Source organism: Platalea leucorodia (genome assembly GCF_965183815.1).
Source record: "Platalea leucorodia genome assembly, chromosome: 3".
In the NCBI taxonomy this organism is placed as follows: domain Eukaryota; kingdom Metazoa; phylum Chordata; class Aves; order Pelecaniformes; family Threskiornithidae; genus Platalea; species Platalea leucorodia.
This window is the reverse complement of record NC_138825.1, coordinates 26,074,059-26,193,007: the sequence shown is the minus strand read 5'-3', so window position 1 is coordinate 26,193,007 and position 118,949 is coordinate 26,074,059. Positions and strand designations below refer to the sequence as shown.

The window sequence follows — 118,949 nt, the reverse complement described above, 5'->3', positions numbered from 1 at the left end:
AGAAAACCAAAACCCACTCACCTGAGACAGTATTTTAACATTCTCAGGTTAAAATGCGCCTGACGACGCCCTGCAAAGTGACCGTTGCCCCTGTGCAGGCTGAGGAGACCTGGCCCGAGGGACGGCTGGGCCTGCGGGCCCCGCGGGCGGACCCACCACTCCTTACCAGCTGCATAAACAATCCTCCCCCTGTCCATGTTGCATGAATCTGCAGTTAAGACGCTTTCCTGAGGTCTTCTGAGGACAAGAGTAAATGCTGGCTCTGTTTACTGTAGGGAAACGTAGTACAAAGCATATGAAATACAATAGTGCTGAATAGTGCAGATGCTGTGCAGGAACTGTAATCAAGTGAAATACTGTTTCTCTGCATTCCTTTTACTTGTGTCATAAAAGCGACTTTAAATAACAGTAATTTTAAAGTTTTCCCAGGAGCGGTAGGGAAGACTGGAACTGGAATCATGTAGTTATGTTAAGAGTGTGCTAGTTCGGCAATGTGTCAAATCCACGTTGGGTTTTCCACTTCTTGGACACAAGTTACTTACTGGCAAAAGGTAAAAACACCCATCCATTTTCCGTTAGTTTCTTCACAATGTAATAAGAGAGAAAAGCTCCTAGCTCCATAATACGCAGGTAGTAAAAGATCTTCCAACTATAATTTCCAGACCTATGTTATTTTGGTAATTTGTTCTTCTCTATATTTTTGAAGTATTCTTATGTATTAGATATATTTCTAAGATAGAAGACAGTAAGCCATAGCTATAGCAACAACAACAGCTGCTGTTATTTTTAGGAGTAGAGGGAACCTTCCCATGGAATGCAGTTATTTTCTGTATTTTGACCTGTGTAAGACACCCAAGTTACTCTGTCACTTCAAAGGTTTTTACATAATAGTAATCTCAGTAGTGATGCTGGGAAAAAGGAAGGGGTGAAGCTTTCGGGTTTTTTTAAGATAAGCCTTAGTGAAAATGAAGATATGCTGATAAGCATAAAAGTTAATTGTGTAACAGACAGAATAGAAGATAAGAAAAACATTAACCTGTTAATATGATGCAAATTGTTTCTCATTTCAGTGTTGCTATTATTTCTTGCCTTAACCTAGGAAAGTCTTAATAAGCCAGTAACACTTAACTGTGGATTGTTTACTCTCCTCTAATTATTATTTTGTGTATCTAAGTTGGCTATAAAATGTTAAAGAGGTATTCTTCAAAATAGGTATCTCCAAATTCTGATTTGTAACTAGAAGCCAAATTATTTTATGAGTCATTTGAGCTTTCAAAACTCCCTGGTGAATGGAGGCTACTGACTCACTGAGGGATGTTTTGATTGATTATACTGCACATAAGAACAGCCACGGTGGTTCAGATCAATGGTCCACTGAGCTCAGTTTCCTGCTTTCTGAAAGCGGGTAGCAGCAGATGCCTAGAGATGTGCAGGGGCTGGGCAAACTTCAAATGAACGCTCTCCCTGCCTCTAGCTGTTTTCAGCTCAGTAAATTTCCTAAGCCTGATGTGTTTGTCTCTTTAGTTACTCTCAGTGACTCTCTCCCCCAAGTACTTGAATTTGCAAACTTTCTGCCTCAGCAACATCCTTTGACAAGAGTCCTGCAGGTCCAGTGCTCATTATGTGAAGAACTATTTTATTATTATTAATTTTATGACCTCATTCATACCAGCTTCACTGGCCTCTGGTTCTTGTGTTAAGAGAGACTGATCAGTCCATCCCCATCCATCTTCTCCATGCCACTCATGATTTCATGGACTGCTATCATGCCCCCTCACGTTATTCCTTCTTCCACGCTGAAAAACCTCAGACTACTCCATTGTTCTGCATGAAGAAGCTATTCCATATATCTGATCTTTTTTATTGTCCTTCTTGGTTCAGCCATGGAGTTATACAGTTGCAATATACTCTTCTCTGTCTTGTTCTCCACTCCTACTGCTTCTTCTCCCTTCCTCCTCCCAGCAAATTGCTAACTTTTGAGTGAGATGGCATTTCAAGGTGGAATTTTTTTCTCAGAAGATGCATCAGTTGGCTATTGAAATTTAAATATGATCTATTATATAATTCATCAGGGATTAGTCAATGATGGCTTCAGTCCCATTCATTTCTGTTTATATCATTAAAACCTCAAAACTACTACATCTTATAAGACATTACAAGCAAGTGCTGCTTCATAAGCAAATTTATACCAGAACTGGTTGTCTAATCATGTTATTACACTAGAGGGTTATATAAGCTGCATGATGTATCAAATAATTAGTATACCATGCTCAAAAATGTTCCTTGTTTACTTGAGCAAGTGTATTTTCAACCGGCTCTTTGTTTTTTGGATGTGATGCCACGACATCTGATTACCTGCAAGCTTCCTATAGCTAAAATTAGAGAAAATGAGACTAAAAAAGTATCCTTGAGATCATTCTGTCCAACCCCTTCATTTCAGATCTAAACAAACCTCAGATTAGGTTCCCTCATTTGTACATTAAAATTACTCCAAAAAGAAGATCTCTTCTTGGAAAGTCTCTTTCAATGAAACTTCAACTGCATCATCATTGGTATAACAAAACAGTCACTATCTAATGGAGTTTTATGCATATCTTTTAGCTTTGGGGCTTAGAAACTTGCTTTGGAAGAATGATGATCAAGACCAAATTGTCTCTGAGGTGCTCCTTTTGATAGTTACTTCCATGAAGTTAGAAGTACCAACACCTTGTCAAAAGATGTAAAAGTCATACTCTTCCTCTCCCAGAAGATAGGTGAGAGTGGCAAGTGAGTGTCTAACAATCAACGTCCTCTTTCTTCCCCCTTCCTTATGAAAATGTAAAATAGACTAGACCTATCAAGCAATTCTTAGGATAAAGAATCTTTCTAGTAACTTGATAGCTGGGAATGTCAAAGTAATTAAAAAAAATTGAGAGGCAGGATGCTATAAAACTCACATTTGGACTGTTTCTGACATGTTAGGGAGAGTCATTGTGTTCCCCCACAGAAAACGACCTTTCTCTGGGATAGCACTATTCAAAGCAGCTGTATCTGGATGCTAGGACACTTCTGTGTGGAGCTCCTCGGACCTGACTTTGCTAGGCTCTCCAGGATTGTCAAATCAACCGTTTTCTGTTAGACCAGTCCTGGGGGGGGAACAGCTGGTCCACTCATGCCTGTTTCCCTGACTCTGCATGTTTGCAGGACCTCATTGCCTCTGGCGTGCAGGTTGGAATTCCCATTACAACGAGATACGAATTGAGTGGGGGCAGTGTCGAAATTAAAAGTAACAGTGATTTAGTAATCACTAGGAACAAGGACGAGGTGAAACCGTGGCAGTACTTCCAAAGAGCGTCACACTGAAACTGCTTAGAAAGACCCCACGGCGAGCTTGTGCTTCCAGATCTGTGGAAGTGAATCTGAACTGGAACTCAGAAAATGAATGTGGTTATAGAAGACGACCTTTCATTTACATAGCAATAATTGGGAATGCTGTAAAGATTCACGATGCAGTTCAGTCATCCTCAAAGGAGAGATGCTTTTACAAAGAAATGCAATTAAGTATTTTTCTTTATGTCAAAGACCTGCATGAGATCAGAGATATTAATAACCTGGTGATGAAAAGCTGATTTTTTAACATCTGCTATTGAATGAATGAAAACACAGTGATAAAAAAAAAGAAAATAATTTTAAGTTTGTATAATCTGAAGTGTGATCTCTGTATAGATCTACGTTGGTATAGATCCCGCTACAGCCAGGTAGTTGAAGGGACCTGTAATCTTACGAAAGGAGAACGTCTTGCAGCGCAAAGTTGCGCTCCTTTGAACTGAGGCAATACACCTCAAACCCTGAAGAGTTTCCTCCCACCAAAGTGTTTCGCAGACCTGCGCACACAAGAGCCCATCTGCGGGGAGAAGTCCAGGTACAGCTTAAAGAATCTGGAGGAGACACGAAACACAAGACACGGCGATTCAGTAACCATCAAACTTGCCTTTCTGTTAACGTTCCTCTTTGAAGTCCGTGAGTCATTTCTGCGTTACAGGCCTTTAGATTTAGGGCAGCGTATCTTCAAATAGCCCATGGCAAACGCTGGAAGCGGTGCACCAGCTCTGTCAGTGGAAGGTCTTGTTACGGATTTGTAGATGCCACGGGGCACCTGTGTTTGAGAGGGGCTCGGTGGTCCCTGCCGAGCGTGCGTCCCGCACAGCCGTGCCCTACCAGAGCCCCGGGAACAGGACGGGACTGCCGCCGGGCTGGATGATGCCACCGCGGCACCCTGGCCTCACCCACGCCGTGAAGACCTTCGGGCTCTGGCAAAGGCGGCCACATCCAAGCCGCCTGTTGGGAACCGGGGACACTCAAAACCGGCAGCTGGAAGCGATGTGGGAGGGAGAGAGCCCGGCCAGACCGGGGCCTGCCCAGCACCGTGGCGGCTGCGGTGCCCGGGCACCGCTCGGAACCGCCGCGGCGCCCGCCTCTGGGTCGGCCCCGGCCCCGGCCCAGCCGCCAAACACCCGCAGCAGCGCCCGGGCGGCGGCCGTGAGCCGCCCGCCCTGCTGGGGCGGAGGCGGCGGCCGGGCGGGGCTCCCCGCGGCGGGGCGGGACCGGCCGGGCCCCCGGCGCCGCCCGGGCGGGGCGGGGCGTTGCTGGGCGCCGCTTCCGCCTGGGTCGGGGCCCGGCGCGGCGGAGGCGGCCGTGTGGCGGGGGGCAGCATGCTGAGCCCGCGGGAGCGCGGCGGGGACCTGGCCCGCTTCTACACGGTGACGGAGCCGCGGCGGCACCCCCGCGGGCACACCGTCTACAAGGTCACGGCGCGGGTGAGTCAGCGCCCGGCCGGGCCTCGGCCCCGGCCCCGGCCTCGGCCTCCTCCGTGCCGGCTGCCCGGGCCGCCGCCCTGCCCCTCGCCTCCTCAGGTCCCCGCGGCCGGCCCGCCCGTTTTCGGGTCTTGGAAGTCGCCGCTGTGTGCGGGAATGGAGCTTGCGGCCGGGCTGCCGACGGGGATCCCGGCTGCCCTGCGCGGATCGGGCCGGTGGCGACGTGGAAACCCGCCCTGAGGGACACGGGTGGGAGGGCGGGAAGGGTCGGACACGGCGGCCTCTCCTGAGCTGAGCCTCGGTCCCCTCCTGCAAAGCTGTCGCTTCACGTAACGGTGTAATTGCCTCAAAGGCGCTTTGCAGTTAACTGTCAATTTCTTTCCTGTTTGTTGCAGGGCGTAGGAGAATAGCTTAACACCAAACAACTCTGTCTTTTTCTCCCCCCCCCCCCCCCCCCCTTCACCCCAAAACCTCTTTGGGTGGGGTACAGCGGAATTGCTCTGTCTTCCCGCCCGCCCCACGGTGCAGTCAGCTCCGGATGAAAAACGAGGGAGCAGCGTGTGTAGGTGCAGCACGCCCACGCTGGAAGCACAGCGCTGTTCGAACTGAAAATTTAGGCAGCCCCTTTCTGAAGGGCTGCGCGTGCCTCGTGTTCAGCCCCACTTGGGCAGAAGGGGGTCTGGGTGGGTAAGAGGCCTAGTAGGAGGAGAAGGAAAGCTGAAGCAGATCAATGGGTATTGGGAGAGCTGGCTTGGTGCTAGTTTTGCTGAAAGCTCCTTCTGTTCCCCTAGGGAAATTTCTTGCTTCCTTTTCTCCTCCACTTTCCTGTTTAAGTGAAAGAGGGAGGGATAGTAAGTAGATACGTGGAGACAGGTGTAAGAGGGGTGGGAGTTCAGGTCACAGGTATGCTGGGGTATAGTGAGAGCATCAGGAAGGGTCACAGAGGGACAGAGTTTATTTCAGTGACCTGTGATCTTCTTGTTACTGCAGCTGTAGACGTTCTGCCTGTGAGAGCAATGTACATTCATATGCACCCTTCCCTTAATTGAAAGAATACAGTGTTCTGTATCTGTGTGTATATATATATTATAGCTATCAGGTTGTTCGAATATGATCACTTTGCATGACTTGGGAAATCAAATTTTTTTTTTTTTTTGTCAAATATATGTATACAAGCCCACCAAACATAAATATGGGGCATGTTTTAAAACATTCTTTTTAGTCCAATATAATGTATTTTTTAAGAAGAAAAAAAAGTTGTCTTTCCCTATGAGATTTTAATCTAAAAAGCCTTTGCTGAGATAAGTGCAAGGAAAACAGTGCCTTCAGGTCTTTCTGCCGTAGCTCATGATGGGCTAAGTGTGTGTATGTGTCTTAAAAAGTTGTGTCAGTGTGATGGGGAGCAATAGGAATGAGTCAAGACTTCAGCTTATTTTATTCCAGTGACTTTGTTCTTACTGGTGGAAGTGAGTTAAAATGCTCTGTGGTATTTTGGTTTATGCAGGATTGTTGAAGAGCAAGTTGTGGCTAACTAGTGAGGAATGTCACTCTTTCTCCATGTCCCATAACTTGTAGATGCTCTGGTGCTTTCCCAAGCGAGGCAGTGCAGAATCAGGCGGTGTGCTCACTACGCATGGTTTAGTACAGAGCAAGGAGCTGATCAGTCTGTGAGCTCTCCAAATTAGACTGAGCAAACCAGAGATCACTAGTTCTTCAGTGTGTTTTGATATTTAAAATCCTCAAAGTGAAAAAATATTTCTCTTTTATGCAGCAAAGGATGCTTTGGATTTACAAATGTAGAAGTCTAAATAACTTTTGTTTCAGTAGGGCTCTCTCTGGTAATCTGTTACATAGTACTTGAAGTGAGGATTTGGGGAACTAGATGCTGAACAAAATGATTTAAAAATAGTTAAATGTACATATCTCTTACCCTCCCTTTTTCTCTCCTCCTGTTCCTCCCTCCTGTTCCTGCAGTGATCTGGCTCCACAGTTGATATCACAGCACTACAGCTGTATTTGCTGATCTGATGCTCAGCAACTTTGCGGGCCCGCCAGGAAAAAAGTGAGGTGGATCATCCCATTGTATTGAATATCCTTCTGGCTGAGATCTAGGGTGCTCAGTACCTGCTAGTGGAGATTTCTGGTTGCTTTCAGTGGTGTATGAGTGAATACTTTGTGAAATGAAGTTAAAGGAACTTTCTGTTCCAATATAATGAGAGATTAATAATCGTGGATGAGAAAGCACTTGTTTAGTGTGGTCTAAACATCTGACCAAAAGGCACAGCTACTCATGCAGTCTCTTAGGAGCGCTAAGGGGGGCCTATCCGTATTGCAGATTTTTCTTAAAAAATATATTTGTATAGTAAAGAATATATATTTTATTTACTTGTAAACTGTGAAATAATTTAAGTGCCAACAAGATTAAATAAATATTGGGGTTTTTTTGTATCTGTTTCCAAAGGCTAAAGAACAGAAAGAGATATTGGCAAGTTGTAATACTAGGAGTGTTCTTCAGTGATATCTGAAAATATAGGCCACTAATAAAAGGTCAGCTAATTTAGAAGATTGCAATTATTAATGATAATTAAAATTCTAATGAGTTCTGTTGGGTATTTGCAGGTCAGACAAGGAACAGAATAATCTGAAATACTTTTTTTGATGGTGAGGATCCATGTAGGATCTCTGTTTTCAGAGCCTAACACAGTAATTATGCATTGCTTAGCTCATTCGTGGGTATCCTAATGATATTTTAAAAAATAGATTAAAGTTGCTTGCATTATAGATCTACAGAAGGAGCTGACTGCATTGATCCTTGTGGGAGGATTAAAAAAGTGCACTGAAAATTTGGGGGATTGGATCATCTTTGCCAAGTCTCTAGGTTGATTATAGGTTGGATTGAAGGGGCAGACCTCTTCTGAGGTTGACCTTCAGAAAAGGATATGAAGAACAAAGTAGGACAACACATAAATTACTGCGTACTGACTTAAAGTTGGCATGGCTGGTACATATAGAAGGCAATGTAACATTAGAACAAGTGTGAAACAGGGCCTCTGGGTTTTATTCCAGATTCTTACTAACTGGCTGGGTAATTACTCATCTCTCTGGGTCTCCTTCTGCCCATCTGGTAACTTACCTAGCTGCCAAAACTGTTGCAAGGCTTTAACTAAAGGTGAACTGCAAAGCAAAACAGTTGGTGTGTGCCCTTTGGTGTTCTTCTGTGATGTGTAGCCATGCCTATGATATCTTCTTCCCCCAGCTCTGCAGGCTCCTTACATCAAGTACGCCAGCTATTAGAAAAGAAGGTTAGAAATATTTTACAAATTGTACATCTGAACTGTCTGGTAGTGAATGAAGGAGCAACGGCCTCCAAGGTTAAAATTTGGTAAAGTTGCCAAACGTTAGATTACTCAAGAGTGAGGAAAAGTTGAGGAAGGTTTTATCAATGTAGACTACGCTGGAAGAAGAGGACTTTGATGTGTAAGGTGAGAGAAAGAACTTAGACTTGTGAAGGAAAATGTTGTAGGTCTTTTTTGGGGATTGCTAGAGAAGGTAACACTTCTCTTTTCTGTCCTGTCTCCTCCAAAATGTGTGAAGGATTACAGTGGCTGGTCTGTGTAGTAAACTGATGTTACGAAATCTGGGAGGCTTTGGCAAGGATTCTTGAAAAATGAAAGGGAGGAAGAGAGCTAGTTTGTGGGGAGCATGAGGGGTATGTTGTTGTCCCTTAGCAAGAGGAGAGTGTAGATTCAGTGACTTCCATCTTAGAGCAACAGCTGCGTGGTGCTTGCCGTACAGCGGGATGGCATTCTAGTCTCTGGGGTGCAAGTGGCATGGACTCCTCGCGCTTGCCTATATGCATCACCTATTCACAGCATTAATTATTCTGGGGTGTGTCAGTGTGTGAGTAGTCTCAGTCCGGATTGAGAATGCCCTATTTTCCTTTAGCTAACAATAGGCTAATTATTTTGTTAAACAGCTTTGGCTGAGTTATAATGAAGGATATACTGACTTGCACAAGATAATTGCAGTTATGAATTAAAGATGTCTTGATTTGATTTGTCTGTTTGCGTGGATATGCTCTTACTGCTATTTATAAGCCCAATACAGAACTTGGATTACAAAGGCTTTTGCGATCAATATTTATTAAAAGAAAAAAAAAAAATCTTGACAAAATACAGGCTTCTTTATGGTGTGTAGCCAAGCCTCGTTTTCACTGCAATTTTCCTCTGGACAAAGTCATTTATAATTAATTAGGCAAAGAGTGTTTAAGGAGAAACAAATACACAAGGATAGAGTCAGACATGTGTGCGCATTGATGGCTGTAAGTAAAGTAGGAATACTGTCTTAGTAAGTGCAAAGCTTCACATTTACAGTGAGGTTGCGTGCAGCTTAGATTAAGCCAAGTATCCTTAATTAGCTCCGCTTATTGGGAGTAATATGAATTAATAGGAAGAGACTGGAAAGATGATGGGGGATGTGCTCTACGTAGCTTTGTTTTGTGAGATGCCTTCTGTGCCATTCTGCCTAGAATGTACGTCTTTATTTCTAATCACAGCGTCTGACTCTGCTGCTAAAATACCTCACCGTGTTGTATTTGGATATTAGACTTCTCTAAAACTAAATGAAAGCATCTCTGAGCACAGAGGAATGTGGAACCATTTGCCTTTTTCCAGATTTTTCTCTTCGGCAGCAAATCATTGTGTGTTACTCTAACTTCCAAACTGAAAATCCAAGTGCTTATATGGTTTTTTGTTTTGCTTTTCAGATTGTTTCAAGAAAAAATCCAGAGGATGTCCAGGAGGTAACAGTTTAAACTTGTGCAAATGTCTTTGTGTATCACAGTATGCCTTTTGAAGCATCTTTGATGTACTTTAGCAATTTCTGTGTGTTTTGTCATTGTAATTGAGCAAACAGGTTTTTGTATGTTTCCATTTGTCTTTGGCTTTCATAGTTGAAAACAGTAGCTAGTGTAACATGTTGCAATTCATCCCTCAGTGATGAATCGTGACTTGAAACACAGTCTTAGGGAGTAAAGTGTCTTTTGATGACAAAACTGCTTTGATAACTTTGCAAGCTCTTTTCTCAGGGCTGGAATTGGCAAATTGATGGTTACTTAACTCCTACTGGTAAAATTAGAGATCAGTCTACAATCCAAGTCTTAGGTCTCAGCTGTAGGTACTCTTTTCCTCTTTAACCAATACTTCACTGAAAAGCCTACATCGTTACTGTCTATTAGTGAAGAGGGAAAATGGAGGAGCATAGGAGTAGTTGAGAGAGATTAGACTGCAAGTCATGTATTACGGCTATCTCTCTGAGGCTCCTTAAGTATTTTCCAGTGATATACTTTGATAAAATTTTAAAGTTGCTTACTCTTTGCCTCTTCCGACAAGGCTCTGAATAAGGGTCTGCTGTATTCTTGTGCCTCTTTAATACCTCAAAAGACTGTCAGGAACCATTTTATTGAGACAAAGAAATATGTTATGCCTGTGTGGGTTGTAGGTTTAGTGGTTTTTTTTTGTTTTTTGTTTTTTTTTTTTAGATTAAAGAATTTTTTTTTCCTCTTGATTTCTTCTGGACAATTGACATTGATACTATTATACTATGTACATGCAAAATCTTCCTTCAAAAGCACAATCTTATGGCTTTTCAGACATTGTGTAACATATGCATATGTTCAATTTCTGGTGCAGTCTCTTACTACAGTTGAGGAGAACCTGGATAGTTGATGAAAGAAGAGCCCATAAATGAATTCATTGCATCTCTGTGTGGTCAAACATGAGTTACTGATTAGTGGCTTGGCAGAGGTGAGAATTGGCTAATACACCTAACACCCCTTTGTTGCATCCTTCTTTGAAATCTTGAGAATCAGACAAACATGAGCATTCATGCTTTTTGCATTCTTTTAATCTCTAGAAGATTAAAATAGCCTATCAGAGATGATCACGGATCTAGTTTTAGAACTGCATTACTGTAGTTTGTAGCTTGATGTTCACCTTTTCCAGGGAGACTCCTGAATTGAACCTATCCATGAGCACATTCTGCCATTACCTTAATCTTCATTTGTGGGAAAAACACTTTATAGCAGCTGTTGATGAACCATTCATCAGAAAAATATATTGTAAGTGTCCTTCAGCTAGAGTATTGAATGAATATATGTTACGTAGTTTTGAAACAATAGCAAAAGCATATCTTTTAGTCATTGCTTTGGTCATTGCTTTGATCTGTGGTGGCAGGTTAGCCGTGCAGGATTCCACAAACTCTAGTCCGTAAGAAGACTTAAATGTTCTATGAACTTGTTGATAATTGCCCTTTTCCACCCTTCACTATATCAAATTAATTATTTTGCATGTGATAGGATGTTAGGTGTAGTGTTATTCTATTATAAGCAAGCATCTGAAAGTTCCTAGTTATTAAAAGGAACATCCTAGATGGTAGTTGCCGTGAGGGTGAATTGTAGTCATAAACCCATCCAAGTTGGGAGCTTTTCTGTTATACTGGTTTCCTATGATAGAAAAAGAATTGTGGGCAGCCTTTGAAAGCAAAAGAACATGCTCCTAATCTGTTCCCACTGAAAATAAGTTTACCTCAGTTTTCCAAAATGCTCAATTAGAAATTCAATAGACAAAATTTTGTGCACACAACCACCCTGTTGCTTTACAATCTGTCTCATGCAACCCCCTTCCTGTACCCATATAGGACCATTAGCTGTGCCTGCCTACTCCTTCAGAAGTCTCTTTTAATGCCACGGCTGTGATGTTAATACATACATTACATATGTACAACTGTGTACTGTGACCTCAGCTCTGCTTGCCAGTTTTCTGTCACCTCTTTTAACTGCCCTTTGGGATACAAGCCTTTAATACAGCATCTCTCCCACTGCAGCCAGTTCAAGGTATCCTTGGCTGTTGTTGCTGGGACAGGAAGGAAGATAACCTTGTAAGGGTTTTCTTCTCAAAAGGATGAAAAAAGTTACTGTGAAGTTGTGCGTGGAGGAGTTAATAGATACAGAAAGGCTAGCGGACTTAACTTTAATTTCCTTGTTTCTGGGGCTTGGTGGTGGCAACATGGCATGTGAGGCGATTGTAGCTAGGGTAATCTTGGGAGTTTTTTTTCTCTTACTCATTCACGGAGGAGAAAGGGTTGTTCATTGTGGAACAGATGAGTCGCATGAGTTAATAGACATCTACTGGCTCTAGCCATGACAAGCACCTTATTGTATTACAAGTCTAACATATGTTTTATGATCCACTTGCTGTGCTTCGTTGGGCCTCAAAGTACAATGTGTCCTTCCGCCAAATCTGATTTCTAATGAGTATGTTAGAGTGGGAACTTTGCTAACTTTGCTGAGCCGCATGCATGCAAAGGCATGATTTCCGTGAGCTTGTGAAAGGTTTTAGGATGACCTTGACTGCTTTTGCTATGCAAGCTGCTTATGGATATTTATTTTTTTCCTCTTGGCTATTGAGAGATCACTTGCAGCAGTAAAAAATGATATGTTTTTAGTGGAACAGAATCTCATGCTCTTATTTTCTGGCAGCTCTTCACATTGTCTCCAAGTACTGACAATACAGTAACTTGATGTTTCAAGACTTCACCATCTTAAGCAATTTTATGTTCTATATGCACACCGCTCAAGAAATGCTAATCATCCACTTTCTGGATATTGAATTAGACGGAAGTACAGCATTGAAAAATTACTGTTTGTGATAGCAAAATCACTACTTGGCCTTCTTGAGAGATTCTGATTTTTCTTCCTTTGTCTGTTGAACTCCACCAAGTACTAGTTGTAATTGAGTCCTGGCAATGTGTGCACAATAGGTGCGTCTGAATCAGGACTGCTAGTTTCAGTATAGCTAAGTTTTATAAGGTGGATAGAGTGTTGCCATATTAAAGCTTTGCATAAGCACTGTTAACAGTCCTGTTACCTCATACCTGCATTGTTCTGTAGGTAGGACTTGCATCTGCTGAAACTTAGAAGGCCTCTGATCTTAGTGTTAAAAAAAACAAACCAAAAAACCCTCCAAAACCCCAACAAAACAACAACAACAAAACACCCCTCTAAAATTAAACCTTTTACTTAGCTCTAAATTGGGTTTGCCTGAGAAAAGTAGGTTTTTTTTAGTTGTGATGGGTCATGAGAAGGCAACCTGTGAAATCAGTCAGAAATACTTGGAATCTTTTAAATTGTCGTTAGTTGTATTAAGCTATTTGAGCCATTTGACTGATGGAACCCCGGAATCAACTGCTGAACGCATTTCAGTCTCTCTTTTTTTTTTTTTTTTTTCCCCTGTTCTACTTTAATCACTTTATATTAGTGTTGAGGTTTATTCTGTGGCTTACTGAGTCTGACCAAAAATGAGACCAAGATATAAAATGTCTTTGTTCTTTTTTTTCATCCTGATAGCAAACCTGTTAGCAGTCAAGTGTAAATTGTATTGCTCAGTTCTTTCCCTGGCCTGATTTTCCTATTGGGTTCTCCTCCTTCCTTGAATGGAAAGAATTCAAAGAATGGGATGGAAGAAGGGTAAGGTAGATACCTGGCTGGGAGGAACCTGGCTGGTTCCTTTCCTGGATGACTGCTGCTTTCTGGAAAGAATGGATCAGGAAAAGCTGGTGTAATGAACCAATGCTCTTTTTGCATTCCCGAAGTTGGAGATTTTGTCTAGATTACAAAAGGAACGTATTAAATTTTTGATCAGGGTTGTTAGTAATAAACCATTTAAAATGTGGGCTTGCATTTACACCTGATCAGCATTTTACATAAACAAATTACGAGCTGGTTTGTAGTCCTGGGTGCTTAATGTGCTGTCCTTAAGAATCCCTTACTTGTATTGATTTCTCTTCCCTCGTTTTCTCTTTTGCTGTTGTGTCTCTTCCCCATACCTGCAGCTGCACCAAGCACAGCATGCTGTTGCGTGTTGGATAGTGCAACACTACTTATTCAGCGTTTTTTCCTCTCTTACTGTTTCCCTGTGTAGCTCTGGATCTCGGTGTGACTGAAACAGTGCTGCCTTTGCCCTGTTTCCTTCTTTCAGCTTTTACTTAGTTTTTTTTTTTCCTGTGCATTGTAGTCTTGTTAGTCAAAATGGGGGTTGAGGACAGATAATGACCACTTTTTTAAATGGTTGTTACAGTTGGCAGTTCAGATTTTATATTTTTGTTAAACACATTTGCTGAAGGTAGTGGTCTGATTTGCTTAAAAAAAATGTATTTATGATGTGATGCAATGCGAACAATGAACCTCACTACTCCTTCTCTCCCCTTTCTTTGCTTCAGATAGTCGTTTGGAAGAGATACAGTGATTTTAAGAAACTGCACAAAGATCTCTGGCAAATTCATAAAAACCTATGCAGACATACAGAACTCTTTCCACCTTTTGCCAAAGCAATAGTATTTGGTAAGCATAATTTCTTCCTGACTTGCTGAAATTCTTTGCTAACTCGGTATCTATAAATACATTTTGTTTTGTAGCCGCATAGAACTCTTTTCCATGTGCTTTTACTACTCAGCTTTTTGGTTTGTTGGTTCTTACTTGCAGGTGTGCTGGTATAGCTTGATACTTTCATTTATTTTTTTAACAGTGGTAGTTATATTCTTGCTCCCATGTTAGAGATATTACCTCAGATATTTATTGATTTATATGTTCTGTATCTTTAAAATGTACATTCCCTGTTTTCAGGAGCATAAAGTCTATATTAGCTTTGTGAACAGCACTTGAACAATGAACAGAGGTTTTTATATATGAGCTGTCTGTGATTTTTAGTGATGAGTTATAGTAAAGTATCAAGCGGTTGTTGCAGAAAATAATTTTTTATTTTAGGAATTTGATTGTAATTATCAATTTTATCTAGCTAGGCTTTTGAGTTCAGTTTTACATATAACAGTTCACTATTTCACCAGAACAACCTGTAAGAGGATTGTGACTCTACATGAGAAATACATGGCAAAAAGTAATTAGCTCTTAAAAGCCAAAGGTCTTAACTTAATCCTGATGTATATGTCATCATGAATGAGCTATAGGTGGACTTTCAGTGAAGTGGTATGACTCCATATAGGACTCCATCTACCACACTTCTTTTTAGCAGTGTGTTGTACCTATTTTAGTGGTGGGGGTTGTTTGTTGTTTAGCACGTGTTCTTTGTGTTTAGCACAAACTGTTGCTGTTTTTTTTGGTGTGTATATATCATACAATATCCAATGGAGTTTTAAGCGTTTTACAGCATTTTTTAATGTGTCCAGCATGTTTGGCGCCTTTTTTGCATGCATCTACCACGTGCTTTGTGAGTGTTCCTGAGGTGTTTCTAAGGTGTTGCTAACTGTCCAGAATGGGTTTGATGCTTTTTGGTGTACATCTACCATGTGCTTTTGAGCCTTTTTTCCAAGTATTTTAATTTTTCAGATGTCCAACAAGTGTTCGGCATTTCTTTGCATGCATCTACCATGCACTCTTGGTTTGGTTTGGTTTTGGGTGAGCTTTTTGGTTTCTAAAGTGCTTTTGGGTTACTAAGGCATTTCCATGGCATTTATGAGTTGTTCTAGTGTATTTTTTTTTTTTTTAAAACATCCAGCCTCTATTTTATGCTTTTTTTTCTGCTATGCACCTAGCATGGTGTTTGGTGTGTTTTGGTTTTTTGGCATGCATCTCCCATGTGCTTTTTTTTTTTTTTTTTTTTTTTTGACAAGGTTTCTGATGTGGATTTCGGGTATATTTTTGTTGTGTTTTTTGGTTCCTAAGGCATGGCTGCGGTGTTTTTTGTGTCCAGGATTTCTTTGGTGGTTTTTTGGCATGCATATACCACACAGTTTTCTGTGGGTGTTCAAGTGTTCAGCTTGTTTGGCCCTTTTTTTGTGTGTGTCTGCCACTTGTTTTTTGAGAGTTTCTAAGGCATTGCTAACAGTCCAGGATGTGTTTGGTGCTTTTTCGTGTGCATCTACCATGTGCTCTTTTTTGGTCGGTTTTTCAGTTTCTAAGGCATTTTTTGGGTTACTAAGCCATTTCTATGGGTTTACAAGTTGTTTTAGTGTTGTTTGTTTGTTGGTTTTTTGGTTTTGTTTTTTTTTTTTAAGCATCCAGCCTGTGTGTTTGGTTTGTTTGGTTTTTTTTTGGGGTGGGGTAGGGTTTTTTTGTATGTACCTTGTGTGGTTTTGAGCATCCAGCATGTTTGGCGTTTTTGTCAAACATCTACCATGTGCTCTCTTTTTTGGCAAGGTTTTTGGTGTGAATTCTCTGCTTTTTTTGGCATGGTTTTTGGTTCCTAAGGTGTTGTTGCAGTGTGGGTTTTTTTTTTTTTTTTTTTTTTTAGTGTCTAGCATTTCTTAGGTGTAGCTTTTTTTCCTGAATATACCACATGATTTTTGGTGGTATTTTAAGCATTTTTCAGCATTTTTTAACATGTCCAGCATGTTTTGGCATTTTTTTGGCATGCATCTACTGCGTGCTTTTTGAGTGTTTCTGAGGCGTTTCTAAGGTGTTGCTAACTGTGCAGAACAGATTTGGTGCTGCTTTTTAGTGTTTGTTTTTAAGTGTCCAACATGTTTGACATTTCTTTGTATGCATCTACCACATGCAATTATTTGGGCATTTTAATGGGTTTTTAAAAAAGCATCTGACATGTTTGGCCTTTTTTGGCATGAATCTACCACATGCTCTTTTGTGATATTGTTTTTGGCAGGCTTTTTCGTTTCTAAGATGTTTTGGGGGGGGCTTTTCAGTTTGTGAGGGTTTTTTTTGGGGTTCCTAAGGCATTTCCATGGAGTTTACAAGTTGTTTTCATGGTTTTTTTTATTTAAGTATCCAGCCTGTGTTTATGGGTTTTTGTATGCACCTTGCATGGTGGTTAGCGTCTAGCATGTTTGGTGTTATTTGGCATGCGTCTACTGAGTGGTCCTTTTTTTGGCAAGGTTTCTGGTGTGGATTTGGGGCATTTTTAGGTGTGGTTTTGTTTCCTGGAGTGTTGCTAGAGCGTTCTTTCTGTCCAGGATTTCTTTGGTAGTGGTTTTTTTTTGTGTGTGTGCATACACTGCATGATTTTCAGTGAGTTTTTAAGAGTTATTCAGTGGGTTTTTTTGTGTGTTCAGTATATTTGGTGGTTTTTTGGCATGCGTCTACCGCCTGCAATTATTGGGCATTTTAATGGGGTTTTAAGCTTCCAACATGTGTTTGGCATTTTTTTGGCATGAGTCTACTATGTGCTTTTTTTTGATGTAGTTTTTGGCAGGCTTTTCAGTTTCTAAGGTGTTTTTGGGTGGGCTTTTCAGTGTCTAAGGCATTTTGGGGTTATTAAGGCCTTTCCCTGGTGTGTACCAGTTGTTTCAGTGTGGTATTTGGGTTTGTTTCTTTTGTTTTTAAGCATCCAGTCTGTGTTTAAGGTTTTTGTATGCACCTTGTGTGGTGTTTAGTGTCCAGCCTGTTTGGCATTTTTTTGAATGCATCTACCATGTGCTCTTCTTCTTGGCAAGGTTTCTGGTGTGGATTTTGCATGGTTTTCTTGGTGTGGGTTTTGGTTCCTAAAGCGTTGCCATGGCACATTTGACATTGCTGCGATGATGTTTTGAGCGTCCAGCATGTTTGGCGTGTTTTGGCATGCATCTCCCATGCACTTTTTTTTTGCCGAGGTTTTTACACCTTTTTAAATTTTTTTTTTTGTTAGTTTCTGAGGCGTTGCTGCAGTGTTGTTTTCCATTGCCACGGTGTTTCTAAGAAGTTTTGATGGGTTTTTTAACACAGCACACTTAAGGCATTTTTTTTGGTGTGCATCTATGATGTGCTTTTAAGTGTTTCTAGCATCCAGCATCGGTTTGGCTTTTTTTTTTTTTCATCCTGCTACCATGTGCTTTTTTGTATTTTTTCCATATTTCTTGCTGAACACTAAAAATGCTAAAACGCGTTTGGTGTTTTTTGGCATGCACGTAGTGCATGCTTTTGTGTGTATTTGCACATTTTCCATGCATTATGCCTGTTTTCCATGTTTATTGCCATGCATGTTTTTGCATGTTTTTTCCATGTGTTGTGCACATTTTAGCATCCAGCCAATCTTTGTGTTTTGGCATGCATCTAGTGCCTGTTTTTACACGTTTTTGTATGTAGCATTTTTAAAAGTTTTACTGGTGTTGGGCATGCATCTACTGCATATTTTTCCACGTTTTTCCCGTGTTGCATATTAGCATGTTTTAGCATCCAGTGTTTGTTTTGCATGTTTTGGCATACATGTGTTGCATGCTTGTGCATGTTTTTTGCCCTGCGTCACAGTTTTAGCATGTCTTAGTGTCCAGTATGCTTTTAGTGTGTTTTGGCATGCGTTGACTACATGCCACACGTGGAAAAATGTGCAAAAAATATTTTTAGCATTTTTGCATGCATTTAGCATAAGCTTTTTTTGCACTTGTGGGCCCTAGCATTTTTTTGTGTGTGTTTTCTATATTTTTAGGGTTTTTTTTTGTATTATTCTTTTTTGTCGTAGTATGCTTTTTGGCGTGAGTTTTTTTTGACATTTACTATTACTTCGGGGTAGTCAAGCCTGTCAGTTTGGAAAGCACCAAAATTGAGGTTGTTTAGTCAGCCTTTTTTCCACCACTTTATGTCACAGCACTATAATACTGCCCGGGGTTATGGTACTGTAGCAGTATTTGCTGGCTGCCCTCCTTTGCCTTGAGTGCTGGTGAAACCCTATAAAACTCCCCCGGAGGCAAAACCTCAGCCTGGAAAGCACAAATTTTCCTTTTGGTGTTTCAGGACCAAATACTGCCACAGACTTGTAATTTTTGCTACTTAGTGGTACTGTGTTTATTCTTGATGACTGCTGCATGTAGGCATGGCGCTGAGATGCTTTAAAGAATATGCTAACATAAACAGCTTTGAACAAGTTGAAGTTAGCTTATAACCCAAGTCCAAACTGCCCCTACAGCTTTGGGGGAGCCTTTGACTTAACCCCTTGTTGTGTGGACTGGCTAAGTGTAATACAAGGAAGCTGAACTCTGACGCAAATTTCAAGGTTCTCTGCACAGAGCTGGGTGAAATTCCTCGTTTAAATAGTCTTTCACATCAGCTAAATTGTTTCCAGCTTTTATGGCTTTTTATTTTTGCTTATTTATGAAGTTGGAAGCGGGGTAAGTTTCGGTGCTATGTCAGAACTTGCGCACTAATGGTTAAATAGAGAATGTAGTATTAGTTTCATCCTGAGATGATTTTATATCTGATTTACAGAGTAGAGTGCTCACCGGCCAAGTTATTTAAAAAGCTAATATTTGCAAAGCATGATTTAATTTCGGGTAGAAGATATGATAGCTATTCATAGGGGAGGAAAGAGAGGGGTAAAAAGAAAAGAAAATCAGAGTAGAAGAGAGTATGGGCTTCTAATATCTTAAATAATTTCAAATTGCCAGAAATGTAAATTAGCTGTTTTTACACTAGCTCTGTAAGCAAGGGAAGAATTGAGTGAAATCCCTTCTGAAAGGCATCCTTCTTCTATTGTATTTGCTGAACAAAAGTGGCTGCAATGTACATTGTAAAAGAAGGAAATCTACGGGAAATATTCAGTGTAGTTATTTACAAAAAGCACTTTGAAATTAAAAATAAACCAAACCAAAACCCGCTACATTTGAATGCAGCTGAGCCACAGAAGAATACAGGAAAGAGGAGGTAATGTAAAAACAAATTTTAAACATAGCTGAAAGGAACAGAAATGTCTGACTCTTCAATTTAGGAATTATTTTTCTATTTAAAGCATAAAATTTTACTGTGTATTCTTCCATCTCGCTTCTACACATAATAGCTGCTGTTCTATTTTAATTTAAAGCATTTATTGTCAGATCAGTCCTAGTATTTTTCTGTACTAGAGGGAAGATGTAATTTTAGTAGATTTTGAGTTTTTGGCAAACTTGTTTTCAGTCTCATTCAGTTAATGGTGAGCTGCAAGGTCCATCTCTATTAAGATCTTTTGTTTTCAAGCTGCTTTAATGGAGCATTTCTGCAGTGTTTCTTCCCTATGGTGATGTTCCACTTGTTGCAGCTTTTAAACTAGTTACTAATTAGCGTTTCCAGTAGTTGCTGGCAACTTGTTGATTTTTTTTTTTTTTGGATGTGAGTGCTTTAAATAACATATACATATTGTTTTGCGGAGAGTACGCTTTGCAAAATGAGCATTGGTGATCCTGACAGTCAAACTTACTTGTAGTAGGAGTGTTAAACCTGAGCAGAATCTCAAGTTCAGCATTCAGAGTTCCAGGAGATGGTGTGGAGAACTGAGATGTATTTAAAAACAAATGGATCATGCTATGCTTCCATATTTCATGCAACCAAAGACTTGCCACATCTGCAGAACTGAACTGCATTGCGTGTTTTACACCGTAGCTTTTGATAATTATAATGTGCAAGTGCATGTATTTTTATGCTGTTACAATAAAGCTGCTCACATCAAAGCATGAAACTTGTTATGGGTAGGAAAAAGAAATTGTTTCACTTTTTCTGCACTTCACTTGAACCTTTTCCACCCATCTTATGGAGAAAACATAATGGCCTCAAGCATGGGAATCTAAAATGTGCTAACAGATCTAGCTGTTAAAGCTTCTCTGAATTGTTATGCAGCAATTATGATACCTATTTCTGGGAAGTGATTACTCTCCTTCCATAGTATGCATCAACATAATTTCTTCAGTATTTTCAAACTATTTTTTTGTTGGACACTCTAAGTATTCCTATATGTTGGCTATACAGGGCATTTTACCAAAATACTGGTAAATCTCTACTCAGCATTTCTTTATCTAACAACTGTAGAAATGTACTCTAGTGTAAAAAATACTTTCCCTCCCGATGAAAAGAAACCAAAAAAACCCAGATATTGATAACTTGCTAGCAGTGAGTCAGAAAGCTGATTGACATTATAAAGCTCAGATAAGGATATTTTTTGGATTTGAAAACACCAAATGAAGTAGCATATTTAAGAATTAGGTGTCAGGTACAGTTGGAAGTGTTGTGAGAAACTAACTGAAACATGAACACAAACCTTGCTAGGTGTTTTGTTGTTCAGATCTGCTCCAGGAAATGGATTGTGGATTCTCTCTACAGGAATTTACATTTGGCTTCCTTGTATGTAAGAAATTCTGAATGAATCATTGCTGGAGGAATAGTAGAACTGTGCTAATGCATTTGTTATATGCTAAGATTGTAGCTGATGCTTCCTGCAACCCTGCAAAGACATGATCCCTATAACGAAGTTTCCGTGTGTCTGAGAGATGTAAAGAATAGTGGAAATAACATTGATTTAGGTGCAGGAAGACTTCCTGATAGACATTTTTGAAGAGTCAGCTGGGTATCTAAGCTCCTTTGAACATGTGATTGAGAAAGGTGATAATGAAAGTGTTGAGCAATATAAGATTGCTTGAAAGTATGAAAAAAGGGAGAGGGGGAAGGAGTTAGGCAGGGTTTGCTGGGAATGAAACCACCAGCAAGATGCCAGATAGTCTCTGAACAAACCAGTACTGAATTATGTTCTTCCTTCCCCCAAAGCCCTCTAGTTCTGTAAGTGATTGTCCTGATAGTGTATCGTGATGCTGATGAGCTGGAAAATGTGATGGTGACTAATGTTTCAATGGCTCTGTTCAAACATGTATTTTAACTTTTTTTTTTTTTTTTTAGCCCAGCTTCCTAAGAAAGTAAGGCTTATGTAATTGTGCTGTCAGAAAGTCAAGCCTCTTACTCATGTGGCTAATATCAGCTAAATTTGAGAGGGAAGGTGGTTGCAAACGTAATTACATTTCTGCAGAGTCTGTGAAACGGCAGCTGAGTAAGAAGAGAGCGTGTGCTGTGGTGCTACCAAGGGCCAGGCAGGCTCAGCTCATACCTGTGAGGTTTGCAGCTGCCTGGACAACTGGTGAATGCATGCTGGTCAGCCTGGCAGCGCTGGTCCTGACGTGTCCTGTCTGGTGCCCAGGGGAAGTACTGAGAAGACGTGGAAGAGGAAAGTTAGTTTTTATTGGATTTGATGAGAGAGTAGATCGGGGAGAGGGAGATCCCTGGGAAACCAGGAAAAATATCTTATAGAATTACTTGTTTGCAGAAGTTACCTGTTTCTGGCCTTGTTTGGTGTTTACTTCTTTGCAACTGATTTTCTGGTTCATTATAATAGTGTTCATGTTATTTTCTAGATTGATTTAATTGGCCCATGCTGCTGTGCTTTACTGAGGGAAGTTGTTTTTTATGATGTCCTATTTCGTGTGGAATGAAACAAAAACCCTAATGCACCCACAGTGTTGCTCTGAAGACGTAGGAAGTTTGATGAAGAGTTTAATAGAGCCTGATTTCAGTGTTGCCACTCAACGTGGTAGCATTGCCTTTGTCGCCTTTCTGCTTGCTTGTTGCTCGCTCTTTTGTGTGGCTGCTAATGTTTGTACAGCCGAAAGGGCAGGGTGAACAAGTCACGGAACCGATCCAGCTGAAAATTAGCCCAACGATGTCTTTCCTTTCCTTTCATGGAAGAATAACCCCCAAAAGCTTTGTTTGTGATCTTGTGAGTATGTGTGTGTCTTTCTAGTTTTATTTTCTTTTTTCTGGTACCACATGGGCAGGAGCTATTTACCCGAAGAATTTCTGGAAAGAATCCTGCTTTGATACTTTCTTCTGGGATTATGTTTTTGCTTGCTCTGAGTATAAATGAATTTTACTTCTGTAGTCAATGTTTCTTTTGTCCTCTTCAAAGGTTAATGCCACAGAGCTGTCACAGGTGGTTCTTATTTTTCTGGTCATGCTGTTACAGCAACACTGTTTCTTGAACTTGTCTTCCCAGTCCTTTTTTTCCCTCTGTATAGCTGTTCCAGTATCTGTTCCATTCTCCTCCAATTATTACTGTTAACCTCTGCTCTTTTCCTTTTGTAAACTTGTAACTATTTCAACAACAAAGTGATGTTGATATGAAAAGCTAAAAGAAGTTGTGTGCAATTGTGAAGAATGTGAATTTAAGGTAGCAATCCAAGGATTCTTTCTCCTGAGAAGCAAATCTCTCAGGTGAGCTGTGGGATTATTTTTTAAATAAGTTTTTTTCTAATTGGAATGTCTTGGGTGCTGGGTAGGGAAAAGGGAAGGATCATATGTTTTGGTAAATGAGCTGCTTCCCAGCTCTGCTTACCTCTTGAATCCAGGAGGAGATGAGACCCTGTCTGCATGGAGCTACTTCAGAGGAAAGCTTCAGTGCCTGGTAGCAGGGCTTCACCATCTCCCCTACACTCTGTCTCCTCCATAAATGGCACCTTGGAATTGCTGATCTGTTTGGGGTCTTTTAGCAATACTTCGTTTACTATCCGCTCATATTGTGCGTTGTTCTTGAGACTATGCGAAGGATGCTCAGCTCCGTACAGGATTTGGGCCGTAATCAAGGCTGACACTGACTGGCATATTGTCAAATTGTGCATGTATCATTTATTGTTAGATAACACTGGACATCCGTTAGTGTCTCTTGGCTAATCAAGGGTGTTGCCTCACATATTCTTACGATGAGAGGGCGAAGGATTCTTGTCGTAGCTGCCAGCTTTCATCATCTGAGTGGACTGCAGAAGACGGGACTCTAGGGACAATTGAGAATAGGAAGTTTGAAGATTTGCTATGTTCTCCTGAAGCATTGGAATGACTTTCATAGACTCAGGGCATTGTCTCCAGAAGGTTGCTTTTGTCTTGTGGGGTTTTTTTTTTTTTTTATTATTGCAGAATAAATGTGTAGTTATTTCTAAAACTGTCAATTTGTGTGTTTGTTCCAGGGCGATTTGATGAAACTGTGATTGAAGAAAGAAGGCAATGTGCTGAAGATCTGTTGCAGTTTTCTGCTAATATCCCTGCTCTCTATAACAGCAAACAGCTTGAAGAGTTTTTTAAGGTTTGTTAGTATTTGCAGAAGTATTTGCTTCTTATTGATATGAATAAAGTATAGTGCTGATTCTGCTTTACGTTATAAACTGCGGAGTGACAGTGAGCTGATCTGACATGCTTTGTGAAGTGACTGGGAGTTTTCATTCACTCTAGAAATGTGGCTTTAGAAAAAACCCATGCCACACCTCTACAAAGTGGAAAGTTTTACAGGAACTTCAGGTGAAGGGATTTGGAATTTTTTTTATTGAATGATGAGCAAAACCCATGATACTAAATCCAGGTGTTCAGTGGGGAAGTAATAAAAATATTGTCACTGTTTCTATATTATATGTAGGTGTTTATAGTTTCAGACCAAAGGAAGGAAGAATGTCTAGACTGTTTTCTTATGGCCTGTTATGGTTTCACGTCTGTGACAACAAATTTGGCATATAACTAGTCAAATGTGCTGCGTGTACAGTGTTGTGAAAACTAGTCTCCAAAACGTAGTGGACTTCCTCTTTATTACCTCTGAAGCAGTTTGTTTTCAATAGTTCCTTCAAACTGCTTTATTTTCAGTAGTTTAGGTCAACATTCTGCAAACACATAAGCATAAATTTACATGGAAACATGACAGTAACTCCCTGGAATTAAGGAAATGCTCATCTGGCTGAGATGGGACTTAAGTGTATTGATGTGTTAAGTATATTTAAATGATACGTATGCAAAAGCAAAATTACAGCGAAGCTTAAAAATCTTCATTTGTTTTCATGATGCAGTTATTGCAGAGCCCTTTAAAATACTTAAAATAATTTTCTTTAAGCTTTGGTGGCAACAATGAATGGGAGACTGAGTTAGAATATTTTACTTTTCAGTTTATTTGCATTTGGTTTTTTTTCAATTCTTTGGAAATACTTCTGTGTTTTGGGGTAGTTGTTCAGAGCTCTTTTCCCCTCCTTTGCTTAACAAAATTATTAGTTTTAGCCTTCCAGTGGACCTTTTCTGGCTTTGTAAGGCAATTAATAAAACTAGAAAGGCATTAATTTTTATAGGAGCAAGTATGTCTACAAGGGCAGTTATGCGAGTGTAATAATTTAGGCTCGTTTGTTAGCAGATGTGGTTTTGTTCCTTTTCAGATTTTTGTACAAATAGCCATGGAGAGATAGACTTGGACAATGAGGTCTTAGAAACAGCTGAAGGGAGTACTGTGTGTATCTATGTGCTATAGACTCCAGAAGAATGGGCTGGCTAGTGTGAAAATTCACTGGGCTAGTTCAGGATGGATTAGCAATGCCCATTTGTAACACTGCCTTGGAGATGATGCAGTTTCTATTAAAGTTGCATGGAAAGCGTGCACCTGAGACGCGAAGCAGAAATTAAAAAAAACAAAACAAAACAAACAAAAAAACCAAACCAAAACATTTAGATGGTTTCTAGTGCAATTAATTTTTCCTGTTGTTACTTCATTTACCTTTGATTTCTTCCAGGCTTGGGAGGGAATAATGTCCTCTTTATATTCTGGTCTGGCCTTATCTTCCCTGTTTGTCCAGTCTTGACTACGACTGAAGTCAAGATGGTGGGTCATGGGTGGGACATTAGTCTGATGGACAAACACTCCTGCATGAGGGACCTGCTGAGCTGGGGAGTACCCCTGCAGGGCACAGACTGTGTGTACCACAAGAGAGCGGGTGAATCGCTGTTCTCTCCCTGTTAAACTCTGGGGTTTGTAGGCAGACCTGCTGCAGCCTGTATGGTTCAGGACTCTGAAGCTGCAGTAGGCTAACTGTTTAGGTACCTAGACAGCCTGTGGCAACCGAACGTGGCCTAACCAAAAGCCCTTGTTTAATTTTGCAGGCTTGTATAGTTTAATTAAATGCATTAACTCTAAAGTAATGGAGCATTCACTGGTTAGGAAATTTAATTTTGACTATCACTTCTATATAATGAGACTTTTCATAGAGCACAGCAGCTAAATAATTCCTTTCCCTCTTTCTTTTCAGGGTGGAGAGGTGCATGATGGGTCTGAACTGATTGGTCCTGTTGAGCCTCTGTCTGACCCTCTGACGGACAACCTGTCTGACTGCAGCTCTGAAGGTTTGCTCTCTTTTCTCACGTGACCTTATAGCGTGATCTGTTTTAAAGCAGCATATAAATGATGAGTGCCATATTTGTAGGAGCGTTAGCATCCAGTTTCTGTTTGCTTGGTATGACAGAAATGGCAGAGCTGGGATTAACAGAAGAGAAGTTAGGCTCAGCAACCTCTCAGCTCTCTCTGCACTGCTGGAAGTTTGCTTCTAACAGGAAATTTTCTGGGAGTTTGTCTAGTGCGTTCAAGAAGTCCTAGTGCTCTGTCGCTCAAAAAGAACTGCTTTTGGTGCTCACTGAACTGTCCCCTCTGGTTTACATGTGCGTAACCCTGCCTGCTTCCAAAAGATTGGGCAGTGTGGTAGTGTTCACAACTTATCATGACCCAAGTCTCTAGCTGTAAAAATTTGCCAAGAACTTTAAAACCATTTTGTGATTGATCAATAAATACAAAGATGACTGCTTGAATTTGCCTAGAGCATGAAAAATATGTCTAAGATTTGAACTTATGTCTAAGATTTGATTTTAAGATTTATTTCAGAGGGTTCTCATTCAGCTGTTCGTGCCTTGCGTGTCATCATTCTTTTAGTGCTTAGCAAAATCCAGAAGAGAGTCGATACCGTATTTTAGAAGTTTAAGTATGTCTTCTGGATTGAGCATATGGGAGTGGGGAATGTTAAAGCCTACTGCAGGGCTCGGGGAGATAAGTGGCTTGTTTAAGTCTCTTACACAAACTGTCAGCATTTTTTTTCTTTTCCTGAAAAGAACTCCCTATTCTTGAAAGTCTGAGATGTTGTGTGTTAGAGCCAGTGTGGGCTATGCTCAGTTGAAAACTGGAAATCCCTCCCTTAGCTTGCTAATGTTGTGCTTGCCAGTGGAGGGTGCGTCCCTTTTCCTAAGACTGCATTTCCTTAGCACGCTGTAGAGATGTGTGTGCTGGCTTGGATACCAGATACAGGGTAATTTGTGGCACTTCACTTGCACTAAATAGTATAGCTGTAAGGTAGGGTCAGTCAGCCCAGATAAATACTGTGCTACGGCTTCTTGCCTGCTTCTGGAGGCTGGGCTAGTTTAAGCATCTCTGCTTATAAGCATCTGCCAAGTACCATGCAATCTTTTAGATAATTATGTATTTCTGAGTTATGTTTGGGTCCTCGTGACTTCTAAGAAATTATTTTCCAACCCTTACGATTTTCCTTTGGAACTGTTTTACACTGATGTATAAATATGCAGTATTATACAAGCACTTATACAGCTTATTTGGGAGGGTTTTTTTTTCCTTAACAACTTAATTTCCTCTGTTCTCTCTCTGGCGTAGAAGTTGCTTTGTTAAAACTCTGCTTGAATAACAAGAACTGCTTGTGTTTTCTAATAGGGGTTCGTTTATTTTTTGCTTGTGGTTGTGTGACTTGCCACTGGGATCTCTCAATGACAATAACTAAGCACTTAGTTGTATTATACATTCTACATGTGCAGTGAGTTTTGCCATTTATTTTGTAGTACCTTCTGTGATGTTAACGAACTAATGTACCCATGATACTTTGTTCTGTGAAGGGAAGGTATAGAGCTGTTCAATTACAGAGGGTAGTTATCATAAGTATGGGTGACTGGTTTTAAAGGGGCACTGTTTCTGTGAAATTTAACATTCCAGATTTTGACAAGGCACCCAATTTACAATGTGCCTTATAAAAGAAAAAGTGCTTCTAAAAATGCATAACGTGAACATTTCTATTCTTTATTCACAAGGGCCTCATTTTTAGAAGAAGAAAAACACTTCCTTTATGTGAGATAAAATACTGAAAAGAAAAAAAAAAAGTGCTGTAAAGTAGAAAAATTCTTTGATACCCTTCCTCTGAATTGGCTGGAGTGCTTTTAGCGGATACTTTCAGCAACTATGAGCACAGGATTTCCAGATGCTAAATGTGACTTTTGTGGAGTTATCTTTTTCTAAAAACCTATGTGTCTTCCAGCTCATATTTTCTTATGTTCAAAACCAAATTTCGGGCGGGGGAAAGTGTAGGGACGGAAGGAAACATCTGTCTTTAAGGCCTCTAGATGGCAGTGGCAATACTCGGCTCTGAGTCCTCTCCCCTGCCTCTCCTGAGGGCATCCTGCCTGCATCTAATTTTTCCCAGTCTGATTATCGTAGTTAACTGTGACTTGTTCACTATGTTAGTTTTTGTGAACATTCAAGAGCTTCCGCGTGGGCACTGCTCCTTCAAGCTGTTGTACTGAGAGTATCAAACCCATTCCTTAACAGGTGCTGGTGTTTGCTTATAAGGGCGGGTTGTGTTTTCTCACTTTTATCTGTTCTTCTCAGACGAAGTTCACTCTGCAGAAGGTGTGCACGTTAATGGTAGAAGATGCAAATTGATGGTAGTAGAAATGTTTTTGTACCAAAATAAGTGATAAGTATCTTGCTTGTAAAAGCAGTTTGGCAGTTCATGCTTTCACAGGAATCTGCTTTTCAAGAGGCCAGATTACCCAGATTTTCAACCAATTTTTGGAAACTGCGTTTCATCCTCATATACCTGGTGAAATTGCACAAGGCAGAGACAAGTACAGGAATTTATGTTCAATTTCAGCATCATTATATTCATCTAATATTCCTTACTCTGTCTTCCTCTCTGGGTACATGGGATACTGTTCATATATCCAACTTCCTCTCCAAAAGTCTTTCTATACCAATTGCTAAATTCTTCAGAGAAATTCACTGGGAAGCTAATCTTTTTTTTTTTTTTTTTTCATTCTTTTTTTCCCCCTTCTGTTTTACCATGTTCACATTATCTTCCCAGAAATAAGCATAAGCAGTTCAGACACTTCCTACCCCTCAGGCTGGTTGCAAGTCCCATGACTGTGGTTGTGTGATGCCAGACCTGGGCAAACCTGCCCTTAAGCAAAGTTTATTAGCTCAGGGTCTGCGCCGTGCTAGCTGTGTGCATACGGCTTTTGGTCGAGTTGGCTGCAAGAGAAGAGCAAACGTGGTTTTGTTTGGATTGTAGGGAGGGGAACTTAGGCCTGTCTGAAATCTGCTGTGTGGATGTGCTCTAATTCATCTAGCGTGGGTGGCCAGCACAGTCTTCCCACAAACCCCCAGCTTTTCCATTCGTTGTCTGCACCCTTGGTCCATCAGTCAGCTCTGCTTCCACCTATACATTCCCTAGGTAGCAATTTCTCTGCGCTGAACAAAATAACTCGACTCCTCTAAGTGTTGTTTCATAAATTCTGTCCTCTGCACCCAAATTTGACATTGCTGACCCTGTATTGGGCAGGTGAACGGCCCATTATTAATAGACTAATTAATGAATCCTCTGTCTTCCTCCAGTTGTTCTGTTGTGAGGTTGCCTTCTTTCTTGCAGGACTTGGGGCTACACAGGCAGTTTTCTTCTCTTCATGGACATTTTGCTCTATGCCCCTCCCCTGAAAAGATCAGGAACCGCTAGCTTTTAGAAAAGCAGTATTTCTACAGTGCCTTCTTACTCCTCTTCTATAAATTGTAAACTTCCTCTAACTGCAGAGTTGCAAAATCGAAAAGAAAGTTTGAGTTAGTTGCCTTTTGAGTCAGCTCCTTGCTACTGCCACATACTTTTTGCAGGTAGATCGGAACACTTTACCTGATAATGTGGATAAGCTCTTCACTCTGTTGATAATACAAAAGAAAACAGACACCAGGTTTTAGCTCAGAATTTACTTTCTCTGTGTGTTCAGACAGCTAAATGTCTTGACCCTGTTGCCTGTTTTTTTGCCTCAGTGGGTACATGTGCCAAAGTGATGAAACAAACTGCTACTTGATATCCAGGTGGCACTGCCAAATTTGTGGCTCACTCCATATGTCTCATGCAGGGTACTATTCTGGCATGACATTTTTGAGACTGAAAGCTGGCTTTTTTTTTTTTTTTTTTGCCTTGGTGTGTAGGTCCCAGCTTTGAAGGCTCTCCTGTTTTAAGTCTCCTTAGCTGTAAATCACCAAAGCAGTGAGAGATAGGGATTAAAATGCTGCTGCTATTGAAATTAGGTGAGTTGGAGTGCTGAGGTTTGAATTAGCTCCCCCTAAGCAGGCAGCTGTGTTTTGTTTTTTAACCTCAGAGGCAATGAGAAATGGCAAATCTAATACCACTGTCACAATTTTAATGGTGTATTACCAAATGGATATCTCTGATAGCCAGTCAAAGAGCACTTTCGTATTACGTACTTTTACCTGTAGTAGAGTTATGCCCTTTCATTTTGATGGCAAGTGAACATCTGTTGCACAAAAGGATGTCAGATACATTTTTGTCATTCTTGTCCTTTTCAGTTCGAAAGGATTTAAGTGGGCTTGATGATGTGACACTTACGAGCCAATCGGAATGCGGAGGTGAGATCTAGAAGTTGTTTCCATTACATTTGTGGAATCTAAATTATTAGAAAGTCATAATTATGAGTGAACACTTTTCATGGATGATAATCCTCACAGAATGAAATGGTGTACGTGTAAAATACCTTTGTTGCCATTTATTTCCAAATAACCCTGCTAAGTTGCTGTGGTTTAGTTGCTGAAGATCAGCTTGCAGTAAGTATATGTGCTTTTAGCTTATGGCAAATGTAAAATGAAATGTGTTAGCTCAAATTTCAGTGAGAGAGTTGTAAGCTAATTCATTTTACCATGTGTTAGCAATGAAAGAAGAGCATACATGGTAGATGTGAGTTAGAGTGCTGCTTGATGTGTAAGTTCACAGTAACTGTGTTAATTCAAACTCCTAATTTACTGGTTTTGGGATGCTTCATCTTACTGATTTAAAACAGTACATTGGGATTTCTTGCAACAGGAATCTGACTCCTGCTGATTGACTTTTCTTATAGCACTCACACAGAGTAATTTTCCTGGAGCCCAACAGTGTGCAGGCTTTGAAAGTTTAAGTTGGGGGTTAGATGTTGGTGTCTTCATTCCCAGTATTAAAATAAAGACCAGTTGCTCTGTGGAGTTTGTAGCAAACTTTAAAAACCATGTTTCTATAGGTAGTAATTTTTAAGACAGCTTGACGTGCAGGGAATTTCTGTGCACAAAGTCTCAGGAAGCTGCGTAAGTGAGAAGATGGCTAAAATCTTTGGATGGGATAAAGAATTTTGGAGGTTCCTAAGGTCTGTGAGAAATCTAGAGTAATGGATGTCTTTCTGACTGTGCTTTCAGGCTTCTCCAGTGACAGCGACCTGATCTCTCTGACAGTTGATGTAGACTCTCTTGCTGAGTTAGATGATGGAATGGCATCCAACCAAAGTTCTCCCAGTAGAGCTGTTGGCCTTTGCCTTGTTTCTGAACCACCAGTACAAAGCACGCTGGCACCTGAGCAGGAGTGGAGCAAACTTGAAGGAGAGAGGGAAAGTCATGGTCTGTTTACTGGAAGCTTAAAACCCAAGCCTGGCAAACAAGATTACTTGGAGAAAGCAGGCGAGTTGATAAAACTGGCCTTGAAGAAGGAGGAGGAGGAAGATTATGAAACTGCCTTCAGCTTTTATAGAAAGGGTGTTGATCTGCTTCTGGAAGGTGTTCAAGGTATGGATCTTCCCGCCATGTTTGCCTTACCTTTGGTTATGGGTATTTGTTTTATGGCGTTTCCTTAGTTAACATCAGCTTACAGTGTTGCAAACAGGTGATATGAAATGCAGAATGATGTGTGCCTGGCTTTCATGTGCTGGATAGCTGCTGTGCATATGAGAGAGAGAGAGGAATCTTTCTCTCTAAGACTGAATGGTAATTTAGGGTCTCATCTTCCAAGTGTCAAATATCTCCTCTTTTAAAATTGCGGCACAACCTCTGACTTGCAGGTAAGTAGCGAAGTGCTCCACTTTTGTCTCTTTCCTTTTTATTACTTAGCCATTAATTAATGTGTGGCACTTGCAGCACTGTTGAAACTTTATTTAATTTACATGGTTAAGTGAGGATTAATTATCCCCATTTTACGCCTGGGGAGAGGCTAACTTCAGGTTAACTTCCCAGTCACAACGGAATTAGAACTATTCTTGGCTCACAGCCTCTTGCTTCTTCCACTAAACAGTTTTCCTTTTCTAGCTAAAGGATGCATACAAACTTACATGCCTGCACTGCTGGAGGAGAACAGGATTATTTTTTTTTTCAAAAGGCTTTGATGTGTCAATATATGTCTGCAAAAGCTGTTGTTAACTGGCCAGATGCAACTACGTGCGAATTTCTGTAGAGTCTCCTTGCACCTTGTCAGTCAGGGATCAATTTTTTCCCCTTCCATCTCTAGTTCTTGAGAATCTAGAGTGATAACCTCATATATTTGCATTTTGTCCAACAACGGCTTAAAACTATAAAGCACAGAAAAAGATTTGTTCTTTCCTGGAGTGCATTCAGGGTCTGTGTATTGTGCTTCTGTCCCACACAGGTCAAATGAGTATGATTAGAATTGTGGCTTTGACGGTGTACAGCACAGAGGCATTATGCTGCTCCTTAACGTTAAGTTATGCTCCTTAAGTTCAGTTATGCTGAACTTAAATGCTAATGTACGAAAGCGCATACAAGCAGAAGCCTTTGCTGCATCTCAGTAGGATGCACAGCAGTGGTCCAGACCCTCTGAACAGTTCTAGGAATGAAATTTACCTGCTGAGCTGCTTTAACGGGGCCTGGCAGAAAATAATGGATAGGTTACTGATAAAAACCAGGGATGTGTGCCAAGATGTGTATATAGCCTTTGCTTAAAATGTCTTTTTACTTTCTGGCAAAAGTAAATCTACCTCTTTCAAGTCCCAGTGATGTCAGTAGGGTTACTGCTTTGCTGCTTGTTGTGGCTTTTGAATAGCATCCTATCTTGCCTTGCCCATGTTATCAAGATGCTTTTCATTCTTGATATTGAATGTGATGGCAATCCTTCTGTTGGAGAGCCCAGCTATCCTTTCTTTACTAATACAGTTCTTCATAGACTTGCATGCCATTCAGTTACAGTCTTCTGAAGAATATTCTGCTTCGTCATAGCCACTTCTGTCGTCTTGCCATGATGCAAGGCTGCCATGATGCAGTTTCAAACTGACAGTTTGAGGTTCGGCTTCAAAAAGCTTTCTTTATTCAACAGTTGCAAACTGTTAGGGCATGAACACAAGTCAGGCTATCGCACATCAGTTGAGCTGTGGTAACTAAGCATACGTACTTGACTTGTGGCAGTGATTAAACATGTTGGCTTTGAATCTGTGGTAAAACTTATGGTAATACATTTACCTTGAAGTTTTGAAAGGCCATTCTTGCACGTGTTGTAAGTGACTTGCTCAACTGATGTGTAATAACTTGTTAAACTAGAGTAGGTTGAGCTTTTTACTTACATTTGCTAACATTTCCTCTAAGGACTTTTCCTTCTTTGCTATTGACTAGCTACTCCATCCAGCTACCTCAGATGACTGCTAATCCTTTTCTCTCGCCCACTGGTATCCACGCTTTTCAGGCTAGGAAGAAATTCAGGGAGTCTTAGAAAAGTCTTAGAAAATTCTGCCCTGTTTTCCTGATGCCACTCAGATAGTACAGTGGGGGTTATTAATAAATTTATAGTGGTGGTACCTCTGCGTGTGTGTGGGTAGAGGTGTTCCTGATGGATGAAGAGGTGTATAGCCAGCACCTGCAACTTTTTCTATGCAGTCCCTGACATTGCATATGTACAGCACGAGGAAGGGAATAACAGGAGCGAGTTGCTTTTTAACTGGCATCTTATCCCTTGGGAGCATGAGCGTACACAGGCTGGTTCTTAGCAGTCAGCTCTTCTTTCTCCTTTCTCTGTGTTGCCCTGCATGGCTGTGGAGGTGGAAAGGAAATGAATGTTCGTCCTCTGTGGGGCACTTACACTAGATTTGGCTAGATCCAGCTCATCTTGTCCTTTCTCTTTGGAGCTTCTGCAAGCTGGCAAGGAGGCACTGATGTCCTTCTCTGTAATGACAGGCCTGATTCAAACGCCTTCCTAAAAATATATGCCTCCTCAGGATCTATAAGACATTAAAAAAAAAAACAAACCCAAACAACCCAAACCCAACAAAAACCCGCAAATAACTATCTGTATCATGCTTTTTAATCTGGCTACTTTGAGAGTGATATGTTCAGTGTTGATATGTGAATATTTATTCTGTTGCCATAAAAAAACCCCAACCTTAACTTAATCACTTCAGCTATTTAGAACACCTCTGATTATGTATTTCACATGGACAATAACCTGCTCCTTTCAAAGATAAGGATGGTGCAATTATTACAAAATGCCTATGATCTTCTGCCATTGATTATTTTTAGACTATTTTGTGTAAGTTATCCTTTGTAATATCTGAAGGTGAAACACAGCGTTCATATGTGCTTGCACACCCATACAAAGTGACATTGCCTTTCAGCGTACAGCCATTGCAGAATGTGTGGCATCTCTTCAGAATGGACCGGAAGTGGCTTTTGCATGTTAAATGGTAATATATATTTTTGCCACGTGGTGGCACCAAGGAAATAGAAATTGACACCGAAGAATTGCAATCAGGAAATGAAACCAGTGTACCTGGGGGCGGGAGGGAAAAGAAACATCATCCGTCCTCTGTGTTTGAAACTTCTCTCAGAATTACCTCGGAAATGCAGTACCTCTATAAGTTGGTTAGATGTATCTGAAAGACAAGGGTGTGTCTGTTGCCAGCCTCTCCTTTAGGCTTGGTACAAGAAGATCTACTTACTTTTTAAGGCTGCCTTGTCGAAGTCGTGTATGAGTAAGTTTATTACTGCAAGTTTGTAGACTTGTGTTGTTTAGTTTGAAGTACCTGGCTTCTATAAAGGCAGTCGGAGCACACTTGAGTCTGTTACTTTCCTGACAGCTTTCTAGCTTTCTGAGCTGATGGCAGTAATGCTAGACGAGGCAGGTGTTGCATATACTTACACCAAAGAAATGTACCTCTTGACTTCATTTTCAGCTGTGTGTGCATGCTCTCACAAGCATAGTGGTGTTAATTATACTGTGCAAGGTGCATGTGTATTTTCCTCTGCTAGTCTCTTGCAGAGTTTTAGTACTAAATCTTTTAATGTCCTATTCACAGTCCTGCCAAAAGGCCTGATCTGCATGTCGCTTGGGGAATGAACGCCGTCTGTGCTCCGAGAGACTGGTGTATACCTTGGACTCTGGGCATCTGTTCTTTATACATCTTGGGCCTAGTTCTGCTCTGTACGTGCATTTAATATTAAACATGTTTGTCAGCGGGAAGGAGGAGAAAGCACTTTCTTGGACTGGCAGCAGAGCCCTTGGACTATCCGTTAGGCTGCCTGTACCTCTTGTACCTCCCTGCTTCATTTATACCAGAGCTTCCTCGCGTGCAGTGAGAGGGAATGGCTGCGATCATTTCCTTTTTCCTCTGAATATGTATTGATTCTGCTGCCCCTCTTGCGTTTTCTGGGTATTGTTGCGTACAGGATTTTGGAGCTTTTGGAAAGCAGGTCTGTAAGGGTTGTATAGGATGGTTAAACAATTCTGCAGAAGCTGAAACCTTTTGGAGTTCAAATCTTCTGCCTTTTTAAGCATACCAGAAGATAAGTATATTAATTGATAGAAACTTTGGCTCACAATTATAGCTGTTCCTTTGTTTTGTTAGCGTGTCAGAGCACTTTGAGGTCAATGCATTGCTTCAGGCCTAGTGATGGAAAAAATGCACTAATCGATAGCAAGCCACCAACTTCTAGGCTGGAAGTTAACTGTGTTTTATGCAAAGCAGTGCTTTCCCTGACTTTGGTGTAGGACATAGTTTATGTTAGGAAAAAATAGATCAGGAGGCTAAAATTATGGAAAGAGTTTTTTGTAATAAAGGAGGGAGTCCTGTCTGCATAAACTGCTCCTCTTTTTACAACTCCCACTGTTCTCACGTTATATCCATTATGGATCTGGGCAGTCTGAGATCTGTGATAAACAGAGTTAACACTACTCTTATTGCTGGGTTTCAGTAACTTCAGGCACATGATGAAGCAAGAACGCTTCACAATATGGTCAGTCGAATTTGTGTAGAAAAGTACAGGATCTGTTCCATGTGGTTTAGAAGGCCGATGTGTTATACAAGGCTCCATGTTACACATTAACATCTGAAGGGAGATGATCCATTTACTCTGTCAGAGATTTGGGGTGTTTGTTTTCACATGTGTAGCAGCTGTGGCTGGGCACAATGAGTATTTGTTTGGTTTAGGGGGCCGGTTCAGCTAGGCAGCATGGACCTTGTTGCTTGAAGTGTGTGGTGCCTTGTAAGCCAGCTTAGCAGCCACAAGCTGTTTTCTAGGTATCTGTATTTTGCATTAGGTATCTACAACTTCTCGATAAGCTGCTGGTGTCTTTGAAAGTGGGCTGCGAATGTCAGTTTTGCACTGCTCTGTGCTATTTTAATGTTTATCCAGTAAACAGAGCTGGAACAAAAATTACACAAATTACTGGAACCTTGCTAAAATGACTTTGACTTTTAACCCAGAAATGCATATACAATGAAATGCTGGGAATACTTTGGACAACTAGATGATATTTTTGGATATACTGAAAACAAACCAACTTGTGTCTAATTACTGGGATTATGATGGGCTATGATTTGAACTTGTGATGGCGCCAGGGATGCAAACAGGAGCACGCTTGACAGAATGCCAAGAAGACAGTGCTTTATGAAAAGGGAAAGAGGAGCCATGGCTGTTCCATGAGAGCGTTTCTGGCTTCCAGAGTGAAAAGCACCTTGGCTTGTTTGTTGAATGGCACTTATGAAGACAACTTCTGTTACAACACAGTAGCTATTTTAAATTCCTTTCCCTTGTTAAGTCCTCTGAGTAGTGTTTCTCATTGAGAGTAACAATCTCTTAGGCAGTTTCTGAGCTACCCAGCAGCTGTGCCTGATTGGAGCAACGTCTTTGAGGAAACCACAGACCTGTTTTCTGAGAACATGCATCGGGGTGTGAGCTGATGTCTGCAGGGAAACCTTAGAGTTGTGCTTGGCCCCACAGGGAAGGATTAATGACAGGGTGACTGACGGAACTGTAATTTTCCCCCACCTGATCTCAGACCTCTGTGCTCCTATGGTGTATCATCACTCACCTTATTCGCTGTTGTAGCTTTACACTTCCACTGAGGCTGGAACCAGTCAAGACAAAAATCTTCCTGCCCCAGTTCCTTCCAAAGGAGCTGAAAACTGTCTGTTTCCTGCTGTTGGACCCTGAGGATGCTGTAGAACTGTTTGGGTTGGGCTTTCTAAGCAACCATACAAAGTGCTCCCTCTCTCCTAGTGCTTCATACAACCTTGAAATCACAGCTGCTATTTCAGAAAGTTAGATGTTTGTGAGAGGACTTGTCTATTGACAAGCAGCTAGATTAAGAAGGGATGTTGGAAATACTGTAGTTTGCTTAAAAAAAAGTAATCTAATTCCACTGTGCTGCCAGTGATGCTGAAACCCATGGTAATACGGGCTACGAACTGTTTGTAATGGAAATGTGTTGGCTTCCAAGCCCACTGCAGACCATACAGAGCTTTGATGCAGATCAGTGCTGTAGGATTCATCACTGTGCAGTAGATGCTCGATGGATCACCCTGAGGGATGTCATTCCATATGCAAAAGTACTGGGTTTAGACACTTCATTGTGGCAAAGCAGTAAAATACGGCACCTGCCAGTAAAGTATGGTGAAGTTGGTTAATATATAAATACAGCCAGGTTCAGCTGCGTAAAGGAATACTCAAGGCAAAGTTCCACTTAAACTGCAAGACTTCTCTGCCCGAAGAGGATGATAAAGGTCTGGGGTTTAGCACCTGCTGCATAGCTTAGAGCATTACAATACACGTAAAGGTAAATTGTGGCAATACCTGTAAGCTAACGTGTAGGGCGTGATGCAGAGATGACTCTGAATGTGGTTGCCTAGCATGTGGCTGTTAAAGAACAATAAAATATGTGACAAGGTGGGTCTTAAAAATCTGTTCTTTCTTCCCTCTTCTGGGGGACACAGCCAGCTGTGTTGGCTTGGTGTTGATCTGACCTTTCCAAGATTTCTGAGTCTGTTCTCATAGCAGCTCCTTGCCAGGTTGCTGCTTGTGCCCAGCCTCTTTGACAGACCTCTGTTGCTGCCTGCACAGCCTTTTATCCCAGCTGTTGTTAGCCAGCACTTAGCTGCAGCTAAGTGCATTAATCTTTTTTTGACTGTTGCTATGTGGGGTTTCTACCTCCCATCAGAAGACCTGGTAGGGTTGCCACACTTCTTCTGGTGTACAGTGTAGACAGAACAGACCGATCTAAGTTACAGTGCCGCTTCTGTCCTTAGGTGAGAAAATTGAAGTCTCTAGCTGCAGAATTAAATGCCTCAGGCAGTGTAGGTGAATTGAGGCAAATTACTAGCTGGAATAGAAAAACCGCATATATATGTTTAAGGGCATGATTCTACATGATCATCAGTGCTCTGATTTCTGCCCCCTCCTGGTTCTTGCATATATACCTTCCCTCTTTTCACATCCTCCTTTTCTCTTTTCCTGTCTCTCTTTTCCCTTCCAGTATCTTAAAATAGCCTCTCTAGCTTCAGAGCTGTATAGAAGGACTAGTATAGGTTTGATCTCTACAGGGCCTGCTGCTGGGTCTTCTGTTTTAGAGATTTTAGCGATTGCTTATGGAAAGATCCCATTTCCCATAGTACTATATAAAAGTACATATGAATTGTATTTAATACATAGATAGGAGTACTATTAGACCATCAGGATTGATGAATCTTATTATTGTTTTTTAATCTTTTTTTCTTTTTTCTTTCTGCAATACTTTGTGCTTCAAAATGCAGTAACTTGTTCTTACTTGAAGGGGTAGGTATCTGTGTGCCGGGCTTCCCTCTGCTCTGAAACAAGGAATGTTTGTGGTTTATAATTGTAATTTGGACTTGTCCTTTCAGTTAAGAAGGAAGAGTGCAGAGAAGGTGGAAAATCTTTCTCTTCTGTGGTGGTGGCCCATGTAACTTCTTCCCTTGCTCTGACTGTCAGTGCTCTCCTCCTGTTCCTGTGGTGCTTCTGTTGGAAGACCTGCTGCTGCTGTCACCATTTTGTTTCCTCATTTGTGCTAGGATGTCACTGCTTGTCCTTCAGTCTTGCAATGCTCACCGGGCTCTTTTTTTCTTTTTGTTATTCTTATGTAGTTTCCTGAACACAGGAAAGTGTTCAAGAATATTTCTCATGTTGTGAAGTCTTGCTTTGGTGAAATACCTTGCAGTTGAAGACTACCAGTTTTAGCAGATGGATGGGAAGTTAAGCTTTTCCTCCTTGAAATGGTCTGTGCTGTGTGACCATTCATTTTAGTTTTTTCCAGATAGTCACACACGGACGTGAAAACCTACCACCACCTTGTGGATTTAACGTGAGAGTTTCTCTATAAACAGCGGTTTATTGATCACTGTTTCTGGAAAGTAACGTTTTTTATTGTCTTGAGTGTTACTGACTCCTGCTTTACCCGTCACTCAAATACATTTCACCCACACCATTCATCTATGTAATCTTAACTTTGGCATGTATGCTAACATTTTTTTTCCAGAGGGGTGTTTATCTAGACATTTACACCACTGGTGTGTAACCTTAGGTTTTCTACAGGATGCAGAATTGGTAACTTCACAGGAAGTGTAGATCTGTAAGCGTCCCAAGCAACCTGGAAGGAAGGTGAGGTGTAAAACATAGACATAATAGTTATGAGCACACTGGAAAGTTGGAAAAAAAATTCTTAGGTGTTCACTCACTGTCACACATTTGTGCTTCAGCATGAGAGGTTTGACTTTTAAGTGGGTTTTCTTCTTGGTTGCTAGAGTACAGTACTGTCCTGAATCTTCAAAAAGCAAGAAAGAATGGTTCTGATAAATGTGGTGCATCTTAATAAATTGACTCTCTCAAAATGTTGGGGGCGGGGGAGGGGAAGAGCACTTCAAACTGTTTTACGGTAATGGGCTTAACCTTGCTCTTATTTTTTAATATTTACAGTTTTTTTCAGCTGCAGAATTTGGCCACCACCTCAAAGCAGTTCATCATTAATATAATATATAGCATACTAGAGACTATGAGCTAGTGGGCTTATTTCACAATTCCAAACTGCCACCTGCTGCTAAAATCTATAGTGTCTTTCCTTGATGCTGAAGTGTCCATCTACCCCAGCACCTGCCAGATTTCACTGAAGTAATTGTTTGAAAATTAAAGGTTACCCACTCTCCTGTGAAAGTTGGTGGAGACTCGTTCCAAAATCAGCAGCTCTTCCCCTTCCTGAAATCAATTTTGGGGTTATAAAACTGTGTCCAAAGTGGTCAGAGACCTGTGCTGGATTATGAGTTGCATTGTCACTTACGGTGTGCCTGAGCTTTTGTTTGGCTAATATGGACAAAGGAGTCTGCTTCACATGATGTAAGAAGTGTTTGCCCTAAGAAGAACAGAGGTCCTCTTGAACCAATTAGGCAAAAATAACAGCTGGGCTACCCACTAATAAGGAAGGTGCTGCTAAACCTCTTTTCATTGTGAGAAGAAATAAATCTTTTAAGGCTTACTCCCTTGCATTTTTATAGAGAGCAATTCTTTGAAAAATTCAGCAATCCAGCTGGGTGATATGTGCAGGAAGACTGTGAAGAAGATAAAGAAACTTTTAAAAATAAAAAATGGTATTATAGCTGTTAGATTTGGCAATTATAAATGTTTCATTGAAGATTTCAGTATTTAGAGAAAGTTTTACTGTTTAAATTGTTAAGAACGTGGAGTTTGGGGTTAGCACAACAGGCAGTCTCCCACAAGTTCCTTGTAGCGTGTTCTGCAAGAGGACATTCCTTCCTGGAGCAAATCTCTTCTGATATCTTCTTAAATAAAGGCAGCCTACATATATTTTTAGTAACTCTGAGAGAAAAGCAGGAAGATTTGGAATATGGAGGTTACAGAGGATTGGGACAGGTAACGCTAACTTTTTAGCCTTACCTTTGCTGTGGAAATACCCACATCCTGGTCAAGCAGCTGGTTAGGTAGGGAGTGCACTGATGGTGTCCTGACAGATTGACTCTTCCTGAGGAAAATCTGTAATGCCCAGTGGGGGATGATTTGGAGGTGGTCAGACACAAAGGAAGGAAGGAATATCTAGAATTCCTGGGTGGGTGCTATATACTGTGATTTACTGAATGTGGGATACTGTATATGTTAGTAGCAAATGGTGACTAGAGCTATCTTTGTTTGTTACCATCCAGTGAGATGCACATCTTCCTCATGACTTCATCCTAGATCTGTGGAGGAGAATAGTTAAGGACCAGAGCAGGTTTGAGAGCACTTCTATGCATCTGAGACGTGCTCTGTTAGTATCCCAGATTATTTTAAGGAAAAGGACAGATTTTTTTCACGGCCCTTACTGCCCAGATTTTTTTGTGTGTGTTTGAGTTTATTGGGTATGGTCCCCTTTCAGTAGCTTTTTGCTATTAATACCTGAACACAAGTAATTTTCTTATACAATAGAATTACAGCAGATTTGATGCCTGAATAAACAGTTAACTGAGCTGAACATTTAACACTTCAACATTGAGTTAACTAATCTTTCAAAGGTATGTACTGTTCTGAGGCGCTATGAGGTGTGAGTAGAAGACAAAGAAAAATATTGCTATTTTCTCAGGTGCTACTATTATGTGCCTATTCTGTGGAAATGCTGCTTCTTTGTATTTTTCATTCAAATCAGTGGACTACTGGAAAACAAGCAAGCAAGTCACAGATGAACTCAGTGGCACAATTATTCTGATATTTGTGGTTTTCCTCTATCAAACCCTCAAGATCATTTGAATGTTGTTAGGAACGTCTGGTTTTGTAAATACATTGTAGCTGAGCCGTCCTTAGAAATAAAAATTAAAGAACAAATTTTAAATCATTGGCTGCTGTCCTAATGTCCTGGCTACTGTTACTTTGGTCAGCGGGTGGCCTGGTCAGCTTTTCCAAAGCCAATTTTCATTGTAAGATATTTTTATTTCTTTGAAATAGGCAAAGCCTTTCGAAAATGAGGGAGCAGCCTGCTTGTGCTTGTGTAGATGAAGGCTTATATGTGCAACAAAGTAGCTGTAGAGTTTTTATATTCTGTTTGCAGTAATAGTAAACAGAGCATCTAAAATAACCACTTGCACATTGCAACAAACACATCATCATTTGCTTAAAAAGAGTTATAATTACAGTTGACGAAGCATGGACACCATAAAAAATGCATTAGTTTGGCTTGACACATTAATTACCTGTTTTTGCAGATGTTTTTATATATTGTTGTGTGAACAGTTTACAAAATAATTACAGGAAAGTAATATGGAAAATAAACTAAGTGGGTGGTTTCTCGCCTTAATATTTTCATTCATGTGAATCTGTGTGAGGCACAGCTGCTCCGCAGCAAATGCAGAGGGAGAGAGAGGGAGAGAGACGGGGAATCTTGAGGGGTTTTTATTCTAAGGTCTCTATGATCAGCCTTGCTACACTTTTATATCTTGCTTTAGCAGTGTAGTTTTTAAACATGTAAAATGACATTGCTGATTTAATCCCAGTCATCAGGAGGGGGGAGAAGCTTTGATCCTGATCAGATGAAACGTAAATCTTCTAGTATCTAGGAAAATAAATGAAAAATCAATATTATTTTAAGCAGGATGATCTTTTATGAGCAGTTGTAAAGATTCATCAAAGGCTTTGACACAGTTTAAACATTTCCTGTTTGCTGCCATTTAAAGAAAAATGCCTTTCAAGTTATAAATTGTAATTAAAGAGAGATACCTCTTTAGATTATTGTGGGCTAACCACAGAATGGAAATAGGAGCTCAATATGTTCGCACAGTGTTTAAATCAAAAGGTCTTAACTAGGAATAAATTAGTGGATTCTTTTAAGAGTACACATTTTGCGTAACTAAAAACACTGTCCCATAACAAAATGCAATATTGTCTTTAAAAAAAATGCATAAAGTCTGCATCACAGCTTTAACATCTGTCAAATATAAGGATTTGTTCTAGTGCTGTGTTTTAGCGATTTATTAGGTTTTAAGTGAAGAGTTCTATGACCTGAAATTTGGCATAAATGCTAAAGATTATTTTTAGTTTAATGGCGTCTTTATTATTACTCATCACCCTGTGTTTAAGGCTTTTTAAGTAACATTTTTTTTTTTAAATTCATATCCTGTGTTTCTTTACAGATTTTTGTGAGATATTGGCTGTTTAAATGGGAATTTGTATTGGAATGTAACTTTTTACATTTTCTTGGTTAAACTAAAATAAAGAATAAAAAGCCCAAATCCTACTTCCATAAATCCAATTCTCACACATCCACCTGTTACAGTATTCAGAGACTGAACTGTTAATGATCTTGTTCACAAATAAGATGCAAGAACTTGTTGAGTAAATGTTGTTTTGTGAATCCACACCCTCTTTTATGGCTGAAGATTTTAATGAGTGAACAGTTTGCAAATGTTATTTAACAAATTACTCAGGAAGGAAAAGTAGAAGGAAAACTGAAATTAATGTCTTGTGAAAGTAGGGAGAACAAAGACAGCTCTAAGGGGACATCCTAGCTTGTTTGTGTTAATTACTGTAAAATTACTGAAGCATTGAAAAAAGGCAATAAACATCCCAACTAAATACACATAACTAACAATTAAGCAGTAAGCCTGACTTTTATGATAGCCTTAGACACTAACCTAGCAGTTTTCTACCAGTCTGCTTGAGGAAAACGCTGGCTGAAGAGTTTATTGTTGCTGTGCCGATGACTTGTTTTCCCTGAGCGACTACCACTTCGTGTGTCTAAGAGAATGTGGGTGATCACCAGTGCATCAGCACAAGGAAGTTTTATGGTGCCATAAGATTAAGTGTAGAGATGAAAGCAAGAGCGTTAGTCATGTTTTAAGAAATTGCAACACACATTTATAAAATACTGTGTATCTATTCTCTTCTGATAAAGCCAAATCCAAGTTCAAACAATTGAGGTGTTTTTTGGTTGTGGGTTTTTTTTTGTGTTTTTTTTTTTTTTTTTTTTTTAATCCTAGATGGGAATAAGACTGGCAGTCTCATCTAGGGGAGTTTCCCCAGATGAGTCCTACCAAGTGGAGGCTGATATTAGAGGTGCTGGACCTGGTACGAAGTCCCCTCTGTCTTTAGAATGAGGGAAATGACTGAGAAATTGTTACATATCCATAATACTGTATGCTGAAAGTGCACTGAATTTCCGATTGTCCAGCTTCTTCCCAAACCAAGTGTAGTCCAAGGTGTTTGCAGAGCAGGGCTGTGTGTCACTGCCCAGGGAGGTGACAATCACTTTTCCTTCCTGCTGTGAGGTGGATAGTAAGATTTACAATAGATCACTTACAGGAGAGCTTGGAGCAGATCATAAGTCTCTTCTACTTACTGCTGATGGAGTCTGTGTGACGGTTCTGTGTGTTTAGGTAGTTTGTAGTCATGATGTGAAATGGAGGGAGAGTCTTTATTTTAATAGGGTCAAAATGACTAGTAGTAGACCATGGCACCATAAAGTGGAAAAGAGCCTCTGCCTTCTTCACTTTCTGGGTCTAAGGATTGTTAAAAGCAAGAGCAATCATTCATTCCCTCTTGCATGGGGCAGGGGGAAAACAGCAGCTCTGAGAGCCTACAGCAGAGGAACTCTTGATGAACTTTCTGAAGAGACCTCTTAGTTTGTCGTTATCTGCCATCTTGAAAGTGTTTTGGGAAAATTGAGCAGTCAGACAACCTGCTCCTCCTCCTCTATTAGGGAGTCAGTGTTAAAGCTAGCCAGATCTGGCTGACTGAGGGATTAGAGCAATTCCTCCTGCCCTGAGCAGCTGGAGAGACATGGCTACAGCTTACCCCTTCTTTGGGCCCTACCAGTAGTGAAGCTGAGCGCAAATTTCAGAGAGGGGCTTGCATATGCACACACGTACCCTGTATGGACGTGATTGACCACAAACAGACTGATGCAGGCAGAGGAGTGTTGCCTTTAGAGACACCTACATAGCCACAGACAGCGTGAGCAGACCAACCTCTTTTGAACTATTGCTGGTCAGGGAAAGACCTGCTGTTCAGGTCCCTCTGGTAGCTGTCTCCCAGTTCCACGATCCAGCTGTCAGGCATTTTGTCTGACTTGCCTGCTTATCTGGCTTGAAGTTTGTTGGTGTATCTTATGCACGGAGAATAATGAGCACACTAGTGCAGAAAATAGTGAGGAGTAGAGTTTAATAAGAAGGTAAGACAGACAGTGGTGGTCAGGTACAGGGGTCAGTCAGACAAGGGTATTGACCAGCAGCCTACTTACACACAATCAGCCCATGTAATTCCCACCTCTGTTTTCTCATACTTGTGCCCCCGCCCCCTTGACCCCTCCCTTTCCTCACGTTTAATCCTGCCCCTAAACATCTCACAAAGTCTTACACATTGCCACAATCCCCTCTGAAAACCTCCCACAGTCAGTTTTGCATGCAAGCGTTTATAGAGTAAGTTCTCCTTCATACATCCCATAATAAGTTTCCTCTTTTTTATGAGACTCATTCTTGATAACCTACAATAATCCTCTTTTTTTCCTTATCAGTTACCAAGTTTCTGGTTGAACTTCTTCAAGGTTACACTCAGAGGTTCCTTTCATGGCCCATTGATCAGTGTCTTATGAGTTCTAGTCTTTGTTACTGTCTTTGTTATCTGCTGTTTGTTAGGGTTTGTGTACTTGCGTGTTTAATTTATTACCTCTCCTGTTCCTTGCCTTGTCTTTCATGTTGAGTAGCTGTTATGCAGATATCTTTGCAGTTCCTTGCCCTGTTTGAGCATCGGTGTTGGCTTGCACCTGCCTGTGCAGAAGCCTGTCACAGCCAAGGCTGTGTTTCTGCAAGTCTCGGATGGCCTCATTTATGGCTGGAAGGGACTGTCAGGGCTGTACGAAGTCTCTGCTATGGCTCTGACTTCTTCTGGGACAGTTGTCTGTAACTATTTTTCAGCATAGTAATCTCAGTTCTCTGTTACAACAATTGTGGCTCACAATCTTTTTATCTTTGCTTGGTGGTTGAACGGTTGGGTGTTGTCATCACAAATTGAGTCTATTATAACAATATACTGTTTATGATGTGAATACATAAACATAAACTGTAAGTTTTAGAGTGAATACAGAATTTGTGCGATATCACAATATTCTCACCTCTTGCAAGAGTTTGACTAGATTAGGTATAACACACAAGTTGTTCAGCCATCTCCGAAGTGGACTAGTTGGTGCAAATGTTTCTTCATTTCTTCCTGTGTCACCCCAAGTCAACAGGCAAGGAGCAGGTAGCATCAGAAAGCTTTGAGCAAGAGTTCTTTCTGTCTCTCATGTTGCCTTCTGCTATTGATAGCGTTTCTGACTTTCTTTTATCCTTAGGAAAGCCCATACTAGAAACATGGGGAAAAAACAAGTTTCTGTATTGTTTTGTTGTAAACATCTTACAGTGTCCTCCCTAATTGAGTTTTTTTTTGGGGTACAATATTTGGATCAGTAGTTTGTTTCAGTTCTTACTTATGTTACCGTAGGAACATATACCAGACCACAGAAAAATGAGGTAAGACTTTCTATTTACCGAAGTCTATAGCAAGGCTTATATTGTTATTTTTGTAGAACTCTGAGATCATAAAGCTTGCTTTTTATAAGATGCGTATCTGTAGGTTTGATTATGAATAACCCAAAGGAAATCAAAAAGGCAGAATCAAAGCAGTCATGTGCTTTGATTACTTAGTACCTCTCTCTGTATAGAAAAAGTAACTTGCTTTTTCTCCATTGAGGTGAATCAAGTCCAACTCGTCGAGAAGCAGTGAAAAGGAAGACTGCAGAATACCTTATGCGTGCAGAAAAAATTTCCAGTCTCTACCATAAATCCTCTGAAGATGCATCTGTTTCTATGGTAAGCTTTAATTTCTTTTTTCTTGAACCAGAATTTGGTATAATTAAATTGGTGTGTCTTTTAGCAAAGCATATTCAAGCTTGAGGTTCAAAAATTGTCTAGAATTTCCCTCTTTCAGGAGGCCTGAGGAGTATTTTGATGTTACGTTTCTGTTAAGTTGCTGTCCTTTTCTGATTCTTGTTGGTTGCATTTCATAGCATTACAAGGAGTGCTTGATTTAATCTAGGCCTGTTTGTTCGCATGCTTTCTTTCTACTCCAAGTTAACAATGTAAACATTTTAAATCATGATAAAGAATTTAAAGGTAAAGCAAAAAACCCACAAGAATATAACATTTCTTTTGACTTTCCCATGAGAATATTGCTTGGTCCTGTAGGGAGCAGAAAAGCTGTTGGTTCCATTAGCCTCGCACATAATGGTGTATCAGAAGTGAATCAAGCACATGGTGGGGGGATAAGAGATGAATTTCCCACAGATTAATTGAGCGAAGATTCTTCCTGATCCCTTCAGATGTCTCTCTTGGATGTGCTTGAGTGATCAGCTGCTTCTTGATTTTTGAGGAGTTTCTGTAGTAATTCCCACCTTCTTAAGCAGAAACGTCCTTATCTGTACTTGTACAAAAGACAAACAAAGCTTATTCCAAGGCACCTTCAATAAATTTCTACTTTGCCCTTCCCCAACCAATTCCGTTGGCACTTACCTGTTCTTACTTCAGGCTTCTACTGCAGTCGTGCTAAACTGTGTGTGATTGTCAGTGACGGCCGTATTGTAGTAAACATAAAAGTTGCCAACTTCCTCTCTCTCTACATTTATATCAAGTGAGGACAAAAGGGGCAGAAGATTATTGCTGCTTATTTTGCACAGATCTAAAAATGCTTTAAGGAGACCACTGCTGCAAAAATAGGAAGCCTTATAAAATCCGACTACCTAATAAGTAAATTAAAAAAGCAAACCCACTGATTTTGAAGGGTAACATTTTTTTATGTTGAGAGCCCACAAGTACAATTTTGAGGATGTTCCAAATGGGATATATTTTGTGAGATTTGGAGTCTTGCTGCTGCTATGAATTGTACTTTGAACAATTTAGTATTTTGGACTGATATGAACTCCTACTAGGTAGTCTTTCTTTGGGTCAAACACACCTGAAAATGGGGAAAAATCGATGTTAAATGAAAACCTCTGTGTTTAGAAACCGCAGAACAAGAAGAAAAACCGTTAACGTATTTTTACCTTTTTAGAAGTTTAAAAACTAGTTGTGGTTGGGAAGGAGGAAGAAATAGGTTGCATTTTTGTATGTGAACTTGAGAGGTAAAGTATTTCCTCTTTTATGCTGTACTGAATAAGGCATGTGCCTTCTTTGCAGATCCAAAGGAAAGCAGGATTAATTGGGATGAGACAAGGAGAAAAAAAAGTAGTGAGAGTAGAATACCATTCTCCTCCTGTGTTGAAACTCAAAATTGACAAGTTAGGGCAAAGCTGACTTTGCACAAGCAAAATGTTGCACCTGGCTTATTCTCCTTTTTTTAAAAAGAAAGTCACGTTTCCATGATTTGGCTTTGTTTTACCTAAATCTGTATATGTATTTTAGTATCTTTTATTTGCTGCTCTTCATAATGCATAAACTTGACTTTTATCTTAGAGCTTTGGAATTTGCTGGCATCAAGGGCAGATGGAGCTGATGGGTCACGATGGTTGTGGTGAGGAACAGCTTGTCTCCAAGTTGATAGCTGAAAGTTAATTGGGAGAAGGACTTATCTCCCAAAGTTATTGTAAGGGTAGTGGTAGGAACCACTAAGAATTGGCATGCTCTGTGCTTTGGCTTAGTGTCATAAGAAAAGAGAGGAATGTGACTCTTCCTGCATGTTGGCTGCTGAGCAGACTGGAATTCTTGCACCTTAGTTACTGCTTACCCTTTTTACTGCCCAAGGTAGTTTATAGTGGAGTTTGTGTGAATTACTCGCCTGCAAGCAGACAATAAGTGCACTGAAATGACCTGCATCTATATACACTGTGATTCTTGGGAGATACTAGTGGAAACATGCAGGTATTTTGTGTCCTTCTCCTACAGAAATTAAATCTATAGTGTACAAGGTTAATGTGTATGCCTCCTTGCACCATCACTTCACACCAGCTTGATCTTTCTCTAACTGCTGTTTACATGCATTTGGTCCCGCTGGGGCAAGGCTGGTCTGTTACCACTAGCACCTCCTACTGCTGTAGGTCATGCTGACTGATACCATGCCTTGTTCAAATGCTTGAACTTGGACAGGACATAAATGTGAACGTTTAAATAACACTGTACAATGCTTTCTTTGCTCATGTGAATCTGTAAAGAGGTGTCTCATCACTTCTGTGCTGGAAGAACACTGAAGTCTTTGAGAAGAATCACTAAGTACACTTAGGAAGCCTTTCTTAGAAGCATGGCCAAGTGCTGTTACACCTGTTAACCCAGCACAGTTTGAACCATTTAACTGAAATTGGTTTGCCAGAAAATGATGGACAAATACTGTATCCTAGCAGTACCTGTGCCTGTGTTACAATGGGCAGAGTGCAGTTTGGTTATGGGAAGCATGGTTCAGTGCAGAGAACTTCATGGGCAGTGGGGGCGCTGAGACGGTTTGCACTTTGGAGGAAGAGGTCTGACTAGTAAGCAAGCATCGGCATTTAAGGCAAAGCGTTCTTGTGCAGGACCTGATGTTACAAGGCAGGACTGCTTTGTCACCCATGTCTGATGTAGATAGCTTTGTGTGTCCTATTGTGCCCTTACAAGGAACAACCACAGCTATCAGCATCAAAACTAGGCTCACCTGGCCTTCTTAGATACAACATTTTACTTCTTTCTCATCCACCAGGCCATAGAAATGTCCAGTAAGGGAAGAGGTAAGCTCAGAAGTGCAGGTTCAATTATTGTCCTGCACCCCTCAGCCTTTCATATCTCCCAGATGCTTGGGCTGCCAGCTGTGTGCTGAACCATGTGCAGCAGTCTCAAGAGACTATGCCTGCTAAGCGGACCCCAAGCCACCCATTTGCCATCTGAACACCACGTGATGGTAAAGCACGGCGGCTTTTCTCTGGGGACCTGGGGCAGAAGGAAGCGAGCTATTCTTCTGTGGCCCAAAATGCCAGGCCCTTGCCTCTTCGAAGACCAGATTTCCCTAGAGTCGAAGGCCTGGCATTTGAGAGCTGAGAAGCAAAAATTATCTTTGATGCCATGGAAACCAAAGAAAGAACAATAGTAGTTTGTTACTTTTCTTGCCTCAACAAAAAGCCAACAGTGTAGCCCTCAAGGATAGCATCCTTAGCAACCGCCCTCCTGCTGGCAAGTCTGAGTGGTGAAGAGTGGAGCACAAGAGGAGGTGTTTGGAGAACTCTTGGCATTGTTGAAGAAAGGTTATGGGTAGAGGGCTTAAGGATGGATAGAAGATTTCTTAAGGCTGAAGAGAAGCACAGGGAACTGACGCAACTGTATCTGACCATGAACTGGGAACTCACTTGACAGGGTCTTGTAAACATTGAGAAAAGCCTTGCTGTGACCTGTAGGAGTGGGAGATGTGGAGACAGCTTCTGGAGGTTGTGAACAGGCATGCAGACCTTCTGGAAAAACAGGCTGCAGCAAATGCTGTCCTTCTCTTCCTCCTCTGGCACAGCATGGCAGCCTCAAGGGCCTCCTCAACAGCAAATACTCAAGAATGCTGTGTGATGGCAGCAGCAGGCCATTTTGCAGATTCTCAAGCTGTATTTTCTCCTCTGCCCATTTATAAGTAGCAGCTCTGGGGAGGCACCTCAAAGCCTGAGCGGGAGCTGCAGCAACAGGCTTTGAATCGCACTGGATTGACCATCAGAAAGCTGCAGTCTTGCATAGCTGTCAGCGGTGAGGCCCAGCCCAGCTACACGTACAGGCTGTGGATCTGTTTTAACTTTGTTGGTATTTTTATAATGCATATTTTTTCACTCTTTGAAATTATTTCTGGTTCTGCTTATGCCCAATTTTTTATATTCAGAATTGTCTCTTTTTGCACTGTTATAAGAGCTGTTGTCTTTTAAAACGTCAATTATTTTTGATTTTCAAAGCAATTTAGTAACAAGAGTTACATGCAAGCCTGATGCCCAGTCTTTGCAGTTTTCATAGGATATCTTACTTCCTAAAATTCTCATTAAGTGCACATGAAAATTACATGAAGTGCAAAGAAAATACACTGCTGTAGTTCTGTGAGATGTATATTTAACATAAAATAAGAAATTCAGTCTCAGGGCTTCCAAGATCACCTTCTGCATTCCTGTCTGCTTCTGGTTCCAGACATGTGTGACCCCAGATGTGGCCCAGCTTCAGGGAAGATGCAGTCCCAAATTGGTGATCACTAGGGACCTTCTGAAGCACACCATAGCTCTGTCCGCGTTCGGATGCGTGCAGAGATGCAACCTTGTTTTCCCGTGGTGCAGAGTGAGGAAGGGGCCAGGATGTTCTGCCAGGCCAGGAGAGCTGGAAGCTCTTTCACACCTGTGGTGTGGAGCCTCACACCCCAGGCCAGCAGTATCTGCTTCAAAACAAGGCATCTCCTTGCTGCAGATGAGAGTCTGGCCATGCTACAGCAGGCTGGTTACTGAAGTCATCAGACACAGACCCCCGAATGGTGAGGGGAGATCACATTTTGATGTGCAGCTCTGCACTGCTGTTTGTGAAAGTGGTGTGTTTGGTGGTGGTTTTTTTTGGTGGTTTTTTTTTTTTTTTTTTTTTTTTTTTTTTTAAATCCTGAGGTTCTGTGGTGACTGCTGTCAAAGGTGGCAGCATCAGCAGTAGAATCATTTCCCATCAAATGGTGTTTGTGTCACCAGGCTGGGGATAGTGCTCTTGCCTTAAATGAGGTTAACGAGATAGGCTCTTCCTCTTGCTTGGCTGGTAGTGTACCTTTCTTTCTCCCCCTGCTCTTAAAACTGCTGGCAGTGATACCAAAGCTGAGGCAAGAATTATTGCCATATTTCATTGTATAGCTTGCAAAACTGGAGCCTTCCAAAGGCAAATGGTGGCCACAAGTTGCTGGGTCTTTGCAGAGGCCAGCAGCACAATAAGCATCATCCTTTTCTGCTTAAAATTAGCATATGCTAGCCAAAAGATGATGGTGGGAAAGGAACTGGTGACACTGATCCCAAGTCAGATAACTCCAGCTGTGCAGCTCAGTGTAGTTTGGAAATAGTTTCAAAACATAGGGCCTAGCCACAGGAGACAAGGTCCTGGGATACCTGAGCAGCATGCTGAGCATTTGGACAGGCTGTTAAAGGTCTTCTGCAGGCAGAGGTAGCCTGCCACTTTCGTTAGAATATAAATGCGTTATTTCTAAAGGCAAATGAAGCCTTAGAGTTTTTGTTACTCACTCTCCTTCCTGTTTTTTTTTTTTTTTTGTTACTCTATTTTTGATGACAGCGCAGTTTTTTAGTTATTTTTCTTATCATTGGCTGGATGCTGAGCTTGGATTTTTACTCTATTCAGAGGAGCAGGCGGCTTCGTAGAGTGCTTAATTGCTGTAGTTCTGGGAATTGGGTATTTAGAGTTTGCTTCCGGCTTGCTTCACAACAGAATGTGATGCCTCCTCATCACTGGGCACCACTATTAGACTTTGCAACAGTGAAACCAAAGTACTGTAAAGAGCAAAAAATAACCCGAAACTGATAAAAACAGAGAAGCTCCTCGGAGCTGTGGAGATGTGGATGTGATTGTTAATCGTTTTAAGGTAAGAAGTGACTGTAGAATGCGTATATGGAAAACAATGTGTGTACACAGTATTACTGACTGTGCCACCATCAGTGATATTTTAAAGAAGGACCCAAAAATATGTACTGTTTTTTTTGGGCTGTTCAGACATGATGGGTGCAGACATCCGATTCTGTACCATTATTAGACCACTATTAACTTCTGTAGAGATGTATGAACTTAATTCATGGTTGAACTGCTATGCATAAGAGAAAATTTTGAAAGCTTGATTATGGAGGAGTGGTTATAAAATGGAATAGCATGCAGATAGGAGTGGAAATCTTTTACAGCAGTCTAGAGATTTTTGAAATATTCTCTTTCATTAAATGTATTCCTTAGAATGCTTTTGAAATCTTGTAATGAATAAACTCCATGTTAGCACAACTCTTCGTTTCAAAGCAAATATTTCGTTATTGCAGAAAAATTGCACACTCTTAAAATACAACCCAATAAAAGAACTCCCTTGACCTTCCAACAGCTCTCTAGAATGTGGAACCTAAATTAGGTTTGGAGAAAGAAAACTTCATGTAGAGTTTTTTTTCTTCTTCATACTAAAACCTTTAGTGATTTGTAGAATCTGGACTGTTTTCTCTTAACTGCTGTTGGCACTCTTCCTCAGCGGTGTTTACATGACAAAATAATTATAAGACCCAGATAGATAAATGAAGATAAATAATAAACTCTTTTTGACATAGAGCCCAGTAGGTGAACAAAAAAGAAAAGCACACTTTTCTCCATGCTTTTTGAACATGTGTTTTTGAACCTTTCTGTTTAATTTTGCAGGCAATGCTAAAATGTTGATTTTGGGGAAAGAATTTGGAAGGAGAGAAGGTGGTTGACTGGCAACATGAAGGGAAGCCAGTTTTGGGGAGGGCTTCAGTGAGGTGCTCTGGACTTTGAGGATAGCACAGTAAAGATGTTGGAGGGGAAACACTAGGGAGGAAGCAAATGGAATTATCTAGTTCAGGATCTCCAGTTTTTCTGGGAGTTTCTGATCATAAGAGAAAATGTCTTAATTTTTTCTGATACTTAAACATTTCATCCCCAGCATAATTGCTTACCAGCAGTTTTCCTTTGTGACATTTGTTAAATATTGCCTCAGGATTCTGAAAAATTAGATAAACAGCTTTTGCCTCTTAAAAGCCTGAAAATCAAGGAGTTTCACCTTCTTTTACCTTTGAGCAATAGACGTGTACTTGGGGAGGCCACGTTATGCTTAAAAAGAGTTTGGCATTCAACAACTCTGCAAATGAAGTTACCTTATTTGTGAGGAAGAGATCCAGGTCTGTGGTTCTACTAGAAGCTGCGTGTTGAATTTTTGGAGGAGGATCTAATGAATCCTCTCAGTTGGCAACTAGAAACTTCTGAAAATGTTTGTTAACATGCCAGAGGTGTATGTGATGCTTAAGAGGTTGATCTTTGTCCCAGAAGACTTCCAGTTGAAACACTGTTCCCTCCTTTGACATGCAAGCTTTGAGTTTGCCCTGAGAAACTAGAAAACATAGCACGGACAAAAATCTATGCATATTAACTACTTGAATAGTTAGCACCTGCCAGTTCTCTTGCTATGGTTTTAATTTCTAGATTAACGGTACGTGGCTCGCGACCTTTTTCTAAGGCAGTTTTAGGAGCTGCTTCTGTTGTGCACCTTGTTATTAAAAGGATTTCATAAAGCTCACCAGAGAACCCTGTTTATAATTCTGTATTTTATGTTCTTCAGACTTAAAAAGCCTCTAATTTGCTTTCTCCTCCTCGGTGATCTCTGAATTATTTTGTATCCAGAATACCTGTAAGGCTTTGATTGATTATTGTGATGGGCTAAGAATTGAGTAATTGATTGCCAGGTTCCATTAAGCATAGAAAGTATAAAAATTCATTATTTTTTCTTTTTAAAATTTTTGTTTTCAATGTTATCTCCATTTTTATTTACTTGCAAGTTGTTTCCCCCCCTCCCACTAAGGACAAACAGAAAACTTCTCCTTTCATCTTCACTCTCTCTGATTTATGATAAATTTAGTTTCCTTCGGCCTGGCATTTGCTTCAGCAGGCAGTCTTCCTTCAAGTACCACCCTGATTGATGTATAATCTTTGATATCTTCCATTAGCCTCCAGGATCACTAAGTTCAAGGCCCTCTTGGAACCTAAGGAGCCCTGCCGAGGAACTGAAGGCCTTCAGAGTCCTTGGGGTGATTGACAAGGTAATTCTTCAGTGTCTCTTCAAGAGTTCAGTCATAAATCGACTGCATGCTGACATTTTGTCTTTGAAGCTGTGGATCTTAAGGATATGAAACAAAAGAGGAAAATGACTCAAATGCATCTGCACTTTAAAATAACAAAAGTAGAAGAAAAAAGGCTTTTATCTAAGCAATTCATGTAAGGTCATGCAAAATATATTTGAGCTAAAGGATAAGGTACATGTTTGGTGGCATTCAATAGGATGAGGCCTGTTTTTCAAAAATGAAGTCATGGTTACAATGCTGGGGTAAGGACGAGTTGATGTGTTTTCAGTTGAATAATCTGATGGATACTTGAAATACAGAAGGGCAGAAATTCCTACTTTTGAAATGTCACTTGAAATGGGGGCTGGGGACACACATGGCTGTGCTCCTTCCCTGAGAATTTGGAATTGAAATCCCCTACCAAGACAGAGATTCAGCAATGAAGCCAAGCTTATTTTTGACTCATGTAAATAATGTCTTCCAAAATCCCAGAGTAATACTCCTCTGTAAACAGTAAAGGAGCATACAGGTTTTTTGCAAGCCTAATTAAGAGACCAGAAGAATTGCTGCATTGTTTTGATAATGCTGATTAGTTATCACCTTACCAAATACGTTTAAGATGATGTATTTTTCAGCACTGTGCGGTGGCTAATGCAGACTGTAAAGGCTCATTTCCTTTTTGCCGTGCCAATTCCCTTGTGCCTTTTGATAGTTCCTTATGCAGTCCCTGGTTTGTGCATGATGTACTGATGCATGGTCAATTTATGCATTTGTAGCATGCATCAGAAAACCTGTAGCTGGTCTCTTAAGGTCTGTATTTCTCAGTTTCTTTTTCTTGTTGGACTGAACCTAGCTTTGGAGACTGATTTTTGTTTTTCTTTGCCTGTTTTGTTGTAATTATGTGCATAAGTTGATAACTTCTCTTCAGAGGGCTATATGCATTCGGTATTATGGTTGTTTTAATAGCACACAAGGTTTTCTCAGCTCTGACTTCATAGTCATTGTATCTTCTTTCCTCAGTTGCAAGTACAGAATTTAGCCTGTGTTCCACTCTCTATACGTATCAGAGAGACAGGTTGGAAAGAGCACCTATCTGTTGGATTAGTAAGCGCTAACTAAATTAGTAGCCACTAAATGGATGCAGTAGGCATGGACTTTGTGAATTAGTCTGACAATGAGAGGCTGCGGAAGTGTTGGAAATGAACCAAGAAAGACCTTTTCGGTATCTTTGTTCTTGTATAAGAATAATGAATAGCTACTGGAGAGGATGCTTGATCAGAATGAAGCTTTTGGAGTCCTTGGTGTTATCAGATCTCCTAGATCTCTCTGAGCACAGCTCTAGTAAGTGTCCCAGGTGCGAGCTGAACGTGTCCAGATCTTTGAGGCAGAGTTGGGAAGAATCAGGGTTCTGGTGACGACAAAAGTACAAGATCTTAGTGTTGGAGATGTGTGCGAGGAGTAACAGGCCTGTGTATGCAGCTGGTACCCTCATGGTTAAACAATATCATAGGGGTCAGAGTTAATGTTTAATTATTGTATGAAGAAGGGAGCACTATTCTTTCAGGTGTCTTTGTACTCTGTGTATCTGCTTCCAGATCCTCCTTACTACAAACTTAATCTTATTCTGAGTATGCTGTCTTTTTTCATATATTTTTAAGTGTTCATAAAGTTGTGAGGCAAATGAAAAGCTGCTTTAAGCCCAAATGTTCAGAGCATGTTTTATTTGGTTTTATAATGCATCCACAAAATGCATGTGGATATGAAACAAAAGTGTGCAGATGTATCTGTGTGCTGGAGACGATGCCCCTGCCTTTGGTTTAAAGCATCATCTCAATTCCTTCCTCACCATCACTGTTCTCTGCCTCCTCTGCTTGCATATGCCCTGAAGCTCACATCATAGAGAAATCCAAATAGATGTGTAAGTATCCTCACTGGAGCCACGCAGATGACATAGCATGTTTGTTCTTGAAAACGGATTCTGATTTTCAGGGCCAGCGTTGAAGATGCCATGCTTTTGGGCACAAGTCTCTATCTGATTCAGCATCACGCAGAGTTTTACCTGAAAATACTCTTCTCCTATACTAACCCTGAGGTAGCTGATTTGGTTTCAGTAGAAAATGGGCGTGTGGATAGTAATGAGCCACTCTCATTTTTACTCCTGTCTTGCCTAATCCTGTGTAAAAAAAAAAAAAACCAAACCCAAACCTCTTTAAAAAACAGTTAAAAACTAAACTGAAACTAAAACTGTTTAAACACACCGACTTAAAAATGGTGGTGATTGGTTTGCAGACTTGTTCTCCCACTGCTGCTTGAAGCCCAGAGTGGTGTCTGCCTGCTACAGTGCTGCCTCGAGAAAACCAGCTGTTAACCTGCACTCCATCAAATGCTGAAAGGTTCAGTGCCTTCCCTTAGAGTAATGTCAGTCTTTGTTCTTCTTTTGAAGCCTCTTGAAGTGTTTTGAATGGGCTTCATTTTCACAGACAAAATGCTTGTTGCTACCTGGAACTCTGGGTTTTTCAAACTATTTTAGGCTAGGCAGAATGATTAGACATTGAATTTTATCCTAGTTTATTCCCAGTGTGCCATCTTTCCCTCTCTGTCTGCCTTTCCACCTTCCTTGTCACCTGAATAATTTTTGCTGTGTTGACCCTTTTCTGCTGAATCTGAGAGAGTTAGAGATCTTAGCATTATTAAACTCCTTAAAATATTGTGAAAATTCACAGAAGAATGACCATATCTGTGCCTCACCTCCCATCCTTCTGCTTCTGCTCTCATGCAAAGGCTGTGGTATAAATCCGACTATTTTAATAGACCCGAGAGGACCTACACTTTGCTTGAGGAAGCCAGGTTTCTTGAATTATGCTGCTGCTGCGTTTGCTCACTTCATGGTGTCAAAGGTAAACTGGGTGGTGTTTGCAGGTATTTTGTGTGTTTATTATGGGAAGAGTCTACCTGTGAGTAGGTTTCTGAAAACAGAGATTTAATCTAATTATAAAGGTGGCTTTTGTGCTGCAAATGTTGTGGACTCTGAGGTGCTGCTGATTGGGCAGCAAAGCTCGTGTTAGTGTTACCAGAGGTACCGCACTGAAAACAGGCTAATGTCTAAACATTTTAGCTACTGTTGTCACCAACCAAGAATGAACAATTATTTTATCAGTTCATGTACCTTAAAGTAGAAAACTTCTTTTTGGAATAACAAAGATTTTTGCTTTCAAAATTTGCCTAATTAAAAATCAAGGTTGCAGATTCTGTGCTGAGTTTCTGCCCTAGGCAAATCTTTCCTTTGAAGCTACAACTGGCCCCTAAAGAAACGACTTTGTTATGGTGCTGCTGGATACCTCCGCAATGCTGTTTCAAACCCAATTTCTTATTCTTTAGAACCCTCTGTTATTTAGATTCATTCAATTTAAAGATTCATCTTGAAAGCAGAGTGCATTAAGTAATAACTATGCCTCTGTAACCAATGACTGTCTTTTATGTCGTTTCTATCCCCTCCCCTGGTCCCCCATCAAGCCACATTGTCTGCATTGGCACCAGTGTGACTGTGATCAGTTCTTCCGCAGACGTCTGTACGTTTGAGCTTGTTGTTCAATACGCTGTTTGTTAGGCTTTATTATACAATCTGAAACCTTATAAAATAAAATACTCTCATCAGGGCCTTGCTGAAATTATTTTGGGAGTTTCGGAAGAGGATTCTAGAAGTAGATAACTTCTTTTCTGACGAACTGGAAGCAATTCTGTTAATCTTGAGTATAGGTTATTTTTTGTGGTTGTCATGCAGTCGTGAGAAGTCTTAACTCTGATGGTAGTACATTTCAATGAATTGACCTTAGAAATATGCCAAAGAACCTAATCAGTATTATTAATTATTTAGAAAGTATGATTACTACTTGTCTACTTGATGAGTGAAAGTGCCAAAAAGTAGAAGCGTATAGAGTGTATGTAGAGTTCGCATGCATAGTCTGCAGACCCATAGTTGAATTCAAACGGGTTATGGTTAGTTTTAATGGAATTTAATCAGAGGATAAGAGAAATGGGCTCTTTTTATGGCAGTGTGTGTGCTGTGCATGAATAACAGGACATAGTTACCTATGTCCTGTTAGTGTTAGAAACTTAAATATTGGGTGTTTTATTTTGAGGTGAGGTTAAAGACTGTTGCAGTTGTGAAATTGAGTTGACTGTAGCAGATGTTTTCTCTCACCTGGTTCTCAGGTGCACACTGCCAAGTGTCTTTAGATCATCTTGTGGATTTGAATGAGTAGCTCTGTGTACGTAAGAGGTGTGGGGAAAAGGGAGCTGTAATAAACAGCACGACTGAGTGCAGACATTCATTCTTGTTTCATTATGATGCTTAGAAAGAGAAACTGGCTGAAAACATGTTATAATGAATTCAACTGACTAGCAAGTTTTCCTCATCCAAACATGGCATAATGGAAAATAGCAGTGGCAAAAATGGTTAAAAGTCTGAAACTGAGTAATAACAGTAACTATTAATACAAGTAAAGAAACTTTTAAGAGCCTGCTTTATGTTTTGATAACCCTTTAGCTTCTTAGGTGACTTGCCAAGTCCTATAATATCAAATCAACTACAGTGTCGTCATCAAAACTGGTTTCTTGGCTCACCACCTTCCTTTCCCTGCTGCTGTGGGATTATTCATAAGCTACAGTCAGGTTTCAAGACTCAAGTAACAAAGCTTGCTCAACTTTAAAACTCAGTCTCTCTCCCAGCTAGAAAGAGTCCTGTCCCTTCTTCCCTGCCCTCAAACACCTGCCACTTGTTTTTCTGAAGTCTTTCCATTTATAGCAGTCTGAACATTTCTGAGTGTTTTGTTGTTATAACCCTTAGTCTCTCTCTAGCTTATTTCTTGTTTGTCTTGCTAAAATGTCTTTTGACTTTAGTGAATGTTTTGTTTCATCTGACATAGAACCGTCCTAAGATTGGGTAAAGTAACGCAGATTTTGCCCTTCCCTTTATAAAAAAGAAATCAAATTATTGAATATTCCAGTGCAGGCTGTACTATATGTATCTTCTGGCCTCCAGAAAGAAATAATTTATAGAGATATTTTCTTTTAAACCAAAATCATTTAAGTTTGTCTTCGGAACTATTACTAAGTTGCTTAGTACATAATTGGTGCCAGGCAATTACTGTGTGACGCTGAGTGGCATTTCATATTGTAAACTGTATTCTCTAGTAAATGCTGCCAGATATATTTTCTAGGTTAATATTTCACCATTTGTCATTTATTGGCCAGTTTTTAGTTTGCTCTAAGAAAGCGGACTTTCCTCTCTATTACCAACCAACTGAAAGTGTTTAAAAGTTCGAATTTGAATATATGATGCTTTCTTAGCATTTGCATTATTTAAAGCTGCACCGTTTGTCTTTTAAGTACACTATTATTGCAAGTCATAGAATATATGAGCTGTAAGTTCCTTAGAATAATGGTCTGAAAGGAGGAATAATTGCAAACTGAAGATAATTCATATTGCACAGGTACAAGGATAAGCAATAATCTCATTTTTCATACATATTAGCCAAATGTAATCTCTTTTTATAACGACAGAGGGAGACGAGCAAGAGTCCGGGTGGTGTAATCTGAAAAGTGACAAGAATAAATCTGTGTTAAGTAGATCTTTTAATCCTGGTACGCTTGACAGCCGGCACAACTGAGGAGAGCGGGGGGAATTGCACGCCTGCTTCTGCCTCATCACCACAACCGTGCCCCGAGTGCGGCACCCAGCCGTGCGCCAGCCCCTGCTAGGGTTTTCTTGCAGTCCCAAGTACTCAAGCTAGGATCAGGTGACCAGCTTGTCTCATTCCTGGTTGTCTGTCACTACCTGTAACGGGATTTTCCAACTGGTGAGGTAAATGCAAGGAGAAAAATCCTAGGTGATCATCTGATACATCTTCGAGTTTGTAGGACTTTTGCTAGAGAATTTATCCTATGATAAGAGTGCCTTTGTTTAGGAGATAAGGACCAGAATTAGTAGGTGGCCCACTGTTGATGTTGCTACATGATGTGTTTTCAGTATAGAACGGCAATTTAATAACAAAATGGAGCTAGTTTTAAAGTAATCCCTTAGCTCTGGTGCGTCTTCAAAACCTCTCTGATATCTGGTACTGCAGTTAGAGATCCTATTACATTTTCTTTGATCAGGCACGAGCTATTTTTCAACCTGTGTTAGTGAACTTTAAGTTTTTAAGCCAGATTTTTGTAAGCAAATGCATTTTGAGGTGTTTATTTTGATCAATGTTAAAACCTGCTCAAGTAAATAAAAAGCACAGGTATGTTCTGTGCCACGTCTTGAAAGTGTGGTGTCCTGGTTTCAGGTGGGATAGAGTTAATTTTCTTCCTAGTAGCTGGTATAGTGCTGTGTTTTAGATTTAGGATGAGAATAATGTTGATAACACACTGAGGTTTTAGTTTTTGCTAGGTGGTGTTTATACTAAATCAAGGACTTTTCAGCTTCCCATGCTCTGCCAGGTGCACAAGAAGCTGGGAGGGGGCACAGCCAGGACAGCTGACCCAGACTGGCCAAAGGGCTGTTCCGTACCGTATGGCGTCATGCTCAATATATAGACTGGAAGGAGTTGGCTGGGGGGCAGCGATTGCTGCTCGGGGATGGGCTGTGCGTTGGTCGGTGGGTGGTGAGCAGTTACATCACTTGTTTTTCCTGGGTTTTGTTCCTCTCTCACTTTTTTGTTGTTTTTCTTTTCACTACAATTTGTTATTATTATAATTATTACTATTATTAGTATGTTTTATTTTGTTTTGGTTTATTTTATTTCAGTTATTAAACTATTCTTAATCTCAACCCATGAGTTTTCTTACTTTTGCCCTTCTGATTCTCTCCCCAATCCCACCGGGGCGGGAAGGGTGAGCGAGTGGCTGTGTGGTGCTTGGTTGCTGGCTGAGGTTAAAACATGACATGTGGAGACTGGGGGGAAAAAAAAAAAAAATAGTATTAGATGCTGGACCAGGGGGCAAGGGAGGGGAAAAAAAAACAGAAAAGAAAGGGGGACTGGGGAAGCAAATGTCTGCAGTGTGACAGAGGACTGCATTTATGCCAGCCGCAGGAGAGCAGTGCATTTAGAGCAGTCCTTAGTTCTTCCAGTGTTGTCCCCCATGACCTTGTTTGGGTGCTTGGTAGGGTGACTAATGGTTCTCCAGGTTCTTTTTTCCTGGTGACTTGCCTGTTGCCTGCCTCTGGGTTTGTGATTCCCCTTATGCTGACTTCTGCAGTATTCCTTCAGTCTCTTATCTCAGGGCTTTGATGCATATGTTCTGAAGGTGGCCACCGTGACTTTGGGTGGCAGCAGATGGTAAACCTTCAGGCTGCCACCGGCTATACTGGTGTTAAGTTGAAAACTTAACGTTTGATGAAGAATCAGTAGTGCATATGAAAGCGCTTTTACTGCAGAAATATCTTTTAATTAAAAAAAATTAGCATACTGAAACATTTGCTAATTTCTGTGCATTTAAAGGATCCTAAAATTAACTGTTTTCTTAAACCTAGACTATGGTTATTTACCAGGCAGGTTTTATTTTATTTTTCTCCAATTAATTGTACCTACTATATTGAATTGAATTTAATTTATTTTCCACTAAGCTGTTGGATACACTGTAAATCAAATCTAAGAAGCTAATTTTTTAAAGTAGCTGCTGTCGGCATCAGAATTAACCCTTGACTTAGGAAAAAAAAAATAAAAATCACAAGTAGAAAATCCTATTTGGCATCACGGAGGGGTATTGCTATCTGCCACTTTACTGAGATGCTGCCATGTAGCGCTGCTGTGTTCACTTGTTTTTTGGGTTGTGCCTGAGAGCTCAGGTGCTTGTACAAAATAGGGATGTCTGTGCTGCTGAAGACACTTACTTACATTATATATTTATTTGTGGCAATTGCTATTTGCCTGTCAGTGTTCTTGGCCATGTTGAGGTTGTCATCAACTCAGAAAAATAGGGAAAGAACAAGTAAGCAACGGTGCCGTAAAAGCCAGCATGATATGTAGACCTTGACTCTTGTTTGTACATTAGTATAACAAATAGGATTTTGCCTTGTCTCGTTTTGTGTCACAGTCTAGTTGCTCAGTGCCCGGGAATGCCCTGCTGTGCACTCTTCTCTCTCCCCTCTGAGATAGGATGCTGAACGTTACAGCCGACAGCTCACTGTTAGGAGGTATTAAATATTACAAGTTACGCAGTAGTCATCATCAGTGAAAACAGGTTCCATCAGCTTACGTGAGCTAGGAGCAGCCTAGTCTAATGCGAGCATCTCTGTGTGATCTGCACTGGAGAACAGTTACGCCATAGGGAATGCTATGTGGAATCCTGTTTTGTTCCATCATGCCATTAGGGTGGAGACTTGTCGCTTTGCATTTTAAAAAGAAAATCTTAGAAAAAGAATTAATGAAGCACTCCCTTTTGCAATGGGAGGGAAGTGTGAAGGAATGCAAACAGGAAAGACTTGCTGGGATAGCACTGCTGTCTAGAAATTGGCTGTAAAGCATGAGGTGAGGAGAATAAGCTGGCATTTGGGTCAGTGGCAGGCTTACTGTTATGCACTTCTGCAGCAGCATCCAAGAGCTGCTCACCTTTCTCTGCTCTGGATGTGTGATAAAAAGTCAAGCAAATATACTTGTGACCATCTCTTTCCTGGTCTTATCCCTTCCTGAAATGTCAGTTTTCTGATAGTGATTTATTCATCCATGTAATCCTTGAATTATTTGGGTGAATCTGGTTAAACCACTTTTTTTGTAATATGCATGCAGGCTGTCTCCCCTTGAAGCAGGTTTTTGGTTTGGTGGGCCCAGGTAAAGTCCGCAGTCTGCCAGGGCCAAATGGAGCATCACTAGGTGAATTTCTAAAGTTACTTTTATGGCTCTTCCTGGGCTTCTTGGGTCCCTTTTGAGGTAAACAGTCTTACAGAAAGGTCGGTACTGAATCAGCAAGGAAATAATTTTCCATGAAGTGAAGTGGAGCCATAGATGATCATCACTGGGGGAAGGTATGATGCTTGACGGGAAGGAAAAAGAAAGAAGCTGGTTAGTAAGACTGTTTAGTACATCTAGGTAGTTAACCTCAAAGGCACACAAATATTATTCGTTGTTATTACAGTTATAAAACTGTAGCTACTACTTTCATTTTGATGTTGTAATATAACAACAGATGAGGCTAGCCCTGAAGGGACCCCTTGTCTGCTTTATTCGCGTTAGTGGTAGTCATTGTATATGTCGTCTTATAGGGTGAGGGCTCAGTAATCTGTTCTGTTACACCATATGCTAATACAGTGCTGATAAGCAAGTGTGAAAAATGAAAGGGAGGAGTACATTAATTGTATTTGTGCAATAAGGTATGCTATCAAAGGTAATTATTTCATGACAGTTTTAGTTATAGCAGTTGTTTTATCATGGAATAAAAGATGGCTTTAGGAGCCTTTTATTGGAAAGACAATTGTATCAAATTAGTACCAAATTAGATTTTTGTCTTTATAAAGGTGAGCAAACCCATGAGCAGTTTTTAAATTGGTGTCTTCTACTCTACAAATGAACAAATCCTGTTTGAGGGTTAAAGAAGCTATTATTCCGTCCTTTATGCTGACAGCTTCATTACTGATTGGCCTACTGTTGGTATTAAAAAAATGTTTGGCTCCTTATGATCTTTGTGCATGCAACTATAATATTAATACAGACCACGGAACTGTTCATTAAGAAATGACTTTAAATGAGGTTGATGCTTGTAAATCTGGAGAGATACAGATGTTAAATGCTGCCATTCCTTTTCATATACAGCCGTATGGCTAATAATTTCCAAGTGGCTAAAGCTCTTGTTAGCAAGAGTGCTGGTGTGTTAAGAATGGCCCTATAAATAACTTTAAGAACTGAAGTTGAAGGTGCTTTTTTTTTAAAGACTATTGTTAACTAAACATTATTGCCAAACAGATGGAAAGCATTCACTAGCCTGATGTTTTTAGGTCTAATTATATTATCGCCAGTCCTGTACGGCTCAGTTGAAGAGGTGTATCCAGAGGCCAATTTATAATCATTTAGCCAACACCTGTTTGGGAGATATTGACAGTCAAAGGGCACATTTAAAAAAAAAACCCACATATGTTCTTGTATTTATTGCCTCAATGTGAACAGTGTCTAGTTACAAACAAACTTGGGAGAAGAAGAAGGAAAGTGACTGTAAACACATAGTTGTTTCCAAAGCATTTTTATCTTCTTTTGGCACCTCTTGTAAAGTGGCTTTTATTTTTCTCTTGTTCTTTTGGTTTTCTTTATTGTTTATTTGGGGGTTTTTTGTATGTTTGTTTTTTAATTTTAATTTTACACCTTTTGGTTAAGCAAGGATAACAAAACCAGTTTTACAGTTGTTATTTATTCAGCTGGTTTCCACTGTTTCTGGAAGCCCCAGGTAAGAGGCCTGAAAAGCTGTTCAACAAACTCAGTGGCCTGGGGACATTTGCCTTTCCTTACTGTGCCCTTGACATGGAAACTGTGTGTCATTCCTTTGGCAAAAAATCTCAGTAACACCAACTTCTGTTGATTTCCCACCACCCCCAGAAGATATAGAACAGCTGTTAAAGTTGGGTGCAACCCTAGTAAAAGAGGAGGTCTTTGAGATGGAGAGGTGTCTGTCACTTCATTTCTTTTGGTGAAACTTGGTGAGAGAGAAATGATGAGAAAAAGCTCCAATTCTCCACCTCTTGCTTGAGACGCACGGGGGTGCAATGGGGAGAGACGGAGGGCAGTGTTTTGAATGCAGCCATCCCAAAGAGCAAAGGTTGCTTTGCTGCAGCCGCTGCTTGGGGGAAGCCAGCACAACCCTGCCCTGAGACCTCCCCTCCTGGCCCGGCCGCCTGGACCTTTTGCACGTCTCCACCTCACCTCGCTGTGGGCACTGCCTGGGACGGCTGTTTCCGCAGTTCCCTTGGCGTGGGGAAAGTCAGCATGTCAACCTGGTAGACTTCACCCTTTCAGAGATAGCAGGGCATGACTGCATCGCTGTCCCACACAGCAGGGAGGTGTCACCTGATGAACCCAACACCATGTTACTCCTGACACGTCATTCGTCTACAAGAAGTCTTTTTTGATATAAGCTGACTTGGTCTTCACTGCATCTTGTCTATTGACTTGGAGTTGCTGCATCTTGTCTATTGAACTCAAGGTCTGGTAACCCCAGTGCTGGCATTTGCAGCCCTTTAGGTGTTTGATTTTGCAGCCTAAATATTTTGGTATAACTGTATGTGAGTATTTATACTGGAAGTTTACGATGTCTATTGTAAATAAACAGTGAGTGCACACTCTTGTTCTTGTTCCTAGAGGAGGGTTGGGCTTGTACTTGTGCTGCTTGTGTGGCTGTCTTGCAGTTGGTGCTTTTCAAGTACATCTGTGTTCTTGGAGTTTGAAAATAATTAATTCCTGAGCAGGGTGATTTGAAGATGGGGATACGGAGGGTCCCGGCTCTCTAGAGATGCCTTTTGCCAAATATATATGCACATATATATTTTTGTTTGTTTTGTTTCCAACACACAAATAAATGGAGCTTGCTAAGAAGGTAGTTGTTATTTAGTACTTCTCTCATTGCTGTGCTGTGTTTAAAGTGCTTTCAGTAGAGGTGATGCACTCCTAACAGAGATGCTCTCTGCAGCTGTAAGTGTTCTCGTCTCTGCAGCGAACCCATCCACTCTTTTCTCCCTAAATAAATCCTCTTTTTCTGTTGTTACCTTAATACTAGTTTACAGTAGCACAAAGGGACTTCATTGCAGCCATTTCTCTTGTGGCTGATGAGTGCTGCAAAACAAAAATGGCAGTGGAGGAATGAGGCAGCAGTGACTATACTGTTGATAAAACATTTTTTTGTGGCCTGGGCATGTGTGTGGCCAGCTTTTAGTTTAGTCTTCCTGGAAAGCAGGTATGTAGCCACCCTGCAGAAAAAAAAAAAAAACAACAAAACCACAAAGAAGCCCTCTGGTAACCCACTGGTAGGCAACACATTTGATGTCTAGGAAGCCTGATGGGGAAAAGTGTTGCACTGAGAAGGTAGGTACAGCGAGGATTTAAGTGAAGTGACATAGGAAGGTAATGCTATATGAAGATTACTTTTTGTGCTTCATTGTGTTGCTACCATTGTATTTCTGTAAATTGGGTTCTGCTAGATTATTGCTGTAATTGTAAAGTACTGGTTATTTCTGTTACCAAGTTAGGATTCATTCTTTTAGTTAGCTGATTGGGCATCAGGTGACATTCCAGTAGTTCTCTAGAGATCTATGTTCTCAATCATATTTCTTTCCTAAAAAAAGACTGGTTATCAAATGTATGCTGCAGAGCTTTATTTTTTTTTTTTTAATCATTACTTATATCACTTTCTTTGTAAGAATATTCAACATTAAAGAACTGTGTTTTGTTAACTTAGGTGAATCTTAAATATTTCTCTGAACACTTTTTGCTTAGGTTTTGCTTGTAATGGACACTAGAACACAACAGACTTTTATACTAAAGGTGAGTAAAGTCTTTTATTACTCCTCTAAACAGTTTGGCCTCCTAAATTACACCAACACTCAAAGATCAGTTTGCATGTAATGTATAGAGTTATGTCTGTGATATATTGTTATGTTAATACATATGTCCTTATTAAGCGTACTGGAAATCTTTTTGTTGGTATTCAGTTGCTTTCCCTTCCTTTCTCTGTAACGTCGCTAGTGCTCAGATGTGCTGGTTTACTCCCTTGAGTTGCCACTGGTTATTGAGGCCAACACCTTAGCAAGCATCGGTAAAGAATCACGGTTTCAATGTGCTGCTTAAAACATCTGTAAAGCCCTGGTGGTTCAGGACACGCGCAGGCTGCTGCTGAAGGTGAAAATTCTCCTTAGCCCAAGTACATCCACAACACTTTGTGTTTCGTCTTCCTTTAGTTGAAGAATATGATATTGGCCAAAGTGGATTCTGGATGAAATGGACGACTGGTCTTATTCAAAATTGCTTTCCTATGTTTTACATCAATAGGCTGTGTAAACTGAGTTTAATGTTACTAACAATTGAGTTAACGAACAGTTAATTGGTCAGAATAAAATTTTTCACATTACTCTTTTGTGTTTCAGAAAGTGCTCAGATCAAGATCCCAATATGCTCGGAGCATCTGTGATGCTGAGAATTAGTTTAGTATGAGTATTGCTATTGTGGCCATTATTTCAGGCTCCCCTTGACATGAATTCCACTGCTGATGGGGAGGAAGGGCTGAAAAACTGTGTCCCAGACGTGGAGCTCTAATTAGTTGTTAACATTTTGTAACTTCGCTTCGGGTCTGGCTTACAACCCTGCCTTAACTTTGTGCATCTGGCCTTTGAAATTGTTTGTCTTAAGTATATGCAGAGTACAGAAAACCTGTTTGTTCCTCGGAAAGGATTATTTGTGAATATTGTATATTAGAACCTCACTTTATCTACTGGCAGATAGGGTAACATTGAATTTCCCATTTAACTGCTTATGTTTATCAATATTGTAATAGGTCATGTTATTGACATAGGTTTTTTTTCTCTTTCTCTCTCCCTTCCCTTTCTCCCTCCCACATCAATTTTTTCACTTCTGGCAACTTCATCTCTGTGCTACCTCCCAAAAATCGTTACCTCTCAAGGAGACTAATCCTTTCCTTTCCTTTTTGTTGTGGTGGTTGTTGTCTTCAGTAAAGTACAATGGAAATGTGAGGATTACCTGTAAGGCTAAGGCATTCTTTTGTCTTTACAACTTGAATTGAATGTTTTTAATAGTGTCTTTTGGTCACACACAAAAATAAAATTTTAAAAAAAGGTCACAGGGAAATAACTGAGTGTCATCCTGATGACTTAGTTTGAGAGAGATTCTAATAAAAACATTGACCCATGTAATTGATTTTAATGGCAGCTTTGTGCCATCTTCTGTTCTCTGGAAACGCGCCAGATGCCATCAGCACAGCCTCGGGGGACCGAGGGGCATAGAGCAGCAGATGAGTGGTTTCTCTGAAGCCCAGAGTAACTCGGATAGATTAGTTTGGTTGATAAACACAGAGCACAGCAGGCTCCAAAGGCAACTGAGGGTACAACTGACCTTTTTGTTCTCTGTCAGGGTCTAAGGAAAAGTAGTGAGTACAGCAGGAGCAGAACGACCATCATCCCCCGCTGTGTGCCCAACATGGTGTGTCTGCACAAGTACATCATCTCCGAGGAGTCTGTCTTTCTCGTGTTACAGCATGCAGAAGGTTTGTCTCTTGTTTAAGTATATTGCTGAAAAGAGTCAAAGGTTTAGGTTTTAATCAATGGTATATTTCATTGTCAAATTAATCTCTTATACATCTAATTAAAATATTTTTAGTGTGCCTAGGAGGTGTCATGTAAGACACCCCACTCCTATCCTCCGTACTCTCCTTTTTTCCCCCTCATTCCGTGGTGGATCTGATTCCTGTTTCAAATGGCCTCAAATCCTGATGGATTACTTGAATTGTAGCAATATTGAAAGCTTCCAACTGTTTATTTTCTACAGGAGTGTGAGTGCTTTCACTGCAATAACTATCTGCAGTATTTACAGTCATCTCTCAGATAAAGTCTTTGGCTACTTTTGTAAACTTTGGCAAGTAAATCTTTTTAGCATCTTATAGTTAAAATGACAAGTATTCACACAAGAGTTTAGTAACTCTGCTAAAAACCATGAATGTTTGCCTGTTGGTTAATTTTGCATAGTTGTTCTGATCTGGATTTTTAAGAAAATAGCTAGTGGCATCACACAGGAGTTCAAAGCAGAACCACAGAGTTGTGCCTTCAAACTATTTATAAAATTCCTGTTAAATGCACAGGGAACAGGTGGCACAAAATAATTACATTTTGATTTTTTTGGTCTAACACCTGGATTTAAATATTCCCTAAATGTAATTATCCATATTTGTTTAGATTGAGTGCAGAATATAAATTTTGGAATTGCCAATAGTTCTCTTTTTAGGAAATGTTAATAATCCAGTCAGAATGGATGATGTGAAGGAACTAAGCTAACTCATAGAGAAGATAGTTTTATTACAATGAATATTATTTCTTTTTTTCCTAACAACTTAGGTTTTGGCTTTTTCTTGAACAATGTCACATGAGGCCAGTTAAAGTTAACTTTACGACATGAATGGCTCTTTCTGCTATGTGTGACTTAATTTTGCCATGAGCAGTGATGCATGAAGAAAGGCCTCACATTACAGTACTGCATGATGGTGATCTCAAGGGTTTACAGTGCTGCTTTTCTTGAGGTGTGTGTAATTCAGCTGAATGGAGACTCTCACCTGAACTGTAATCTCCACATAAGCTAGTATTTTTTGTTTGGAGAAATAATATTTAAAAATAAAACAAAACAACAACAACCAAAACCCTCAACCTTGTCAGATACAAGCTGCCCTTAAGGCTATCATAATTAAAGGATTAGAGACAGGATAAAATAATTTGAAAAAGCTGTTCCTAATATTTCTGCAATTTCTGAAGACCTACAGTTTTGCTCTTCTCTTCAGGAAGAATGTTCCTTCTCAAAACAGATGGAAAATGGGGTGAAGAAGTACTGGAATTTGGGAGGTGTAGTGGTCAGATGGAGAGAACAAAAATTTTAAGGAAGGCTTAATGTGACCAGTTGACAAAGATGATCTCCTGGAAGTGATAATTTCGTTGTGACAACAGTGAGAAAAATGGAGACATTGCATGATCAGAGCTCTTTCATTTAAGAACAGAAACCTCAGCTTAACATTTGGGATGGATGGGGTGTTTTTCTTTAAAGGAATGACTCTCTCTTGGTCATCTTTGACATAGTCACAAATCCAGTGAAATGTGCTTGGCCTGAATGTCTTGCTCTTACCAACATCAGCTGTAACATGTTTTGAGTTCTATGGGGGAAGGATTTTTAATTTACTAAGTGTCTTCTAAATCAGGTTTGTGCAACACACAGCCTTGTGCAGCACCCCACACCATTTGTTTGATCTGCCAACAGTGAAGGTCGTGTCTGTCAGGCATCCTCATTTTGGCTGGCCAGGCAGCAAACACATACTCAGAGGCAGCCACAGCTCATGTTGGCTTTCTGCCAGCTGTGGGTCTAACACGTGCAAGTAGGAGACATGGGAGGGACATGGGTTATTTTGAGGTGGAGCTGGGAGAAGAGGTGCAGACAAGATGAGTGCTTTCTATAGGGAGAGCTTTGAAGGGGAACAGGAGGTAGGGAGCGTGGGAAGAACTTGGGGGCATTGCAGAGAGGATGGAGGACTGGCAGGCTGTGCTGGGGAGGAAGGGGAGAGCTGCGGGGACCAGAAGGGATTTCGATGTGGGTGAGGGCTGTTGTTGGTATTACATGATACGTGGGTTCACTTGACTGGGACACTTGTGGGTATAAGTTATAAACTGCATAGGGTTTTCCCTCATTTTCTGATAAGGCAGCGAGTAGTTTGGAAATGGATTCACCTCTATCCTTGTTTGCAAACCATTCAAAAATTGTGATGTGCTATAAGGACTTTTCCCTGATTTTCAGGGAATTAACAAGATTAATTTCTTTAAGCATAGTCGCCTGTTTTCATGAACTTACTGACTGGGCTCAGAATAGGCAAAGGGAGAGGAAAAGGAGTGATATATTCTGTTCTAAAGAGGGGTAGCTGGGGTACAAAGTCGTAAGTAAGTTGCCTGAGAATGCATACAGAAAAGCATATTGCAGGTGTAGGGCCTGATCCCAAATACCTAACTGGGGCAATAATTTTTTGTTGCCTCTAGAATGGCGTGGCCTCTGCACGTCACCCTATCCCAGGAGGCTGATGCTGGAAAGTGATTCAGAAGAAAGGCTTCATTTTCAAGCTTTGGAATCCCTATAGATAAAGCTGTCTTAAAATTTCATCCATCTCAGACCAAATATAAATAGAGAAGGTACTCATAGTTTATTTTGCGAAAGGATAGAAATGTCTAGGACAATGCTCTTTAAGTGATAGCCTCTGAAATTTTATTTCATAACTTCGTGAATGCTCTTAACATTGCAACTCCAAGAAGTTCTGTTCCAATAGGAAAGAAGATACTGCCAGTCAAATTTATAAGTATATTACTTTGTGGTGATTTATTATGTTAGGTATGTTAGGTGCACCATTGTAAAGAGTAAAATATTAATTAAAGTGGGAAATGGCTTGAATTATAGCAAATTCAGAGGAGGTTTTAATGTTATGTGCAGGCATTATGTATTTGCTAAGCAGCTTGCTATTTCCTGTTCATAGTAAATTTTAGCTGTATTATGAAGTGCAGCACTGTTAGGTTTTGTATGGATTTCTGAAAGCTTGATCCCAGACTCTTGCTCAAGATGAAGGCTTTTTTCTTTTTTTTTTCTTTTTCTTTTTCCTCTCCCCCCCATCTTTTTCCTTTTTTTTTTTTTTTTTTTTTTTTTTTTTTAAATCATGATGCCATTGCATGCTCAGAATTGGTCAGTGAGGTCTTGGGTTCTCTTACAGGCTTTTCTCATGGCCACAGCTGGAGGCTTCAAGGGTGCCTCAGAAGCACGAAAGTCCATAAAGTTATCTTGTATCTTTGTTGGAAAGCACTTGGCAAATTCTAGTGTGGTAGAGAGCCAATCTGATGTTAATAAGGCCTCGCTTCTTCTTGGCAGTACTAACTCCAGAAATTTTAGAAACAGATGCTTCAAAAATAGGCTGGGGGGCTTCCATGGGACATCAAAGTTTAAGTGGCTGTTAGAAGCTGTCAAATCTCTTTAAGCATAAACAAGCTGGAGTTCCTATCAATCTGGAGAGCACTCAAGAAACTTCATGCTGAAGAGGCTTGCTGCACGCAGGAATTGATAGACAACAAGGTGGTAGCATTCTGGCTTGCAAAGCTGAGGATTTGTTGTTAGGAAAGGAGAGAGTACTAGCTGTAAAGATTCGACAGCGATCGGAAAATGTAGGAAAGGTAATATGGTCCTTGGCAAGTGACTTTTTCAGGAGGCTGCTTTGAAATAATAGCTTTTGCTCAAAGTGCATTGGGAAGTTGGAACTTGGCCTAAACTAGCAAACTTTGTAGCAGAGATTCACCAGCAGCAGTGGAAGCAGCCATGTATATAAGACTCTGGTGTTTGTAACTACTGTCATGTTAGAGATTAGATTGGAGATTGGCTTCCAGTTCATGTGTACCCTGCAACCCCACTGTGGCTGCCGTTGGGATGCTGTGAAACGTTACTGTTGTGTCACGGTAGTGCCTACATGTCTGGTTCCCGTTTGGCCTAGAAACTGTACAAGCATAATTTTATGTAGTCATTGTATATTGATAAAATTTGCCAGTAGACATGTCTTTATTGAAAAGGAGGACAGTGATTCTAAGAAAACCATAAGGTTGTTCTTTTTTCAGCAAGGAAGAATATTAATTCTCACAAGGTGCATGACTTATGATTGGTACTTCTGCCCATAAACAAATTCTTATGCAGTGATGTAGAGAGTTGGGCCTGATTTTGGAGAATAATTCAAGCAGATGTCTTTCAGTACTCTGTTTTTCTTCCCTATCCAATCACAATTATTTGGAAGCCTGGATTGTTCACTTTGTCTTTGTTTGGGATTTCCTAAATACAGTGATTACTGCATTCTTAGCTACATTCCAGTTCTGCAGAAATTAGAGTATATCGTCCTTCAGAGTAAACTCATGGGCCAAGCTAGCATAAGCCATTGATTTATTTTGGAATAAGTCTCCTTAGTCAGCCAGTCTTTCAGGATGTGAAGCTGAAATGGTAAGTGTCTGAGCGCTCCGGGTGAGGAAAAATCCAACAGGTCATGAATTTTTCTTGACAGCTAGAACAAAAACATGTTTAGGAGACTAAATTTGCTGATCTGTTAGGTTTCATTTTATCCTATGATACGTTCTATATAGTCTCTGTATCTTCTTCTCTTTGATGTTTCTGCATTGAGTGCTATTAATACCAAAAAACTGCAGAAATGTTTAAAAAAATGTAAAAATATTATGGAACTAACAAGATTCCTAGGCAGCTTCATCACTTGGTCACTTTATGCTGAAATTTCCTGTTGATTATTTTGGGCACTAACTTTTTAGACTCTCTCTCTCGAAGCAGAGGTATAACCTCCAGAGTGCTGGAAATGTGGTTAAGTAAGGCAGTTCTAATAAGTAATTTTACATTGAATAACTTCAGAAGAATGTAGAGCTTGGTGATTTTCATGTGCTAATAAAACCAGAAAGAGTGAGCTAGACTGGTTGTAGAGCCAGTTCATGGTAGAAGAAAATAATCTTAATAATTAGCTATGTTAATACTGTACTTCTCGAATTGTATTAAACACTAATAAACTTTAGCTTAAAATGGTAGCTTTTATAGTTATTTAGTATGTTAGATTATTTGACAATGACTGAAGCTTACTTGTTTGGATTGATTTCTGTAATTTTAGTTTTTATAGATTCGTGATACTATATTAGCATGGCTTGCTAATGGGTTTTCTTGATCTTACACAACACATGGGGAGAGGGGGAAAGATTATTAGTATGTCATTCATAAAGGCGTAATTATATACCCAGATACAAATATCACTCTTGTTTGACCCTGGAATGGACATTTTCAGAAAGGAATAAAATTGTTGTTTTTCACTATAGAACACAATTATTGAATAGCAGTTATTTACGTATTTCCACTTGACCAGGAGGCCAGTCTTGAAATATTTGTATGTAAACATATTTGGACATAATAATTTTTTTTTGTGTTTACTTGCATTTAACTCTAAATTGGAGTTGCAGTAAGTAGTTGTTTCCACTGTGATTTCTAAGTTCAAGTGATTATTAATGAGCAACTTCTTTTTTAAAAAGGTAAGATAATATATTTACAAATAGTAAATGAGTCGTTGCAGTTCTGTCTGTTTTCACAGGTGGACAGCAGTGAATTCCTGAATACTGTAAGGATAAAGAGATTTTTTTTTTTGTCTTTTGCGAATTTTAGGTTTGCTGAAAGCATTTGAAATTTTGAACATCTTTAAAAACATAGCCTGAACCTCTTGACTCTTCAAGTGATTTTTCTGTGGGGTTTTGAAGGATCGATCTCAGCACATCTGTTTTCCTTCCTTAATCCTTCTGGGGTCTCCTTCTTCCTTAAGCTACACTAAGACTTTGAGTAGAGGCCAAAATCTAGTGGGGGCTGCATGAAATCTTGCGTGAAGTGAGGTGGAGGGAGCAGAAGACGGGGCTTGTCCTGAGAACAGCTTGACCTGTCTGTAGGCGAAAAGCTAAGCTGTGCGAGGATAATTTTTGCACCTTTCACACTGCCAGGCAGCCCGGCCCCTTCCTACCTTAACGTAGGGGTACGAAACATTTAGGTCAGTGAGAGCCTTTCAGGTGTCACACGTAAAAGCACACCTGGTGCCTGGTAATGACACAGGAAAAAAAACATGACAATAGATCACAGAAATAAGGTTTTGAGCTTTCTGCATCCCTGGGTCAAAGCTCAACCGTTAGAAAGACCTTTTCTTACTACGTGCATCTGAGGAAGGACTTATGGTGCTAATATTTGCATTAAAGCCGTGCCTGGAGGCTGAGGTGCCGTTGTGCCAGGCACTGTCCAAAGCTGCAAAAATGTAATGTGGGTCTTCATGGGTCGTGTTCTGTGAACACCCTTTGAAACCTAAGATTTGTGTTTCTGTAAGAAATTTGTGAAGCACAAATAATAAACACGAGTAATATGAAGACAGAAATATTTAGCATTTGCTTGTACTAATTAATATAATGCAGGTGGGATGGGGAGACTCTGTGCTTTATTAAATGCAGCAGGGGCGTGGTTGTCAAATGAGATTTTATTGTTTGGTATGAAATGACCCTGAATAATTCCATGCCTAGTTAATAAACTGGGCAAAGTTATTTTGCAAGCACTGCTTACTTAAAGTAATTTAATTGAAATTTTTAAGAAAATTAACTATTGTGAAAATATTGTTCCATCAGAGTCTTGGGGTAAAATTAAACTTTTGTGTTGCTGCTTTTGTCATGGATGAAAGTGTGGAACAGAGGAGAAAGTCCTTTGGCCGTATACAAAAATATGTATGTTCTCGCGTTCTTTCTCATTTTCTTTTCCATTGTTTTCTCTCCCTGCCATCCCATAGCAAAAGCATGAATAAATGTAAAAGTGTAACATTAGAAAAAGAATTATTGGTGATTATGGGATGAACAACTTTTATTTTTACCAGATCAGTTTAAACCCAGTAATTCTGAAGTCCTATGCAAGCTGTAGGGCTCAGAAGGCACGGCAGTGCCCTGGCTCTGCCTTTGCCCTGCTGTGCAATGCGTAACACATTGTATTTAAGGCAAGTGGCTTCATCTTGAGAGTCTGCATTGACTCCCTGCTTCTTACAGAGGCAAGGTTCTGCTTGTCAGGCACTTCTGGCAGGGCCAGGGCCCTTGGTCTCCGCGATGCAGGGCGGCAGGTTGCTTGTGCCCAGGCAGGCTCGGAGTCGGTCGCTGCCCAGGGGAGGCAGCCTGCTTCGCTGGGCTGAGGGCTGCTGCTCTGCTGGGAGTGACTGATGAGCCGTGTCTTGCTGCTGTGGCATGGCCCGCTTGTAGGTATTTGGAATGCATCTTTGGGTGAGTGTTTAAGTGCTTATGCAATACAGTGGTCAATATAGCAGTTCTTGTTCCCTTCTCTACGACCATTGCTTCCATTTGCTCACGTTTGTTTACCCGGCATCCTTTCTCATCGTCTTCTAGAAGGTGGCAAGTGTCATTCTGACCTACTAAGTCTGTTTGTAGCTTATGGCAGAAACCACATGGATTAATAGAACTAAATTGTCATTTTTACCAGTGGACTCAAGCTGTTAGAATTCCCTCTTAATATTTTTAATATACTTAGTTTCACCACAACCAGGGAGACTTCCCTGCCCCGCTTCTTTCAAAAACAACTCTTGTCTTAGCCAGGGGGATGGAGGGCAAGAAAACTCCACATTATATTATTCAAATTAATTTTTAAAGTATCAAGGTTTTTCTGCCTTTGATAAGTTATTTTTGAAATACCTGGGAATATAGAAAACCTGTTCCTAGGCAATGAAAAATACTTTCTTCTTTTATTGTACTTTCTAAAGGAATTTTGCCTGACATGGAGAGTGTTTTAAAATAACTATTAAAGACTGTATTTTGGAAAAATATAAAACTCCAAATAAGTAAAAAAAAAAAAGAGAGAAAACAAAAAAAAAAAATCAAAACTTTGCAGATGCCCAGTGGGCTGGATACTTATTTTTTTCTTCTACAAAGATTTTGTTAGAACTCCTCTGCATTTTCCAGAATTTCTGTACAATCTTTTAAATTGAAATGTCTTGACTTTGCATTTTTCCATAAGTTATCAAAGGTGGCTTTCTAGCTTTAAGCTAAATTCTTTGGCATGTGCAGGAGGTGCAGTAACTTCTTGAATTGCTTTGTGCAAATTATGTTTTGTAATCTGTAAGCTTTTTTAATATGTACAATATTTGGAAACAGAGTCCTATTTTGTATTTTTTAAATGTAACTATTACTTTTGGAACTGTAACTTTCTTAGTCTTTGATGTGAAGGAACTGGTTTGCCAGTGTAACTTAAAGAGTATTGATAAATACTTGTGTAATGCAGCAAGGCAAAAAAAACTTTCTTGAGTCCTGAAGTTAAAGGGAGAAATACATCCATATTTAAGTAGCAAAACCCATTTCTTCAAAGAGTGGAACAGATCCTTAAAATATCCTGCTAATATGAGGTAATTCCCTTCCCTTTATTGAACTTGCTAATTAATTTTTAGTCCATCTCCCCTAATATTACTCATGAGCTTGGAGCTGTGATACAGAAGTATTCAGTACAGGCAGAACTTGTGATGGGCACTAAACCATTTGATCTTCCCTAGTTTTTGCTTTCTTTTGAGACAGCAGATGGAGAGTAGTCGCCACCATGCAACTTGAGACAGACTCTGAAATGAGTATTTACTGAAGTTTTAAAAAAACCCTTAATCTCAGATGCAGCTCTTTAAATATTTATGTATTAATACTAATCTGCTTGAAAAGCAAGTTGTGGTCCCTGTAATTATTTACTCGTGAGGCAGCAGACCCAACTTGCTCTGTGGGCAGGAGGATATAGCCTGTTGTGACAATGAGGGTATTTTCCTGTTTCATAATGAAACCGATTCTGGTTTGAGTGAAATTAAGATATTTCCCCCTCCCCTCTTTTCTTGCAGGAGGAAAACTGTGGTCTTATGTCAGTAAGTTCTTGAACAGAAGTCCTGAAGAGAGCTTTGAAATTCCTGAACCCAGAACATCCAGTTCAACTAAAATTTACCTGGAGCAGCCAACACCTAGCCCTAAAGAAATCGGTAGCAGCACTGATTCCAGAGAAAGCTACGGGGAGAGCACACTGAAGGTGGTCCCACTGAAGAGCAGCCTAACGCCAAGCTCTCAGGATGACAGCAGCAACCAGGAAGATGGCCAAGAGAGTTCGAAGTGGATGGACTCAGGATCCAGCTCAGAAGAAGAGTGCACTACTAGTTATTTAACGCTATGCAATGAATATGGGCAAGAAAAAATTGATTCTGGCTCTCTAAATGAGGAACCGGTGGTTAAACTGGAGAGCGAAGGTCTAAATACCAAAGAGAGAAGTCGCTTGCAGAGATGTGGTGTCGTTGGCAGTGATAGCTTCACCTCTCAGATTGCATCTCAGGAACGAAAGCTTTTCATTGACGATGCTGAGTCAGAAATATCTAGCCCTACTAGGATATTGGACTCATTAACTAAATCAAAGAACAGCCCCATGGAACTCTTCAGGATAGACAGCAAAGATAGCACTAGTGAGCTCCTGGGGCTTGATTTTGGAGAAAAATTATATAACCTGAAATCGGAGCCTTTGAAGCCATTGTTTTCTGTCCCAGATCATGATACAAGCTTGGATGCCCTAGAGAGCAAAGCGGGTGTGAGAGCTCATGACACCATAAGCAGGGGTTCAAATGACTCTGTGCCAGTTATCTCCTTTAAGGATGCTGCTTTTGATGATGTAAATAGTGTTGATGAAGGAAGGCCTGATCTCCTAATAAACTTACCTGGTATGTCTGATGAAACAGAAGAGGCAGCAGTGTCAAGGCCAACAAAGTTTACAAAAACTGATAGGGACATGTTGGAAGTAAAATTACTAGAAACACCTGATGTCTTACAATTAAATAATTCTGCAGAGCCATGCAAAACGTTTGATCAAGAGCCAAATCTTGTGGCACCAGAAGTGGGTGATCCTTCCCGCGAGGAAGCGAATGGACAAAGCGGTGTCACTCAGGGAGCTCTTGGGACCCTCTTTACGTCTGACCAAGAGGTAGGTAGTTCAGAAGATGGGGCTCTGTTTCAAGGGCTTGGAGCCTGCTCCTTAAACGTGACAAGCAAAGAAGAAAATGTATTTGTTTCCAACCCGCTCTCAGGTGCTCAAGATGTTAGCTTGGATGGAGACATGTTAAGAAATGAAGCAGTGTTGCTGTTTTCCGATCAAACTGAAGACTTTGGGAAAGAGGAAACAGACTCGGCTTTGTTGCCAGCAGCTGAAAGTAAAAAGACAGCACCAAAGAGGGAAGACAAAATAGCAGTAGCAGGGGAGAAGGAAATACATCAGATCTTTCAGGACCTCGACGAAAGATTAGCGATAACCTCCAGGTTTTATATCCCAGAGGATTGCATTCAAAGATGGGCAGCTGAAATGGTTGTAGCCCTTGATGCTTTACATAGAGAAGGAATTGTGTGCCGCGATTTGAACCCAAACAACATCTTATTGAATGATAGAGGTCAGGAACTTTTGCAAATGCATTTCTTTTTATTCGCTGTTGCTTCCAATTAACTGAGTAGGCGTTTTATCTTGTAATTAGTATCTTCATTTCCTGTCTAGAGCTTCATTATCAGTGCAGCAAATTCACCCCCAGTAATAGCTTCTAGTACTTAATGATGCCATTATTCTTAATGATACTGTTTTTAGCTACAAAAGGAGTAATTACAGTTCACTTCTGCAGAAAATGGAAGGGAAAAATGTTTTGATTTCTCCTGTCGTTTTGTTTTTAGGACACATTCAGCTAACGTATTTTAGCAGGTGGAGGGAGGTTGAAGATTCCTGTGACAACGATGCCATAGAGAGAATGTACTGTGCCCCAGGTTAGAGCAATCACCTACAATGTTTCACTTGGAAAGTAGATTAGCAGCTTTCATTTTCTCACAGAGCCTCTATAGCATAGAGCTCGAGATCATGCAATATCTGAATTTTCTTTGCTTTTTCCTGAATGTCTTAAAAAGCTAGAGGGCTCATAACTGCTTTGTTGTTGAACTGTGGTGGTGTTTGTTAGGTCATTTCCATAAAGTGTAATTGTATTGAATGTCTTGTTTAAGTGAATTTAAGGAATGTTTTGTTTTCTTGCAGTTGTTTGCTATGCGTGAGTACATCTTGATAACTGAAAAGAGAAAATAAGGGAAAGGCAGACTGAAAAGATGGCACTAAGAGCCTTAAAAATACAAAAATTTATACATGCAAAGAACACGGGGGAAAAAAACCCATAGCAGTTTGAAAAATACAACCCTAATAGGCTCAGAGATGCCTTTGACATTTTTGATGAGCTACAGTGGGCTTTGAAATAGTTTAGAGAGCTCTTTTCTTAGAACTGCTTTCATCAATCATGAGGGTGATAAAATCAATATCTCTTGGGTTTTTATAGCAAAGATGGCACTTGAAACCAAGCCCTCCCTCTTTTCCTTTTTCCAATTTATTTTCTGCTAATATAGTGGTCAAATGGTAGTGACAGCCAAAGATCAGGTGTTTTACTTATAACTTCATACTTTAAAAATTTCATAGCTAGCTTAAAACCCCCTACTTTTAGAGTTGAAATGATTAGTGGGAGGCTATTCAGATTTTCAGTTTCTCTTTTTCATTCTGAATTTGAAATGCCAACGCATTCTTTCTGCTGAGCGCGTGGTCTCGCTAGGCATTGCAGCTTGGCGTGCAGGCAGTCTTCAAGCTCAGAGTCTGGAAATCTGCAGAAAATTTAGAAATAAGAGTTATCAGCAATGGAAGTTCCCAACTTAGTTTGGCATCAGGTGTTTATTCTGTGATTTAGTCCCGCAACTGAAATACAGTAAGGAGCTGCTCTTTGTGAATAAAGGTAGGATCTCAAGAAAAATTTGAATGCCAGCCTCTTGAGATAAGTAATAAATAAAATCTTTTCTGTCCAGGTGCAAGTCAAAAGGGCAGGTATTACAGAAAAGAATTCTTTTTACCTATCAAAGCAAACCCAACACCTTCGTTCTACCCTCACCCCACTTTAATTCAAGAATAAGAAAATTGGGGAATCCCAGCAATTCTTGTCGTTAAATAGAAACGTGTTCTGGTTGCCAACGCGCGTGACGTCCTGTTAGAGAGTGGCGTTTTCCTGCCTCCCTAACCCAGCCTCGTACAAAGCGCTCCCTAGTTGAGTAGCAGCAAAGATGGAAGTGCAGCCTTTTCCCACCCTGTCATCATTAATGAGCTGTGAAAGTCAAAGCTTAATTTTTCTGTATTTTAATGAGGATCCAAAGAGAGGCTTTTTTTGCCCCCTAAGCCCCAACCAGCCAACTCCTGCAGTAATTAAGTGTTTAGGGAGCAGTTGAAATAATATTTAGAAGTCCCCAAATGCAAGAATAAAGTTTTCTGCACCATCATTATTTCCACCTCACAGCACAGGTGTGGTATCCGTCCAGGCTTTTCTTGGTTAAGTTGCCCTCTCCTCTCCGCCCTCTCTGCCCTACCCCAAGCTGCAGTTTGCTTTGTGTGTCTGTAACGGGTGAGCTACAAGATGAAGGTTTGCAAATGCAAATATTAGATACATGCAAGATGGCTGAATTGATACCGCTCTCTGATTCTTACCTTTCCTATTTCTTGATCTTAATGTTATCTCTGCAAAGTGTACTCTTAGTGTAGCTATTTCATGCTAATTTTTGCATAGGAGAGTAATATTTCATATAACTTAGCAGTACAAAATACATTTTGGAGCCAAGTGCTGTTCTATTCTGAGCAATGATTTAATACCTGTACCTTTGATAATGGTATATAGCTGAGGTCAAAGCAGCTTTCTTAGGGCTACTGCTGCTGGTAAATCTTGCTTTAGAACTTTTGGTCACTATTAAAAAAATAATCATGTTAGTGGGCTTTCTTTAGGCTCTGATGTTACAGGAAAAAGAAACCTTATTCAGATGATCTTTTTTCGTTTTAAGGAGTGTAGCGTGTCCCTGGAACCCATGTCTTCCCTTTATCATGATAGCATTGCTCCTCAAGCTGCTTCTTGGAATAAGGATTTTGAAATTATACTCGTGCTTCAGTTCAGTACTCTAAGAGAAATTGGCAAGTTTGGGGTTTTTTATTGTTTTTAAGTTGCTTTTTAAAACTGATCATAAATGTTTCTCACATCTTGCTTTTTTCCTGCTGAAGGAAGGGCTGCAGTTTTGTAGAGGTGAACAAGTGATCTTCACAAAATTTCATCAGGTCTAACGGTTGCTTATCATAATCCAACACAGTGACTAAATAAACTAACTCAAAGTGAGTCTTTATCTTGTTCTGAATTTTCCTGGTGTTTGCAGTATTGTATGCTGTGTTGCCCTACCTCTGGTTACTCAGCCTTCCTTCTCCTTTTCTCTCCTAGCTGAAGGATGCAGTGAAATTTGGCTTGTAAAAGTTTGTCTCCATGTGTTTAGCTTGGTGTGTGTTTTCATCAGAGTTCAGGATAGAATAGCATTTGGATGTGGTAACTTGTATGTTACGGGATTTCAACGTTTTGTTATTTAAATGCGCTCGTTAAGAGTATGCAAGAAAGGGAAGATGTCTTTATCAATACACTGTCTTTTAGGGTCTGGTGTTGGAGACTGAGAACAAATGGTGAGTCTTGGGATGCAATTCTTTTTCTGCATTGATTTTTTGAGGAAGAGCAAAAAAAATGGAGAGGATGAATGTGAAATTTAAACAGATTGCAGGATATCTTCAATTTAAAATAGGTAGGAAATTGTATCGCAGAGTTATGTGAGAGAGGTAAAAATGTATTTGAAACAATTTTATCTTTTTAATTGATGAGGTTTCAGGTGTTACTTTTTTACAGCACAAGGTATAAAGTCCTTAGCAGTGAAGTGCCTGAGGACATATTTAAATTTTAAGTTGCTTTATTGGTTGAAGGAAAACATGGAGTCTAAACTCTACAATTTATATGTCAGGATCTAATTCCTGGAGGGGATAGGGATAATAATGTATTAATGTTGAAGCTTTTCTTACCCAGGGGAGAATAGAGGTCCAACTATGTGGAGCTTGCTTGCAGGATCTAGGATTTTGTGTTTGAGGCTTTCAGTCCCCCAGGTTGTAACCTTTTATTAAAGCAAAGCAAGTTAGTATTGGTACAGAAAGACTGATCGGATCCTTGCCACGGTGAATAGCAAGGACTTGCTCAGCTCTTGTTATCCTACAAAAAGTGGAGAGGCAATGTGACTGCATATGTAGAAAAGAGATTATGCAGTGTATATATAAAATAATAGAACAAACGCAAACATTATAAATGGAGAAGTGCCAAAAAGATGAGGGAAGAGAGAGTTTAAAAAGCTGCATACCATTCCCTGCTAGCAATATAATTAATTTTGTATGAAATAGAAATTGTCATTTTATAACGTGTATAAATTAAAAGCAGGGCTAAAGCTGTTGCAAGAAGTCGCACTTCTCCACTATTGACGGCAGGTGGCATTGTACCATTAATGGATTTTGCTGTTGCACTTGCTGGTTGTAATTTGCCTAACTTCACATGAGAACTGCAGACGGAAGATGGGGTTTATTTGTCATGATTTGCATATCAAGAATTGTACTTGCAAACTCAGAGTCGTGGTGTGTTATAGTGCTGTTGAATCTGTTGGTAAAGCTGGATAACTCTCTTTACTCCTCCGTAGCACTACTCAATAAAAAAAAGTTGATGCTGAACCAACTACTGCAACAACAAAGCTATCTGCACATGCTTAAAAGTAGCGCCTGTGCTATACTTTGATTAATGGCCAAACTAAATCTTTGCTGTTCACCTATGATAAGTCAAATGTTGTTTCTCTAACCCACAAGGGAAATGATGGATTATAAATCATCCCCTATAAACTCAACACCACTTCAAGTAAAACTGTGGGGGTTTTGGCCAAGAATAACCTGTTTGCTTTTAAAGAAGAAATTAAGTGCTTGTAACTGAGATTTTCTGCTGCTTTAATATGGTTAAGGTGACTAATGTGAGGTTTATATGGTGGTGGTTGTTTTTTTTTTTTTTTAACTTTCCTCCTCTCTATAGTAACTTTGTTTTCTGAATGTTCTAAAGTGCACTAAGCAGCTGATGTCTGAATACAAAGTTATTAGCAGATCAAATGAGAATGATTCACTTCTGTTTAAACAGCCCTTTGCTCTCCATACCTCCTGAGAACTCTTATCACATATTTGTTCAAAAAACCCCACAAAACTAACAAAAAAATCTCTCGTATTATCCACCTGCCTGGTGGCTGATAGTATCAGCAATGTATCTCTTTATCTCTTGGTTAATGTGCCTTGGTATTCTGAAGGGGGGAAAATTCCAGTAACAGATTCAATTTACACAGACAGAAACTTGAGCAAATGCCAGCCTAGCAGGGGGGCCATTATTCTGCTCTATAAATAAGTTTAAAAAAGAAACAAACACACACACAAACCTGTGAATCAACATGTTTTGGTCTAATTGAGGGAAAAGCAAGATAAATGAATTTTGAAATGCAAATGATCACCTTCTGTTATTTAAGTACCAGTTTTGCCAACTTTGTGATCTTAAATATAAAGAGTTGTTACCTTTTAAATGGAGTAATAATTATATTCCATTCTTGATAGTCATGATTTTTAAAATCAAATTGGGAAGTTTTTAAAAAAAGCCCCTTCATAGTATGCTTAATACCTGTGAGAAAGACAAAATTGTCTACAGCCACAGCCTGGTCAAGGCTGTCTTCAACTAAAACAGATTAAGTTGAGGATTTGCTCACAAAGAGTAATCTCTTAGGTACTTTTTCGATCTAACCTGTGAAGTGTCATGTTGTAGAAGCGGCTTGCTGGTCTAACATCTTGTGTAAATGTGATGTGTGAATGAGATGCTTTATTTACACTCTCCGAGTTCTTGTTCCAGCAGCAGGGATGCATTCTGTTGCATCCTTGTAGTGTTTTCGGAGGACGAGATTTCAGAACTGGGCTGCCTTTGGAGTCTCTTTTCTTTCTTGTCCAAACAATGAGTTTTCACCAGACTGTGTTTACTAAAAACTGGAGATTTGCTTGTTGAGATTATAAAGCCAAAGGGAGCTTTGCTTCATAGAAAATGTAAGTAGGAAACTGGCTATCAGTAATGCATCGTATTAGTCTGATGCTTTCATAAGCTGTGTGCTATAATCAAGCCTTATTTAGACAAACTAGCCTTCACAGAAGCCCGCACATAAATATATGGTATATTTGGTTTTATCTAACCTGCTACTAATTGTACGCAATGCAAAACCTAAGCAAAAAGAAGGCTTTGTGGGTAAAGGATTTCGTTCCAAAAAAGACCAAAATGTTTCAATGTGCAACCTGATTTTTATACTCCCAAATGAAGATGTCACTTCTGCTCTCAGACAATTGAAAATACAGATGCAAAGTGCAGCTGATAACCTAAAACATATGGCATGAAAATAAAAATTGCTAGGTTGCTATTATTAGCCTGTATGCTATAATTTTTATTTACTGAATAAGGAAAAAATGGTTTGCCTCTGTTTACCAAATAGATATTTGATTCTGGAAAACCTGCATATTATTTGTGTATGTGTTTTTCAGTAGGAGTTTGCAGGCGCTCATTAAATCTGCTATTTTGTATTATAGCAATTTAATTTGAGTAGACTGTTTAAGAAGCAAAATAGCTGTGGTAGATTAAAGTGCCATTGACCCTGAGAGGTGTCGAGGGGTGGGCTGGTCTCGTGGTTACAGTGTAAGACTGGACTTGGTAGATTTTATCTCTGACTCTGTCCTAGCTTTTTGTGTGGCATTAATGTCCAGGATAATCCTAAAAAGGAAAGGAAAAAACAGGGCAGGTGAATGAGCTTCGAGCAGCAAGGACAGAAGGATGGGCTAGCTTGATTTGAAAAGCCCTGGCAATAGAAAACAGGACTAAACGTTAACAAGAAAAATATATGGCTGGTGTGAATAACGAGGAAAGGTCTGGAGCTGCAGAAAAAGTACTGATTATTGTGAAGCTGAGAGTAACAAGTTTACAACAACCATTTGGAGTGGTACGGTTCTCCAAAGACACCTGAGTGTCCCACAGAAAACAATGACAACTGACTGCTCCCAAAATAGCAAGATGTCCTGAACCTGGAGTAGGTAATTGAAAGCATAGGTCTGGGGAGAGAATCGGGTATTTTCTGAAAATAATCTGATGTGGTTTGGCACTCAGGCTTGTTGTGAGTACGCTACATGTTTCACGTGAAGCACATGTTCTTGTGGTTTTTTGGAGACTCTGTAACTACAATAAGCAGTAAGATGGACTGAAGCTGTTGATTTGTAAAAATCTGGTATTTTAGTCTGGCTGACATAAAAGCCAGTTAATAACTCTGGAAGAAACTGTAATTTACCTGTGTGGTGGTGTTGGTTTTGGTTTTTATCTATTTTATTTTTTAATTTTTAAATTATTACTATTATTACAGATGGGGCTAAAACTTGAAGACAGTATAGAAGATGCCTTTTGAATATAAATGAAGCTAGCTGAAAGGTTAATTAGTGTTTGCTTTGTTTTTTGATAACAGAGCAATAAAAAGTTTCTTTGTCTCTCGTCACGTGATTATTTTAGAGGAAGTTTAATTCCATCTTGGGCTGCTAAAAGGAAGAAAGAACACAGTTCCCTTTATTAATTTTTTTTCTTTTAGTGACATGAGAAAATTTCTTCCAAAGAGGAACATAGATGCTCATATGTTTTTGAATACCTTTAAGATCAAACTTCCTATTTTCATACTCCATTTGATCTTAGCGGATGTTCATTGGACTTGCCTCACTACTTTATTGTTTAAAGACCATGATAAACTTTTTATACTTAACTATAGATGGTTCAATACTGTGTTTTATAAATTGCTAAAGCATTTTAGGCAAAGCATTATGACCAGATTGCTTGTGTGATGTGCTATTTAGTGACTGTATCTTACGATATCTTGGCTGACTGAGTCTGCCTAGAGTAAATTAGCTTGGACTCATTTTACTTGGTTCTCTGCAAATGCTTCTTTACATATATAGATAGTAAAATATGATAAAATAGTAAGCTTTTAAAATTAAACGAGTGCAAGGTAAATAGAATTTCTGAAGCGACGCTAACGGTTTTTCATGCAATACTGTTTATCTTAATGGCCACAGAAAGGGAAAACATTGTGTCTGGTGTTTTCAGGATGTTGGACAAGTCCATCTCCTCCTGAATGGTTTCAGACACCTGATGGTAGTTCAGATGGGTCTCCTCGTTTTCTTATCACTGCAGAAGCAATACTTGAAGGTATGCTGTTTCTGCTTGAAACACGGGCTAAGGGAAAGGGCCTCCTCGGGTTTTGAAATTCTTATCAATCCACCAAGAGTCAAATGATTCCCTTCTTAATTCCAGGAGAACCACCTTTATGCAAAGCCCTTCCTGAGTCTTAGGTGTTTGGAGAAGCAGTACTTCTACCTAGAGATTATTTTGTTGTGAGCTGACTTCAGATGCATTTTTCTGGATGTTACACAGTTTATCCTACAAAGTTTTTGATTGAGTATTTGTGCTTGGTGATTTGCAAGCCATCTGCCCTGAGTTGCACAGTGAATGGCTAAGTCCACCTTTAAGCCTGGCTTCTTTTATGTTAACTAGTGTTTGTGTGTGCTGATTGGAAGGCCTTATTGTCAGCCCTGGAGGAAACTGTACTTGGGAGAAAATGTTTGAGGTGTGGTAGCAAAAGCCTTTGAAATCCTTCGGCATGAAGTGTATATTTCAGGTTAAGGTGCTGTAGAAAGAATGAGAAAATCAGCCTTGGTGTTACAGTTAATAACTTTATTGAGGCTGTGTGTTCAAGAGAGGTGAAGTTCTGCTTTTTTACTTTAGAACTGGCACTTCTGTTTAAAAATACAGAGCGTCGTCAGCTCCGTATCCCTTACCAGGAAGTAAGGTATTACTGTGTATAATGCAAATACTGAGATAAGTATGGAAACCATAAAGAAATGGCCTTTCAGTTGAGACCAGCTGCTCTGGAAGGAGGACAGTGCTGGCTAGTGAAGGTGTTTACCTGTACCATCTGTCTCTATCTGAACCTGATAGTGTTTTACAAATCTCCTTCCCTTCAGTTACCTCAGCGGCTGCTGTTGAAGTTGCTTCTGTGCAGGAATTTAGCATTGCTGTTGACATGTGCTGCTTGGTGCTAGATGTCGTATGGGCATGCACCGGGAAGGGAGAAAGAAGAAAGTTCTCCCTTTTAATGAAGTTGCAGTAAAGTTGGAAGAGCTACTGATTTTTTTTTTCACTCTACTTTTTTATTTCTCTGATTTAAAAGGATTTTGTATTTGAGAATGATACGAATATTTTTTTCTGCAAATTCGGTACTGCTAGCCCTAGAAACACCAACACCGTGCACATGTGTGCGCACGTTTATGCTTGTACAAATGTGGATAAGGTCCTTGATTTCAAGGTTCATGAAGTAAAGAATTGGCACAAATATCCCCATGTTATTCACTTAAGCTTATGGGTCGCTACTATTTATTGTCTAAATTACTTTACTGATGGATTGAGATGAAAATGTTTTCTTAGTGAAGGCAGATATTGTAGTTCAGATTTATGGCAATATTAAAGCTTTAAAAAAAGCATATGCCCTGTGTGGTATATTACATTAGCTAGCTACTCTGTATCACTTGAAAGCACTTCATAATCTATAGTTTCTAAATTTTCCCATGATGTGTAGTCAAGATAAAATGCAGTAATATTGATGTGATATCCTGAACTTATTATGATCAGCGTATTGCATCAGAAGTAATGTGACCTGTTTGAAGTAAGGGAATGTAAACAACACATGTTTATTTGTAGTATTCACAATAATTTTTTTTTTTTTTTTTTTAAGGAAAACATTTATTTTAATCTGAAGTAAGGAAACTTTGTGAGCTAGGGGAAGCAACAGGAAAGCAGGCATTGGGTAATAGGAGAAAAGTTGAGCTAAAATTTAGTTTCTGTAAAAAAGGATACTCAGATATTCCCCTCAGCTGAGTTTTCCATTTTCTGTTCTGTGTTGGTACAGATGATTTATCACGCAGTTTCTGCTGCGTGCATGAGAACCCAGCCGGAGCCCTTCAGCCCAGGGAGAAATCTGTGTTACTTGACTGTTCTCAGTTTATCCCACTTGTGTCGTTTTGGTCACGGTCAAAAGTGGGTGGAAGAGTTCAGTGCTACTCTCTGAAGAGATCTGCGGTGACATTTGTTTTGACTTGGCATATATTGAAAGTGTTCTTACAGTTGAAAATATGAGCTTGGATTTTGGAGAAGTGGACTCTAGTTTACTTTTTGAGTCTTACTCTGTGTCCATTTTCTTCATCAGTGAAGTAAGTGAGGTTACATGAACTCCCCGTAACGAACAGAGTGTGATTCTGTGAAAGAAGGCAGCGTAACTTTGATGCTTTAAAGAACTGGATCAGCATCTGTGATTGTCAACATAAAAGGAAATAATACCAAAACCCAGAAGTTATTTTTCTGTAATATTTCTTCTCCCTGTGCTCAGAATTATGCTTTTTTCACCTTTAGAATTTTTTTTATATTGGGCTGTGACTCAAGAGGCCCATCCCCACTGAATGTCTTTGGGGAAGAATGGATTATCTCCTTTTGTGGCATTATTCTAAAATTCAAGATGTGTCAATATGGGGAAGCTAATGGTAGCATAGGAACTGAGAATGTAGTAGTCGGTCTTAATTAACTCTTGGCTTTACTGTCCTTATTCTGGAATAAGTGTGGAATTTAATTTAAAAATAAAAATCTTCATTTGTTTGGAAGAAAGCTCTCTTAGTCTAGAATATCCACAGGATTCAAGCCACATGGGAAAGAAAACTCTGCTCTAAAGAAGCCTAAAGTATTTGGTTTTAGATTTTACCTTCCCTTCATGTTATTTTGGTTTTGGATGTACATTATTGGAACATACAGGAAAACTAGGAAATCACAATCAGACTGGAAAGGCATTTCCATTCAGTAGGTTTCACTGAGAGATTCTATGAAAGTCTTTCACCAGCTGGTTCATGTGGAAGGGCCCGAATTTGGTTTTTTTGTTTTTCTTTTTTCAAGGACAGTTACCTAGAAGGTCTGCCTTTCTGAAGGGACATAAAATTAAATTGCAAGAACAGATTTTGATTTTTACACAAATTCTCTCAATTTACCATAATTTCAACTTCAGCTGGATGCTTGCCTGGGATTTTAAAACATTTTAAAAATGCCTGTAATTATGCTGATACAGTTCCTCATGTGGCTGCCATTATATCTTTGTAAAAGTTTCTTGATACTGATGGAAGTGTTAGTCTGTAAGGAACGGAATAAATTCTAATGTGTGGCATCCTTATAGTGATGTATCGGGCATTCAAATGCCATTAACTGTAATAAACTTCTCCACGTGAGGGATGTCCTACCTAAAGAAACAATGTCTGCGCCATCCTTCCTCGTTGCTCTTGCAACAGCAACCTCAGCCTAGTCCTCTGAGGTGCTGAGCGCCTTCCAGCTTGTGTGGCAGCTGTCCGAGGGGGCACATCCCCGTGCTCGGCGTGTGTGTGCGTCTCTGCATCTGGGGAGGTCTGGGGCTACCGCCTTCCTTTCCCTGACCCTGGAGTGTGACTCATCTGTAGTTCTCCTTGGCCATGCTCATGCTAAGCTCCATAAAATGATGAGCAAGATTTTTTCGAACATGCCATAATGCTTTTCACAGCACCGACTGTGTGACTATATGCTAATTGTTGTCCTCTGCTGCAAAGCTGGTGTGGCTTTTGCCACCAAAGCTATTTTAGTGCAGCTTCTGCATTTTTTGACAGTCGAAATGAAGATTTCATCTTCATTGCAATCTGTTTTTCTGCCTGTTTAAGAGCAGACAGTGTGGTGTATTTGTATTTAATAATTTTTTGTAGTTTAAAGCCTGAGTCAGTGGAGGCTAAGTTTTCTGCATGCGTCATGCTATAGAATATGTGAATGTGTATGGCAAGGGACTCTGTAACTCCCATCTCACCTCTCCACTGTCTCTTGTGCATGGACAACAATAAGAGAGTGTTGGGTGCTGGCTGGATGCTGGGGAAAACAACTTTTTGTACCTAGGCACAATTTGGGCGGGCCTGTAGTGATAGACAGTTGCTACCCGTGGTTAGGCTATGTGAAGTAGATTTAGCATCTCTCTCTGGTTCCCAACAGACAAGAGAGGCTATTGTGAAAAGCCTCCCATGGTGATCCCAGCAAAGGGTGTGGGATAGCCAAGGGACAAATCCTGCCCTCTAAGACAAAATTAAGTCATGCAGTAGACTCTTATAACCTCCCTTGAGCTGCTTTTATGGATGCTTCAGGTCACTCTGGTCAGTCCAGCTCTTCTGACCAGGGCAAATTCTCTAAATATGTTTTGCTTTACTGTCTGTCACTGTCCAGTTTTAGTCCAGTATAGAAGCATCCTAACTATAATGCCTACAAGTCTTGAAAATGCCTATGTATGCACAGAAAAGGCAAATTATGGATGAAATGTATAGTGTTGCTGTGTTTGAACAATGCAATCTGTAGGTGGCTAAAGGGCTAACTAAATTGCAGGCATAATGAAAGCTCTGTGGTATTTAGTATATGTTCTGTCAGCATTAAACAGTCACCTTGTAAATATATGTTAATTTTGAAGGTGTAACTGACCTTTTTAATATTAATTGAAATGTCTCATGTTTAGAGGTTGGCACTATCGTAGAAGAGACAGAAGCTTGTGACTGGTGGAGCCTGGGTGCCATTCTTTTTGAACTCCTTACTGGGAAGGTAGGGCTGGGGCAAGTTACTTGATAAAACTAACCTCTTGGCCAGTAGTTTCTCACAAGTGGTGTGCCCAGTTGTGATTTCCTTGCTTGTCTTTCTCAGACGTGCTTTGCCAACCTGAGTACCCTCAATTTGCTTGGTCTGCATGGGACCAGAGAAATGAAACATGCTCAAGCTTCAGCAATTTGATAAAGCCGTATCAAACTCAGGACTGAAAAAATAACCAAAACCCATGCTGCCCTCTCATCCACAGTGAAATCAAAGTTCTCTAACATTCCTTCTGTACATTTACAAAATTTTTGCCCTAATAGTTTCAGTATTATTTCCTGGGACAGTGTAGAAACCATATGTTGCTGTTACACATTAATTCGGTATATTCAGACAAAGAGTGCTCAGCCAAATCAAACCGGTGATTAGTTGACAGTTCTGCATGAAGAAAGCAAAGTCCACCAAATTCCGAGACTCTGCAAATTTGAGCAATAGAGCACAAGCACTAAGACGTAAATGTTCTAAAACTGTATCTCCAAGGGAACATCAGTGTCTGTAGACATTCCTCCCAGAATCAGTACTTCATACTAAGAAGCACTGAAATTTTAGCTGTGTTAATTTGCATGTATGCTAGGAGATAATCCAACACTACAATTTTTAATTAATAAATGTATCTTCCTGCTTTCCTTTTTTTTTTTTTCTTCTCCAGACTCTGGTTGAGTGCCATCCATCAGGAATAAACACTCACACTTCTTTGAGTATACCAGACCATGTATCAAAGGAGGCCAGATCACTGATTCAGCAGGTAATTGAGGGGAAAATCTGTTTTCTACTGGTACACGTGTAGACTGGACAAATACTTATATACCTAAGTTGTTCTGGTGAAGTAAATGTAAAAACAGAAAGCTGCTGATAGGCATGTGGGTGGGTCTTTTGTCAGCACTGATGAATTTTGCCCAGCTGTCTTGTTGCATCTGGAAACTTTGACTTCTGCTGCGAGGTGTCTCTGTAGAAAACTGGAATGTTTTGCCATTTCTTCAAAGAATAAGTTTGGTCAATGCTGAGTGCTTTGGAAACACCTGCTGGTGATGCATAAACATTTTAGGAATTCTGCCCTAAATGTAATGAATTGAATTAAACTAAAAAATGTTGATGCCAATTCAGCAAGGTAGCTGTAAGTACTATGAAACCTGTAACACATTGATTAGAAGTTATGACATTGCTGTGGTTGAAAATCTGTAGCTGTCCTCCAGCTGTCATCCTTCTGGATGCCATTTGTTAAGAAAAGTACTTTAAATTGTGAATGCAATGACTTTTGTAATAAGATATCTGGTGGGTTGGACAAAAGGCAGAGTAGGAAACCTTAAAGTATAGACAACCTTCCAGACTGATACACCATTTTCAAACTAATGGAATAGTATTGGCTGCTGGTTTTAGTTTACTCTTGGCTTTAGGCAGCCAGGATTCAGAGAATAAACTTGTAGTACAGGACCTTGAATTTCAGGTAATACTGTCTTCCTTCTAGTTAATTTTGACCTAATTGAGGAAGCGGAGCCTGGATCTGACCTATTCCACTTCAGTAGAATAAGTGATATATGGGAACTATGTTGTTCTGCTTTGAAGAGCATCTTGCTAGTGGATGCATAAATAATGACATCACTTAGATGTACATTTGAACAGAGCAGAGTGGAAAAAATAGTTCTTGAAGAAAACAAAGGAAAGAGATTTTGAAAATTGAGTGAGTCAAAAGACCCAGTGACAGACTGATTTCTGTGCCATTACTGTGAAATGGTTAATGGAAATGGAGCTAGACGTTTGGACCTTCTGTTTTGACTAGGTCACTTGAAGTCACATAAGGTGAAAGCATGTGTCTGTGTGTTTCTGGCAAAGGTAGAAAGGGAAAAGTGACTAGAGAAAAATCCCATTTTTGTATAATTTGCCTTTGTATTGTTAGATGGTAGCAAATTGTTACCCTCACCCACAGGTGCTACAGGACTCAAATGGCTAAGGGAAAGCCAAATCACACTTGATGAAGGGAATTCCTCCCATTAAGACTAAAATTGAAGACAAATGAAGTCGTCCAGTCCACTTCTCCCTGCCAATGTAGGATTGTTCTTCACTGCAGACTAACGTATTGCCTATTTTCAAATATGCCAGAGTGGCCCTTTTGCCATTTAAGTGGCAAATGTATCTCTGCCACTTGCAGATATATTACAAGGCCATACCTGTTCGGAGAACAGTCACCCCAGTGCCCGTTAGGTTAAGCCTTCTAGTGTAGGGTGGTGACTTATCTGGTGGAGGTTTGGCTATATGAGCTAGTAAATCACATTTTTGTTGTGTGACTATCCAAGGAAGCTGCCATTCATTTTTGAGGAAGCCTTGTCAGGAAAAGGAAGAAAGCTCTCTTGGCATGGATAGCAATTTGTCATTGCGACTTTCCTTCCCCCCACTGCCAAGGGTAAACAGGTCAAAGCATCACAGAATAACTCTCTGGGATCAATGTTCAGCTATACAGAAAACTGTGTCAGGCGTTGTCCCCTGCTGTGGCTTCCAGTGCAGGTGACTTTGTTGTAAACACCTCCTTCATTTAGCCAGCTTCTAAGAAAACAGAGAGCTGTTTATTTCTGGTAAAGGATGAAGTTGTTATTTTTACGTTGGTTTGGTATTTTGCACCCAATATTTTTTTTTTCAGGCACCTCCAGGCTTTACTACCAACAAAGTATGCAACATGACTTTTCAATAGGTATCTATTGCAGTTTGTGTTGCATCTGCTTTCTAAGATTAAAGTTCTTCTGGAAAGGCAAACTCTAGAAAGTAAGTGTCCGTGCTTACTTTCCCCCTGCTGGTGCTGGTTGTATTTCAGCAGAAGGCAGAGAGACCCTGGCTGCGTCTGTTTCTGCTGGCTTGTGGAAGGTATCAGAGCAGCACTGTTGACTGTCACCGAGCTACCTTTACTATGTGACATTATGACTGCAAATAGCAGAGTCATCTTAAAATGTGTAAATTCCTATGTTTATGGATGTAGACTCACTTAGATGTTGAGTGCATTAAGATATGAATACACATTGTTCCAAGTGACAACTGGGAGAAGTTATCCTATTAGCTGTTGCAGAAAAGGCAAGAAAGAAATCATGCCTTTGTACTGGCTGTAATTGAATAGAGTATAAACAGTTCTCTCAAACTGCAAAATATTTTTGTGTGTCTTTATTAGTCTCTTTGGAGTATTACCTTTGCATTCCCTTTTATATGGATTGGTATTTTTGAACAGATGTAAATATTGTGATTTCCTTTTCACATGAATTCAGCATGTGATGTACAACTAAAAAGACAACGAGGTGCTGAATTTTAGGAAATTTCCATTAAGCCATTACACTGTTTTGTTTCTTTCACTGGGGTTTTGATTTTTCAGTTTTAGTCCATTTGTAGGACTCTCTAAAACTTTTTTTTTTTCTTTTTAGGAAATAGAGAACTGGCTGTAATATCCTGGTGTTTTAGGACCAACTTACAATTTATGAAATGGAAAGTTACAGACCACTGTCTCCGATGTAGCTGTAACGCAGTGGTGTGAGCAAAGGTTAACATGAAGTAAACGCAGTGTCCAGAGTTCTACCGATGCAGGCTCTGGCTGCTGTTCTCTATTTTAAAATGAGGTTACACTTAAAATGAAGTCCCAATGTGCAGTGCTTCAGGGAATTGCATGCTGTGATCAGTAGTCTCTGAAGACTGTAACACTGAGACTCAAGGAAAGGAGAGTCTTCTTCCATTTACTGGATTTTAGGAATTTCAAGTATGCTTTCGCACTCTTGAAAGTAATTCATAGAACAGGAAAACGGTAGGATGTCCCTTACCTTAGACCTTTCTGGAACTTTTAAGCAGTTGTTTTTGTTCTTACTCACTGAATCATATATATTTTTTTTCTTTTTATATCAAGCTTTTGCAGTTTAATCCTGCGGAGCGTCTTGGTGCTGGCGTTGCTGGTGTTGAAGACATCAAATCTCATCCATTTTTTGCCCTTATAGAATGGGCAGATCTGCTGAGATGAGAGATGCGTGCCCTCTGAACAAACTCAGGTCAAGTGGACAAGTTTCTCTGGCACAGAAGGACCCTGACTTGCTTCCTTTGGATGTCCCAAACCATTTGGACGTGATGACTAAAGGACGCTGGAGCAATCGGGCCAAAAGTGAACACTTTTAACAGGAATCACTGGTTGTACAGGGTGCTAGCTTATTTTTACGGCAACTCGTTGCTACGTATGTGTAAGTCTTTTCGCCAAAGGGTGGTTTGTGGTGAAACTCCTGGGCAGCATGTTTAGCACTGCCAGCTTGTTGACTAAGTAGAAACAGGAATGTGCTCCTGGTGCTTTGTCTGATGATGGAAGTGTCTATAGACCGTGCCAGCTGAAAGTATCTTTTATAGTGTCAACAGAACATTTCCCTATGCTAAGTGCAGCCCTGGGGGGGCGAGGGGAGGAAGGAGCAAATAACTTGTTAACGGTATATGCTGAATAAAATACTAAAATGCTTTATGCAAAAGTTGACACGTTAAAAATAATATATCCATTAAAAATTAAGAAAGCTGTTGCATAATACTGTGGAAAGTGTCTTGAAAATGGCATATAATTTCCCGCTGTGGAAAGAGCGTATAAAAGGCAAATAATGCTGTCAAATGTTGTACTTTGTTGGCTGGCAATGTCTGTTTAAAACTCTTGACTCCGTTGTATTTGATGAGCTTCATGTTAAAGTCACTACAGAAAGGGAAATCTTCGTTTCCTCAGCCAGATAAACACTGCTTTAGCACTCTAATAAGCAGCAAGAAAACACAATGCTAAATAAGTGTATAGATTAAAAAAGGAAAAACCTCTTCTCTCATCACTGCAGCCACCACTTTATCACTTAATGAACTTTACTTCCTCTAAGTGTCCTATTTTTAGCTGCTACTTCAGGAAAAAACCTTTCTGCTCGTGCTCTTCTGCTTGAGGAAGCTTCTGAACTCTCCTGTTTGTTTGTTAATAGTCTTAATAAATCAAAGAAAACCTTCACCCACTCCGCTGCTCGAACAGGAAGAAGCCTGGGATTTGCTCATGCCAAATGACTAAGTGACATCTCTGAGCAAACCCTAGTGGGTAAGACTTGGGCGTGAGCCAATTAGCTGACCTGTTTGTTTGTTAGAAAGGTCTGGAGAATGGGAGAAGAACATAAGACATGCAGAATATTTTGCTGTGTGCTGCTGTTGCTGCTAAGCAGCCATGCTTATATGGGTTCCTGATGTACAAATGCTGTGCGCTGCGATGCTTGTACAGATTATGGATCTGTGGGGTTTTTCCTAAATGTTCCCTTCGCTCTCGCTCTTTTTTTTTTTTTTTTTTTTTTTTTTCCTTTTTCTTCTTCTTCTCCCCAGCTTTATCCGGAGAACAAAGGGCAAATTCCTTTGGGAAAGTGAGGTGACAGCAATGATTATTGAATTTACAACTCAAAAAAAAAAAAAAGCATCCCTCCATTTGTATTTTAGCAGTGTATTTTATGGGCATTCCCAAAAGTGCATCTGCACAGTCTCCATCTGTTAGACACCAGGTCGGTGTATTCAAATAAAGTGGAAAAGGAAAATACTTCACTTAAACAAAGGAAATCTGGAAACTTTTTTTTCCTTTTTAAATTATTCCACTCCCCTCTTTTTTTCTTTCTTCCCTTTCTTGTGATCACCAGGCCAGCAGAGGGGCTGTAACAACACCGCAGGTTGTAACCAGGTCACTAGTATCACTGCCTACGGAGCGCTGTCCAAGATTACATCACTCTCAGAAACTGTGTTTCAACCTACCACCCTCTGGCTTCATAACAGGAACTCCCTCAGGTGAGCCACAGGAACAACTTCCTGCGCCGAGCGGCTCGGAAATCTCTAATGCGGAGACCAAGCTGATCCAGAGCTTCCTTCCAGCACTGCCCTGGCTGTGACTTTGGAGAGGGCTCGTTGCTCAAGGGAAGACTCCCTTCCCTTGGCCACCTGACTCCATCCCTGGGGCTCTCTAGCCTGGCCACCAGACAATGGCGTTGCCCGTGTTGATCTGTCCCATTGCATTTGCCTGGTGATAACTGTAAAAAAAAATATTTCCCATGTTACTTTAAAATGCTCTCTTGTTCAGGTTGTGCCCATGTGGTGGTTGCAAGTAAAGGCAGGATAAGATAGCACAGGAGCACAAGCCGGTTTCTGTGAGCAGCAGAAGGAAAACACTGTTCTAGCAGAAACCGGATGACCAGTCACTCTCACTGCAAAGCACTTGGTTTAGTTCGTGACACAGAAATGTTTCTTTTTCAAGTATGTTAGTAGTGAGGAAATCTAGATCATGGAGACTAGAAGGAATGGGGCACTTGGTAAGACGGCTTGCCAGAAATGAGCCTTTGAGATGCTACAGGTTTTCATACCTTTACCACTGACTCAGATAATGGTTTTGCTAATGGAAGCACAGTCTGGAGTTAATTGAACAAAAATTCCTGCTTCTACCTTTTTTTTTTACCTTTAACATGTATTATGTTGTATTAGTGTTTACATGTATTCCTTTAATAAACAAAACCATTCAAGCCTAATTCAGACCTTGGGTTTCTGAACTTTACATTTAGTTGTTGAAGACAATCCTTCCTACCTAATCAGTGCTTTTTGTCCTTGGCTTTTATGACTTGAAATGTTCTAGGTATCTTCCTTTTGGTGCCTCTTATGAAGCCCTGTGGTGCACATCTCTGTTTTGCTGACTGTTAAGTAGTGCAAAGTCCATTCCGCCTTCCTTCTGTTACACCTAATGGCTGATAGCAAAACAAATCAGTGCCATTTTGTTCACAGGGATTAGTGAGAGTCTATGTAAAACACAGTAAAATAAACCTATAGATTTTCCTGTTCTCCTGCGGGTGTTCAGGTAAGCCAGGTAACACACTTAGGACATCTCAAAGTGGTAATTCATTGCACCCTGTTGAACCACTCTCTAATGTTTTTTGTGTCCTACTAAGAAAAACTGGGAGACAAAATGTTTGAAGGCTTGCACTGGGTAAAATTGCTGTGAGGCGAGCCAGGGCCCCTGCCCAGACCTACGGAAGAAATTGCATCTCGTCAAATACAAGGGGCATAACTTTTTTGGCTTTTAATGGCTGTATTCACAGCTTCCGTGCTTGTAGCGCAGCTCCTATATCTACTGTGAAAATCACCTCTCAGACAGCAGTCACTGTCACGCTGACTCTCCGCGCACCTTTGGGATGCTGAGTCGGCAGGGTTACCTGCGCCGGAACATCCACCCGGCGCCCCTCTCCGGCGCTAAACCTGTTCCTTGGTGTGTCCCCGCAGCGAAGGGCACGGGGATGAAGAAGGCTGGGGAGGTCAGCCTTCTCTAAATGAAGCACTCAGCATAACAAGGTACAGGGAATTGCGAAGTAAACCGCTACGGGATTTTTTTTTTTTTTTTTTTTTTTTTGAGTGTGGTGTCATTTGTTTTCTCAAGGACACTGAGTAGGAAGCTGGAGAAACAGAAACTTCCTCTCTGGTGAGATTTATGGTAGGGATTTTAGCAATAAAATGAAAAAAGGACATTTGTTGATTTCTTTGGGTTTGTGCTTTCTGCATGGGCTTTGCTGTGAGCTGGACTCTGCGGCTCCCGGCGCTCTGCATGAGGGGGCCTTTGGGCCCCAGCGCGTGCCGGCGGGGCAGCCTGCGGCCCGCTCTGGCCATGGCGAAGCACCCCAGCGTCCTCTTCCAGTCAGCAGCGTCTGTGGCTGAAAAGCACCTCTCGCAGGTGGCCCTCGGCTCTGCGTGTCTTCTGAGCCACGCGGAGCTTTCAAGTCGGAGCCCCCCAGCTTTTTGCAGGGGCCGAGAAGTTGCGCGGACAGGATTTCTTTGTCTCTCTGCAGCAGCGGCCTATTAAATGCTGCCCCTTCCCTCGCCTCAGCGGCTCGTTACCTCAGGACCGCCTGTCCTCGCTGCACGGCGTCCTCGGGGTACGGTCGGAGATGCCGCTGGAGAGGCCCTTCGTGTAACCAGTGCCTCTTGTTTCCTTCCACCATGCTTCTGCCTAGCAGCCTCCTGCGCGGCGTGGTGGGCCGGGCTCTCACTCTGCAGCGGTACGTGGCGCCCCGTGTGTTAATGGTTGTTCTTTAGCGTGCACCCACCAACAAATGGCAGGCTGGGGCGTAGCGAGGACCAGGCCAGGCGTGGGGCTTTGGCCGCCCTGAGTGCCTGAGGACTTTCCGTGTGACCTCGCCTGCAGGGCTGGGCCCCGTCAGGGTGTCGCACCACGGCGCCGCAGAAGGAGAAGCGCCTCGGCAAGGTCAGGAGGCTGGAGTGCAGCTCCCGCTTACCTGAATGCGTGTGGGGGCAAGATGGAGGAGTGAGGGACTTGGCCGAACAGCAGCGGGGGCGCTGGCAGCTGTAGAGGAGCCATGGGGCGTGCGTGAGGGGCTCAGGCAGCCCCCAGGACCGGGTGCCTTGTGCGGCTCCAGCTGCAGTTTGCAAAGGGGTGGCAGAGCCAGCTCCCAGAGGGGGAATGGGACTTGCTTAAAAGGTGCCGAGCAGCTGCTGCTGGCAGCAGTGGTTTAGACTGGCAGCGCACAGCCGTCTCCTGCGCTGCGGGGCCTGGTGGAGGGCTGGTTGCTGCCCGAGCCATCTGCAGGAGCAGAGCCGGGGAGCCCTGGCCCAAAGGTGAGGTGTCCTCAAGAAAATCCCAACTTCTGGGCGGCAAAGCGGTGGAAGTGGTCCCACCTCCTGCTAGCGCTGTGTGGTGAAATCTGCGCCCCTGCTGCCGGGCAGAGGAGGCTAATCAGGGTGCAGCAGAGAGGATGCTCCAGACTCCCGGCAGCGGGTGACAGCTTAACGCGCTGCCCCAACTAGGACCTCGCTGCCTGTTGGCAGACCAGAGGCTCTCCTTCTCCAAAGGCAGCTCTGTCTCCATCTTCTTGGCCCAGGGACCCATCAGAAGGGATTAGAGCTGCTGCCGGAGGGCTGCGGTGGCACTGTGACGGGCAGGAGGGCTGGGGAAGCGTGCAACACTGGGCAGCGGGGAATTAGTGTCCTCTTGGGAAGGCTGCGGGCGGTCGCCTTGACGCTTTGCTGCTGAGATCCTAAGGTTGGCAAGTTTGGGAAAAGTCTTTCTGGGGGCAATGAGCTAGACAAGCCAATTGGCAAGTGGTGGAGCTGGATAAAGATGGGCCAGCCAGGGAAAGAGCAGATGTTGCGGGGGTCAGCGGTCCTCCTCAGCAAAGCCTTGCTAACCTCGTTTTGCTGTGCCTTGGAGACAGAGCCGTTTTGCCTCGGTACAACCTCACCTCTACCAGTTTCTCTCATCCCCTTCCATGAGCTGAGCCATTTATCCCCAGGGTATTTTCTAGGTTTGCTCAGCTGCCTCCATCCATGTCCTGTGTTACATCCTTCAGCCCCGGTCACAGATTTTCTTGCCCTTTCTGTGCCTTTGGTTCTGAAATGTTGCACCAAAATGCTGGGACCCAGGAGTGGATTATTAGATGCAGCTGTTATCCCCATGTACCGATGAAAACAAAGAGAGAGCATTACTCCCACAAAATGAAAGTGCAGGGGTTGTAAAAGCATTAGGAAATTGCTTACCCCAGCAGCGTGCGAGTAACGAGAGTTTTATGGTACCTCGCGCAGTGGTGGGATAACGAGGAAGGAGCCTCCACGAGAGGGGCCGGTGCTGCGCCGTGATTTAGAGCATGGCACTGGCTAGCTACGCTCCACTTGTAGTCTTGCTTGTGCACTGTGGTCTGACATTTGCCAGCTCGTAATCTTCCTTTACGAACCAGGCATGGAGAAGAGCTACTTCAACAGCGTGGACCATGAGCCAAGTGGCATATATCCTTTCTCCAGATTTTTAATTTTTTTTTTACATCCTTCCCCACTACTCTGCCTCCTTGGTCTCCTTCCTTTCCAGCCTCACACCTGCTCTGACCTCAGAGAAGTCCCCCGCGACCAGCCCCTGGTCTCTCATGGTGTCCTGCCAGGCCCAGCAAAGCTGAGACCCAGTAAGGCGAAGTGAGAGGTGAGTTCCCGGGAGAACGACCTTGGCTGCTCCGGCTCCTTGCAGGCACCTCGGCAGGTGCTCTGTGATACTGTAGAGAGTCCTCAGCTAATCGGCTTTCTAGGGTAAAGTAAGCGCACAGTGTGAAGTCCCAGCCCCATTAACATCACTGGGAGTTTTCCATTGACTTTGCTGGGGTCAGGAGAGAAGCCAAGTTCATGAAAATAGGTATAGAGACCTTATTTGCTTTGCTACTTTAAGCACACCTGTGTAGTTTCAGCCTCAGTGTTAGAGAAATAAGCTTTTTTTTTTGTTTTTTTTAAATGTATTTGCTGTTCTGGTGGGTGCGGTTAACATGGCTATCCAGTAACTGTCCCTGGCTGGGGTGAGGTCTGCAACTCTTCTCCCTCAGCTTTTGCTGTGCCGCTGGTTGACTGCCTGAGCCTCCCTGTAAAACAAGCAGGGCATTTTGCTAAGTGGCAGAAATGGGAAGAGTTAGTTAGCGCCTGCCCTGTGTTTTAAGGCTGAGAAGTCTTTGATGAGCGGCGCTGCACATGCCCCGTTAGGGTGACTGGAGCGCGGAGGGCTGAGAAAGGCAGGCATCTGGTTTCCTCATTATTTCTTTTCATAAATAATCCCTTGTCCTTGCACCCTGGACTCTGACAGCATTTAGAACATGCCGGGTGTGTTTTTTTTTTTTCCCTCCTCCGAAATGTATTCATTTGGAGAGCAGTTAAACAATAGGGTTTTGTCTAAATCTTTACCAGCGAAATTGTCAGGAGAGATTTCTGCCCCCCTCTCCCGTCTATCCTCCTTTTGTCTCCTTCAGTTGTCGGGGTCAGGATCCGCCGCCAAACGGAGACCGTGGTTGCTTTTCCAGGCCCCAGATGCCAATATGTGGCAGCATCTGGCTGGTTGGCAGGCGCCGGGGCAGTGGTGCTGGCTGCGCCGCAGCCTGTCATGCGGTGGCGGCATTTGATGGGCGCCCTGCTTCTTTGAGAATATGGTCCCAACCAAGGAAATGGATAATAATTAAATCTACTAAGGGAGGTGAATTATCGGGTAGGGCGGCTGCTGTCAGAAGCTGCGCCGACTCCCAGCCCTGGGTTTTTTTTGTCCTCTTCGGCAGCATCTCGTGTAACCTTACCTTCTTGTGCTGTGAGCGTTTTGGGTGCCTTAAGGCATGGAGCTCCTTGAAAGAGAAATACAAATCACTAAAAATGTAGAGATAAAACCGTCTCCTTAGAGGCCATGTGTTTGGCATGGGAGACACATGATAACAGCTTGCTTTAGAAAGGTGACATTTCCACTGAAGGCTGAATAATAAAAAATGCATTCTAAAAGCCGAGCTTTTCTCTCTCTTCTGATATATTAGACTTTTGTAATGAAGACAGCTTCTGGGACCGGGGAATCTACTGCTTCCTTGAAATATATGCGTGGGAGCTCTCCCTGGCCCTAATGGGTGTCACATGTGGCTCCGGCTACATTAATGTTCCAAGCTCTATTAAAAGGGATTGTCGGTAGCCCTTCACGTGCCGTGAATCAAAGCTGTCTTTCCCTAACTTTGCTTTAGCTCAGGCTCGCCTGTGTAGACAGACTTGCCCAGGGTTAAGTCACTTTTAATATTAAGATATTAAGATGGATAGAAAAGATTCTAATATATGGGGTTTGTTTTTGTTTGTTTTTTTTTTTTTTTTTCCTCCCTTTTAATTCAGAGCTTGCTGGTGAAGGACTCTGGAGGGATGGGGAAGGAGGAGACAGCCAGGCAGCTTAAAGAGGCCTCTGAGGGTCATGTTGAGTCTGTGCTATTATGTTCCAGCGAGGAGAATAGCTTTATTGACAGACAGCTGTTTGACTCCTGCAGCCGTACAGTATTCGCTGCAGATCCGCATAAATGCTGAGCCCATGTTGACAAATTCCTCGTCAGTGCGAGATAGTTAAACCTGCTTGTTTAATCATTTGCGTGCTCTTACCTCCGCAGCTCTGAAAAGAATGAGCTGCTGTTTTACAATACGATGCATGAGAAACCTGTAAATGCTCTGAGGTGTTTCACGTGAGGTTTTCAGGGTGTCTTTTTATTCAGATCCTCTTAGAAATATAGTACTCTATTTTTTTTTGTTATTATGGTTAATTCAGTTTTTAATCTCTTTTTTTTCCTCTAAAAAAGGTGTACTTTTTGTTTTTTCAAATAAAAAATCTGGCAAGTTGGCTTTACAATACAATTAGCGGATCTCTTGGCAGAACTTGGGTGCTGTCTGCAATTTGCCACCAGCACCGCCACAGCCCCTTTAGGAGTCCCACACCTTCGTTTGCAGCACGTGCGCGGAGGCACGTGAGGATGTGTGTTTTGGTTTGGTTTTTCTGGCACAGGGGTATGGAACCTGTGCTACCGGTTGCCTCCTGTCCGTAGCTCAGGGGGTGGCTTTTTGACCTCCCTCCCGCTTCACAATAATATCCGCGTTCATACCAGCATACTATCTTGTCACATTGTTGGCCTCATCTCTGGAAATATAGTATCTAAAATTAAAGAGTTGTTTCCATTTTGGAAATTTCAAGTTGACCTTTGTCACTTAAATAGGGAGAGAGTGGTGTAAGTCAGGGCTCCTGGCACACAGTCAATGAGGAAAAAAAAAGAGATTTCTTTTGAGACTTTCTTCAGACCCTCTTTACTGTGTAGTGTCTCTGTGGTCCTTTCAAAATGTTCCTGGTGTGTGAGTAATTTTCTAGTATACCTTTTGAGATATATTATTGAGGGATGACCAAAAGAGAAGGCCTCGCTGAAATGGCAACCTATTGTTTAGTCAGATAAAAACTTAAAACTAAAATGTCTAATCAGTATTTAGAGAGATTGGTTACTGTATGTTTATGTGGCAGTGAAGGAGATGGGCATTTCTTTCAGGATCACATATAAGACTGTGGATGCTTGAAGTCATTGGCAACTGACAAGCTCTCTACGGCTGTAACTACTGACGGAGCTGGACCTGATGGTGCTGCTGGTTTTTGAGACTTTTTATCAGTTTCCTAGTAAATGCAGGGAAAGCCAATGTCATCTGACATTTTTATTTTTTTAAGTACTAATGTCAGCGCAAGATATTAGTTATAATGAAGATTTACACTTGTGTGATGCACACTTGTGAAAAATCCTGCGTATCCTATGGAAGGACACTTGGCCTGGTCAGCTATCTCTGATGACGCTGCAGAGATCAGCATGCAGAAGAAATAGGGTTTCCATTGATTTCAGAGCATACAGGTACTTTTTTGCATTGATTTAACTAAAAAAACCCAGCATAAATATACAGTCTTATGAGTATGGCACAGCTTTGCCTATTGACCAGGCCAGGCAGCCTCACTCGAAGCCTGAGGAGCCTGGACAGCTCCTACATTACTTCCAAGGGAATTACCTCCTCCTCCTCTCTCCCTACGTATGCTTCTTGGGGGGTTTCCAGTTATTAACCACCTAATTTATTGAATGCTCTTTTTATCATTCATGTGACAGCAATTTTGACTGTCAGTTATTTTTCAGTCTTTTTCCAAGGGAGCTTGGTTCTGACTTGCCTCCCAGCCACTGAAAGGGTGGTTTGCTGCAGAAATTTTGGCTTTCATTCCATTCAAGCATTTCAAAAGCACGGTCACTTCTTTTTAGTACATCCCCATAGCTTGTATGTTGAGGCCCAAGAGCTGTACACGTTTATGTGGCTAATGAAAATATTTCCAGATGAATGAGAAATATTAAAAAAACCCCAACACCCTGAACATAAGCAGGAGCTTTGGAAGTAATACAAACTCTTTTGGCTCAGGGCATAAGCCAACCTTCAGCTAGAGGTCTTTTTAAACAAAAGCTTTCCTTCTGTCCTTCATCTTTCATCATTATAAGAGGAATAGCAACCTATCTTGACATATAATTAATAAAATAACTCAATTGGCCACTTAAATAATTTTTAAGTGCATGACAGCCACAAAGACCAACAGACAAGTTAGCCTTTTGGGGGGACCGAGGAAAGGTAACCACAGAGATCTGGCATAGTCGCTTGAATTTGGAGTCCACCTTCAGAGCAGAGTCAGTAGAGCTTCCAGAAAATGGCTGAAAGCGGGCCAGGCTTCTTCAGGTTTCCACCTTTCAACCCTGCTATTGGTAATATGGCTGTTGTCCTCACTATTTTTTTTTAAACAGGATTTTTGGCTGTAGGCTAACTTTTTTTAGTATAAAAAAAACAAAGCACCAATGGTTCCTGCCAGTGGCGGGGCTGGTATGGTCCCCATCCCAACCAAGCATGAAATGGACCTGCTGGAGAAGGACAGCATGCCAAAAGGCTGGTGAATGAGAGAAAGAATCCCGTTCTGCGTTCAGAGAGATACCACTATTTTGTCTTTATGTTGCGGTCTTGTACGACCCGTGTGCAAGGCTGACGGAAGGAGCATTCCCAGCCTCAGAGAACTGACAGTTCAAACAGCCTCACGTCAGAGGGCCTGAAAAAATGGGGCTGAAGACACAGCGTTTGGTACTATTGATCATGCTGGGACTGGGCACTTCAATCTCTCCTTTAGGTGCTTGACATTTACCAGATGCTTCCCAGCTCAGTGCCACGCTCGCCCTAATAAGAAAGGTGTAGATGATTTATATCCCCCACAATTTTCTCACTTGTTTTCCTTGTTCCTGAATGATGAAAAAGCCGAGTGTGCTGGTGTCCAGGTGTCTCTGTGGTGGGAGCCTCAGAGGACGATGTACAGCAGATCCACCCTGAGCAGCGGGTGACCACAACCGCAAGCGCCCCGGGGAGGCCACTGAGATTGCCGCCACGTGCACCTCTGCTGTCAGGAAGTCCGAGAGGTTTTCTTGCATGGGACGCGACGGGGCTCTTCTGCAGTCACCGGGGAGCGAGCGTTTTCCTTGGATGTGCGCAGCTCATTTGTTACGAAGCAAGCTGTATTCCTGCTGTGCGTCTGTATGCACAACGCTTATTTATTACAGCCCTTAATCAGAGTTGGGTCAAATCCATCTAAGGAAAACATAAATGTGTTACAATGGACTTTTTAGTAATTAAAATTGTAACTCCTTCTCTGAAGTCTTGATTAAACAGCATTAAATGTCACAATGCAGTGAGAAATAGCCATTATCAACAAAAATCAAACCAGGTATAAACCGCTAAAGGAATTTTGCCTGGAGCGGTCGAATTGCAGTGCAAACACAAAGGGTCAACTTGTGACACTTGGCTCCTGTATTCTGCTCGTAAGCATCCCGGCGTATTTGCTTTGCTCTCTCTGTCTTTTTCCTCCTCTGTTCCCCTCTCCATATATCAGTGTCGGGGAGTTCAGACATCACAAGGGCCGGTGGGTTTTTTATTATTATTGTAGTGCCTAATGTGGAATTTCGCATGAGCAACACTCCTTCCTGTCGGTACTTGGAAACTCTTTTGTGTTACGTCCGTCCTTTCTCTGAAGTAATCGCTCAACTATTTCTAGCAATAAAATATTCCTCTCTAGTCCCATCGGATATGTTAGAAAGATTAGTGCAAGATCTGAAGGCCCTGTCCAGCTAAGTTCAACAAAACTTCCCTGGGCTTTAATGTTCTGCTTTTATTTCACTGCAGATATTGTCTGAGGACATGGCACCCAGATACTCCCCGATAGACACGAGCAATGTACTCGATAGCGAGGCTGCATGTTGTCTGAGCGACACAACTCACGCAAGAGACCTGCAAGGGACAAGGACATGAAGAACAGGAGTCTGTGCATATCTACATCCTTCTTCTCTGTGTTTTTAAATTAACTTTAAAAACACTACAGGGAAGATTTGTCTAAAACTTGTCAGGGTACTGGGATGGGACCTGCCTCTCCTGTGGTCTGAAAAGGCAGCGCGGTTCTTGTCTCTCCACAGCTGGGGAACTGAGGAGAGAAACCACTCTAAGTAAGGCAGTTTAAAAACCTTATTTGGCACCTAAGATGCACTTTGGGGGAGGGAAGGTTTTCCTAAGATATTTAGACATGTACCTGACTAACGATGGGAGAATTTGCTTCCTTCGCTCCCCGCTCAGGGACTGCCACTACTTGAAGTAGAGCTGAAACTCCCAACGATCATTAAGAAAACTTCAAAGAATGCAGAAGTGACGCCCATACCGCTTCCCATGTCACCAGTTGCACCAGCTGGAAAGACACATGAAACTGAACTTATTTTCAGTGGTTGCTTTGACCCGACTTTGGGAAGCAGGGAGTGAATCTGCCAGCACTTGCTTGTGGAAAAAAACAGCTCCTCAGGCTTTCACAGGGGGACCAGCTCCTCCACGAGGTGAAGCGCTAGGGATGAAACTGCTTGTTCCTTGGCCTTTCTTCGGTCTTTCTTCAGCTGGACAGGGGCCGTAACTCCGGTTTGGGGAGGCTTCCCCGCTGCAGCAAAGTCTCTGCTCGCTGGCAAGGGGCCATGCGTGGGCAGCGGCCGTCTGACTGCCCCGCTCGCTGCCTTGCTCCACGCTGCCGTCTCCTGTGGCTTCAGCTCTAAAAAAAAGTTTACTTCAGTTTGAGGGTATTTTTGTGCACTACCTTCTTTTTTTTTTTGTTTTGTTTTTGTTTGACAGCCATGACAGCCTCTCCTCATTATTATGGAAAATATAGGGTTGGTGGTAATTACTATCTGAGTATGAATGGGAGCAGAAGTGGGCATAGCCTGGACTGGCCTTTCTTTGACAAGGTATAACTTTCTTCTGAATTTCTGTGTTAATTAATGCTTATTTAAAAACCACTTTAATTGGCAGTAAACACCTCAACTTTTTGTACTCATTAAAATGCACCCATTGATGTGTGATGGATTTTTTAAAGCTTAATTAACTTTCTTCCTGTATATATAACCTGTAATAATGACAAATACTGGAAACTGCCTTTTTCTGCTCCCCCCCCCTCCATTTTTGGCCCTTCCCCCTGATATTGCTGTCACTTGAAGAAAGGCTATGAAAATGTATCCTGACTTGGCCCAGATGAGGAGGCGCTCTGGGGCCAGTAATTCAGCCCCTCTCAGAGCCGCCGCGGAGGCTGGGACAGCGGCCGGGAGCTCTGGGCAGCCGCCCTGCCTGCCCATGCCCTGTCCCATGCTTGAGGTTGCAGCCCGAGGTGCCCACCCTGCCTTCACCCTTCGCTCTCGTGGGCAGAAATCGGATTCTTCTCCCATCTTCATCATGTGTTGTTGATCACTTTTTCTTTTTTTTTTTTTTTTTTTTTTTAATAAAAAATGCTGTGCAAAACTTTTTTTCAGGTAAGCTTGCAGGCCTGCTCTTCCCCAAAACCCCAAAATCTTTCAGTCAACATTGAAGTGAAAATTGATTTTCTGGTTCTTTTGCTGTTTTTTTTTTTTTTAAATCAATTCAGATGGGTTTATCCGCACACATATGTGTAAGCACCAAGTCAAATGAACCAAGGAACCTCTAAAAGTGCTTTTCTCTTTCTCCAATTTTCAGCCGGCATCTAAGCCACGGAGCAGGATTTAGTGTAAAACTTTCCAGCGCGATGAAGTGAACGATGATTTCAAGCGGTATTTTTTAAGTGTCTCAGCATTTTCGACTATGAAATTAGACTCCTGAATCACTTTTGAATGTGGGATGTTGATACTTTTTGCAACTGTGATCCTTCGTATACAACGGAAATTACCAACAAGCAGAGCATATTATAGTAATTCATGCAAAATATGCAATTTGCTTGGTTCAGCTATTACACACAGATCATTTCCCAGTCTTCCTTTGCAATTTCTGGAATATTCTTGTTTAAGGTGGATAAACCAGAAGTTTTAAAATGAGGGATCTGGTTTGCGAAGGCACCTATACTGAGTACATTTTAAATGCGTGAAGCAATGACTTAATTTCCAAAAGCGCTTCATTTCCAAAAACGGCTATCTGCAGTGAAATGTAAACTTGCTTAAAATACCTTGTAAAATGCTCTTCATTCTCCTTTACTCTGTGTGCTTTCTCTAACCCAGTCGATAACTGTGCTGCTGCTCAGTTCCCTTCTCTTTACCTGTCTCTGGGAGCGATTAGGCTGACCATCTAAATTCCCCACTGCAATAATAAATACGCCGCGATATTCTCGCCCGCTTTATAAACTGTTGCGTGGCCGAGCTAGCACCGATATTTAATGGCCATTGCATCTTGTCTGCTTTACAGGAATCTGCCACTCTGTGGTGACGGACACAAATCTTTATAGCCGCAGCTAATCGTTCAGTAAAGCACCTGCTTTTTGGAAGTATATAAATAAGTATACGACTCCTCTGGGGGCAAACAATCTTGTTCACCAACTTGCAGGCACTTTTCAGACACCCCCCTGGCTGGCGGTGTTCAGATAAAGACTATTCCTGGCACTCTCACTCCTGCTTGCCTGAATTTGCTCCTTCCAGCAGGCAGGGATCAGGCCTGGGGCTGTGCACACTTAAAATTGTGAAGCTTGCTGAGTTTCTGCTGCTGGGTGGTTTTTCTGTACAGCTTGGGAATAGAACAAACAAGATATGCATTGATTAAGAACTTGGTTTCTCTCACCTGCTCAAGGTAACTTAATTAGGGTGACAATATTTAATTATTATTTTAAAATATACATTCATGTGGCTAAATGTGGATGGCATGCAGTACCTGAACATTAATGCTAACTTTCTTCCTGGGCTGATTTCAAGGCTATCATTAAAATAAAATGCTGCTGCCTGTTAATTTGACCATGTCAATAAATAAAAATGTCCATAACAAGTGTATGAGGCTAATTAGGATTTTATGGCTGTGTTGTTCTGGTTGATAGCTGTGCTGCCGGCTTGCTGGGTCTTTATGTTTCGGTGATGTACACCTCATTGATGCATAACATGTAACACCTGTTGATGTGTTAAATGTTTAGTCCTGGCAATTGGCCCTCACATCATTTCTGGGTACAAGAGCTCTGCGTAGCAGACTGCAGGTCTCATAATTAGGCTTCCTCGGTTTAGAAGAGCTTTTCCTAAAGGAAAACTTTAAAGCTTCTGTAGTCCTGGTGAAGTTTCCTGAAATTTGTGAAAAAGGCCAGTATTGTTTTCTGTCGCAAAGGGGCGAGTTTATGGCTGTGGGCTGGTTTGGTCCTTGCCTGTGAGGCAGGGCCACCCCCTGCAATAGGATGCTGGGGGCTCCAAGCACAGCTGCTCTTTCTCTCCCAGCGTGTCCCAGCAAGCACGCAGCACTAGCGGCGCTGCCGCTTCCTTACCTCGAGGTGCCATACAGAAACATAGGTACTCCGAAATAAAATCAGTATTCACTGAATTGAGCATCTGTCTGCTCCTCACTGTTTTTCAGCACCAGGCCTGCCTGAGAATTGAATCTGTATAATAAAGAACCACGAAATAATTTTCTTGTAGGTGGAGTTTCCTGCAAAGTCCAATTAGTTTCAGACTTTGCTTTGAAATGTAAAAGATTATACCCGTCTTACCTTTGTTTAGTTGAACAGCTTTAACTAGATCTGCTTGAACTGTTGTTAAAATTTATTGGGTTTAAAATATTTATTTATTGTTTTTAAAATCCTGTTAATGTCTTGGTTTTAACAGGATTTTGTGACTGTGGATTGCACAAGCCCATTTGACACTGTGCTTAACTAGAAATATTATCTTTTGCCTGGAGTGCTGGCTCCCAGGCTAAGCTCCACAGCACTTGGTGTACGTTAGGAGAGCCACCCTGTGCTAACGAAGGGGGCAGAGGCACCTCCCCGTAAGGCAAAGTAAGGCCAACCAGGGCTTCATGGCAATGGCAGCCACACACCTTGGGGCTTCTGTTTTGTGGAAGTTGAGCATGAGTGAACAGGTTCCTCTGCTTCCTGTTATAAGAACATTAGAAATATATTCTATTAACTCTATTATTCTATATTTTAAAATTAACAGGACAACAGTGTTACTTACTAGAAAGAAAAAGCAGGTAAGCAACCCAGCTTGGTATCAAAGTCAATAAATGAACACAATAAATAATTCCAGAAGTTTATTCCCCCCCCCCCCAATCTTGTCATTCTGTAACATTTTGAAACTTCATCTTTCAGAAAAGAGCATGGTTGCCAAATGAAAATAAAGCTGCTACAGAAGACTCTCCCACTACGTTTCTATTGGATACAACAACAGAAATGTATATGAGAGCAAAAACTAAAGCAGAGAAGACAGAGAAAGACCTGAATAATCGATTGCAATGAAAGGTAGGTGTATTCTGATGTGGAATTCAGATTTTTCTTCCCTGCTTTTTGGCAAAAGTTCTCTCCTAAAGGAAAGACCACGTTTTTGACTGCAAAACAATTTGAAGGAAAAAAAAATGGGGTTCTAGTTTCGACAGTGGCTCCTGAGATGGCAGAAAGCGTAGTCCTGGGCAAACTTGTCCCTGACCTGTGCTTGCCGTGGGTCACCCAGCGCCTGCCAGAGGAACCTGCCATTGGCCCTGGGGGCAGTTTGTTGGTAAGACTCTTCTCCTGCCAGTCATCTCTTCTTAAAATGAGGTGTCTTCCCATCTTCATATTTGCCTGCACAGGTTACACAAAGTAAGTTTGTGCTTACCCGTGATTTACTTGTTACTAAGATGTTAATGACTCGAATTCAGAGATGAGTTGTGTTGATTGCCATGATGGTATCACAGCTCCAACTGACACCTGATAGGCAAGCAACCAACCCAAACCAAGTGCCTGTTTTTATGGTTCAAAATATGAAACTCGTATCACTCCCTCTGCAAACTGACTTGTGGACGTACGACGAGAAGAATTGCTGGATTGAATGGGTTAGGATTGTTCAGGAACCCCATTTGGAAATCTTGGGGTCACCAATTCACTAACTTTTTAGATTTTTGCCAAAGCTTCCTGGTAAAAATTTTGATTTTTGAAAACTGGAAGACAGTGGTTTCCAGGTTCTTTAAATAATCTCTTCCCCATGCTAGGAAGACAAAAGCAGAAAACTAGAGGAGTGAAATTTAAAAGCAAAAAGCCTTGGATTTTTTACCAAGTAACTTTTACCAAAATGAAAAAGTTTCTATAAAAATTATTTTGTTTAACAGGCCATTTTGATTTGATTATTGTTTTTATTTTTCAATGGCAAGTTATTTACTGTTTTCTTTTCTCCTCATTGTGTGGCCCCAGGCCTTACTAAATGTGTTCTATTCAAACCCTGCTCTGAAGACAGAAATATTAATTTCCACATGGGCTTTTCTATAGAACGCATCACTATGGTAACTGAATGTTTCATAAACATTAATGAACTTATTTTCACTGCACTGCAGTGAGGCATTGCGTGGTAGTATTATCCTCATTTCATGATGAAGAACTGAGGCAGAAAGAGATTAAGTACAAAAGTATTCACTAATTTTAAGTTCCCAATCTGAGATGCATGGTCTGATTTTTCAGAGGACTTAGCTTGTTATCTGTTCAAAGCACAGCTCTCATTGCCTTCGGTTGCAGCTGTGAGTTCAAATTTCTTTGTGCTTTCTTTACGTGGAGAGAGACTGCTTTAATCCCGTTCATACACGGCCTTTTTAATTTCTTTCCCCCAAGATAATCAGAAGGAACTGAAACTTATTAGGTACTGGCCCCATATTCTTTCTACATATTAACTGAAATGACAATAGTTTACATCATTTTATCCAAACACCAATTCGTAGCTTTGGTGTTATAACTAAAATAAGAAATTACCTTATCCTAACTTCTCAAAGATTAGAAAAGCATTTGCTCTGGTGGAGTTTATTTTTAGTTTTCATGAAAGAGAGCAAAACTCTTGGGAGCCACTTGTTTTGAGGATAACCTGGAGGCTGCTGACGTAGCTAAAACCAGTTAAATTGGTGTTTGGAATCAGAGATCTTTAGCTAGAGTCACTCATTTAAAAAATGAATCCTGCCCTCCCTGAAAGCCAAGATATCAAACAAACTAAATGTATGAGATATATTTTGTTATATGGGATTTTTCAAGCAGGTGAATGAAGTATCTTGTTTCAAACACACCTGGGCTTTGGCAAAGTTCAGATTCGCAGTTGTTGACCTGCAGATGTCCCCCTACATAGGAGGGGGTCTATTAAGATTGTCTTCTGTCTTTAGGCAGCGGGGCTTTATAGTGGCTTAGGGTATCTTGAAGAACCAGGCCTTAATTTGCATCAGCATATGTCACTTGGACTTATGGCTCCCCTCACCTAGAATAATTTTGCAGGCTCCTGTCGCATTCTTTCCTTTAGACCTACAAGTTGCAAAAGTTTACAAATGCAAAGTTTAGTCTCAGATATTTCCTGAGAGATTTACTTCTGGAGCAAATTTTTGTAGATGTTTTTCTGAAGCAGTGGCTTAGAAAGCAGTCGCTGACCCCATCTTAACCACAGAGGTGCAAACAGGCTGCTGTAATATTGTGTTGTTGAATTTTCCTTGCAGTGCTGAATGAAAGAGAGCTTGCCCTTTTCCTCAAATCTCTCCCCGATCGAGAGATGAGTGAGCCAGTAACTACAATATCCAACGGCTTCACCAAGTCGAGAATGTGATGTCTGTGTAATAACTCTCAATTTTGCACACTTCAAATCCATTAGTAGCAATTACCTTACCTGAGGTGTTTTGAGTTAGTTTTAGCACAGCATTCTTGCAGTTGGTAGATAATGAGCATAATAATGTATACAGCATTTTCAAGTCTCTGTTTTTAGCTACAATAATGCCATTAGGATTCTATTTAGCAAATGTGTGCTTCACGCAAAAGGTTAAGACTTTTTTGTTCATGTTTTCCCCCCAACTTTTTCTATTGCACCTCACGTCCTATTCTATGCAGTGCTGGCTTTCCTGAAAGAGCAGGAAAGCGGGTTAGCCACTGCACTTGTGCAAAGGCAGTGGGGCCTAGTACATTGAGCACAAAACCAAGACGCAGGAGAGCAGGGCTTTGCTTTAGGCCTGCCACAGCCTGCTGGGCACCCCTGGGCAAGCTGCATGTCTGTGCCCGGCTGTGCCCTGTTTGCCCAAGGGATGGGACCGCTGACACCCTTGCAGCACGCCCCGGCAGCCGCCCCGCTCGCACCAGGATCCGCTGCGACACTGCTGAAGCTGCTGGTGGAGCGCATGGTGGTGAGAGATGCAGGTGGGCTGCGTGGCGGCGAGAGATGCGGGCGTTGCAGCATCTTTTGCTAGGGATGCCGGCTCCGCCATCTGCGCTGGGGGTCCTTGGGCATTGCAGATGTGCCGTGGCTCCCCTGCCCCACTGGGCCTTTTCTTCCTTTAGAAAAAGAATTTATATCCCATGTGGGGAGTGATAGCTGAGAGGAGTCCAGCTTGGGCCTGGGGGATAATAAGCAGTGGATGGTAAAGTAAAGGTGACTGCAGGGCATGTTGCCCCATGCCTGCTCGTTTCCAGATGTCACTGGGGTCAGCCAGCTGTGGTTTGGGTGGGATAAGCCTGCCCTCGCCCTGGGCTGAGAAGCCACCCCAGTACACCGCAAGATCCCTCTTCGTCAGGTAGGCCCTGCTGTCCTTGTAGCCATGCAACTGTTTCAGGAAAGCTTTGGGTTGAAAGAACCAGTACTCCACCAAGTTTTCCTTCCCTCTGCCCACTGAATGGGAAAAATAAGAATTCTGATTTTTGGCTATATCATCTGAACCAAATAATACTGCTAACCTAAACCCCCCAAGTTTTCTAAGAAACAAGATTTCTTTGGTTTTATCTTTCCAAAGAAGTCCTTACCAGAGAATGAGAAAAGGAATGAGGAGATATAATTGATGCCTTTGTAGATGTCACTGCTAAGGTCTCTGGCACAGATCATATTAGCAGGTTAAAAATAGCTCTAAAATGCTACAGTGTTTCTTTCCTACTGAAATGACCAAACTCAAGAAGCAAAGAATATTTAGGCAGCCACACAAAATGTTTTGGGAAACCGACTTGTATTTGCAGTTGGTGTGTTTAGAAACAGACAGGGTAGGAGCTTGGAGAGCCTTCTCTGTTTTAAAAGGGAACATGTGAACATGTCTTTGGCAGACGTGCACCTTCTCTCCAGCTCTTTTGCACTTAGATGCTCTTTTGAAAAAGCAAACTGATTCTTCTGGCATTGAATTGATCTTTCTCACCTTTTAGTTGCTCTGGCACGCTGACTGCACGCCCGTGCTATGCCTTCCCCTGCTCTATGAGCACATGTTCACAACGTGCAGGATACGCTGGGTATCCCATACTTGATGGAGAGTGGCGGAGAGCTGTTCTGGTAACGTTCAGCAGGGAAAGCTAAGCTGAATTTTAGCACCCCATGGACAAGGACAAAATGATGGAAAAGCACCTGGCTGCATTTAGATAACAAAGTGCCTCTGGCTGTGGGGTAGGCGGGATGAAGGGGAGCAGAGCCTGTCCCCCCTCCTCTGCTGCCGCCCCTTCTCCCTGCAGGGCTGCCACGCAGCCAGTCCGGCCGTGACTGCCTGTTCCTGGGGCTGAGGTGTCTGCTCACCACCTCCTGGCCCCTTCAGCTGCGCGAATGACTGTCACCTCCGTCCGTCGGCTGCCCCGGATGTCTGCTGACTTGACAGCAGAGCCCAAAAGCTGACCCCGTCCGCAGCCTGCAAACTGAAGGCCAACTGAGGGAGGCAGATATCACCTCTCAGTCACAACGCGCCCAGGCTGCTCCGGGGGCAGCACAGCAAAGCGCTGGCCCTGATCTCCTTGCATTGCCATCACCTACCCTGAAATTAGTAACAGCATGACCAAGGTTAGTGGCAAATTCAGATACCCAAGCTACAGAGGAGGAGGGTGAATAGAGGACAGCGGTTGCGTACAGTATGAGCGGTTGCCTTAGACAATGCATGACCTCTGAATTAAAAAGACCAGGATTAGCGAAGAGCTTTTTGCATTATTGGGCCCATTTACAAAAAGCTTTAGTCCTAATTGTATGGTACCACAGAGCTTTAACTCGAGCACATATTGGTTTTGTAACCTGATCCCCACATAAATCATAGTTGGTGAGAGCGGAACAATTAGTGCCTTAATCTACTGGAACTACACAGTATCTTTAAATCTGAATTTTCCTGATCATTACGGGTATTACAAGAGTCAATTAATTTATATTTCACACAAATGTAATTAAATCCCATGATAACCTGACTGTGAAATGAATGGGAGGGGAAATGAGGAGCAGGGGGGCGAAAGCCTTTCCTTGTGGAGCTGCCATCAAACGTCGCGGCGTGCCATCGACGGAGGCGAACTACTTCCTCTTCAACTTTACAAAGTACGGAAGTCTTGGCGTGAGGGGGTGTTGTTTCCTAATTTCATACTCAGCAGTCCTGTGGTCACAAAAAGAGTTTGCTGCCGTGTACTTCCAGCACAGCCTGTGAGAAAAGCGTACCGTGTTTGCTAAGCCATTTAAGTGCTTGGAAAAGAGGAAGGCCTTGATGCTGCAAAGAGCCCAATGCCTGTAGTTGGTCACCTAAGGGAATCCACTTATGACTCTATTACCCAGTAAATTAGCAGAGTGGTTCAGTCAGGTATATTTATCATGAAGAGAACTGAAGATAATTAATACACTGCATTGAATGCAAATTGCACCCACAGCACTTATCTCATTTTCAATTAGCACAAATGTTACAGCACTGCAGGCTTGTTATGGTTTTACCATGGGCTGGGTAATTAATTTCTGTGAGCTACATATCAGACACCTGATAATGCCATTTATTAATAAATGTCACCCCAGGTATCTGTTAGGAGAGGTAAATAAATTAAATGTTCAGTTGTCTGCCCTGTGCAAATCTATTCTTACACCTCATTGCATCTTTTCACTTGTTTGTTTATCAAGGAGAATGACTACGGAGATTACAATGGCAAACAAAGGGAATATGAGGAACAATAATCTGTGCCCAAAAGCGGTGTTTCTCTCGGAGGCAGCCCCACCGCCGATGGCAGGAGCCGTGCCGCCGCCGCAGGTCTCCCTCCTGCCCAGGGGGCACGGCTGCGGCCTGCTGAGGTAGCCCTCCCGCCAGGGCCACCCAGGACCCAGGAGAGGAGAAAAGCTGAAGTGCCCCCCAAATCCTCCACTTTCAACGAATTTGCCAACCACTTGTCGGTGTGTATTTCTGTCTGTAACTCTGTCCCTCAGAGCATTTTAGCTGCCCCCTGCCAGAGTCCATGTTCAAAGCTGTAACGGCCGACGTCCACACAGCTCCCTGCGGCATTTAGGCTCATCCGTTCCTGAGGTAATTTCAGGTTTGTGTTTTCCCCTTTCCTCCCAAAACTTTAGAAACAGAGGGTGGGTGTGGGTGAACCCACCGGCTTCTCTCCACCCTGCGGGGGCCACGGCCCCTGGCAGGGGTGAGGGCCCCTCCGGCCGCCTCAGGGCCAGGGGCGGCAGGGCGTGGCCTACACCAGGCATTTTCAGAGGTCTCTCCTCACCTCGGGAACAAACTAATAATGCTTATAGTGAGAATGAAGGAGCCGTACATTCTCTGATCTGTTCCAGGCTTTGGGAAAAGAGAGGAGCAGGAGGTGGTGCGATTTTGACAGACTGACGGAGGATAAAGCCAGGTAAGGCCCTTGTGCGGGAATATGGGAAGGCCAGGAAGCGCCATTTCCCTCAGACCCTACACTTTCCTCTTTTGAGTGGACAGATCACATCTGGCAAAATTTATGGCCAGCTCCTGCTTTCAAAAGTTTCAGCATGAGTCACCTTTGCGAGGAAAGGTCCTTTTTTTTTTCTCTCATTTGATTTTGAAATTTCAGCGAGTCACACTAACAAAAATAGTTGAAAATGCTCCAGCTAACCTGAACTTTAAAAAACAATCAGTTCACCGAAATCTTAGAAAGGCTGTTAGGGTTGGAAAACGTGCATGGTCAAACACAACCTGTTGTGACTTTTAGCTTCTCTGCCAACTTCTTTCTCTGGGTCTGTTCAAAGATTATCTGCTTCTCCTTTGGTTTTCACAGCAGAGACCTGTGCCACAGGTGCCGGTGGTGGCTTTGGTGATCCCTCTCCCCAGGGAAGATCACAAGCAGGTAGCTGCAGTCACTTTAAGCAAGCTTTGCTTAATCTGTCTTAGACCACACAGGCCTGATTAAATTAACACAACCTCCACTGTGCAGGTGCAATTCAGCTGACAGAAAGATGCTTTATGTTAGTGATTTCTTACTGCAAGTACAGAATCAAGGCAAGTAGAGCCATACTGTATAAATACTTTTATTCTGGGGTACATTAGGAGTTGTAGTAGTTTGAATACACTGGAAAAATAAATACCTCTAACTGACCTTTATACTGGTAGAAATCTGATTATGGAAAAAGCGTCAACCTTTCCTGAAGATAAAGAGTACTTACAGCAAAAAATTAGGTGCAATACAACACTCAGTTCCCCAGACATAGACATATTTAGGAATAGCTGCATTATGAGCGACTTGTAGGTTAGCTATGGGTAAGGAAGCCTCTAACAAGTGACTCTTGCCACAATAATTTAATCAGTGTGAATTTCAGCAAACACTGCTCTTAAGCAAAGTGCTTTCATCCCTTATGCAGATCTTCATTATATTTCCTAGTT

General features: G+C 41.2%; 1 protein-coding gene across 14 annotated transcripts; it reads left to right on the top strand.

Moving 5' to 3' along the window:
- Positions 1-4,638: 4,638 nt before the first annotated feature.
- Positions 4,639-104,481, top strand: RPS6KC1 (ribosomal protein S6 kinase C1). Of its 14 annotated transcripts, XR_014227792.1 has the most exons (19): positions 4,639-4,796; positions 9,559-9,594; positions 14,070-14,190; positions 23,538-23,653; positions 25,623-25,716; positions 30,002-30,061; positions 30,875-31,237; positions 46,436-46,554; positions 54,405-54,497; positions 66,974-67,021; positions 68,621-68,753; positions 77,694-79,271; positions 79,543-79,632; positions 91,426-91,508; positions 92,203-92,298; positions 95,425-96,615; positions 97,196-97,340; positions 101,407-101,514; positions 104,393-104,481. XR_014227792.1 is itself a non-coding variant. In XM_082307944.1 (17 exons), the coding sequence occupies exons 1-16, from the start codon at positions 4,692-4,694 to the stop codon at positions 94,234-94,236; spliced, it is 3,186 nt and encodes a 1,061-aa protein (XP_082164070.1). In that variant the 5' UTR covers positions 4,639-4,691; the 3' UTR covers positions 95,425-95,544. The 14 variants fall into 14 exon arrangements, 4 of the variants coding, with proteins under 4 accessions (XP_082164070.1, XP_082164069.1, XP_082164068.1 ...); XR_014227799.1 differs by lacking the exons at positions 97,196-97,340; positions 101,407-101,514; positions 104,393-104,481 and adding exons at positions 94,186-94,406; positions 94,952-95,325 and having other exon boundaries at positions 95,425-95,511; XR_014227797.1 differs by lacking the exons at positions 101,407-101,514; positions 104,393-104,481 and adding an exon at positions 10,484-10,597 and having other exon boundaries at positions 4,701-4,796; positions 97,196-98,039.
- Positions 104,482-118,949: the final 14,468 nt, after the last annotated feature.

Bases quoted from the DNA above. Each gene is read 5' to 3' on its own strand.
- RPS6KC1 (XM_082307942.1), top strand. From the start codon at position 4,692: ATGCTGAGCCCGCGGGAGCGCGGCGGGGACCTGGCCCGCTTCTACACG. The intron at 4,797-9,558 runs GTGAGTCAGCGC...TTTGCTTTTCAG, and splicing joins TCTACAAGGTCACGGCGCGG to ATTGTTTCAAGAAAAAATCC. The intron at 54,498-66,973 runs GTAATTCTTCAG...CTTTTTGCTTAG, and splicing joins TCCTTGGGGTGATTGACAAG to GTTTTGCTTGTAATGGACAC.